Source organism: Stegostoma tigrinum, chromosome 33, assembly GCF_030684315.1.
Source record: "Stegostoma tigrinum isolate sSteTig4 chromosome 33, sSteTig4.hap1, whole genome shotgun sequence".
NCBI classification, from domain to species: domain Eukaryota; kingdom Metazoa; phylum Chordata; class Chondrichthyes; order Orectolobiformes; family Stegostomatidae; genus Stegostoma; species Stegostoma tigrinum.
Genome location: NC_081386.1, coordinates 2,058,499 through 2,168,943, shown reverse-complemented (window position 1 = coordinate 2,168,943; position 110,445 = coordinate 2,058,499). Strand labels below are relative to the sequence as shown.

General features: G+C 43.8%; 1 protein-coding gene across 5 annotated transcripts; it reads right to left on the bottom strand.

The window, feature by feature from the left end:
* Positions 1-18,134: 18,134 nt before the first annotated feature.
* cers3a (ceramide synthase 3a) lies at positions 18,135-100,472 on the bottom strand. Of its 5 annotated transcripts, none has more exons than XM_048562890.2 (11): positions 100,315-100,472; positions 87,226-87,399; positions 79,131-79,248; positions 76,497-76,615; positions 58,086-58,143; positions 55,537-55,587; positions 52,069-52,161; positions 48,327-48,455; positions 45,384-45,490; positions 44,312-44,465; positions 18,135-22,603 (listed from the first exon to the last, which is right to left on the bottom strand). In XM_048562890.2, the coding sequence occupies exons 2-11, from the start codon at positions 87,396-87,398 to the stop codon at positions 22,481-22,483; spliced, it is 1,125 nt and encodes a 374-aa protein (XP_048418847.1). In that variant the 5' UTR covers position 87,399; positions 100,315-100,472; the 3' UTR covers positions 18,135-22,480. The 5 variants fall into 5 exon arrangements, with proteins under 5 accessions (XP_048418847.1, XP_048418843.1, XP_048418844.1 ...); XM_048562886.1 differs by lacking the exon at positions 100,315-100,472 and adding an exon at positions 100,035-100,306; XM_048562887.1 differs by lacking the exon at positions 100,315-100,472 and adding an exon at positions 99,937-99,974.
* Positions 100,473-110,445: the final 9,973 nt, after the last annotated feature.

Here is a 110,445-nt window from a genome sequence, read left to right as displayed (position 1 = left end):
GTGAGTCACCGAGTCTAATCCCATTCTGCTGGTCCCTCCCTAATACCAGTTAAAAATTCCTATTTTCTTTTCTCAAACAATTCTCTTATTCCATTTCAGAAATATTTATCAGCTGCTTCAACAGTTTGCAACAGAGAATACAAACATCTAACCAATCTCTTTGCAACACATACTTCAATTGCTTTTATGATTCCTTCAATTATCGTTTGCTGAAGTTGACCAGTGGGTTTTGACTTGTTGTTAGTCACATCATAGTGTTTTGTAACACTGAAAGCCATTCAGCCCATGTTATCTTTCTGGTTCACCAAAGAGCTTTCCAAAGTCTTAGTTCCCTTTTCCCCAAAGTCTTTAATAACAAGGAATGCATAAGGATAGTCAGCAAGGTTCTGTGTGAGGGAAATCGTGTCCCTCAAAGTTAATTGAGTTTTTTGAGACATAACCAAGAAGATTAATGAGGGCACAGCAGCAGACATTGTTTACGTGGACCTTAGTAAAGCCTTTGACAAGCTCCCACATAGTAGACTAATTAGTAAAGTTAAATCACAGAGTGAGCTTGCCACTTAGATACAAGATTGGCTAAACAGCAGGAGAGTGTAATGGTGGAGGGTTCTTTTTCAAACTGGAAGCCTGTGACCAGTGATGTTTCACAGGGATCAATGCTGGATCTACTTTTGTTTGTCATTTATATACATGTTTTTGATGAGAATATAGAAAGCATAGTCTGTAAGTTTGCAGGTGACAACATGGTGGTTGTCAATAGTCAACAGTGAAGAAGGTGATTTAAGATTACAAAATGATCTCGATTACTTGGGTCAACGGGCTGAAGAATGGCAGATGGAGTTTAATTTGAAGAAACGTGAGGTATTGCATTTTGGTAAAACAAAAGAGCAAGTCCTATGTAATTAAAATACGGCCTTGGGTGGTGCTATAGAACAGAGAGACCTAGAGGTTCAGGTACATATTTCTTTGGCATTTGTGTCACATGTAGACAGGGTGGTTAAGAAGACATTTAGCATGCTTGCCTTTGTTGCTCAGAACTTTGAATATAGGAGTTGGGATGTTATGTTGAGGTAGTACAGAATATTTGTGAGGTCTCATCTGGAGTACTGTGTCCAGTTCTGGTCTCCCTGTTATAGGAAGGATATGATTAAGCTGGAGAGGATTCAGGAGAGATTTACCAGGATGTTGCTGGGAGTGAAGGGTTTGAATAATAAGGAGAAGCTAGTACTTGTTTCACTGCAGCAGAGGAGTTGACAGATGACCTTGTAGAATCTTATAAAATCATGAGGGGTCATATTTTCAAAGTGAATGGCAGGTGTCTTGTCCCTAGTGCAGGGTTTTCAAGACTGGGGACATGTTTTCAAGATGAGAGAAATATTTAAAAAGACAAGGGGCAATTCGTTTACATAGACAGTGGTTCACGTGTGGAATAAACTGCCAGAGGACGTGTTGGACATTTAGATATGCACATGAATAAGAAATCTCCAGAAGGATATGGGCCAAGGCAGGTGGGACTAGTTTAGTTTGGGATTATAGTTGGTATAGACTGGTTGGACTGAAGGGTTTGTTTCCATGCTGTATGATTCTATTTATTCACCATATTTTATCCCTTTTCAAAAAGCTGCTGTGGATTGTCTTTCTCCCAATGTTTCTGGTAATGATATTCCATGTCTTAATAACTCTATCTGTAAACAGATTTCTCCTATCATTCTTTTAGTGGTGATCTCTCTCCAGTTACCTACTGACCAACCAGTGGAAACCTTTTTTACCATTTACCAAAGTCCTTGAGTCCCTATCAGCTGAATCATATTCCCCTTAATATTCCCCTTAACTCTTTTTCTGAACAAAAGATGCATTAGTATCTCTAGATTGTCCTCATAGTTAAAGTCTCTTCTCTATCTTCTTCATCATTTCCTTCTGAAGAAATGCACCCAGAATGAGACACAATAGTCAATTTTCCAAGCAGATGAGGTCTAAACATGGACAGAAGCCTACCTGAATTCAGTCCCTGACACCCTGACTCTCTGGAACTGACTAAAATATCAGCAGGCTGACATAATGTCTTCAGTGGAATGATCTAATGAAACTTGAGTGGAAAAAAAATTAATCAATTAGAATGTTGACAGCAAGGTTCCAGTGCTTTGCAACGTTGCACAAATTGGGGCAGTATGTTGTGGTCTCCATTTCATTGATTGAAATTCCACACCAACCTCAAAATGATTTATGGAGATCATTGTTCAAGATAATATTCTGTGCCGAGGAGCTGGGAAATGGCTACAATGCATTATAAGCTATCCTAAACTTTCTTCGAATCACTATGGAAGTATAAACGTGGAGAGGTGTAAAACAAGTCTACAATTCTCACTCACCTTCACACCTTTTATGCAATCCACACGAAGAAAAGATTGGTCTAATTGAAAATATTGTACATACAAAGTGAATTTTGAGTCCAGCCTTTGTGATTGTTGGCATTAAATAAATTACAAACTATGCACAGTGAAAAGTCAAGTTCTACTGATTGAAAAAAAACATTCACTCCGCAGGAATGTTCCATTTCTGGAGGTAGAAATGGGTTTGGTGTTTAGCATCCTGAAGAACTGAAAAGTTTGGAAATGATTGAAGGAATAGTTTGACATGACAAGTGGACAGAAGAAAGGTGGACTGTGATCATCATTTCTGTTATTTTCCGTATTTTCCACTATCTGAACAATCAGCAAACTTCAACTGATTTATTTTATGTTATGATAAATGTTTGGCAGAACTTTCAGTTTCATAAATTTTTATGTAAAACAACCTCCCCTTGTGAATTCACAATTTGTTCTCATTAACACCCATTTAACTAAAACTATTTCATAATTTGTAGTAACCATGTGCTTTGGACAGTGTCTACAGCAGCTGAAGGTATCAATGATTTCCTAATATGCTCCTAACAGAGCAGAATTTCACAAAAATATTTATGATGCCATTCTGCATAATCCCTGGAGTGACCTGTCCTCATATTCAGGAGTAACCATTGCAAAGCCAGCAGTTTGATCACTTTGACCTGATTTAGGCTCAATTTCATGGATCTCAGGCAGCTGAAGCCCTCACTGGTGCTGGAGAAGGTTTACAACATCTGGAATCTGTTTTTGTATGGCCGGTTCTAATGCCAGTGATCACAAGGTTCTAACTTTTGAGAGCCAAAAGGAGATGATAGTAACCCAGAGTTAAGTCATGTGGAATGAATCTCTCAGCTGGCTAAATTTCACAACTTTGAAACCAGCTCAGTCCCAGTTCTGGTATTTCACCACACTTGTTAATGTAAGCTCTGAGAAATTCCATATGGCCAACCTGCTTTCTCACATCACAGGATCATAGCACAGATAGATCACCCATCATTACAATGCTGGTCCTCGCAGGAGCAACATACCTGCTACCCTGCCTTCTCTTCACGGTCCTGCAATTCTTTCTCTTTCCACAAACTTTCAAAACAAAAACCTTTCCCTCCAACAAATTTCCCTGCTGCTCCTTTGCCTACCTGTTCATTTATGTATAATTTGTGAATTTTTGACATAATAGGGTCCTCTCCTGCCTGGGTTCTGGTCTCCATCAATTCTCCAAATGTCAGTGACTTCGGCCGGCTTCAGAAGCGTGGCACCAGAATGTGCTCTGAACTCTAATTGAGCTAATGTACTCATTGAAGTAACAGTATTGGAGTTGGTGGAAAGTGTAGGAGGCAGCCTTGCCAGTGTATTCTCTGAGAGGTCAGTCGTCTCTTCAGAGCTGGAGGAGGAAATAGCTTGCAGGGCTGCCTGCTTTAGAGTGGAGTCTGTGCAGATGTCACTAGAACCTGCAGGAGACAAAGAGGGAATGAATTGCAAGGCAGAGCTAAAGGTTTGGGCACATCACAAATACACTCAGTGGCCATAATGGGAGAACAGCACAGCAATAGACAATTAATCTTCCTTGGTTGCCAGGACATGGAGGAATTAGCATTGTCCCCATGAGAGGTCATGGTCCTCTACTGTTAAAGCAAGGATCTTCTATTTGTAGAAGCTGAGGAGCTGAATGTCAGCACACAGCATCTATCTGTCGTATTGTGGGTTACTTTCTCCCTGAATGAGACAAAGAGAAGAATTTTTTTCTTCATCTCTGAGATGTGGGCGTTACTGGCTGGCCAGCATTTCTTGCCCATCCCTAGTTGCTCTTGAGAAGATGGTGGTGAGGTGCTTCCTTGAACCTTCAGTTCATCTGCTGTGGGTTGATCCACAATGCCCATGGGAAGGGATTTCCAGAATTTTGACCCAACAACAAGAGGGAACGTGATATATTTCAAAGTAGGATAATGAATGACTTGAAAGGGAACATGATGTTGATGGTGTTCCTGTGTATTTACTGCCCTTGCCCTTCTAGGTGTAAGTGGTCATGGGTTTGGAAGGTGCTGTCTGAGGATTTTTGGTGAATTTCTGCAGTGCATCTTGTAGACAGTACACACTGCTGCTGCTGAGCGTCAGTGGTGAAGTGGGTAGGCGCTTGTGGATGCAGTGCCAGTCAAATAGGCTGCTTTGTCCTGGAAGGTATCAAGTTTATGGAATATTGTCGGAGCTGCACTCATCCAGGCAAGTGAGGAGTATTCCATCACAGTCCTGACTTGTGCCCTGCAGATGGTGGACAGGCTTTGGGAAGTTAATCGCTGCAGTATTCCTAGTCTCTGACCTACTCTTGTAGCCATTGTACTTACAGAGCAAGTCCAGTTGAGTTCCTGGTCAATGATTACCTAGAGAATGTTGACAATGGAGGATCCAGTGATGGTAAAACCATTGAAGGTCAAGTGACGGTGGTTAGATTTAATCTTACTGGTGATGGTCATAGCCTTGCACTTGTGTGGTATGAAGGTTACTTAGCACTTGTCAGCCCAGAACATGGCCGAACCAAAATGTCAACTTTCTTGCTTCTCTAATGCTGCCTGGCCTGCTGTGTTCCTCCAGCTCCACACTGTGTTATCTCTGACTCCAGCATTGGCAGTTCTTACTATCTCTAGATATTGTCCCGATCTTATTGCATTTGAACATGGATAACTTTAGTACCTGCGGAGTCACAAATGGTGGTGAACATTGTGCAATTGCACAGAGAACATTTCCCACTTTTGACCTCATGATGGAGGGAAGGTCATTGATGAAGCAGCTGACAATGGTTGGGCCTGAGGAGCTCCTGCAGAGATGTCCTGGAGCTGAGGAGGCTGAGCTCCAGCAAGCATGACCATCTTCAAATGTGCCAGGTCAGCTTCAAATTGCTGGAGAGTTTTCCTCTTGATACCCCAATTATTGTAGTTTGACTGGGGCCTTGATGCCACATATGGTCAAGTGCAGCCTTGATGTCAAGGGCTGTCACTCTCACCTTACCTCTGGAATTCACCTTTTTTGTCCATGTTTGAACCAAGGCTGTAATGAGGTTAGGTGCTGGGTCGCCCTGTTGGAACCCAAACTGGGCGCCACTGAGCAGGTTATTGCTGAGCAGGTGCTGCTTGATAGCACTATTGATGACACCTTCCATCACTTTACTGAGGATCAAGAGTAGACTGATGGGGCGGTAGTTGGCCAGATTGGATTTGGACTGCTTTTTGTGTACAGGATATACCTGGGCAATTTCCCTTATTGTCGGGTAAATACCTGTGTTGTAACTGTACTGGAACTGTACTGGCTAGGGTAGCAGTAAGTTCTGGAGCAAAAATCTTCATTACTATTGCCAAAAAGTTGTAAGGGCCTGTAGCCTTTGCAGTATCTAGTGTCTCCAACCATTGATATTACATGGAGTGAATCAGATTGGCTGAAGACTGGTATCTGTAAGCTGTGTATAACTGGAGGAGGCCGAGATGGATCATCCACTCAACACTTCTGCCTGAAGACTGTGAATGCTTCAGCTTTATCATTTGCTGGAGTCTTCCATCATTGAGGGTGGGGATATTTGTGGAGCCTCTTCCTCCAGTGAGTTGTTTAATTGTCCATCATTCACGACTGGATGTGGCAGGACTGCAGAGTTTAGATGTGATCTGTTTATTGTGGGATCCCTTAGCTCTGTCTATCATTTGCTGTTTATGCTGTTTGGCATGCAAGTAGTCCTGTTTGGCCTCACCAGGTTGACACCTTATTTTGAGGTATGCCTGATACTGCTCCTGGCATGCCCTCCTGCATTCACCATTGAACCAGGGTCGATCCCCTGGCTTAATGGTAATGGTTGAGTGGGGGATATGCTGGGTCACGAGGTTACAGATTGTGCTGGAGTAGAATTCTGGTGCTGTTGATGGCCCACAGGCCCCATAGATATCTTTAGTTGCTAGATCTATTTGAACTCTGTCCCAATGAGCACAGTGATAGTGCCACACAGCAGAATGGAGGTTATTCTCAATGTGAAGGCGGGACTTTGACTCCACCAGGACCGTGCGATGGTGACTCTTACCAATACTGTCATGGGCAGATACGTCTGCAGCTGCAGATTGGTAAGGATGAGATCAAGTATGTTTTTCCCTCTTATTGTTTCCCTCACCACCTGCTGCAGACCCAGTCTAGCAGCTATAACCATTAGGATCCGACTAGATCAATCAGTAGCGCTGCTGTCGAGCCACTCTTGGTGGTGGACATTGAAATCTCCCACCCAGAGTATATTTTGTGCCCTTACCATCCTCAGTGCTTCCTTTAAGTGTGGTTCAATGTGGAGGAGTACTGATTCATTAGCCAAGGAAGGACTGTATAGAGTTATGAGCAGGAGATTTCCTTGCCCATGTTTAACCTGAAGCCATGAGACTTCCTGAGATCCAAAGTCCATGTTGAGGACTCCCAGGACAACTCCATCCTGGTTGTATACCACTCCGCTGCCACCTCTTCTGGGTCTGTCTTAGTTGTTGGAAGGACATATCCAAGGATGGCGATGGTGGTGTCTGGGATATTGTCTCTAAGGTATGATTCCATGACTATGACTATATCAGGTTGTTGGTTGACCAGTCTGTGAGATAGCTGTCCCAACTTTAGCACTAGACCCCACATGTTATTAAGCAGGACTTTGCAGGGTCAACAGGGCAGTTTCTGTCATTGTCTTTTCCAGTGCCTAGGTCAATGCTGAGTGATGTGATGGGTTTCATTTCTTTGACACTTTGTAGCCAGTGGTATATTGGGCCATTTCAGAGGGCAGTTTAGAAACAACCACATTGCTGTGGGTCTGGAGTCACATTTCGGTCAGGCCAGGTGAGGGTGGCAGACTTCCTTCCCTGAAGGACATTAGTCAACTCGATAGGTTTTTCCAACAATTGATAATGGTTTCATAGTCATAAGTGGATTCTTAATTCCAGATTTTTAAAAATTGAATTCAAATTCCACCAGCTGCTGTGGTGGGATTCAAATCTAGGTCCCCACAACATCAGCTGAATTGCTGGATAAATAGTCTAGTAATAATACCCTTAGGCCATTGCCTTCCCCTATTGAGTGAGATGAAAGTCGTTGGCACGACTGCTAGCGCAAGTACCAGGAGGGGAAATGTTGGTGAGGTGGCCCGAGTGAGTGAGCAGCCTGCACAGAGGAATCATCAGTAAAGTGATGGAAGGTGTCAGTAACGGTGCTATCAAGCAGCACCTGCTCAGCAATAACCTGCTCAGTGGTGCCCAGTTTGGGTTCCACCAGGGCCACTCAGCTCCTGAACTTATTACAGCTGCGTTTTAAAGTTCGGCAAAAGAGTTGAATGCCAGAGTTGAGGAGAGAGTGACAGTCCTTGGCATCCTGCATTGGACTAAGTTGGTATCAAGGAGCCCAAGCAAGACTGGAATCAATAGGTAATGGCGGGGGGGGGGGGGGGGGGGGGGGCAGACTCTGTGCATTAGTGGGAGATACGTGCAGCAGCAGACATAATATCAGTGTGAGGTAGCAGGGAAAGGATGTCACACTTAGCCTGCTGGACATTCCTCTGGATCATGGACACTTTGGATGAGGCTGACATGGTTTGGTGTTGTGGTGTCCTCTGATAGTCCTGACGAAACAGGATGGCCATCATCTGTACTATCCAGTCTAGCAGGGCAACCGGGTCCCTGTCCATGAAGCAATTTGCCTTATACATTCCCCTCCAGGACCATTCTTGAAAACCACAAACCACACACGGCACCTCCAGACTGGCAGAGATTGACCTGCTGCATAACTGTGTTGTTAAAATGGTTCTGGCTTCAGGAATCATGGGAGGTCCTGGAAGTGGTGAGTATTTCTATCGTCAGTGAATTGAAGACAGCATGAGTAGGGCACTGGTGTGATGGTAATGAGGCACAATGTAGGGAAAAGCGGAAGAAACATGTCAGGACTCTTAAGAGAAACTTCCCATGGTTAAACAGAGCTCTCAATCCCTATTTATATCTAGTCCACTTATTAACTGTTATCTCCACTGTCCTGCCATCTTCAATGATTTATTCACATAAACCTTCCTTAGAATAATATCCTTTATTTTATATTGTTTCTCTGCGTACTTCCTGCCAAAATAAACCACTTCACACTTCTCTGCATTAAATTTCACCTGTCACTATTCATCCACTACACCTGTCGCCTTGAAGTTGAACATTATTGTTTTCACGATTCATAACATTTCCAAGTTGTGGGTTGTTTGAAAATTGTGAAATTGTGCCCAGTATACCAAGGTCGATCAGTGATTTATTTCAGGAATGGCAGACGTCCTAACACTAACTCCTGGGAAAATCTACTTTCAAACTTCTTCCGGTCTGAAAAACATCCATTCACTGCGACTATGTCTCCTGTTACTCAATCAATTTCATATCCACGTTACTGTTTATCCCTTTCTTTCTTCGTATTAGTCCCATGGTCTTCAGCTTTACTGACAAGCCTATTATATGGCACTTCCCAAACGCCTTTCAGAAGATCAGAAACAGCCCCACACCTCATTACCTACAACAATGCTGTTATCTCATCAAAAACTCAGTAAATTAGTGAGAGTTGTGATTTGCCTTTAACAACTCTGTTTCTTAGTTAATCCAAAACTTTCCAAGTGACTATTAATTTTGTACCAAAATGGCTTAATGGTTTCATAGTACATAGAACAGCACGGCACAGGAACAGGGCCTATGGTCTCCTAAACATTTTCTCCCACCGATGTCAAACTAAGTAGTTGCTAGGCTTATCCTTATTTTTGTTTTGATCAAGTCTGCAGCTTTGGCAATTCACCACACCACTGGTACCACCCCAATGACCAGTACCTCTACAATTTCAACCCTTGGTTCTCTCCATAACCTCCAGCACATTACATTGCTTCTTCTTCGCTTAGCGGTTTTAACTACAGACAACCTTTCTCTTATGCATACTAACACAGAATCTTCCAGCAACAAGACACTCCACTTCCAATGCAGATTTAGACAAAGCTCCATGCACCCTACTGTGTTTGAATTCTGCCACTGAAGGATTTGACATTTTCAGAAGTCACCCACATAATCACTCTCACAAACGCAAATCTGCAGCAAGTGTTTCTGGCTGTATGAAATTAAGCATGAGCTTAAGAGCAGTTGGAGTCCCTGTGGAGCATCATGGATGATGACAGTTTCTTGGAGATTGTACACTGTAGGCGGTAGTCACCCTAAAGACAGGAAGGATTCAGGATCACAGCTGAGCAGCAGAATGGGAAAAGTCAGCAAATATGGGATCCTCCAGGGTATCTGCCACTCTCAAGCCTGCACTCAGCACTGGAGACTGCTGGCAGTGAGGACCACCTAAAGGAGAGCAGTCCAGATGAGAGTACAAACAGACAACGGACTGCGCAGGAGAAACAGCAAGGAGGAACATTTTTAACAGATTTCAGAGTCTTATGGGGGAGGGGGCAGGTGGCGCGTATTGTAACTGATATCATGAGTCATGAATAATGTGTTACCTCCCTGGTGCAAGGTAAAAGTCATCACAGAGAGGGTGCAGAACATTCTGTAGAATACCATTATTATGATCATCATCATCCATCATTATGAAGTGCTTCAAGAAGTTAATAGTGTCACACTTCAATGCCAGCCTCCCAGATTTCCTGGATCCACTACAAATCACCTACTGTCACAATAGGTCCACAGCAGATGACATCTCCCTGGCCTTACACTCATTCCTGAAACATCTGGATAACAAGCACCTTAATCACATACTATTTATTGCCTTCAACATCATAACTCCAACCAAACTCATCTCCACACACCAAGACTTAGGACTCTGCACCACCACCATCTTCCCCCACCCCCGCCAAAAACTGGATCCTTGACTTCCTGACTTGCAGACAGTTCCAACTCCATTTACAAATTTGCTCATTATATTGCCATAGTGGGTCAGATATTAAACAGTGAAGAGACAGAGTACAGAAAGGAGATAGACAGCATAGTGGTACAGTGCAAAAACAACAATATTTCCCTTAATGTAAGCAAAACAAATTAGTTGGTCAGCAACTTCAGGAAGTGGAGTGGAGGACATGCCCCTACCTGTATCAACAGTGTGAGGTGGAGGTGGTCAAGAGCTTCTAGTTCCTCGGAGTAAATATCACCAACAATGACAGGCAGGATGGTGGCACATTGACTCAATGATTAGCACTGCCACCTCACGGCACTAGGGAGCCAGGTCGGATACAGGCCTTGAATGACTGTCTTGAGTGGCGTTTGCACATTCTCCCCATGTCTGCGTGGGTTTCCTCCAAGTGTTCAGTTTCCTCCCACAGTCGAAACATGTACCAGTTAGGTGGACTGGCCATGCCAAATTGCTCACAGTGTGCAGAGGTGTGTAAATTAGGTGGATTAACTATATGAAATGCAGGGTTACAGAGATGGAGTGGGTCTCTTGAGGGTTGGAGTGGACTCAATGGGCTGAATGGCCTGTTTCCACACTGTAGGGATTATATCTATCCTGGTCCATCCAAGTCGATACTACAGTCAAGAAAGCACACAATGCCTCTACTTCCTCAGGAGGCTAAGGAAATTCATCCATAATCATTCTTACCAATTTTTACAGATACATCATAGAAAGTATCCTATCTGGATGCATCACAGCTCTGTAAGGCAACTGCTCTGCCCAAGACTGCAAGAAATTACAGCAAGTTGCAGACACAGCCCAGTTCATCACACAAACCAGCCTTCCTTCCACTGATTCTGTCTACACTTCCTGTTGCCTCAGGAAAGCGGGCAACATAATCAAAGACCCCTCCCAACCCCGGTTCTACTCTCCTCCACCCCCTTCCATCAAGCAGAAGGTAAAAAAGTTTAAAACCACGTACCAACAGATATTACAGCACATGTGACTATAATAAATCAAATCATAGACAAATGGGAGTGTCTCAGTAGTTGCAATCCATACGAGCATCAACAACATGTACTGAGGCTCAATGAGGAGGAAGACAAAAAGTAAGAGCTTGTGGGTGGCAATCTCTGGATTACTACCAGTGCCGTACACTTGTGATGTTGAAATAAGGAGATGGGGGCATCAAAATATGGCTTGAATCATGCTGTAGGACAGAAAGCGTCAGATTCTTGGGTCATAGGAACCAGTTCTGGACAGGCGGCTTCTCTTTAAAACAGGACAAGTCACAAATGAATTGATGTACTCTTGGCGAGGTTTACCTGGGCAGCAGAGAATGGTTTAAATTGGCAGGGAGATGGGGACCAACATACAAAAAAGTATGAGAGCAGTAAGGTTCATAAAGGAATGTGAATGTCACCTGGTAATAGAGAAGAAATATAAGAACGGGGAAGGCCATTCAGCCTCTTGAGCCTTTTCTACTCCTCAAATCATGGCTGATCTGTAGGCTAACTTCACACAGCTTAACAAAAGCATATCTATTTCAGATTTAAAATTAACAATTGATCGACCATCCAATGCCGTTAATGGAAGAGAGTTCCAACATCTGCCACCCTTTGTGTGTAGATGTGATTCCTAGCAGCTGTTCTGAACAGCCTGGCCCTAATTCTCAGACTACGTCCTTAAGTTCTAGGATCTCCAGAAATTGTTTCTCTCTCCACGCTGTGTTTATATTATAATATATATCTGGAAGTAGCACCTTATTCAATAGGATCACACTAAAGCGCACAGGTGCTGCTGAGCAAGATGAGGGCCCATGGTGTTCAAGGTGAGCTACTGGCTTGGATTGAGGATTGGCTGTCTGACAGAAGGCAGAGAGTTGGGATAAAAGGCTCTTTTTCAGAATGGCAACTGGTGACAAATGGTGTCCCGCAGGGTTCAGTGTTGGGGCCGCAGCTGTTCACCTTGTATATTAATGATCTGGATGAAGGGATTGGGGACATTCTGGTGAAGTTTGCCAATGATACAAAGAGAGGTAGACAGGCAGGTAGTACTGAAGAGGAGGGGAAGCTGCAGAAAGATTTAGACAGTTTGGGAGAGTGGTCCAGGAAATGGCTGATGAAATTCAAGGTGAGTAAATGTGAGGTTTTGCACTTTGGAAGAAAGAATACAGGCATGGACTATTTTCTAAACGGTGAGAAAATTCGCAAAGCATAAGTACAAAGGGATCTGGGAGTGTTGGTCCAGGATTCTCTAAAGGTTAACTTGCAGGTAGAGTCCATAATTAGAAAAGCAAATGTAATGTTGTCGTTTATCTCAAGAGGGTTGGAATATTAAAGCAGCGATGTGCTTCTGAGGCTTTATAAAGCTCTAGTTAGGCCCCATTTAGAATATTGTGTCCAATTTTGGGCCCCACACCTCAGGAAGGACATACCAGCTCTGGAGCGTGTCCAGCAGAGATTCACACAGATGATCCCTGAAATGGTAGGTTTAACGTATGATGAACAGCTAAGGATCCTGGGATTGTACTCATTAGAGTTTAGAAGGTTGAAGGGAGATCTAATAGAAACTTACAAGGTAATGTATGGTTTAGAAGGAGTGGACGCTAGGAAGTTGTTTCCGTTAGATGGGGAGACTAGGACCCATGGGCACAGCCTTAAAATTAGAGGGGGTAAATTTAAAACTGAAATGAGACGACATTTTTTCAGCCAGAGAGTGGTAGGCTTGTGGAATTCATTGCCACGGAGTGCAGTGGAGGCCGGGACGTTGGATGCCTTCAAGGCAGAGATCGACAAATTCTTGATCTCAGAAGGAATCAAGGGCTACGGGGAGAGTGCAGCGAAGATTTAAATGGCAGAGTGGACTTGATGGGCCGAATGGCCTTACTTCCACTCCTATGTCTTTATGGTCTTAGGATTACAACATATGCATGTAAATGCACAAAATTAGATTGATAAGCAACAAGTGTTAAGTCCGATGTGGAACGTGAGATGAGAGCAATAATACAAATATGGCTTAAAATAATGGCGGCTGGATGCATATTCAGGGACATAATATTCAGAAAAGATGGGGAAGTAAAGAAAGGAAGTGCTGGATTGGCAGTGCTAATAAGGGGCAAGGTCAGAATCCATTTGTTAAAGTTGAGGAGCAAAAAAGGTAAGATCACTACTGTGTTATTCCACTGGCCTTAACAGTAAGGGAGCAATAGAGACTGGGGAGCAAATTTACAAGGAAATCAGAGAGATGTGCAAGATCGTATAGTCGTGATACTGAACAACCTGCCTCAATATTGATTGAAATAATAATGAGCAAAAGGTAAACAGGAGAAGGAATTTCTGATATGAGTTATGGACCAATTCCTTGACAATTATATTTTCAGTCAAACTATGAAGAGGAGGCATTGGTGGACTTGGTACTGGGGAATGAAGTGGACCAAATGGATCAAGTGGAGCACATTTGGATAAGAGTTTAAGGTTTTAATGCAATGGAGAAGATCAAGTGATAATTTAAATTGGAAGAGGTCTAACTTGAATTGGATGAGAGATCTGGATAGGGATAAATGGAACCAAAATGTGACAGGAGAAACTAACAACCTTTGTGGATGAATATTTCATGTACAGACCAGCTGCATTCCAATGGAAGAGAAGGATAAGGGAAAGAGTAACAAAGCATTGATTCACAAGGGAAACAGAGAACATATCATAAATAAAAAGGTGAATGATGCACAAAGCTGAATTTTTCAAGAGAGAAGCATTTTTGTGGATTTTAAGAAAACATTTAATAAAATAACATATAAAAGGCTCATTAATAAAATTAAGGTTCATGGAACAAAAAAGCACAGCAGAGGTAAAAGTTGTCTTAAAGACAGAAAGCAGAGAGTAATGTTGAATGGTTAGCTTTACACTCAAATTGGGTGTTCGCCAAGCATCAGTGTAAGGAATATTTTTTAAAAATATACATTAATTAAATTTTGAAATTCAGAGTAAAATTCCAAAACTTTCCAATGACGCTAAACTTGAAGGTGTGGCAAATGGTGACCATGATGCCAATCAACACAGGGCAGAGACAGACTTGCAGAATGGGTAGTGGTAGCTGGCATTTAACACAGAGAAATGAAAGATTTTGGTAGAAAGAACAGGGATAAGTTATAAAAACCCAATGGTAAAGTGTTGATGGATGGACAGGAACAGGCACGATCAACACACTTTGAAGGTGTCAGAATATATTGAGAGAATGATTAGCAAAGCATCTGGAATACTGGCTTCAAAACTAAACTGAACCTTTATAAACCTGTAGTTAGGTCACAACCAGAGTATTGCATCCAGCTCTGTTCACCATACATTACAGAGGATGAGAGGATTCAGAACATATTGCAGAAAAGAGTTAACAGAACGGCTCCAGGGTAAGGAATTTTAACTACAAGGATAAGTTGGGTTCTTGATGCGAGAGAGGTTGTGGTAGCACTTGATTGCAATGCAAAGGTTGTAGTTTCAATCTGGTGGACAAAGAAAATGTGATCCCATTCACTAATGTGAGGAAAATCTTTTTACTCCATTGAGGGACAGAGGAAGCAGAGACAGTGAATGATTTGGAAAAAAGAAATTGAACAGGCGCTTGAAGGAAATAAATTGTAGGGCTATGGTGAGAGAGCAGAGGAATGCTACAGCGCAGACTCAATGGGCTGCATTGCCTCTTTCTGTACCATAATGGCTCCATGACTGTTTGGAACATTAAAAAAAAGGCAGCAGGAATACATTAGAGATAATGGGGACTGCAGATGCTGGAGATTCCAAGATAACAAAATGTGAGGCTGGATGAACACAGCAGGCCAAGCAGCATCTCAGGAGCACAAAAGCTGACGTTTCGGGCCTAGACCCTTCATCAGAGAGGGGGATGGGGGGAGGGAACTGCAATAAATAGGGAGAGAGGGGGAGGCGGACCGAAGATGGAGAGTAAAGAAGATAGGTGGAGAGAGTGTAGGTGGGGAGGTAGGGAGGGGATAGGTCAGTCCAGGGAAGACGGACAGGTCAAGGAGGTGGGATGAGGTTAGTAGGTAGCGGGGGGTGTGGCTTGGGGTGGGAGGAAGGGATAGGTGAGAGGAAGAACCGGTTAGGGAGGCAGAGACCGGTTGGACTGGTTTTGGGATGCAGTGGGTGGGGGGGGAAGAGCTGGGCTGGTTGTGTGGTGCAGTGGGGGGAGGGGACGGACTGGGATGGTTGAGGGATGCAGTAGGGGAAGGGGAGATTTTGAAACTGGTGAAGTCCACATTGATACCATATGGCTGCAGGGTTCCCAGGCGGAATATGAGTTGCTGTTCCTGCAACCTTCGGGTGGCATCATTGTGGCAGTGCAGGAGGCCCATGATGGACATGTCATCAAGAGAATGGGAGGGGGAGTGGAAATGGTTTGTGACTGGGAGGTGCAGTTGTTTTTTGCGAACTGAGCGGAGGTGTTCTGCAAAGCGGTCCCCAAGCCTCCGCTTGGTTTCCCCAATGTAGAGGAAGCCGCACCGGGTACAGTGGATGCAGCATACCACATTGGTAGATGTGCAGGTGAACCTCTGCTTGATGTGGAATGTCATCTTGGGGCCTGGGATGGGGGTGAGGGAGGAGGTGTGGGCTTCCTCTACATTGGGGAAACCAAGCGGAGGCTTGGGGACCGCTTTGCAGAACACCTCCGCTCAGTTCGCAAAAAACAACTGCACCTCCCAGTCGCAAACCATTTCCACTCCCCCTCCCATTCTCTTGATGATATGTCCATCATGGGCCTCCTGCACTGCCACAATGATGCCACCCGAAGGTTGCAGGAACAGCAACTCATATTCCGCCTGGGAACCCTGCAGCCATATGGTATCAATGTGGACTTCACCAGTTTCAAAATCTCCCCTTCCCCTACTGCATCCCTCAACCATCCCAGTCCGTCCCCTCCCCCCACTGCACCACACAACCAGCCCAGCTCTTCCCCCCCACCCACTGCATCCCAAAACCAGTCCAACCGGTCTCTGCCTCCCTAACCGGTTCTTCCTCTCACCTATCCCTTCCTCCCACCCCAAGCCGCACCCCCATCTACCTACTAACCTCATCCCACCTCCTTGACCTGTCCGTCTTCCCTGGACTGACCTATCCCCTCCCTACCTCCCCACCTACACTCTCTCCACCTATCTTCTTTACTCTCCATCTTCGGTCCGCCTCCCCCTCTCTCCCTATTTATTCCAGTTCCCTCCCCCCATCCCCCTCTCTGATGAAGGGTCTAGGCCCGAAACGTCAGCTTTTGTGCTCCTGAGATGCTGCTTGGCCTGCTGTGTTCATCCAGCCTCACATTTTGTTAGCAGGAATACATTATACAACTTATCAAATAAGCTCACCATTTAGTATGATGACGTCAGACTGCTTGGGAGGAATTTTGATGATTGTGTGAACTGCAGTTTGCTCATTGACACAGCCCCACCTTTCTGCAGCTACCTCTTTGCTTAAAAGTACAAACTCTCCCTGGGCTGATGCTCAGAGACCAGTTCCATTTAGCTGGTGGAATCCTCTCTCAGTGGGGAATTCAGCATTTTAAATAAGGCCTTTGGGCATTCAAATTGGCTGCCAGCCACTTTGGAAGGCATGCAAAACTGAATTATAGTTGTGGCTGCTCCTAAACCCATTCGTCTAACTGCCCCACTGGCAATTAATAACCATTTAGCAATCTCATTCCCCCACCAATGGCAGGATTTATCAATGCATGGCTTTCTGGGCTTCCCCTAAGTGCCATGTCCTCCTACACACCACAAAATCTGCCTGTGGTCACTCACTTGTACCAGGATCGTGTGGTCACTGATTGCTGAACCACTAACTGTGGGTTACTGTCTCCGCATGGGCACTACCAGGCAACAAAGAACTACAGCCTCTGATTGGCCAACAGCTCCCAGTGGACAGACCCCACCCCATCCCACCCCAACAGCACATTTCTCAGCAACTCTCAGGTCAGAGGGGAGACCCCACCACCTCCATTAAATAACGTCCACAGTCACATTTACCCAGACTGTTTCGGGCACAGTCTTACCCTCACCCAGAAGGAAATTTCATAAATGATACTTGGAAATGAACATACAGGTCAGACACAACCACCAGTTTGAAATCTACAAGATGAGTTGGCTCAATATTTGAGATAATGGGAACTGCAGATGCTGGAGAATTCCAAGATAATAAAATGTGAGGCTGGATGAACACAGCAGGCCAAGCAGCATCTCAGGAGCACAAAAGCTGACGCTTCGGGCCTAGACCCTTCATCAGGGAGCTCACGTCTCGTCCATCTGATGAAGGGTCTAGGCCCGAAGCGTCAGCTTTTGTGCTCCTGAGATGCTGCTTGGCCTGCTGTGTTCATCCAGCCTCACATTTTATTATCTTGGCTCAATATTTACTGGTTTTCCTTGTGGTCTGTTTCATACTTGTTCTCTCACCCACATCATTACAAACATGCACTCATACTCACTCACTGTGCCACAGGTGTACATTTATTCACAGTTGACTGCTTCTGTTCGGGTTCTTTGGAACAAGTTGCATTGTTTCGTAAAATCGGATTCTATTGGACGGAAACTGCTACCTGCCAGTCACGTGGATCAGTCATGTGACACACCCGCGTAAGATGTGGTTGTGGGACGAGGCTGCTCACTAAATTGACAGACTGTGAAATCTGAAGTAGGAAGCATCACACAACTGATCAGGTGCTTCTGTGCAGAAGTAGAAAGGTAATGGCTCACCTAAAATCCTTCATATTTGCTGAGTGTTCCCAGCCCTTTGTTTCAGATTGCCAGCAACTTCCTTACCTAAAATCAGTGCTCAAAATAATCAGTTACCACAGTAATGGCCCACAGTGATAATCAGATAACAAAGGTTTTATTGTAAACAAAATTTCTATTTAACATTATTTTAACACTCACATTTTCAGTAACAGAATACATGTTGAAATGTTACTATATTAGAGGTTCTACTTGTTTACAAAGAATTAGCAGAATGGAATCAGTAAAATTGCACTTGTTCAATAAAATATAAAAATATTGGAGATTTGTATTTTCTATTTCAAATACTTTGATATGCTCTGGGTAATAATCAGGTCACTGAATTCCTGACTGCCTATCTGTTGCCAGTAAGAGGTCTTCACTCTGTGAGGGGATATGTCACAAACTTTAGCAATAGAAGATACACAATCCTCTGGTCAGAACATCACGTCTCGTCCAGCTGCCAACTTGGTCAGGGCTCCATTCGGCTGCTGCATATGGCGGTCAAGGTTCAGGTCCAAACTAGTTAAAGTGGCCATCATTCAAATACTGAATTCATTAGCTCATAATGTCATCGAAATCCCAACACAGCTCAGACACCCCCCGCCCCCCCCATACCTGGGCTAACCTGGAAAGATGCAAAGACAGATCCCTGTGGGAATACTGGAGAATGGTGGGTTCTAACTGCATGGACACATTTAATTGAATTTTAGGAATGTTTGCTCCAATCAATCCAGCCTCTTGGTTATAACCAGACAGCTTATTTTTTCTGAATACAAGTGGAATTTCCAAAGGGGACTTCAAATAAATATTTGATGCTTTGCTTCATCTGTGTTTCCTATCCCTGCTGCCATCATTATTCTTTTGTTCACATTACATTGCGTTGGAGGCCGGTACAATTCTGTTGGCAGTAATTGCACTGAGGTTACATGAGCAATGCCAAGGCGAAACCCTAATTAGATGCTGCTCCTCACAATGAGTTGTATGACAGTGACTGCACACTCTCTGTGCAGTACAGGACCCTCATCAGGAAGATGTTCAAGAATGACTGTTTATCTGGATTCGGTCTCACAATGCACACAGTGTGAAGGAGCCAGATTGAAAAATCCCTCCAGATTAGTCTTTATTAAATTGTTGCTTATGATTTCACAGAACTGGCGGTGCAGGATTTGAATAACAATCAAAGTACAGAAATGCTTTCTGTGAGATACGCTGGCTAGGCCTGTGCTGGAACATTCCACATCAGGGTGGGTTATTGGCGAGGGGGGCGGTGGTGGTGAGGGGAAGCAGCATTTACAGAGCAGCCTGTGTGCTCATCAACTACCATTTCCTGTTGGCTCCTGTACAGACAGCAGATGTGGAGAGAGCTTCAGCCTGGATCCATCCCACCTTCCAGGCTGAGCAAAGAAGTGTGAACGTGACAGGAGAGTACAAAGGAGCAAAGTGCAAGGCTGTAATTCAAAATTAGTGTTCAGTACACAAAACAAGATGGTGCCCAGCACATCTAATCCACCCACCACCTCAAACAAAATTAAGCACAATGCCAGTTAAATGATTGAGAAAAAAAAAATCCTAAGTAAGAGCAGGAGCAGAGCAATGATCAGCATAGCACAAGGTCTGGTGTAAGAAGGAAGGCTGGGGAATAATCAGGATAAATTCTGGTTCTCTGTTTCAATGAATACGTTCATGAAAGGAAAGATAATTGTAGTTTCTAGGTTTGTGGATTTGGTTTGAAATGTGTTTCATTATTGCACATGACATTGATCCTGTGAATGGATTTAGATTCACACAGCTGAACAAGGCTATTGAGCACCGAGAACAGCACAATAGTATTGAGTTAAATTTCAGGATCAGTAACAAAACTGCAGCAGGGGGACACCCATTCTCAACATGGCTATATAAAGATCAGAGTCTTTAATAAACACAAGGGAATACCAGCTCTCTGTGGAGGAAGGGAAGGTTGCTTTCATAATCAAGGTGGAGAAATGGCATTTGTATAGCACCTTTCACAGTATCAAGTCAATCCAAATCCCTGCAGCCAAAGACATTGTTCTGAAGTGTTGTCACAGCTGTCATACAGAAAATGTAGTAGCTGGTCCTGTCCCTTGCTTACTCCAAAAACAGGCAAACAAGACTGGTGAAGGGGAGGGATGTGGGAGGAAATGAGGATGATGATGGAGTTGTTTGAACCCTGGCAGATTCCCATGGCAGGTGGAGGGGTAGGTGGTAAGGGAAGAGTCTGAGGAACTGTCAGGGTCAAGGAAGGGCAGGGGGCAGCTTGGCAATTTCTCCCCACCCTTGCAAATACTTGACTTCACCACTGGTCATAAGAAAGACTTGCCACAGTGGAGTCTTTTGCCCCCTTAAAAACTAGCGTTTCCCACTCAGCCATTGTTGTGATTGTTCCCCCGAGCCAGATCCCAACATTTCCTCCTCCAGTCCCCATGTCAGCAAACATCACATTGAAGAACACAGAGGCTTTGAAAAGACTGCCTATGCCAACTTCAGACAGGAGCAGTAAACAAGGTCATAGTGTGATTGGGTTAACTGCTGGACCTCTTACTCTAGCCCACTTACAATATCTTGCCGGATAATCATCCTGAGCCTGCCTGTGGTTGGCTCAATAATTTGCAGGTGAGATGTAGCTACTTAGAGAATAAAAAAACTCATATCCAATTAACCTTTGCAGAAGGTTTAAGATGACGTGCGCATTCACAATCACTCAGTCACATTCCTTTTCTAACTGTGAAGTCTACCCAGTATTTCTCCTTCAATCAATATCAATTGAAACTAATTACCTGGTCATTAAAACGTTACTGTTTATGGGGGCCAACTTTCTACTTTTCACTTGTATGTTTTGGATTACAGGGGTGAATACACTTCAAAAGTTGTTTTTAGTTGTAAAATAACCTTTGGTATCCTGATGCTGTGAAAGGCACCCAAGGAATGTATGAATAAATGTAGGTTTAAGCCTAGACAAAATTTGTAAGCTCAGGTTTATGAATGTACTTTCATACCTGGGGATGTGTTTTCACACGGAGGTGGTTTTATTCTCAAATCAAAGCCCCACTCCACCAGGGGAAGGGGAGGGGCCTTAACTTTCACAGAGGTGGGATTCCTGTCCATTTAAGAGCAGCAGATGAGTTCTTGAAGCTGGAGAGCCAAATCACACCCTTCCAGCTTCAGTAGAGCACCCAATTCTTGTATCAGGTTACTGACTAGGAGGGCACCTCAAAAGAAATTGCTGTCCCACCGACTTTTTTAAAAAGTGGTTATAATAAGTGCACAAAGCAGCCAAGATCACCCTTGTTAGAGTTGGGCAGAAGGGTGTAAAATCCCTGTACAGAGTGACCTCTGTTTGTTCCAGACAGGCAACAAGGAGTTGAGGCCTTTCTGAAACCCTGCTGTCCCATTACTACCCAAACCTGACCCAACCCCCAGGCAGTTGATAAACCCTCATCCTCCAGTTACATTGGGGAAACTGGAAGCTAACTGCAAAATGTCAGTCAATCCCAGTCAGCTGTAACAAAACTGTTAGTGAGCAAAACTGCCCTTCCTGCCTGCCTTGTGAACAGATTCTCTCTCTAGATTTCACACTCAAAAGGTGGAAGGCCTAGGAATCGTGCCCTACAACTAACAGCATTGATATTTTCAGACACCCGCCCCTGTTGCCACTCAGGCAAGAGTGTAAAAGTTCATCCCTGGATCAATTTAGCCCTGGATATTAGTGTTTGAAACAGCAGTTCAGAGTTTGCAAGAGAAGATTCTGATATTAAAATTAATGGACATGTGGGACAATTACTCCCAGCACACAGTGTAGAATTCTTGCAGCAACAGTTATTAGCAAAATGCAAGTAGGAAGAGGAATGTTTAAAGACACTAAAAAAGGACTAATGACCATTTAATTTTTATTTCATGAAATCTGTTTTGATTAGTAAGTTCACTTTAAGGTTATTGAGGCTGATGACTCCCAGTGACTCAGCACTCATTCTACGTGTTGGGAGCTGAGTGTGTTGGACATGCAAGTTTCCTGACGAGAAAGACCAGCAATGTTAGTGCAGTGGATTTTGAGTTAAAAACAAACTGAACCTCATGGACCAAGTTTTCAAATGTGTTCAGCCAATGGTGAACTTGGCCTGGGTAGACACTGTGCCAGCAGTGTGTTGGTGAGCGTTGGCTTGAAAATAGCAGCTATCTACACTTTTCACATTGATCCATACTGAACACTTGCTGAATTTCTCTTCAGTGCAGTTTCTTGAACCACCTCAAGAAACTCTGAAGAGGAAGAGTGCTACAAACATGAGCAACTGCAGCCAAAACTCACTTCACTCCAGGTCCAAATGACAGCAAAAGATTTGTTTATCATGAAGAGTTGTTCCACAGACACTGCTACCAGCTCCACACATTCCCTTAGCATTGTCACAGGAGCTGATCTGAGTGGCATGGCTCAGTGACTATGATGACAGTTAACAGCCAGATTCTTTATGGAGCCAGCACCATTCTTCAAGCCCTCGTCGTCTTCATCACTCCCATCACACTCCTCCCGATCACTGCGATCATCACCATCCAGCTGAAAGACAAACAATGTTACCCTGCTAATAGACAATTTGCAATACATGTCTTAAGGCCACTTGTGGTGCAGTTGTAAAGAGATGTGATGGTCCAGTGGCATTATCACTAGACTATTAATCAGAATCCGAGTTTATATTCTGGAAGTAGGTTTGAATCCTGCCGTGGGTTGGTGGAATTTGAATTTGAATTGAATAAAAATAAATCTGTAATTAAGAATCTACTGATGGCCATGAAACCATTGTCAATTGTTGGAAAAACCTATCCAGTTCACTAATGTCCTTCAGGGAAGGAAATCTGCCATCCACACCTGATCTGGCCCTCGTGATTCTAGAACCACAGCACTGTAGTTGACACTGATCTGCCCTCTGAAATGGTTGAATGAGATGCTCAAGTCACTGATGCTCAAAGTTTGTTCTGATCCATATCAGTGGCCCATGTCACACTACAATTTGTAGCAGTTATGTTCCACAGCTAGCCTCAATAAAAAGGATCTGGCCTGGGTCCTTCCAGGTGCCCTGACAATACAAATCAAAAAGGTGCTATTTCCAAGTTCTGTGTTGAAGTCCAGCCTGGATTCAGACTATGTCAGTCTGTTGTCCCTAGTGGCTTTAATGGAACCAGGTAATTATTATTTCAGATTCTCGCCAGTTAAAATACATTGTTCAAATCTTGCTGCAGCACTAGCTCAGAGGCTACTTGAGGCTGACAGCAGACATTTCTGGGTGCACCAATTCAACATCAATATGTCTCTTTTCCCCAGTCACGTCACTGAAAAATAGCATAGGCCTAATTGGAGATGAGATAATGGGAACTGCAGATGCTGGAGAATCCAAGATAATAAAATGTGAGGCTGGATGAACACAGCAGGACAAGCAGCATCTCAGGAGCACAAAAGCTGACGTTTCGGGCCTAGACCCTTCATCAGAGAGGGGGATGGGGTGAGGGTTCTGGAATAAATAGGGAGAGAGGGGGAGGCGGACCGAAGATGGAGAGAAAAGAAGATAGGTGGAGAGAGTATGGGTGGGGAGGTCGGGAGGGGATAGGTCAGTCCAGGGAAGACGGACAGGTCAAGGAGGTGGGATGAGGTTAGTAAGTAGATGGGGGTGCGGCTTGGGGTGGGAGGAAGGGATGGGTGAGAGGAAGAACAGGTTAGGGAGGCAGAGACAGGTTGGACTGGTTTTGGGATGCAGTGGGGGGGGGGGGGGGGGGGAAGAGCTGGGCTGGTTGTGTGGTGCAGTGGGGGGAGGGGACGAACTGGGCTGGTTTAGGGATGCGGTGGGGGAAGGGGAGATTTTGAAACTGGTGAAGTCCACATTGATACCATTAGGCTGCAGGGTTCCCAGGCGGAATATGAGTTGCTGTTCCTGCAACCTTCGGATGGCATCATTGTGGCACTGCAGGAGGCCCATGATGGACATGTCATCTAAAGAATGGGAGGGGGAAGTGGAAATGGTTTGCGACTGGGAGGCGCAGTTGTTTGTTGCGAACCGAGCGGAGGTGTTTTGCAAAGCGGTCCCCAAGCCTCCGCTTGGTTTCCCCAATGTAGAGGGAGCCACACCGGGTACAGTGGATGCAGTATACCACATTGACAGATGTGCAGGTGAACCTCTGCTTAATGTGGAATGTCATCTTGGGGCCTGGGATAGGCGTGAGGGAGGAGGTGTGGGGGCAAGTGTAGCATTTCCTGCGGTTGCAGGGGAAGGTGCCGGGTGTGGTGGGGTTGGAGGGCAGTGTGGAGCGAACAAGGGAGTCACGGAGAGAGTGGTCTCTCCGGAAAGCAGACAGGGGTGGGGATGGAAAAATGTCTTGGGTGGTGGGGTCAGATTGTAGATGGCAGAAGTGTCGGAGGATGATGCGTTGTATCCGGAGGTTGGTGGGGTGGTGTGTGAGAACGAGGGGGATCCTCTTGGGGCGGTTGTGGCGGGGGCGAGGTGTGAGGGATGTGTTGCGGGAAATACGGGAGACGCGGTCAAGGGTGTTCTCGATCACTGTGGGGGGGAAGTTGTGGTCCTTGAAGAACTTGGACATCTGGGATGTGCGGGAGTGGAATGTCTTGTTGTGGGAGCAGATGCGGCAGAGGCGGAGGAATTGGGAATAGGGGATGGAATTTTTGCAGGATGGTGGGTGGGAGGAGCTGTATTCTAGGTAGCTGTGGGAGTTGGTGGGCTTGAAATGGACATCAGTTACAAGCTGGTTGCCCGAGATGGAGACTGAGAGGTCCAGGAAAGTGAGGGATGTGCTGGAGATGGCCCAGGTGAACTTGAGGTTGGGGTGGAAGGTGTTGGTGAAGTGGATGAACTGTTCGAGCTCCTCTGGGGAGCAAGAGGCGGCGCCGATACAGTCATCAATGTACCGGAGGAAGTGGGGGGGTTTGGGGCCTGTGTAGGCGCGGAAGAGGGACTGTTCCACGTAACCTACAAAGAGGCAGGCATAGCTGGGGCCCATGCGGGTGCCCACGGCCTAATTGGGCTTATCAGCAACTGGAATGAGGTCGAGAAAATCATTGGGACCTTCAAAAGAAAGCTTTCCTTTATTCTTTCCACCCTTTTGCTGATTGGTTATAACACCTTCAAGGAAAGGCAAAAGCAAGTTGTCATGCAGAATCATCCAATTGAGTAATGAAGGATCTGATCAGTTCCCAACTGGTTTAAAGGGCAGCCAAGGAGGAGAGGTTACTGCGGGAGACCACAGAAGACATCATCCTCTGCAACTAGCAATTGGCTCAAAATACTGGGAGGCTGATGGCTCCTTTTCGGAGGCTGGCACTAATTGACAATAATGTCAAACGACAGAAATTACTTTTGGAAGTGAGAAAAACTTACTCTGTGCTTCTACACCAGGAATTCTCAAAAGGTGGCAACATTATCATAATTCTGGCTGTCAAAAGGATTATAACTAAACCTCATGATTGAAATTCAGTTCTGAATTGGAGTTATAATCGGACTTGAAATGCTAACTTTGTTTCTGTTTTAGCACTTTTGTTATTATTTTAATAGTAAATAGAGTCAGACTCTAATAAGCCAATTTCTTTGGATGAACACCAGTCTTGGAGCACCACCTTGTGGCTGGTCAGCAATGTTCAGGAATACTGGCCAAAATGACCAATCTTCGTTCCCTCATAACTGTTGCTGTACCCTGCAACTAGGTGGCACATTACAAGATGCTTTACAGCCTTTAAGAAAACTTTTGGCAAAATATTTAGGGATTTCAAGACCAGGCAGCGTATTTCTAAGGTGAGAGGAGAAACATCTAAAAAAGGCACGACTGCAACTTTTTTAAAAAAAAGAGTGGTTCATAGAACATAGAACAGTACAGCACAGAACAGGCCCTTCAGCCCACAATGTTGTGCCGACCATTGATCCTCATGTATGCACCCTCAAATTTCTGTGACCATATACATGTCCAGCAGTCTCTTAAATGACCCCAATGACCTTGCTTCCACAACTGCTGCTGGCAACGCATTCCATGCTCTCACAACTCTCTGCGTAAAGAACCTGCCTCTGACATCCCCTCTATACTTTCCACCAACCAGCTTAAAACTATGACCCCTCGTGCTAGCCATTTCTGCCCTGGGAAATAGTCTCTGGCTATCAACTCTATCTATGCCTCTCATTATCTTGTATACCTCAATTAGGTCCCCTCTCCTCCTCCTTTTCTCCAATGAAAAGAGACCGAGCTCAGTCAACCTCTCTTCATAACATAAGCCCTCCAGTCCAGGCAGCATCCTGGTAAACCTCTTCTGAACCCTCTCCAAAGCATCCACATCTTTCCTATAATAGGGCGCCCAGAACTGGACGCAGTATTCCAAGTGCGGTCTAACCAAAGTTTTATAGAGCTGCAACAAGATCTCACGACTCTTAAACTCAATCCCCCTGTTAATGAAAGCCAAAACACCATATGCTTTCTTAACAACCCTGTCCACTTGGGTGGCCATTTTAAGGGATCTATGTATCTGCACACCAAGATCCCTCTGTTCCTCCACGCTGCCAAGAATCCTATCCTTAATCCTGTACTCAGCTTTCAAATTCGACCTTCCAAAATGCATCACCTCGCATTTATCCAGGTTGAACTCCATCTGCCACCTCTCAGCCCATCTCTGCATCCTGTCAATGTCCCGCTGCAGCCTACAACAGCCCTCTACACTGTCAACGACACCTCCGACCTTTGTGTCGTCTGCAAACTTGCTGACCCATCCTTCAATCCCCTCGTCCAAGTCATTAATAAAAATTACAAACAGTAGAGGCCCAAGGACAGAGCCCTGTGGAACCCCACCCACCACTGACTTCCAGGCAGAATATTTTCCTTCTACTACCACTCGCTGTCTTCTGTTGGCCAGCCAATTCTGTATCCAAGCAGCTAAGTTCCCCTGTATCCCATTCCTCCTGACCTTCTGAATGAGCCTACCATGGGGAACCTTATCAAATGCCTTACTGAAGTCCATATACACCACATCCACAGCTCGACCCTCATCAACTTTTCTAGTCACATCCTCAAAGAACTCGATAAGGTTTGTAAGGCATGACCTACCCCTCACAAAGCCGTGTTGACTGTATTTGATCAAGCCATGCTCTTCCAGATGGTCATAAATCTTATCCCTCAGAATCCTTTCTAACACCTTGCAGACGACAGACGTGAGACTTACCGGTCTATAATTGCCGGGGATTTCCCTATTTCCTTTCTTGAAGAGAGGAATTACATTTGCCTCTCTCCAGTCCTCAGGTACGACTCCAGTGGAGAGCGAGGATGCAAAGATCTTCGCAAGTGGTGAAGCAATTGCATTTCTCGCTTCCCAAGGTACACTTACAACAAAAGAATTTGGATAAGTACATAAATAAGAAATGTTGTTTGGAGAGATATGCACCAAGTTCAGGCAGGTGATTTTTGATTAATTTGGGTTTACGGTCAGCATGGACTGGTTGGACTGAAGGGTCTGTTTCCCTGACTATGTCACACCCTTAGCTGGAAAGGATATAGATGTCAGATGGAATCTAACAGGAGGAAACCATTCAGCTCATCATGTCTGCACTGGTCAATACATATATCTGCACAAATCTGATTTTCTCCTCTGGGCACAGAGCAACACAAGTGGATATCTAAATATTACTTAAATGTTGAGTTTCCAACTCAACCACCCTTTCAGACACAAAATTCCAGACCCTCACCATCTGAACAAAGAACAATAAAACACAGGAACAGGTCCTTTGGCCTTTAAGCCTGTGCTGACACACCTTGCCCTTGCATATTAAAACTGTCTTGACTTACAGGCTCTGTATCCTCTATTCCCTTCTTAGTCATGCATTCATCCAGGTGCTTCTTGAATACTACTACGGTGTCTGCTTTCACCACCACCTCTGGCAATGCATTCTAGGCACTAAGCACCTTTTTTCGTGAAAAACATGCCTCGCGCATCTCTTTTAAACCTCCTTGCACCTTGAACCTATGTCCCCGAGTAATTGACCCCTCCTCCCTGGGGAAAAAAAATGCTTATACTTTCCACTCTATTCGTGCCACTCATTATCTCATAAAACTCTATCAGGCCCTTCAACTTCCTGCGTTCTAGTGAAAACAAACCCATCTAGCCAACCTTTCTTCATAGCTAAACTCCCCCATACCAGGCAACATCCTGGTACGTCTTTTCACACTCTCCAAAGCATCCACATCCTTTTTGTGGAGTGATGACCAGAACTGTACACAATACTCCAAGTGTGGCTGAACTGAAGTTCTATAAAGCTGCAGCACAACTTGTCTATCCTTACACTCAGTGCCCCTTCCAATGAAGAGAAGCATTCCATAGGCCATTTTTACTACCTTATCTACCTGCTCTGCCACCTTCAGTGATCTATGGGTCTGCTCATCCAGATCCCTCTGCATATCAATACTCCTAAGGGTTCTACCATTCACTGTATAATTTCCACCTGTGCATGACCTTCCAAAATGCATCACTTCATATTTGTCCAGATTAAGCTCCATCTGCCATTTTTCTGCCACACTCCAACTGATCCATATCCTGTTGTATCTTCTAACAATCCTCCTCGCTATCCGCAACACCACCAATTCTTGTATCATCTGCAAACTTACTATCTAAACCAGCTATCTATTCCTCCAAATTATTCACATAGATCATGAACAGAGGTCCCAGCACTGATACACTGGAACATCACTAGTCACAACCATCCATTCTGAAAAGCATCCTTCAACCGCTACACTCTGTCCCCAATAACTAAGCCAGTTCTGTATCCATCCTGCTAGCTCACTCCGATACCATGTGACTTTACCTTTTGTACCAGAGGGACCTTGTCAAAGCTCTACTGAAGTCTACGTAGACAACCTCGACTGCTTTTCCCTCAATCATCTTCATCACCTCCTCAAAAAACCCAGTCAACTTAGCGAAGCATAACCTCCCCAGCACAAAACCATGCTGTTTATCGCTAATAAGTCCATTTACTTTTAAGTGCGTGTAGATCTTGTCCAAGAATCTTTTCTAATAATTTCCCAACCACCAACATGTGCCTGTAATTTCCAGGATTATTCCTGTTACCTTTCTGAAACAATGGGACAACACTGGTTATTCAAAACTCCTCTGGGACCCACCAGTGGCCAAAGATGATTCTAAGATGTCTGTCTCACCTTGCATGTGAATGAGAAATTCTCCTCAACCTTCTAGCCGTATAGTCATAGCCTTAGTGCTCACCTTAAAATCTATACTCCCTGGTAATCGACCTCTCAACTAATGGAAAATCTGACTTCTGCATCACAATATCTAAACCGCTCATAATCTTACATGCCTCTATCAGGTCCCCTCTCAACCTTCAATACTTTCAGGAAAACTTAACCAGCCTTTCCAATCTTTCCTCATAGGTCAGGCATCCTGGTTAATGTCTTCTGTATCATCTCCAGTATAAACACACCCTTCCTATAATGCAGTGACTAGAACTGCATGTAATACTCCAGTTGTGACCTAACCAGTGTTTTATACTTTTCTAGCATAACCATACCACAGCTATTAAAGGCAAGAATCCCCTACACCTTCATAACCAACTTAACTACCTGCCCTGTGATCATAAGGGATTTGTGAATATGCACACCAGGTCCTTTTGATCTTTAGTACTTTGCAATATCTTGCTGTTCACAGTGAAATCCCTTGTGTTGGTAGACTTCCCCAAATGCATTATGTCAAATTTGTTTGCACTGAATTTCATTAGCCACTGCTCTGCCCAGCTGGCCAGTCCACTGATATCCTCCTAGAGCTCATGGCTACTGTCATAATCTATTTACCACTGTATCAATTTTCATATCATCCCGGAAATTCTTGATCATACCTCTTACATTTAAGTCCAAATCAGCAATACATACGACAAATAGCAAGAGCTCTAGCACTGAGCATTAAAGGACCCTATTGGGAACAGACTTCTATTCAGAAACATGGTTTAACAATCACCTTCTGGTTCCTGCCTCTCATCCAAATTTGGATCCAGTGTGCCACTTTGTCTTGTTTATTCTTACTTTCTTAACCAGTCTGTACGAGGAATCTTAGCAAAAGCCTTGCTAATAGTCATGCAGACTACATCAAATGCATTATCCTCACCAACATTCCTCATTTCCACTTTGAATGTCTCCCACTGATACAACAGTTTATCTTCAAGCAGCAGAGAGCCTGAAGACCATTGTTTGAATTTGGTAGGGGTGGGGGTTCAAATGTCAAATGACTGGTGCTGTTGTTGTCTGGCACATTGACCTTTACATCGTGGAGGCTGGACACAAAAGTGTGCGCACACACACACACACACCCTCCTCCATGGTCATAGTCCCCTAACCCCATACAGCCCACTTCTATCCTCTTCTGAAAACCCAGAAATAGGACTTTCCAAGCAAACAAATTGTTTCTGCCCATTCCTACCCCGCAGAACTTTGTTCTTCCCACTCTGACTTGATTTTTTTCTCCCCCCACCCCTTCCTAATGACATCCACGATTCTTCTGACACTATGTCAGTATCAGAATTTCATTCCCCACCAGGATGGTCTCGGATCTCCCTGTTTCACCCTGGAAAAAAATCTTCAGATCACAGGTGTGGCCAAGGGTACTTAAACTGGCCCCTGTTGCACTTGCCTTTTTGTGGGGTCCGTGGGACACTCCTTGTTCCAATCTTACCTGGTCCCTCCCCACAACTGTTTCTTCAACATGTAAATGGCATCATTGATGCTGCTTCCCCTTCTTGTTCAAAAGTGGGAAAATCTATCAATTTCACTTTCAATTTCTACCCTGCTTTTACTTCATCCATCCCCGGCCACTCCCTTCCACAACATCTGTTTCCATTTCTGGGGTAGGCCAGCCACAAATATCCACTACAAACAGACCAACTCCCACAGTTACCTGGGCTACACACCCCCTGACCCTGCTTCCTGTAAAGACTTCAATCCATTCTCAGTTTCTCCATCTCCATTGCATCTGTTCTAACGATGTCACCTGCCACAGGAACATCTCAGTAATAGACTCATACAGCACAGAAACAGTCCCTTCAGTGCAACCAGTCCATGCCAACCATAATACCAAATTAAACTCGTCCCATCCACATGCAATTGGCCCATATCCCTCCTTTCTGTTTACTTTCTCCACAACTTAGGATTCCCAAGTACAATGGTTGATAGGGCCCTCAACTGTGTCTTACCCATTTCCCACAGTTCTACCCTCACCCTTTCCCTCCCATAACAGTGAAAGGGTCCTCCTGATCTTCACTTTCCACCCCTCCAATGTCTACATCCAAAGCTGCCATTTCACCTACCTCCAGTGGGATGCTCCCAGCAGTTGTAAATTCCCCTCACCTCCCTTGTCAGTTTTTCACAGGGACTGTTCCCTATGGGACAGCCTGATCCATTCCCATTACCTCTCCACATCCCCACAACACCTTCCCACGCAATTGCAGCGGGTTAACACCTGCCTGTTTACCTCCTCCCTCCTCACTATCCAAGGTTCCAGCCACATCTAGGTGAGGCAGCGATTTACTTGATCTACTTAGTCGAGTGTATTTGCTCCTCAATGTGGTTTCCTCTAAACTGGAAAGACAAAATGCAGACTGGATGATGGGTTTGCAGATCACCTGTCTGCTAAAATGACCCCAACTTTCTACTTTCATGCCACTTCAACACACCACCATCTTCCATGACCAGCATGGTGGCTCAGTGATTAACCTGGTGCCTCATAGCACCACACATGGGTTCAATTCCAGCCTTTAGCAACTGTCTGTATGTAGCTTTCATGTTCTCCCCATGTTTACGTGAATTTCCTCCCATGCTCCAGTTTCCTCCAACAGTCCAAAGATGTGCAGGTAAAGTGGACCAGCCATGCTAAATTTCCCCAGAGTGTCCAGGGACAAGCCATGGTAAAAAATACGAGGTTATGGGGATGGGATATCTGGGTGGGATGCTCTTCGGAGGGTCAGTGTGTATTTGCGATTCAAGCCAAGTTTTGTCATTTAATTCATATTTTAGAATTTAAGAAAGCCCTTACAAGGCAGTACATTTAGTGAAATATTAGAGATTTGTTTATTAATCTTCAAGCATTAATCAGAAGAGTGTAAATAATGAGAGCTATCAATACACTATTATACTAACAGAAATAATAATACAAAGCTTTTAGCAAGCAGCCCAAGGTTTTTATTACAGAGGCATCATCCAGCTGCCCATTTTAGCACCTCCCTTTTCTAGGTTTGTCCTCTCTTGCTCATTTTTGGTGTGACGATACTTTAGGAGGTATACTTTATCCTAGTCTGGAGGAAGGCTCAGACACGGTTCCAAGCAAAGTGGCCAAAGCCAATGAAGTAAACAGCTTGCGAGGCTTTGCAATTTCTTTAAAACAGAAGTTAGAGCAATAGACGTAGCCGGAAATCGGTGAGGCCAAGCTCCCACAGAACCAGACCTTTTAGTTTTAGCCTTCAGCAGTTGCTAGGACCTTGAAGCAGGATGTTGAAGCTCTTATTCCTCTCTCTGCTGCAGCTAAAAGCTGGCGTTCTCCTCCTGCTGCTAGAATTGTACATGAGACAATCTATTTTACTGAACTGGCCTTTGCCAAGGGTGTGATTATGGAAAGGAGACACACCAACTAATAAACAACACTCACCAGCATTAAATTCACCAGGGAAGAAGAAAAGAACATACAGCTCCCATTCCTGGACATTATGGTAGAATGCAGGGCCAATGGGGAATTTCTGACGAAGGTACATGCATCAAGTCCTGAATTTCAACAGTGACCACTCTAACATCCACAAATGGAGTTTGTAAAAACACTATTTAAATGAGCGACGACACACTACAGCAACCCAGAACACCAAAATGAAGAAGGATACCCCTACCAAGTATTTAAGGACAAGAGATACCCAAGCAGCTAGGTCTGATGATGCCTATCACACAAACAATAACAACACAAAGATACAGTAAACCCTGACACTTGTTACATTGCCGTACATCAAGAACATATCCGAACTGAGCACAAGAGTCCTACAACCATTGAGCGTCAGAGTGACACACAAACCTATGTCCACCAACTGTTAACTTGAACCAAAGACCCCAAACCTATTTTGGACAGAGCCAACATAATAAGATTCCATACAAGGACTGCAACAAACATTACAATGCACAGACAGGAAGGAAACTGGCCACAAGAATACATGAACACCAACTAGCAACAAAAAGACACGACTAATTATCACTCGTCTCCATTCACACAGATAAGGAGAACCACCAGTTTGATTGGGACAACATCAGGATCCTAGGACAGGCCAAACAGAGACAAGCACAGGAATTTCGAGAGGCAGCGGTGAGGGTGATGTGTGTGGTGTTATTTCTGGAAGTGGAGGCGGTGACTGCAGCAGCGGTCACATTCGCCGTCCCGGAAGTGGTATGCCCGGCGGTGGTAGATGTGACATCATCGGTGGGTCCATTGGAGTTCATTACCTCATTTCCAGTTTTTCTTCGCAGTGGTATATAGAGTCTGGTTCGCCAAGGCAGCCATCAATAAACATGTAGAATTAGACTCTATATACCACTGCGAAGAAAAACTGGAAATGAGGTAATGAACTCCAATGGACCCACCGATGATGTCACATCTGCCACCGCCGGGCACACTACTTCCGGGACGGCGAATGTGACCGCTGCTGCAGTCACCGCCTCCACTTCCAGAAATAACACCACACACATCACCCTCACTGCTGCTGCTCCTCCCACAGCCAACGGAACCCCGCCACAGCCAACGACCTCATCACTCCGCCCACAGCCTCCACAGCCAGCAACCCCAGAGAAGTCAGCCACACTGTGCCCTGCCGAATCTTCACCATCCCCCCAGACCTCTCACTGACTGAGGACGAACGGTCAGTCCTAAGCAAGGGGCTCACATTTGTCTCCCTCCACCCACACATCAACGAATACCAGTCACATTTGGACATCGAGCAGTTTTTCCACCGCCTTCGCCTCCACACTTACTTCTTTAACCGTGAGCCTAACCTTCCCTCCACTGACCCCTTCACCCGCCTCCAACACAAGTCCTCTTCCTGGACACCACCCCCAGGCTTCTTCCCCTCCCTCGACCTCTTCATCTCCAACTGCCGTAGAGGCATTAACCGCCTCAACCTCTCCACCCCTCTCACCCTCAGAACGGGCAGCCCTCTGCTCCCTCCGCTCCCACCGCAACCTCACCATCAAACCCGCAGACAAGGGTGGCGCAGTGGTAGTATGGCGCGCTGACCTCTACATTGCCGAGGCCAAACGCCAACTCTGACACCTCCACCTACCGCCCCCTCGATCATGAACACCCCCCCCCCCCCACCGAGCAGCAAACCATCACCACCTCAGGGGGACCTCCCACCTACAGCCTCCAATCTTATTGCTCCCCAACCCCGCACGGCCCATTTCTATCTCTTTCCCAAAATCCACACACCTGCCTGCCCTGGTCGACCCATTGTCTCAGCCTGTTCCTGCCCCACCGAACTCATCTCCACCTATCTGGACTCCATTTTCTCCCCTTTGGTCCAGGAACTCCCTACCTACATCCGTGACACCACCCACGCCCTCCACTTCCTCCAAAACTTCCCAATTCCCTGGCCCCCAATACCTCATTTTCACCATGGACGTCCAGTCCCTATGCATCTGTATTCCTCCTGCAGATGGCCTCAAGGCCCCCCGCTTCTTCCTGTCCCACAGCCCTGACCAGTCCCCCTCCACCGACACCCTCATCCGCCTAGCCGAACTCGTCCTCACCCTCAACAACTTCTCTTTCAACTCCTCTCACTTCCTACAGACAAAAGGGGGTGGCCATGGGTACCCGCATGGGCCCAAGCTATGCCTGCCTCTTTGTAGGTTACGTGGAACAGTCCCTCTTCCGCACCTACACAGGCCCCAAACCCCAGCTCTTCCTCCGTTACATTGATGACTGCATTGGCGCCGCCTCTTGCTCCCCAGAGGAGCTCGAACAGTTCATCCACTTCACCAACACCTTCCACTCCAACCTCAAGTTCACCTGGGCCATCTCCAACACATCCCTCACCTTCCTGGACCTCTCAGTCTCTATCTCAGGTAACCAGCTAGAAACTGATGTCCATTTCAAGCCCACCGACTCCCACAGCTACCTAGAATACACCTCCTCCCACCCACCCTCCTGCAAAAATTCCATCCCCTATTCCCAATTCCTCCGCCCCCAGGATGAGGCATTCCACTCCCGCACATCCCAGATGTCCACGTTCTTCAAGGACCGCAACTTTCCCCCCGCAGTGGTCGAGAACTCCCTTGACCGCGTCTCCCGCAACACATCCCCCACACCCCGCCCCCGCCACAACCGCCCCAAGAGGATCCCCCTCGTTCTCACACACCACCCCAACCTCTGACACTTCCGCCATCTACAATCTGGCCCCACCACCCAAGACATTTTTCCATCCCCACCCTTGTCTGCATTCTGGAGAGACCACTCTCTCTGTGACTCCCCTCCAACCCTACCACACCCGGCACCTTCCCCTGCAACCGCAGGAAGTGCTACACTTGCCCCACGCCTCCTCCCTCACCCCCATCCCAGGCCCCCATCTGCCAATGTGATATACTGTATCTACTGTACCCGGTGTGGCTTCCTCTACATTGGGGAAACCAAGCGGAGGCTTGGGGACCGCTTTGCGGAACACCTCCGCTCGGTTCACAACAAACAACTGCACCTCCCAGTCACGAACCATTTTAACTCCCCTTCCCATTCCTCAGACGACATGTCCATCATGGGCCTCCTGCAGTACCACAATGATGCCATCCGAAGGTTGCAGGAACAGCAACATACATTCCGCTTGGGAACCCTGCAGCCCAATGGTATCAATGTGGACTTCACCAGCTTCAAAATCTCCCCTTCCCCCACTGCATCCCGAAACTAGCCCAGTTCTTCCCCTCCTTCCCCTCCCCCCCCCCCCACAGTGCATCCCAAAACCAGCCCAGCCTGTCTCTGCCTCCCTAACCTGTTCTTCCTCTCACCTATCCCTTCCTCCCATCTCAAGCTGCACCTCCATTTCCTACCTACTAACCTCATCCCACCTCCTTGACCCGTCCATCTTCCCTGGACTGACCTATCCCCTCTCTACCTATCTTCTTTTCTCTCCATCTTTGATCCACCTCCCCCTCTCTCCTTGTTTATTCCAGAACCCTCTCCCCATCCCCCTCTCTGATGAAGGGTCTAGGCCCGAAACGTCAGCTTTTGTGCTCCTGAGATGCTGCTTGGCCTGTTGTGTTCATCCAGCTTCACACTTTGTTAATGTGGATTCTCCAGCATCTGCAGTTCCCATTATCACATCCCAGAGTTTAAATAACAGGCGGGAAAACACAACTGTGCTTCATCGGAGACTGCACTGATGATGTTATCCAGCAGGGTAACGAAATGTCTGTGAACTCATGAACCGACTCGGCGAGCAAACCAACCACAGCATCCACAACCCAAGCTGCAAATCTACTGAAGAACTTTAGGGGTTTGTTCTACTCCATTACATCAGTCACACTCTTTCAGTTCATCTTCACTATCTCATTCTCGATCACTGTCTCTTATTCTGAGAGATTGTCATTCCGTCTGTCTCCTTCACACTCACAAACTTGGCACTCACTCTCTCTTTTTCTCATTCTCATTGCTATCACATTATCTCTTTGAATCTCTCCCTTTCCCATTCTCTGTTCCTTTTTCTCTCATTGTTGCTCTTCCCCTCTGACTATCTCCCTTTCACTTTGCCTCATGGGAACATCACCACCTGCAAACTCCCCTCCAAGCCACACATTATCCTGAATTGTAAATATATCACTATTCCTTCAGTGTGGCTGGGTTAAAATCCTGAGCTCCCTCCTTTACAGCACTGTAGGGGTACCTGCACCATGTGGATGGCTATAGTTCATTGCAACATTCTCAAGGACAGTTAGGGATGGGTAATAAATGCTAATTAACCAGTAATGCCCACATTTCATAAAACTGGCATTCTGCAAATTATTGGCCATAGATTCACACAACTCTGAAATAAATAAAAATAATTTCGTGCTCATTTTCTCTCCGTCAGGGTTGCCTGACTATACCTCTTCCCTCTCTATCAGCATCTTCAGTTCTCTGCAAATTAAAACGCAACACAGTGACTGACAGAGCACACTGAGTGCTTGCAGGATGCTCAGGATTAAGGGATATTAATAAACATCAAAACTGTTTTTGTTGCTGATCAGTGGATTAGAACGACCCCAGAAAGCCCACGCCAGGCTACTTTAAATTAAACCAAGATTTTCCTCATACCACAATTATCTACTCGACTAGAAAAACAAATCTTTTTAAAAAGCTAGAGATCTAAATTCATTCTTGGGGAGTTACAACAAATGATTCAAAACATACAATATACATCATTAAAATTCCAGCCCTCAATTGTCTGACAACCTGCAACTAAATTGGGGTATAAATGCTGGAGGTTGAATTGAAAGTTATCCAACAGATCTCTCCATGGATAGGAGGATCACTGATCTAGAGAATTCAAGTTTCTATTATCTTGCTGATCTCAAGTTGCTCATGAGCACAGATCCTACAATTCTGATTTGAGACACGCTCACAGTGAGACAGAATCAAGAGCAACATGAAGATCACAGAAAACAAAATGCAAGTCGAGACAGTAGGAAGCTTGGCTCTAAAACCTTTCAAATTATAATGGTCAGAGGGATAGCAAGGCTGGGAATAAAGTAGTCAGAATGAGAGAGAGAAACAAAAAGAGAGAGAAAGAAAAAAAAAGAAAGAGAGTGAGACAGTGTAAGAACGCAAGTGTAAGACAGGAACAAAACAGCTGGTATTTCAGCAGGAGCTAGAATCACTGCAGTGCAACTGGGAGGCTGGGAGCTGCATGAATAGCACATTTTTGGCTGTAACCTGCATCCAAGGTGTGCAGGACCCAGAGACTGCCATGCAATTGAGAAGGATCAGGGGTTGTGTAGGAGTTGGTCTCCAACCTGCTCTTATTTATGAAAACATCTGAGAGCAACTGTCACTCCAGGAAATGCCATCAGAAGCAGGCCCATAGCACTGCTCGGTGACTCAGCCATCTTGAGGTAGGGATTGCAACAACAAGATCACTGAGGGTAAACAGACAGAGGTTGTAGAGTCGGAGCATAATACAGCATGGACACAGGCCCTTCGGCCCAAACAGGTCCGTGCTGACCATGGTACCCGTTCAGCTAGTTCCACTGCCCGCATTTGGATCCATTTCCCCCTAAACCTTTCCCATCCATGTACCTGTCCAAATGTTTTTTAAAATGTGATATTGTTTCTCCCTCTACCACTTCCTCTGGCAGCCCATTCCATATACGCACAACTCTCTGCATGAAGAAGTTGCCCTGCAGGTCCTTCTTAAATCTTTCCCCTCTTGCCTTAAATCTATGCCCTCTAGTTTTCAATTCCCCATCCCTGGGGTAAAAAGATTAAATGCATTTATCTTATCTATGCCCCTCATGACTTTATGTATCTCAATAAGGTCACCCCTCATTCTCTTGCATTCCAAGGAATAAAGTCCTACCGTGGCCAACCTCTCCCTATAACTGAGGCCTACTAGTCCTGGCAACATCCTTGTGAATCTTCCTTACATACTTTCCAGTTTAACAAAGTCTTTCCTATAACAGGGTGACCAAAACTGTACACAGTACTCCAAGTACAGTCTCAGCAAAGACATATATAACTGTAACTTAACATTCCAACTCCTATACTCAACACCTCGACTGAGGAAGGCCAGCATGCTAAATGCCTCCTTCACCACCCTGTCCACCTGTGACGCTGCTTTCAGTGAACTACATAATTATACTCTTAGGTCCGTCTGATCCACAACACTCCTTAGGACCTTACCATTTACTGTACAAGTCCTACCTTAGTTTGACTTTCCAAAGTGCAACACCTCACACTTATCTATATTGACTTGCTTTTGCCTATCCTCAACCCACTTGCCCATCTGATCAGGATCATTCTGTAATTCTGATAACTCTCTTCACTATCAACAATTCCTCCCAACTTTGTATCACCTGTAAACTTAATAATCATGCTTTGTACATTCACATCCAGATCATTCGTGTAAGAAAAACAACAACAAAAAGTTCCAGCACCGACACCTGTGGCACACCACTAGTCACAGGCCTCCAGTCCAAGAAACAACATTCAACCATCACTCTCTGCTTCCTACCATCGAGCCAATTTGAATCCAATTAGCTAGCTCTCCCTGGTTCCCATGCGACTTAACCTTCATGACTAGTCTGCCTTGCAGGACCTTAACTAATGTCTTACTTAAGTCTATATAGACAACATTTGCTGCCCTAATGTCATCCATCCTCTCGGTTACCTCTTTGAAAAACTAAGATTTGTCAGGCATGACTTCCCACACTCGAATCTATGATTAATATTTTTATGAAGATTTGTAGCATGGGTTGTGGATGGGGTTGTTGGCTTGCTCGCCAAACTAGCTGGTTATCATATGGGGGTTTCATCACCATGCTAACATCATCAGTGCGGCCTCCGATGAAGTGATGTTGTTCTACTCCATTCAGAATATGTATGAGCTGGTCTGTCAAGCTGGGTTGTGTCATTTCCAGTTCTTTTTTACATTGGTTTGGATATCGGGTCCAATTGCACGTGCTTGGTGATTGCATTACAAGTTGAAAACCAGGCCTCTATGAATTTCTGTGCATGTCTGTGGTTGCCTTGAGCTAGGATGGTCACGCTATCCCAGTTAAATCGATGGCCTTCATTGTCCAAGTGCACGGAGATGAGGGCAAGTTTGTTGTGTTGTTTTCCTGCTAGCTGGTGTTCATACATCCTGATGGTAGTTTCCTTCTGGTCTGACCAATGTAATGTTTGTTACAGTCATTACAAGGTATTTTGTAAACTATGTTGGTCCTGCATGTCATGGGCATGGAGTCTTTGGTCCTTGTGAGCATATGTTGTAGTGTGTCTGTGGGTTTGTGTGTTAACGTGATTCCTAGTGGTCGTAGGAGTCTTGTTGTCAGTTCTGATATGTCCTGGGTAAAAGGGTAGTGTGGCCAGTGTATTGGGGCATACTGTGTCCTCTTGGCATTGTCTATCTAATAGGCACCTGTGGGTGAAATTGTTGGGATATCTATTGTTAGCAAAGACCTTATATAGGTGCTTTTCCTCCTTCCTGTGTAGTTTCTGGCATGTTGCAGTGTGTTGTGGCTCATTTGAATAGTGTCCCTATACAGCTTTGTTTGTGGATGTTCAGGTTACTTGCTGTGGAGATTGAGGATATGGTCAGTCTGGAGCTCCCTGTTGGTCATTTGTTTTATTGACATCTCGAAATGGAAGTTAATTGTTTTCTTTCTCTTCTCTTGTAAATTTGATCCCAGTGAAAACATTGTTGATGGGTTGGTGTGTCTTTTTTAACGTTGTGCGTTTAATGATGACAAACACATCGTCCACATATTGGATCCACAGTCTTGACTGCATCAGGCAGAGGGCAATGTGTTCCAGGTTTTGCACGACTGTCTCTGCAACATGTCCTGAGGTGGGTGGCCCCACCGGTGTGCCATTGATTTGTTTGTATATTCGGCCATTCAAGATGAAGTCTGTGGTGAGACATACGTCCAATAGTCTAAGTGCGTAGTCCTTGCTGATGGAGCTGTTTAGACTCTGTTTCTGCTGCACCCAATAATGTGGCAAGTGTTTCTTTGGCTAGTGGTACGTCAATGGACGTGAATAGTGCTGTGACGTCAAAGGGTACCACCGTCTCAACATCATTGATTTCAATGTTCTTGAGATTGTGAAGGAATTGCTGGGTTGAGTAGATGGAGTGGGGTGATCTATTGACCAGGTGTTTCAGTCTCATTTGTACATCCTTGGCCAGTTTGTGTGTAGGTGTGCCTAGTAGGGAGACAATGGGTCTGAGGGATATGTCTAGTTTGTGTACTTTGTGTAGGCTGCGGATGCAGGGGCTATTCAAGCCTTCTGGTTTCATTTTCATGTAGTCTTGGTTATTTGTCCTGCACTTTTTTGTCTCCTCAGTGTTTGAATGATCCTGTTTGCTAGCTGCAACGCTGGGTCTATCTCCACCTGTTGGAGAGTGTGTGTATCTGCAAGCAGTGCCTGCGCTTTCTCAATGTAGTCTGGTTTGTTCATAAGGATGGTCATGTGCCCTTTGGATTATGATGTTACTCTCTATGTTAAGTCCTTCAAGTGCCTTTCTCTGATGTGTTGAGGATGTCCCATTCATTCCTTTGGTTCAATGTAGGGATTATAGTTTGTCAGGTGGGTTATTAAATTTCGTCTGAGAGTTTGTTACCTTTTGGTGGAGCTTCCAGAGCGGCCATGAAGTCTGTTCTGTTTGTCCCTGTGGTTATTGCTTAGTCCACATAGTGGAACAACTTTCTTGTTCTACAAATGGTCTGCTGGATAGGTTTCTTATCCACGAGTCTGGTTTGTTGTTGTCCTTGCTTTTGTGATGGATCAGTTCAGTCAGTTTTCTCCTGTAGCATATCTCTCTTCTTTGTTCTGGTCTTTGTTATTTGATAGTTGATCCTGTCCCTCTGTATCCTCTCCAATAGCTTGCCTACCACTGATGTCAGGCTCACTGGCCTGTAATTCCCTGGATCATCTTTGCTACCTTTCTTCAGCAATGGAACAACATTAGCCACCTTCCAATCTTCCGGAACTTCACCAGTGGCTAAAGATGAAGCAAAAATCTCTGCAAGGGCCTCTGCAATTTCTTCCCTAGCATCCCAGAAGATCTAAAGATGGATTCAATCAGATCCAGGGGATTTATCCATCTTAATGCATTTTAAAGACTGCAAAGGCCTCCTCTTTGGTAATGTGCATGCTGTCCAAAACATCCCCACTTGTTTCCCATATTTCCTAAGCATTCTCGATTTTCTCCTCAGTAAACACTGCGGAGAAATACCCAGTAAAAATCTCCTGTGTCTCAGCACATAGAGGGCCATGCTGATCTTTAAGGGGACCTATTCTCTCCCTCGCCACCCTTTTACTCTTAATATAGCTATAGAACCTCTTGGGATTATCTTTAACCGTACCTGTCAGATTCATCTCATATCATCCTCTTGCTCTTCTCATTTCCGTTTCAGTGTGCTCCTACACTTTTTATAGTCATCTAGGGATGCACTTGAGCCAGATAACTTAAACCCAATGTGTGCCTTCTTCTTTTTCCTGGCCTGAGCCTCAAAACACTTCATCAGCCAAGGATCCCTAAACCTGCCAGCTTCTCCCTTCACCCTAACAGGGCATACTGTCCCTGGACTCTCGATATCACACTTTCAAAAGCTTCCCAATTGTCTGTCATTCCTTTTCCTTCAAGCAGACTCACCCAATCAACCTCTGCTCGATCCTGCCTAATGGCCCCGGTCCAGTTTAGCACCTTAACTTGTAGATCATTCCATAATAAAAACTGAAAGAACCACGGATACTATAAGTCAGGAAAAAAATATACAAAGTTGCTGAAAAAAAAGTCAACAGAACAGTTCAGAGGAAGGGTCACCAGATCCAATACATTAACACTGTTTTTTCCTACACAGATGCTGCTAGACCTGCTGAGCTTTTCCAGCAACTTTGTTTTTGTTCCTACTTTTTTCCATAACTATGTTAAAACTAAGAAAAAGTTATTGTCACTGGACCCAAAGTGCTCTCCAAATGACACGTCAGTCACTTGCCCGACCTCATTTCCTAACAGGAGGTAGGGTTGCACCCTCCCAAGTAGGGCCCTATACACATTGATTCAGGAAAGTTTCTTGGACACATTTGACAAATTTCACCCTGTCTGGGCCTTTTACACTTTGGGTGGTCCAGTCAACATATGTTACATTGGTCAGCTAGTTCAACATGGATACATTAGTACATGTTTGCACCAATGAGATTGGTACAAAGAGATCTGAGCTTCTTCAGCTAGGTTTCAGTGAGCTAGGAAGGAACAAAGGTCTTCAAAGATAGTAATCGCTGGATTTATCCTGTTGTTATCAGTTATCACAGTGAAACTTGTAGCTGGAGACACTGTGCAGGAAGGAGGGCTTTAGATTCCTTGGAGATCAGCTTTAGGGTTGGGGGGTGTGGTGAGGGGGGGAAAACAATGAAAAAAAATAGTATCAGGTCCAGTATGAATCGCACATGTTGTACATGGAGGGATCTTTATTGTGGCAAGAGAGTATGGGATATGGCTGGTGGGGAGATTTAAACAGCTCTGCTGGGGAGAGAAAGGCAAGAGCAGGGTCAAAAAGGAGGTGCAAAGCTGAAAATTGGTCATTAAAAAAACCATGGAAGGTGTTTTTCTCCCTTTCTGTCCCTAGTGCTTAGGGAAGCAATGTCAAAGATGCTGTCCTTTGGGTTAAGGTTTCAATCCAAGACTGAGAATGACACATTGCACAGCACAATCAGAAGCTCTCCTAGTCAACTTTCCCTCTAACTAATCCTAGACAGAGACTGCCTTCATCAATGTTACACAATATGCACAAATACATTTATTACATTAAAAAAAGGAATAATTTAAGAAAATCATTGTCTCACCCTAAAGAGACTACAAGATCTAACTCCTTATTACAGATAGAAAATTCACTGGGCATCAGTTAGTTTTCCTCTCCGATCCAGTGGTAGGTATAGCCAAGCTGAGGACTCTTCAGTCTGATACCAAATTGACAGAATCCTACTTCTGTTGTGGTTGAAGCACAGTGAGCTAATTCAACATGAAGGTAATAGACACATATTCCTCACAGAACTGAACAAAGGAAATCAGAGAATCCCTACAGTGCAGAAAGAGGCCATTTGGCCCATAGAGTCAGCCCTCTAAACAGCATACTACCCAGACCCAGCCCACCACCCTATCCCCCTCCTCCTGCACTTTCACCATAGCTCATCCACCTAGCGTGCACTGCCCTGGGCACTACAGGGCAATTTAGCATGGCCAATCCACCTAACCTGCAAACTCCACACAGTCACCCAAGGCTGAAATTGAACCTGGGTCCCTGGCACTATGAGTTAGCAATGCTAACCACTGAGCCAACATGCAGCCCATGGGAAAACTGAAACATTTCTGAACCATTCATGTGAATGCAAACTCTTTAAGCAATATTTGGAATTGCGCAGTATCAGTGCATGTCCTTGTGCTTTCTTGTTACATCTACAGCTGATGTGGAGGCAATTCCAGTACTCATCACACTGAGCTTTTCTCATTGTCAGGAAACTACTTACTTTGCTGGAGAAGAACTTTGCAACCATTTGCAAGATGAGGTATGCCCAGAAAATATGGAGCAGTTGAAGGACAGCCAGCATGACATTGAAGAAATAATATCCAAAGAATGGTGGATAGTGATAAACTGGATAGACCCAAGTACAATGAATGATCCTGTTAATAAGAACAGAAGTTAAATGTTACCATGTAAAGTAAATCCCATCAGTCCAGATGTACTCCAAGATCATTAATAAATAATTATAATCATAACTCAATACTGAAATGATGTGCATCACTTCTGGAATATGTCAGACGGCTTTAAGCCTTTCTTTTAAAAGAGAACGGATAGAAAAAAAAAGTTATCCTAGATAGAAACCAGGCAGTGAAAAGTCCCTTCTGATCCCTGCAGTCTGCAGCAAATGATTGTAATGAGGCAGCACAAGGACAAGTGAGATCTCCTTCCTCACAACATGCCACAGCTATCCTCATGATCATATACTGCACGTTAAACGATAGAACATCACGGCACAGGTCTCTCAGTCTGCTATGGATGTATCTCTTTGGAACAGCTGTTCATTTAGCCCCATTCCCTCTGCTCTTTCCTTTTAATCCTGTAAACATTTCTTCTTTATGTATTTGTCTAATACTGAGTTGAAAGCTTCTATTGATTCTGCTTCCATTGCCTTTTCAGGCAGTATGTTCCCAATCTCAGCAATTCGTTGCATCAAAAATACTTCCATTTGACACTTCTTCTAATTCCTTTGAACCTGTATCCTTTGGTAAGCAAATGCTTACACCACCATAAAACACTTTCATTAAATCTCCTCTTAGCTTGTCCCATCCCAAGGAAATCCAAGTCAGCTTCTCCAATCTCTCACATAACTGAAGTCCCTCATCACAAGCCTCATAACATGTTATGCGGTTACATGAGAGTCCCTGTCCTCAATATGCTGCTTATGAACTCAACTGTGCTTTAATTTAAAAAAAAATTCTGTTGAGCAATCATTGTGTTAAGGAGTAAAGTACGGCAGCCAATGCCTGAAACCACTTCTTTCCTGAAGTCACAAAGAAGGATTTTGTGATGATACTCACCAGAATGGGAAGATGACAAGCCTGGTGATTATAAATACAGCAGCAAAGACAATGAAGAGTGAATTACAAACTCTTTTCCACCCAGCATAGTTAAGCATCTTGGCAGACTGTCAAAGTGTCAAAGAGGATTCAGTGTTAATTATTTCACAGCAAAATCAAATGAACTGGACATAGTTTCATGTTTCAATGAGCACACAGGATGGAATATAAACACATATTTATCACATTCATAAAAAGGACAATTTCAATATCTCCACACAACTTTATCTGAAGGCAGTAGAAATCTTTAAAACTCCAGGATTTATAGCAAAGCTGAAAATAGCCACAAATGTTTGCCTCTTGCCCAGCAGCCAGCCTGTGTGGTATGTTACAGTGGAGGGGCCAAAGAATATCAGCAGGTGGATAATATAGAGACCAAACTATATTCAGACCAACTTACAGTCCACAGGCATCCCCCAATATTTGTGATGCTGTGTACAGCTAGACATCAAATCACAACAGGATCTCTGACAATCACTAATTCAGTCTTGGTTGGTGGTGAGCCAATTCAATTAACATCAGGGACATGTTCCCACGTCAATATTTACAAAAGTTGGCTATCCCAACAAGGGTTTTAAAAAATTTCATTCATGGGACGTTATTGACAAGATCAACATTTGTTGCCAATTCTTACTTTTTGAGACCGTGGCACGAAAGTACCTTAAATCACTGCAATACATGTGTGGGAAAGAGATCCAGCAAATGTGATATGTTTCCAAGATGGAAAACTTGCACATGGCAGTGTTCCCATGTGTCTGTTGCCCTTGTCCTTCTGGAAGGTATAGTTCACGGGTATGAAAGAAGTTATTGATGTCTTGGTGAGTTATGCAAATGGTACATGCTACTACTGTTTTGCAGTGGTGGAGAGAGTGAATATAGTACAATCAAGTGGGTTGCTTTGTCCTGGAAGAGGTTCTTGAATGTTGTTGGAACAGCACTCATCCAGGCTAGTCGGGAGTATTCTACCACACACTCCTGACTTGTGCCTCACAGACGGTGAACAGGTTTTGGGGAATCAGGTGAGTTACTCGCCACAGAATAAGCAGACTGTCACCTGCTCTTGTAGCTACAGTAGACATATGGCTAATCTGGTTCAGTTTATAGTTGAAGATAACACCCAAGATGTTGATAATGGGGGAGTTCAGTGGCGTTATTGTCACTGAACATCAAGGGGTGATTGTTGGAGATGATTATTGCCTCCTATTTGTGTGGCGTCAATGTTATTTGCCACTTGTTAGCCCAAGGCTGGATATTATCCATGTTTTTCTGCATTTGGACACGGTGTGTTTCAGTATCTGAAGAGACACAAAGGGTGCTGAGCATTGTGCAGTCATCAGTGAACATCCCATTTCTGACTTTTTGATGGAGGCTAAGTCATTGATGAAATAGCAAAAGATGGCTGGGTGTAGGACACTAGCCTGAGGAACTCCTGCAGGGACGTCTGGCCACCTACAACCACAACTATCTTTCTTTGTGCCAGGTATGACTCCCTGTTTTGCTGGTATTCCAGGATGCCCACATCGTGAATGCAACCTCGCTGTCGTGTACAATTACTCTCACCTCACCTCTGCAATTTAGCTCTTTTGTTCATGCTTGGACCAAGACAATTATGAGGTGAGAGACTGAGTGGCCATTGCAGAACCCAATGTGAGCAGTAAGAAAGATATTCCTTTTAAAGTGTCACTGTCAACGAGGCCTACCATTACTTGCTGACGACTAAGAGTTGACTGATTGGATGATTATTGGCCTGACTGGATTTTTCCTGTTTTTTGTGGACAAGAATTATCTGGACACTTTTCCACACTGATGTCAGTGACGTGGTCGCTCAGGCAGTAACAACATGGGATAAACCCTAGGGATAGAATTTTGGGTAGTTCGGAAGTTAAATGCTGCAAATGTCAAACCAGACTGGAACCAACCTCAAACCTGCAGCACTTCTGTTTTTAAACATCTGCCACTTGGGAGGAAGGATGAGCAATCCACTTTCAGGAAGTGGAAGTGTCATTGTTTTATTTGAATAAAGGTGTGTTTTTGAGGTGATTTCTCTTTTCCAGCTGAACATTACCTAGCTGGGGATTTCTGCCCATAGGAAATCTAGCAGCCAAAGGGAGGTGAGGATTGCGACATGGAAGCCAGAAAGCCACTTCCAATATGGCCTGTGGGCAAAGAGAAGTGGACTCGTCCTGTGAGAACACTTGTTAAATGTCACAATGATGGTACCAAACCCACAGCACGGGTGAGCTGGGGTCCTTTCAATATGCACGTACTCCATAATCTTCATTTGCCCCCTACCGATTCATCTCCCCCCAATCCTTCCTTCCTTCCAATATCTCTACAGACCCTACCATTGCTGACCTTTCTATTAATCCCAATTTCTTTGACCATCCATGATTCTGCTCTTGCCACCCATCCAAGATTCCAAGCCCTCACTCCTTACTTTCCCTTCCCCAGTTGGGTACAGTTCCAGGGCACAGCGCACAACAGAAAAGGCTCCCAATCTGGTGGTGGCTGGGAACCATGACAAAATACTAACCATGACAAAATACTAACCATGACAAAATACTAACCATGCACTGGTGTTAAATAGGGAATAAGGAAAATCCATTCTTCCTATTACTCTGACCATAAATCACCTGCTACAATGACCCCCATCAATCCTTCTCCCTTTCCATATGGGAACTGTAGGGCTGAAATTGGTCCTGGACAGGAGGGCAAAAAAAAAAAGAGTGTAAGTGACCACTTTTATACTGCCTGATACTCTTTTCCATTGTAATCAGTGATAATCCTAATAAAGCTAGTATAAGCTGGGTAGGTTTAAATGATCCCAAATACTTCTTCAGCATGAGGTAGATATGCGGAATGTAGAGCTGATTATTATAGTTACATCTCTGTAAATTCACCTACTTCCAGCAGGATGTCAGATGAATCATGGACAATCATCACCAGGGTTCCCACGCGGATGTAGTTGGCGCACCATGAGAAGCTCAGCAGGATGATGGTTGCTAAGTGATGAATTATTTGTTCTTTGAAATCCTAATCGATCAATAAAAGTAACAGTCAATGAATATAAATACAGAAAAAAAAAACACACAATCAGCTTCCTTAATTAAGAATCAAGCATTTAGAATGCTGAGTTAATTCTTGTATCTAGACTTTCTAACCCACTGAGGGTGGAGAATAGAAGCTCTATGCTGAATTTACAGACAACCTTGGGCATCCTTTTTAAAAACAGTCAACAGGATCAGATTCTGGGATACCTGGCCCCTTGTGCCAGATAATGGGGTGGGTGAACAGGTAACCACTCACATCATTGCTGGCTCCAATGCAGAGAGAGATGGGCAGTTCCAACTTCCCCAACTGCATCTGAAAGTATACCTGGCTTACAACATCTCCAAGAGTTATAATTCACAGAGGAGACCCTGTCCCCACCTGCCCTGAGATTCTTCAACTGATGAGGCATTTGTCTTGAAACAGAAAAGAAGTTCTGCTTTTTCAGTTTCGATAGGCTCTATTGGAGCAATGTTGATTTCTTTTGACAGCTGATCCCATTATTAATATTTGGCTGAGTTTCAAAAGCTTTACAAAACTTCTCAGGAAGGGATTGTACACATAGTTGATGGACAGTTTTATCAGATTATTCATTCTTTATTAAGGACTACAGAAAGCTTCAGCAGAGATATTTGGGATTCCTTGTGCAAAAATCACAAAAAAGAACTAGCCATAAAGTCCTACAGGTAATAGGGAAGGCAAATGATACACTGGTCTTTATTTCTAAAGGACATGAGCATGAAAATAGGGAAGTCTTGATAAAACTATGCAAGGCATTAGTTAGACCACATATGGAATACTAAGAGTTCTGGGCCTCTTATTGAGGGATAGATACATTGGAATTAAAGGCAGTCCAGAGAAAGCTCACTGGGTTGATCCCAGATACGGAGGGACTATCTTATAAGGAGATATTCAGTAAGTTAGGTTTGTACTCATTGATGTTTACAAGAAAATAGGGAATCTTTTTAAAAGATAGACGATTCTGATGGACGGATTTGACGGTTTATGTGGAAAAATTGCTTCCCTTGTGGGAGAGTCTAGCATCAGAGGTGTAATCTCAAAATAAGAGATCACCATTGAGGCCACAGATAAGGAGGAATTTCTTCTCTCAGAGGATAGTGAATCTGTGGAAGTCTTTACAGACAAAGACTGTGTCATTCAAGCCTGCTCCACCATTCAAAACAAAAATGGCAAATCTGTTTTTAACTTCAACTCTACATTTCTACACATCCCTCAATCCTTTATCCCTTCAGTAATCAATCTCCCTCCACCTTAATGACATTAAGTATACTCATTAAGACAGATTAAAGATCAATCAGTAAGAGAATCAAAGGTTATGGGGAAAATTCAAAAAGTAGAGTTGAGGGTTAACAGTTAAGTCATGATCATGCTGAATGGCAGTGAAGACTCAATGGGTTAAACAGCCCAGTTTTGTTCTTATGTCTTATGGTCTTAATAAAGCCTCATTTGATTTGGTTACTGAATTGATGTTGCTTGTCTTTAAATTGACCACTTGAGGGAATTTAAGAATTTCTTTCATTGGGTCTGGAGTTCTTTTCTTAGCATGAAATGTGCTTGTGTCAGTGTTTATTAGTTCAAAAATAGAAATTATTGGACAAGCTCAGTAGGTCTGGCAGCATCTGAGGAGAGAAATCAGAGTTAACACTTCAGGTTCAGCGATTCTTCCTCAGAACTCAGCGGGGTCACTGGACCCAAAACATTAACTCTGATTTCTCTCCTCATGTGCTGCCAGACCTGCTGACCTTTTCCAACAATTTCTGTCTTTGTGTCTTATTTTCAGCATCCGCAGTTCTTAAAGTTTTTTTTAAGTTTTCTCAGGGTGTTGGATGATTAATTTTTGTTCAGATTCATTTCAAAGACTTTCCACTATTATTACGTAGCTCCATAGTGGATTCTGGGTGAGCCAATATGGAGGGTACATTGTTACAAGGTGGAGGTGGCAACTGATACATGTGACATCAAAAGGGGCTTTCTCAACTTATGTTTCCCACCTGCTTCACAAAAATCCAGCCCTCGGTTTAAATCCTAATATTTGAAAAGCCTAGTACACAAAACTCCTGTGATTCAGATTGGTTCTCTTGCTTGGATTCAAACCTTTTCACTCTGTATACACACACACACACACACACACACACACACACACACACACAAAAAAAGAGTTTTACTCAAACATATAAGAACAACACCAAAAAGACCACTCGACACATCCCTTCAACCAGCCATAAATTCTGGAGGCAATTTTCTCTGTCCATTTACGTAAGTGAAAACAATCCAGTAGACTGGTATGAAGAAATAAATACACACATTGGATTAACATTTTTTAAAGGGATGCTATAATCCAAATGAGTGGAAGTTATACTTCAGCTGTAGTTCAGTCTGGGCACTGAACCTCAGAGTACATCCTGCCCTTTCAGTGGCATTTTAGCCACTCAGATTCCTAGAATGACACAAGGGTAATAGGGTTCAACTCAGGAGAACAGGTTGCATGGACGAGACTTGTTCAAGTACAGAAGATTAAGGGATGATGTAATCCAATATATTTAACATGATCAAACGAAAGATCAGAAAGGGTAGAAACAGAAAAACCAGATTCACCTGATGGGGAAATCCCAAACAGGCAAAACTTCAAATCAGAGCTTGACCATTTGGGATGATGTCAGGGAACAGTATGTCAGCCAACAGGACGTGGAAGTCTGGAACTTGTTCTCCAAAGAAATTATCAATTAAAAACCATAAAATCTGAGATAGAAAGGCTTATCTTTATGCAAGGGATACAGAACCAATGATCTGATTTAATTTATGAAGTTTCAGAAGTTGAATGGCCTGCTTCTCTTTCTCTGACTACCCAGGAAAAGGTAAGTTTCTTTCTTTCACAGGCTCTGTTGCCTGTCTTCAGTTGCCCTGGAGAAGATGGTGATGAGTCACCTTCCTGAACTGCTGCAGTCCGTCTGAATTGACTTTTCTGTAGCCGTTTTGTTCAACGGAGTGGCCTACTAGAATTTCAGACAGCACTTAAAAGTTAAACACATTCTGGAGTTACATGTAGGTCAAGCTAATTAAGGATGACAGATTTCATTTCTGTAGAAAATTAGTGAACCAGATGAGTTTTTATTGTAATTAGTGACAGTTTCATGATCATCAATACTCAAACTAGCTATTTTGTAGGCACCCTTGTCCTCATTACACTGCTCATCTATCTTCTAAAACGCTCATAAGCTTGACATCAGCCAGGACAAAGCAAAGCAGTCTGCTTGATTGGAACCATATCAAAATTCACACCCTCCAGTGCTAAAGATCGTGTGTTACCTTGCATGTAACCCAATGTTCCTTCATAGAAACAAAGAAGCAGGGTCAGTATATTCAGCCCTCTGTCCCTGTGATGCCTTTCAATTCAATCATGGCTGACCTACAGCTCAAATGCTATCCACCTTGACTAACTGTCAAAACTGCTTCCTAATAAAAATCTATTTGTTTCTTAACTGATCCTCAGCTTTACAGCTTGTTGTAGGTAAATGCCTAAATTCAATTTAATGTGTAGATCTTACACCAAATTAATTGTAATGATTCAAAATCTTACCTTTCTTTTTACATCTGACGCAATACTGAACAGTAGTGACCAATAAAAACTAAGCTCAGTTATGTAGTACCAATACTGCGAAGGTAACAGTGTCTGTGAAGAGAACAAAGAGACATGAACAAAATGACATTCTCAGATTCATTTATAGTATGTTATTAATACAGACCCAGGGAGATTAATCAATAAGGATTAAATCTAGATCACAGATGATTCGAGAGAAGTTCAGCAGCTCTAGCAGTGTTTGTGCAGAGAGAAACAGAATTAACACATCATGTTTGGTGAGACTTCAGAACTGTGATGTTGTGATCAGCTAACATTACAGAAACTACCTGGTGTTGCATTCAACTGATTTCTGCACAATGTGCACTATCCCCAACAACAGGTTAACACCTGGACAGCACCTTTAGAACCTCCCTCAGGATCCCATTTATTCATTCTCAAAACTCCAGTAACTAGGAGCCCACCACAGCAATCGGCACAACGTGAATTTCACCCCATACTCTGTCTTGTTGTGAAGACTGTGCACAGAAAGATCAGGTTGAATGTGAAATGGACAACTGAACTGATTCTGTGGGATTTCTGCCCAATGAGAGGGGTTTGAACTGCACCAGTTATCCCACAGTTCAATTATTTATCAGCAAGCTACACTGTTGTAAATTTAAGTTAACTGCTTCTATGTCACAGTGGCACAAAACTAAGTGTTGTTTGGTAGACAGAAAAGTGGTCTTGGCTCTGCATTATTTGATACAATCTTTATCATATAGGTTTAACTTCCCAGCTTGCAATGGGAATGAGCTAACTGGATGTAGGGAACTATCCCTGCTATCAGAGGAAGTAATCAGAGGCATGGCTGGAAAAGATCACACTACCAACACAATAAAAAGGACCGGCTGGAGACAGTCAAAATGGCAGGCAGCAGGAGCAGGATCCTAGTTTTAATGAGGAAGTAGTTCCATGACCTAAATCAGGTCAGGAGAGGTAAGAATATGATTGCATCTTAAAACATGTTCAATATCCCAATCGTTCCCTCTGCTTTGTCAAGCTGAAGAGAACATGCCATTCCTTCATAGGGAGAGGCAATGACTTAATAGTAATGTCAGTCAATGTTCTGGGGATGTGGGTTAAAAGTCCACCATTTCCTCATGCTAGGGGAGGCCAGAACGAGAGGGCATAGGTTTATGGTGAGTGGAGGGAGACTGAAAAAGGGCCTGATGGGCAACTTATTCATACAGAGTCTGGTAGATATATGAAACAAGCTGCCAGAGGAAGTGGTAGATGTGAGTACAATTACAACATTTGAAACACGTTTGGACAAACGCTTGGATTGGAAAGGTTTAGAGGGATATGGGCCAAATACAGGAAAATAGGATTTGTTCAGTTTGGGAAACCTGAGCAGCATGGAACGATTGGGCCCAAGGGTCTGTTTCTATGCTGTATGACCCTAGGACTCAAAATGACTAGAAGTACCTAGACTTACAGTCATCGAGATCATCAAATCCCTAGTGTGGAAACAGGCCCTTCTACCCAACAAGTCCACACCAACCCATACAGCATCCCACCCAGACCCATTCCCCCATAAACCCACCTAATCCACACATCCCTGAACACTATGGGCAATTTAGCATGGCAAATCCACTTAGCCTGCACATCTTTGACCATGTACCCACTTGATTGGATGATTCTTAACATGGAAATGGCACACAAATGCTGGACAAGCCAATGATGCACACATCCCATAAAAAAGTTTAAAATTAAAATAGCCCTTACCTTACCGGTCATGTTAACTTCCTCTCATCCCTATTTATACATCCACCACTGCCACTCTCATGTATGCTTCGCTGTCATCATTCTCCATTATATATACACATCTCTTCTTGCCTCCATTGCATGAGATAACAGCACAAAATGCAAGGAAGAGACTGAAGTTACCGTGCAAAGATTAGATTAGATTCCCTACAGTGTGGAAACAAGGCCTTCAACCCAACAAGTCCACACCACCCTTTGAAGAACCCCACCTAGACCCATCCCCCTATAACCCACGCACCCCTGCACACGACGGGCAATTTAGCATGGCCAATCCACCTAACCTGCACATCTTTGGACTGTGCGAGGAAGCCGGAGCACCCGGAGGAAACCCACGCAGACACGGGGAGAATGTGCAAACTCCACACAGACAGTCGCCCTGAAGCTGGAATCGAACTCCAGACTTTAGTGCTGTGAGGCAGCAATGCTAACCACTGAGCCAATGTGACACTGTGCCTCCCCCAGCAGGGTCGAAGAAGAGAGGGCAATGGTGGCAAGTAACTGAGGAGATTCTGGGAGAAGTCAGCTCACTCACCATGACCAAGAAGGGGATTGTGGAGGACCTGGTGCTCAACAGGAGGAACAGTGTTCAGAGGGTGGCAAATGAGGAGAATCTGGAAGAAGTCAGCTCACTCACCATGACTGAGAAGGGGTCATGGAGGACACTGTGTCAAAGAGCAGTGAAGAACAAATGGGAGTGAGAGGGAATGAGCCTGAATTAAAGAAAGAGGGAAAGAAAAGCAGTTGGAGCTCACGGGCAACAAAGACATGGATGAGCAGCCAGTGTCATGGTAGGATACTGCACAAAAGAAGGAGTACTGGGTGGCAGAACAAGCATAATCTGGGTAACTTGCCCATTTTTCTCGAACTTGTGGCTGCCATTCTTTAAACTGGAAACATCTTGTATGTATTCACTCATTTCATCAGTACTCCGCACTATTATCTCATAAGCATGACTGTTTGCCATTAGTTGTACAACAAGCAGGACCTTCTGAATCCAGTCTAAGAAAAGTCATCCAACAGCATTGTTTTCTTACAAGCCGACTTGCCAACATTGAGACATTAAATCACTGAACACCAGCACCACTGAGGGGGACATTTTCATCCCTAGACATGAATCCAGATCCCAAAGCAACTGCTCTACTTTGATTTGGGCCATAGCAGGAAACTCCCAGGAGAACAGAAGGAAATGCTTTAGATATATCCTCCAAGTATTCCTGAAGAGGTTAAATATCCGAGTCAAATCGTGGGAGTCCTTGCCCTTTTGGTCAGTCACAAGCAAAGGAGCACATCGGGTGGCACAGCACACAGCATTTTTACAGGGATTAACTAGGGGTAGCTGAGACATTGAAGGGAGTGCACAAACCTCCAAACAACCCCAACTACCCAACCATCCAAACACCAGCTGTCCTAGATGTGGCAGAGTCTGAAGATCATTGGACTCGTAAGATGTCTCAGAACCCATTAAGCCAGAGTACAGGGGCTGCTCAACCATGGTCCTGAGGAACTGACTAAGAAGAAAAACATATCAATGCTAAATAACACACAATACTGAGGCTCAAATTCAACTGATGATGGTTACTCCAGCTTCAAGAGTTGCAAGTACAAAAGTTTTGAAAGTAGGCAGGAACCACAGTTAACAGTTAAACACTCAGAGTGACTGACCTGTTTCGGATATCCTACCCACACCTCCCATGTGTCGTAAAACCACGGCTTCTGTAACAGAATAGAAAAACACAGCACTGGCATCATTAACCGAACACTTCAATAATCTGCACAGTGATAAAAGTGAGCAGGAGGCAATGCAACCCAAATCTCCTTTACAATTAAGGGGACAGTCAGAAAAATCTGACAATTCTTTGACACCTGTCACTTCCTCAGAGCGTCTCATCTTCAAAGCCAGTGAATTAGTTTTAAGTATAGACATTGGTACTTCTGGGGATGTTGCAGCTGCCAATTTGTGCAGAGGTTGAATCACAGATCATAGAATCCCTACAGTGTGGAAGCAGGTCATGTGGCCCATTGAGTCCACACCTACCCTCCAAAGACATCCCACTTAGGCTCATCCCCTACCCGATCCTTGCATTTCCCACTCTAGACACTATGGGCAATTTAGCAGGGCCAATCCACCTAACTTACACATCTTTGGACTGTGAGAAGAAACCGGAGCACCTGGAGGAAACCCATGCAGAGACAGGGAGAGTGTGCAAACCCCACACAGTCACCACAGGCTGGAATCGAACCGAAGTCCCTGGTGCTGTGAGGCAGCAGTACTAACCACTGAGTCACCGTGCCACCCCTATGAGTTTGAAATTTGACAGAGACTCTGTTCAAAGTGTAGGGACTGGCTGAAACCAAGTTTTACTTTCTCACAGGGCTGTATAATAAGTTGACAAAAATAAGCCACTTGTAGTGAATCAATTTATATAATAAAAAGAGAAACTTACATTTGTTTGGCATTGCTAATGCAGAAAATACTCTGTAGGGTTTTCCATTGGTTAAATGGTGGGACAAAGAATAAAGACAATTTCACAAGAGAGTCAAAATTTAAATAGTATTCAGAGGCTTCTGAAATGTTCCAGCGCGTGTGTTTTGAACAGTCAGGGGAATAAATTATCTCTGTATGTGCTGCAGTTTGTGAAAGCCTCCAAAACAGGTTTGTTCGTGAAATCTGCATTCATTATTAAGAATGGAGTGAAGTCTAAGAGCTCAGTTATGAAAATCAAAAAATGAATCAGGAACTGTTTACACAACCTTACCACTAGTCATCAAACTCTGGTTCCTCAGTCCTGCTTTCTATTCCTAGCAGACTACACCTACAAAAACTAAATATTTTATCTCTCTCCAGCTCATGGAATCTGTAAATCTCATTCCTGAGCAATTGAGCCTATGTTGCTTTTTGAGTTGGGGCATCATCGCTGGAGCTCCACTTGTAGATTCACCCCCAGGGTTGCTCAGACTGACCTCGTTCTTCAGGCACTTATCTTGCCTCATACTGAGAAGCAGCAATTAAGCCAATCTACACATTTGTAAGGAAAGATAAATTTCTCTGGATTTTGATTGACTACAAAGCGATGGTCTTAGGAGTAAATGGGATTTGTTTTGCCATGCTTTTTGAAATCTTTTACACTGTTTCCTTTGAGAAACTGTTTTGTGGTTTATTTATTTTTGTTGCTTTTGTGTAGTTTCTGATTTTTGTTAAAACTGAATTTGTTGCCTGGCATACTCATCTTTCAGCAAAAGATTGCCATGTCAAATTTTTTAAAAAATGATCCATCGAGCCAGATTTCATTCTGGGGTCTGAGTGGTAACATCAGTGGGATCATAGCCACCAACTCTTGTATTTCCCGTAATGGTCAGTAATATAATATAAGCTGATTTACAATTAGTTTCCCAGATATATTCTGAATGTTTGAAATCCTGTACATCAGGTGCATGATAAGTGCCTCGAGTGAAGAGAATTCTGGAGTAGGGCAAATATAGCCTCATTGATATAAAGTTCAGTGTAATGGGAAGCCTGGTATAAAGTAACAGCAGACCTGACTAGCATTTCACTACAGCTCCCCAGCATGGAACTTTTTGACGGCCAGGCCAATGACAGGTAGAATCCTTAGCAATACTGGGCTGACCATTCTCCTGAGGAGCAGGAACAGTGTCTCCAAGCCCAACAAGTAAATTTGTCAGGTTCACATTCACGGGAGTCCAGCGGATTGTGGCAGGTTTCACTGATGTGTTTATGGCAGATGCCCACTCTTTTGACAGGTAAGATATTGGAGCGGTTTAATAATTTATATAATCTAAGAACTCTACTGGAGTCCAGAAAATACCTCCACTGCCCAATAAAAAGCACCAAATTAACTGTATGCATGAAACATGCGAACAATACACCATGTGTTAATTCCTGTGGCCACAGTGTCAAAAGTGCTCCAAACTTATCAAACAAAGAACTGCGGATGCTGTAAATCTCGTACGAAAACAGAAGTTGCTGGAAAAAACTCAGCAGGTCCAGCAGCACCTGTGATGAGAAATCAGAGTTAAAATTGCAAATTCAGTGGCCCTGCCTCAGACCAGAAACATTAACTCTGATTTCTCTTCACAGATGCTGCCAGAGCTGCTGAGCTTTTCCAGCAACTTCTGCTTTTGTAATCAAACTTAAATGTCACTGAACTCCAATGGCATGAATTTGTATCAAAGCATGTAGTGAAATTACTTACATCAATCAGGACAGCAATACCGCCAGTAAATGCCAGGAGGTAAAATGTACATCGCCAGCTGGAAAATAAGCAAACAATTCATACATTAAACTAATTTCTCTTTGAAACAAACAGACTGCAATGGGTGTACACACACACACACACGCAGGGAAGCTGTTGGATCTATTTTATCTGTATTGGCTTTTTGATGCAGTTTTCTAATTAATCCCATTTCCTACCCATTCCTGATTGCCCAGAATATTATCCCCCGGCAATGTTACACATAGACACCAGGCCCAAGTGCTGTTGGAGAACCCAAACTAAGAATCAGAGCCACATTGAGAACAAAGTTTTTCCACTCTCTCTTTCTGGTGCAAACTACATTCTTCAACATGCTTAAAAAAGTAAACAGAATTTTACAGATGCTGAAAATCTGAAATAGAATGGCAAGTGTTGGAGTTACTGAGCAGATCGCATAACAAAAATATCCACATTAATGGTTGTCTCTCCGGAGAGACAGACAGACAATCTTCTTAACAGATGCCACCTGCTTAGTGCAATTACAGGGGGGCTATGGGAATGGCAAGGACAGAGTGTTAATGCCCTTCCATCTGGCAGAAATAAAATCAAAGTGGGCACACTTTTGTCAAGTGATTTAATGCCCACAAACACAAGATCATACTGGTCATGGAGAAGACAAGTTTGAGATTTCTTTACAACAGGTTTAATTGTTTTGTGTAATAAACAATCAAGAACCAAGCTGGATACAGGAAATACACACGAGGTGGAAAAGCAAATGTGAGAAGCAAAGAGGTATAATAAATAGAAAAGCTGGTAACTAAAATTAAGGGAAATCCTCAAATCTTCCTTCTATAAAGCACATTAATAGTAAAAAAGGTGGTAGAAGGGGATTTATGGCATATGAAGGACAAAAAAGGATAAAAAAAAAAGGAATTTACATTGAGAAGCAAGATGCATGGCTGACGTGTTAAATGAATACATTGTATCTGTCTTCACCTGCAATGCAGATGCTGCCAGGACATTACCACCTGTGGAGCTCCATCACTAAAAGGGTTTAGAAATGATGAGGAGATATTGGTAAGCTATTAACAGTTGAAGTTGATAAGGCACTGTGACCAGATGAGAAGCATCATGAAGGGACAGAGTGTGGAATTTGCAGAGACACACAAAAAGAAAGACATTAGATCTTTCAATCTAACTTGGATCAGGGCAGTGCTGGAGAAATGAAGAATAGTAAACGTTAGCTCAGAAAGCCATGTAAAGACTGTCTGTATTACTGGGCCTTTCAGTTTAATTCTAGTGGTGGGAAACCTCTGGAAACAATTATTCTGGATAAAATTAAGTCACCTGGAAAAATGTTGGCTGATTTGGAAGGATATAGTATGCTAGCCTTTATTAATTAACTTGTTAGGACACTGCTTAGATCTCAGTTAGAATATAATATACAATTCTTGCTGTCACACTATAGGATAGATGTGAATGCATTGGAGTGTATGGGGAAATGGTTCACAAGAATGTTTCCCAGGAGGAGATATTTCAGTTATTAGGAAAAATCAGAGAAGTTGGAAGTATTCTCCTCAGACAGGAGTTTTGAGAGAAGCTTTCAAAATATAAGACTGGACACAGTAGACAGAGGGAGCCTGTTCCAATTGTGAAGTGTTGAGAACCAGAGGGCATAGATTAAAGTGATTTGCAACAACAGCAAATGCATTAAGACAATACAGGCTCAAAGCTACCACTTTGAGGGGAGTACAGGAGCAGAGCGGCCTCAGCGTTCATTGCATGATTCTCTGAACGTGGCCAGGCAAGTTAAAATAGTTGTTAAGGCAGTTTTTAAAGATTCTTGCATTTATAAACAGAGGCATAGAGAATAAAAGCGACAAAAGGTCATCACTGAAAAGAACATCAAAAAGTATTTAAATATTGATGGGACTGAGTGTATGAAAAAGTGCAGTTATTGTTGTTTGAATACAAATTGCAATTAACATTTGAGGCCTAAGAGGATCAGATTAATCCAGTCTCAGGAGTATTCAAATACAGACTTAAATCTCAATGATATCACATCATTAAACTAAACCTTTTGTCACAATCTGTTCACTCAAAATGTTTAAAAAAAAAGTGGTCACATTTTCCCAGTAGAGATACCACAAAATCTCTGGCGTAGTCTCATCTCCAATTACAAGATAATTCTCCAATTCAGAGAATTTGCCAACAGCAGGAATGGAGAGATTGATTCACAAACAACTAAATGTATTTTCCAACGCATCGATCATAAAAGCATAAGACACCGTCCTGGTCATTGCTGATGTTCCCAGCAAGTCTTGTAACATTTCCACTTTAGGCCTGATAATTATTTAACTTCCATTTAGCAAGGCAAGTCTTGATGCCAGGCAATAGTGTTCTCACACACTGGAGTTTAAAGCAAATAGCTTTGGAATTAGGAGACTCTTCAGTAATGTGCAGTTTGTCTGTTTCTCTATACTGTCCAAAATGGGTTTACACTGAGGCCAAATTAATGGAGTTTGGCTGACCACTGGCTCTGGCCTGTCTGGAAAATTTTTTGCAAGACTACCCTCTCTCTGTAGTAGTTCAAAGCCTGCTCAGTCAGGTACGTTTGGAACAAATCGCCTCTTAGTGATATCTGGCGTTTCCATTTCCTTGATCTAAAGGGAACTTGTTGGTGCTCGCTTGTGTTCAGGCAGCTAGCTCCAAATAATACAACGTAGTACAGATGCAACGTGGGCAATAGGTAGGTTTAGCAGGTCATGATAACTGGGGTTCAGCACCAGATGGCTTTGACTATCTTTTATGCTTTCATCAGTCAGTGAACGTATGGGGTCATGATATTTGAGAGGACAGATCACTGGGAGCAGTGATGAGCACAGCATTCCAACTACAATGTATGTTATTAAAATTATTTGATGTCAACAAGGTTTGTGAGTTGTGCTATTTGTAAAATAATGCACAGTACTGTAGTGTAAAGTCTGATAGGACAATAGCTAAGATCTGGAGTCCAGCACTACCACACAGGATAAAGCTATTTTGTACAACAGGATGTTTCCCACCTTGCCTTTTGTTGCTGTTATCCTTTGATGGTCTCCGAACACTGGTGGTTCATGCAAAATTCTTTCCACTTGCATTCACTGGGATTATCATTTAGTTTTTAGCTATACAACCACTACCACAACCACTAGCTACGTTAGTGCTGATACTTTGGTGATGAACTCTCTGGATATACTTTTAAGACTGATTCACTGAGACTGCAGTGTTACACCATGAACTGCAATATTCCGTCAATTGTGTGAAATCTCTGTATACTATCTTGTCTAGAGGGTTCACAACAACCGAGATTGGGTGGTATAACAACTGATAAAAGACCGATTGGTTTGGGCTGACTGATACATGATACAGGACATACTTTGTGCTGCTCCAAGGCTCCAATCATGATCAAGAACACCTGGCCTTATGGACCGAAGGTCAGCCCTACTGTTGTGACCTCCATTTGACCTAAAGTTCAGCATTGAGGGTCTCGAGTTGGAAACTGTATCATGATTCATGGTGCAGCACACTGCTATAAGAATATGAAGCATCCGTTGACCCTGATGTGGCATGATGCTCTTTGCCTCAGGGCATGGGACATCATTGCATTAATTGTCACAGGGGATGTCTGTGACTCACACCACAGAGACTGTTTCATACATCTGCAGTTCAAGATCTTGCTGGGCAGTTTTACCTGATCAAATTCTTTGAAATTGTGTCACATCTTTCTTCCATTCTGGATGATTGGAAAGTGGAGGAGAGTGGGAATGACTGCTAGCCCATGCTCATTTTGTGGGAAGTTGTTTAGGACTAGACCCTGTGCTGGTTGAGGGTGGCCATTCAGGGAACTGACCCCACACAGGCTAGTTCATTATGTTCACCTCCTTCTGATTAGATGACAGTTCTGAGGAAGGGTCACACAACTCAAAATGTTAACTCCAATTTCTCCCCACAGACGCTGCCAGACCTGCTGAACTTTTCCAGCAATTTCTATTTTTGGTTTTGATTTACAGCATGTGTAGTTCTCTTGGTTTTTATTTGACACTTCTAATTTTCTTCAAAGTGCAGTATCAAGGCAAGGTGGTTTATTAGAGGTCATATTTAGGCACCAAGTAACTCCAGACTGTTTTGTGGTTATTGAGGGATTGAAAGTATGCTGGGGGTGGTGAAGGGACTTGTTGTTGCCAGCTAGCACTTGGAAGCTTATAAATGTTTGCAATAACGATAACACCAAGCTGAACATTCCCCCAGTACAATGTGAATGTCAGGACTGCAGCTGGATGGGATCTATCTGGTACAGCATATTTTACATCAGAGCAGTAATGCAGTGGATCAAACTCTTTAATGCATTAACATCCTGTTTTTTCAATTCCAAAATGATTCACTGGAAGGAAATACTGTTGCTGGAGTGCTGGGTGGCAAGATAATAAACAAACTTAATTTGATAGCCAATAAGACTTTGTAAGATTTAAAGAACATACAGAAGAATAAGACCATAGGATCACAGAATCCCAACAGTGACAATAGAGGCCATTCAGCCTATTGGGCCTGAAGAAGTAACCCTCCGAAGAATATCCCACTTATCACCGTAACCCTATATTTAACATAGCTACTCCACATAGCCTACACAAATTTGGATGGTGGGAGGAAATCAGGTCATCTGCTGGAAACCCACAGATACACACACACACACGGAATGTGCAAAGTCCACACAGACAGGCCCCTAAGGCTGGAATCAAACCAGGTCCCTGGTGCTGTGAGGCAGCATTGTTAAGCACTGTGCCACTGAGGTGCTAGGTATGGCAAGTAACATTCATGCCACACAAATGCCAGGCAATGACCATTTACAATAAGAGATAATCTGACAGCCTTTGACATTCAGTGTTACTGTGATTGAATACCTCATTATCAACATCTTGGGTGACCAGAAAAGTAGTGACAAAGAGGATTGATGAAGGTAGAGCAGTGGATGTCATCTATATGGGCTTCAGTACAGTGTTCAACAAGGTTCCCCACGATAGACTGATTAACAAGGTTAGGTCAAACAGAATACAGGGAGAACTAACTGTTTGGATACAAAATTGGCCCAAAAGCTAGAAAACAGAAGGTGGTGGTGAAGTGGTATCAGAGATAATGGGAACTGCAGATGCTGGAGATTCCAAGATAATAAAATGTGAGGCTGGATGAACACAGCAGGCCAAGCAGCATCCCAGGAGCACAAAAGCTGACGTTTCGGGCCTAGACCCTTCATCAGAGAGGGGGATGGGGGGAGGGAACTGGAATAAATATGGAGAGAGGGGGAGGCGGACCGAAGATGGAGAGTAAAGAAGATAGGTGGAGAGGGTGTAGGTGGGGAGGTAGGGAGGGGATAGGTCAGTCCAGGGAAGACGGACAGGTCAAGGAGGTGGGATGAGGTTAGTAGGTAGCTGGGGGTGCGGCTTGGGGTGGGAGGAAGGGATGGGTGAGAGGAAGAACCGGTTAGGGAGGCAGAGACAGGTTGGACTGGTTTTGGGATGCAGTGGGTAGAGGGGAAGAGCTGGGCTGGTTGTGTGGTGCAGTGGGGGGAGGGGATGAACTGGGCTGGTTGAGGGATGCAGTGGGGGAAGGGGAGATTTTGAAACTGGTGAAGTCCACATTGATACCATATGGCTGCAGGGTTCCCAGGCGGAATATGAGTTGCTGTTCCTGCAACCTTCGGGTGGCATCATTGTGGCAGTGCAGGAGGCCCATGATGGACATGTCATCAAGAGAATGGGAGGGGGAGTGGAAATGGTTTGCGACTGGGAGGTGCAGTTGTTTGTTGCGAACTGAGCGGAGGTGTTCTGCAAAGCGGTCCCCAAGCCTCCGCTTGGTTTCCCCAATGTAGAGAAAGCCGCACCGGGTACAGTGGATGCAGTATACCACATTGGCAGATGTGCAGGTGAACCTCTGCTTAATGTGGAATGTCATCTTGGGGCCTGGGATGGGGGTGAGGGAGGAGGTGTGGGGACAAGTGTAGCATTTCCTGCAGTTGCAGGGGAAGGTGCCGGGTGTGGTGGGGTTGGAGGGCAGTGTGGAGCGAACAAGGGAGTCACGGAGAGAGTGGTCTCTCCGGAAAGCAGACAGGGGTGGGGATGGAAAAATGTCTTGGGTGGTGGGGTCGGATTGTAAATGGCGGAAGTGTCGGAGGATAATGCGTTGTATCCGGAGGTTGGTAGGGTGGTGTGTGAGAACGAGGGGGATCCTCTTGGGGCGGTTGTGGCGGGGGCGGGGTGTGAGGGATGTGTCGCGGGAAATGCGGGAGACACGGTCAAGGGCGTTCTCAATCACCGTGGGGGGGAAGTTGCGGTCCTTAAAGAACTTGGACATCTGGGATGTGCGGGAGTGGAATGTCTTATCGTGGGAGCAGATGCGGCGGAGGCGGAGGAATTGGGAATAGGGGATGGAATTTTTGCAGGAGGGTGGGTGGGAGGAGGTGTATTCTAGGTAGCTGTGGGAGTCGGTGGGCTTGTAATGGACATCAGTTACAAGCTGATTGCCTGAGATGGAGACTGAGAGGTCCAGGAAGGTGAGGGATGTGCTGGAGATGGCCCAGGTGAACTGAAGGTTGGGGTGGAAGGTGTTGGTGAAGTGGATGAACTGTTCGAGCTCCTCTGGGGAGCAAGAGGCGGCGCCGATACAGTCATCAATGTACCGGAGGAAGAGGTGGGGTTTGGGGCCTGTGTAGGTGCGGAAGATGGACTGTTCCACGTAACCTACAAAGAGGCAGGCATAGCTGGGGCCCATGCGGGTGCCCATGGCCACCCCCTTAGTCTGTAGGAAGTGGGAGGAGTCAAAAGAGAAGTTGTTGAGTGTGAGGACGAGTTCCGCTAGGCGGATGAGAGTGTCGGTGGAGGGGGCCTGGTCGGGCCTGCGGGACAGGAAGAAGCGGAGGGCCTTGAGGCCATCTCCATGCGGAATGAGAACGCCCTTGACCGTGTCTCCCGCATTTCCCGCGACACATCCCTCACACCCCGCCCCCGCCACAACCGCCCCAAGAGGATCCCCCTCGTTCTCACACACCACCCTACCAACCTCCGGATACAACGCATTATCCTCCGACACTTCCGCCATTTACAATCCGACCCCACCACCCAAGACATTTTTCCATCCCCACCCCTGTCTGCTTTCCGGAGAGACCACTCTCTCCGTGACTCCCTTGTTCGCTCCACACTGCCCTCCAACCCCACCACACCCGGCACCTTCCCCTGCAACCGCAGGAAATGCTACACTTGTCCCCACACCTCCTCCCTCACCCCCATCCCAGGCCCCAAGATGACATTCCACATTAAGCAGAGGTTCACCTGCACATCTGCCAATGTGGTATACTGCATCCACTGTACCCGGTGCGGCTTTCTCTACATTGGGGAAACCAAGCGGAGGCTTGGGGACCGCTTTGCAGAACACCTCCGCTCAGTTCGCAACAAACAACTGCACCTCCCAGTCGCAAACCATTTCCACTCCCCCTCCCATTCTCTTGATGACATGTCCATCATGGGCCTCCTGCACTGCCACAATGATGCCACCCGAAGGTTGCAGGAACAGCAACTCATATTCCGCCTGGGAACCCTGCAGCCATATGGTATCAATGTGGACTTCACCAGTTTCAAAATCTCCCCTTCCCCCACTGCATCCCTCAACCAGCCCAGTTCATCCCCTCCCCCCACTGCACCACACAACCAGCCCAGCTCTTCCCCTCTACCCACTGCATCCCAAAACCAGTCCAACCTGTCTCTGCCTCCCTAACCGGTTCTTCCTCTCACCCATCCCTTCCTCCCACCCCAAGCCGCACCCCCAGCTACCTACTAACCTCATCCCACCTCCTTGACCTGTCCGTCTTCCCTGGACTGACCTATCCCCTCCCTACCTCCCCACCTACACCCTCTCCACCTATCTTCTTTACTCTCCATCTTCGGTCCGCCTCCCCCTCTCTCCATATTTATTCCAGTTCCCTCCCCCCATCCCCCTCTCTGATGAAGGGTCTAGGCCCGAAACGTCAGCTTTTGTGCTCCTGGGATGCTGCTTGGCCTGCTGTGTTCATCCAGCCTCACATTTTATTATCTTAGGTGGTGGTGAAGTGTTGCTTTTCAGACTGGAGACCTGTGACTAGAGGTGTGCCATAAGGATTGGTGCTGGGTCTACCGTTTCCTGTCATTTATATAAATTGGTCAGTGTACTGAATATAGACTTTGGGAGGTTATGTTGCAGCTTTACAAGACATTGGATAGGTCACTTTTGAAATACTGCACTCAATTCTGATCTCCCTGATGTAGAGAAGACGCTATGAAACTTGAAAGGGTTCAGAAAAGATTTACAAGAGGATGTTGCCAAAGTTGGAGATTTTGGCCTCTCGGGAGAGGCTGAGTAGGCCAGGGCTATTTTCCCTGGATTGCTGAGGGGTGAACTGACAGAAGTTTATCGAATCATGAGGAGCATTGATAGAGTGAACAGCGAAAGTCTTTTCCCCAGGGCAGCAGTCCAAAACTAGAGGACATAGGTTTAAGGTGACATAGGTTTAAGGTGAGAGGGGTAAGATTTAAAAGGGACTCAAGGGGCAACTTTTTCCACAGAGGGTGGTACGTGTATGGAATCAGCTGTAGGGGAAGTGGTGAAGGCTGGTACAATTACAATATTTAAAAGGCATCTGGATGGGTATATGAATGGGAAGGTTTAGAGGGAGATGGGCCAAATGTTGGGAAATGGGGCTAAATTAATTAAGGATATCTGCCCAGCTTGGATGAGTTGGATTGAAGGTCTGTTTCTGTGCTGTACATCCCTATGACTTTAAGTGATGTTACACCTCTATAAGTAATTGGCCAGACCATATTTGGAGTACTATGCTCAGTTTTGGGTACTTTATTTAAGAAAGAACATTAAAACCTCAGGGAGAGTATGAAGGAAATTTACGAGAACAATACCAGGAATGAGGGATTTTAGATTCAAGCAAAGATTACAGAAATTGGGCTTATTCTCCTTGGATCAAAAGAAGATTATGGAGTTAACCTTTTTCTTCAAAATTATAAAACAGTTTTGACAGGGTAAAGAAGGATGTTCTGTTTCCACTGATTGGTATGCCCTTAAGTAGCGGTCACAATTTCAAGACTGCCAGCAAGAGAGAGGAACAAGATTATTTTACTCAGTAGTTAAGATTTGAACTATGATGCGTGGTTGAGTTGTGAAGATGGATTAAATAGGTGGTTTCAAAAGAGAGCTGGATTTATGTTTGATAGGGATGAAATTAGAGGACTACTAAGATAGGGCTAGTGAGTGGGACTAGCTGGATAGCTCATTCGGGAGATTGTACAAACAGAATGGGCTTAATAACATCCTTCTGTACTGTAACTTTCCATGATTCTATCATGGCATCACCCCTTTGCCCACTTCCATGTGGCAAGCTCCCCATCCCCTGCATCCAAACATGACAAATTCAACAAGATCTTCAAATCAGTTTCGTGTCTGTTGATTTACTGTATCCTGCTGTGACAATTCTCCCAATGCAGGCAGTGTTAAGCCTTTAGAGTCCAACATAGACACCGGGGCTCTCTGCTGCACCTTCAAGACAGGGAGATGGACTCAGCACTTTTACTCCAGTATCAAGATGGTTGTTGTGTGGTCTAAAGACAGGGCTGAGTGCTGGCTCTAACATCACTAGCAGTTAAAATCTGTGGATCCTCACTTTGTAGGCTCATGGACACGGGCAGATTACAAAAATATAAAATATTTTTGGAAGTCAGAAATAAATCAGTGCGCATTTAATTGTTCAAACTAATAGACAATCAGTTCTACAAGACAGCTCCATACCAACCCTCCTAATTCAAACTCAACGAATTATCCATTCAATTTTCAAACACTGGGAATTTAATATCTTTTCTGAGCAGATGGTGTGTGTTAGATTAATGCATACTCTGCCACACTGAAGAGGAAATTCATAAATTCACAGTCAAATCAAATGCCCCTATTTGTCTTGATCTTGCTTTAAATAACAATACTGAGCAGCTTCAATTGCCGACATATGGTCACAGATTGTGCAGGATTGTCTTAAATTTTCTTTTGCATATTAACATTGACCGACAGCCTCCTTATGATATAGATTGTGCTATCCAAGTCATTAATATGTCTTCAGAGAAAAGACTTCCTCCTTCTCAACTATACCACTGAAAAAGAACAAAAGAGCAAAGAAAATTACAGCACAGGCACAGGCCCAGGCCCTTCGGCCCTCCAAGCCTGCGCCGATCGAGATCCTCTGTCTAACCTGTCATTATTTTCAAAGGGTCTGTGTCCATTTGCTCCCCGCCCATCCATGTACCTGTCCAGATATATCTTAAAAAGACGCTAACGTGTCTGCATCTACCCGCTGGCAACGCGTTCCAGGCACCCACCACCCTCTGCGTAAAGAAATTTCCACGCATATCTCCCTTAAATTTTCCTCCTCTCACTTTGAACTCATGACCGCTAGTAAATGAGTTCTCCACCTCTGGGGAAAAAGCTTCTTGCTATCCACCTGGTCTATACCCCTCATGATTTTGTAGTCCTCAATTAGGTGCCCCCTCAATGAAAATAATCCCAATCTACACAACCTGTCTTCATAGCTAGTGCCCTCCATACCAGGCAACATCCTGGTGAACCTCCTCTGCACCCTCTCCAAAGTGTCCACATCCTTTGGGTAATGTGGCGACCAGAAGTGTATGCAGTACTCCAAATGTGGCCAAACCAAAGTCCTATACAACTGTAACATGACCTGCCAACTCTTGTACTCAATACCCCGTCTGATGAAGGAAAGCATGCCGTATGCCTTCTTGACCACCCTATTGACCTGCGTTGCCACCTTCAGGGAACAAAGGACCTCAACACCCAGATCTCTCTGTACATCAATTTTCCCTAGGACTTTTCCATTTACTGCATAGTTTGCCCTTGAATTAGATCTTCCATGTCCTACGATTTGTTAATTCACCAACTGAATCCATCAGGAAAGTAACAGCAATCCTTGCATTGGGAGAAGTTAAATGTCTTTTTTTTTCCTTGTTTTCTATATCCAGAAATGCTCTTAAACACAATGTTTGTTCTTTCCATCACCAAATCACCAGTAATATATTTCGTTTTCATCTAATAACCACAACCAGTAAACTGCCATGTTTTATATTTGATTAATTTATGTGAAGAACTCATTAAATGGCATGCGGACCATCAATGGAGAGGGAGATGTTGGGGGGGGGGGGGGGGGCGGGGGGGAGGGGGGGGAACGGTTCTAAATCAAAATTTGGAAGGGGCTAGTGGAAGTGTTGTTTTCTATAGGAGTAGATCACCTGTTCACACCTGCACAGTCATCTTTATTTTCAAGCAATTGTTGCAGATTAAGTGGAACATGCAATAAAATCTGCTGTCAATTTACTTTTGCATTTAGTGTTCCTGCCCAAGACCAGTCAACCCTAGGCAGCTTGGGATGGGCTGGCACATTGTGAGTAGACTCAGGGGCAAGTGCCATTTTTGCAGTTAGCCTGGGATCAACTCCACTTGTAAGCCGCAGTTGTAATATCAACATTTATGTATATAGCACTTCGAAAATGAACCAATCCAAGGTGCTTCACAGGAGCATTACAACATGCGAGAGGTAGGGGAAGAAATTGTAGAATCTCTTGCCAAGATTTTTGCTTCACCTTTAGCCACTGGTGTAGTTCCAGAAGACTGGAAGATAGTTAACGTTATTCCATTCTTTAGAAAGGTAGCAAAGACAAGCCAGGGATTTACAGGCTGGTGAGCCTGACATCAGTGGTAGGCAAGTTATTGGACAGGATACTGAGGGACAAGATCAACCAACATTTGGATAGTTAAGGTCTGATTAGTGATAGTCAGCATGGATTTGTGCACAGCAAGTCATGTCTGACAAATCTTTCAGAGTTTTTCCAAAGAGATAACCAAGAGGACAGATATGGCAGTGGATGTTGTCTATAATCGACTTTAGTAAGGCCTTTGACAAGATCCTGCACAGCAGGCTGGTCATGAAGGTTAGATCACATGGGATCCAGGGAAAGCTAGCTAATGGGATTCAAAATTGGCTCGATGGTAAGAAGTGGAGGATAATGGCTGAAAGTTGTTTCTCAGACTGGAGGCGGGTGACTAGTGATGTGCCACAGGGGTCAGTATTAGGACCTTTGTTATTTGTTGCTTACATAAATTATCTGGATGTGAATGTACAAGGCATGATTAGTCAGTCTGTGGGTGATACAAAATTAGGGAGGTATCATTGATAATGAAGGTGGTTATCAAAAATTACAGAGGGCTCTTGATTAGGTGGGGAAGTGGGCTGAGGATTGCAAATGCAATTCAATGCAAATAAAAGTGTGAAGTGTTGCATTTTGCAAAGTCAAACCAACGTAGGACTTACATGGTCAAATGAGGGGTCCTGGAGTGTTGTAGAACAGAGGGGCCTAGGAATACAAGTACATAATTTGTTCAAAGCAGCGTCACAGATGGATAGGTTGGTGAAGAAGGTATTTCATATGCTGGCCTTCGTTGATCAAGGCATTGAGAATATGAGATAACAAGGTGTAGAGCTGGATAAACACAGCAGGACAAGCAGCATCAGAGGAGCAGGAAAGCTGACATTTTGGCCTGGACCCTTCTTCAGAAATGGGGCAAGGGAAGAGGATTCTGAAATAGAGAGAGAGAAGAAGGCAGATGGAAGATGGATAAAGGAGCAGATAGGTGGAGAAGAGGCAGACAGGTCAAGGTGGCAGGGATGGAGCCAGTATAGGTGAGTGTAGGTGGGAGAGTTAGGGTGGGGACTGGTCAGTCCAGGGAAGACAGACAGGTCAAGGAGGCGGGGATGAGGTTGCTAGGTAGGAGGTGGGGGTGGGGTTTGAGGTGGAAAGAGTGGATAGGTGGGAGAAAGGACAGACAGGTCAGGGAGGCAGGCCAAGCTGGGCTGGTTTTGGGATGCGGTAGGGGGAGGGGAGATTTTGAAGCTTGTGAAGGCCACATTGAGACCATTGTCAGTATAGGCCAGTTTCAGCCAAAGGGTCCGTGTCCGTAATGTTTTACTGTGTAAAACAAAATAATGACACTGAGCCACATTATGGGTCAGATGATCAAAATTTTAGTGACTGGCATATTTTAAGGAGTGCTTTGAAAAGAGGATGAAAGTGAGGTGGAGAGGTATAGGGGCAGAAGTCTGAAACATGGGTCCTAACCAACTGAAGATACTGCCACCAATAGACGAGTGATTAAAAATCAGGGATGCACAAAAGACCAAAATTAGAGGAACACAGATATCTAGGAGAGAGTGGCAGGATTTGAAAGAATTGGGCCAAGGCCAAACTGGATTTGAAAATGAGGATTTTATAATCAAGACATTGATTGAACCAGAGTCAGTGTAAGTCAGCAAGTACAGTCTAATAGGTGAGTGGCTAGCAGTGTTTGGTATGAAACGAAGTATGCAGATAGCAGAACGTACAAGATCAGCCAGGAAGCCATTGGAATAGTATCAGGGATAATGGGAACTGCAGATGCTGGAGATTCCAAGATAATAAAATGTGAGGCTGGATGAACACAGCAGGCCAAGCAGCATCTCAGGAGCACAAAAGCTGACGTTTCGGGCCTAGACCCTTCATCAGAGAGAGGTCTCTCTGATGAAGGGTCTAGGCCCGAAACGTCAGCTTTTTGTGCTCCTGAGATGCTGCTTGGCCTGCTGTGTTCATCCAGCCTCACATTTTATTAGCCATTGGAATAGTTGGGTCTGGTGGTATGAAGACAGGAATGAGGTTTCAGCAGCAGATGAGCTGACACACAGTACTGTCAGATGACGTTAAGGGGACAGAAACAGGCAGTTTTAGTGACGGCGCAGAAGTGAGGTTGTACGTTCATCGCAGGGTCAAATGTGGCAGCAAGGTTGCAAACAGAGTGTTTTCATCTCGGACTGGTGTCATAGAGATGGGTGGAGGGGTTAGCTCAGCAACAGAGTTTGATGCAGGGACCAGAAGTGATGGTTTCAGTCTTTCCAATGTTTCATTGGAGGAAATTTCTGCTCATCCACTACTAAATATCAGAATAGCATCTGATAATTTAGCAACAGTCCAGGAATTGAGGGGTGATGGGCAGGGGGGGGGGGGGGGGGGGGGTGTCAAGCTAGGTGCCATCAGAAAACTTACAATTTCAGATGATGTCACTGAGGAGCATGGTGTAGATGAGAATTAGGGAGCAAGATTTGACATTTGGGGGATATCAGAGGTAACAGTGCGGGACCAGGAGGAGAAGCCTTAATTGGTGATTATCCATCAGTCCCAGACGGACAACAATGGAAACACATGACAGTAGTCTGGCCTAGCTCGAAAGCAGTGTCGAGGGGTTGGAGGACAATGGTGCGGTCAACAGCATCAAAAGCTTCAGGCAGGCTAAGGAAAGTTTACCTTTGTCATTGTAACTTTAATAGGGATGGTTTCAGGATTGAAGGTGGGGGGATGAAAGCTGATTCTAGGAGATTCAAATATGGGGTTATGGGAAAGAGAAGAATGGACCTGGGGGGCAACAAGGCTCTGGTGAGGAAAGGGAGGTTAAAAGATGGGATGGCAATTTAAGAGGATTTTTTTGAGGAGAGGGAGAACTGATGACAGATTTGAGAGAAGGGAATGACAGCTGAAGAAAGAAACCCACGTGGGGAGCAGGAGGCACTGTGTTATGAAGGATTCAGTTAGTTGAAGGGGTGTCTTTCAATCTCTGTTGACCTGAAGCATTAATTCTATCTCTTTCTGCAAAACTGTCAGACCTAATGACTGGTTCCAGTATTTTCTGTTTTTTTGTTTCAACTTTCAGTCTTTTGGTTTATGCAGAGGTGTTCGGTCCAATAATTCAGAACTTTAGAGGTGAGGTGGGAATTTCTGCCCTTGATTTCTTGGCCACATTTGACCAACTGTGGCATCAAGGAGTCCTGGCAAGATTGGAAAGCGGGGGAAACACTCTGCTGATTGGAGTTATAGCTGGCACATAGGAAGACAGTTACAATTATTGGGGATCAGTCATCTCAGCCATAGACACCTCCATCGAAGCTCCTCAGTGTAGTGCCCTAGGCTCTAGTGCCCTCAGGGCTGACTTCTTTCCTTCAGAAGTAAGTAAGTGCAGATGTTCACTGATGATTGCACACAAGGTCAGCACTATTCAGGATTCCCTGGATACTAAAGCAGTCCATGGCCAAATGCAACAAGATCTGGACAATATCCAGGCTTAGGCTGACAAGTGACAAGTAAGCTTTGTGCCACATAAATGCCAGGTAATGACCATCACCCGTAAGAGAGCATCTAACCATTGCTCCTTGACATTCATAACCATCACTAATTCCACCACTACCAACATCCCGAGGTGTCCATTGACCAGAAACTGAACTGGATCAGCTATATAAATACTCAAGTAACAAGAACAGGTCAAAAGCTAGGGATCCTGCAGCAAGTAAATCACATCTGGCTCATCAAAGCTTGTCCACTACCTACAAGGTTCAAGTCAGGAGGGTGATGGAATACTCCCAACTTGCCTGGATGACTGCAGCCCCAACAACACTCCAGCTTGAGACCATCCAGGTTAAAGCAACCCACTTGACTGGCACCATGTCCACAAATATCCACGCCCTCCACCACTGACACTGACATTCAGTTGCAGCAGCATTGCAGTAACTCACCAAGACTCGGTATACAGCCCTTTCCAAACCCACGACCACTGCTACCTAGAAGGCCAAAGGTAGCAGGTACACGGGAACACCACCACCTGCAAGTTCCCCTCCAAACTATCCACCATCCTGGACTTCAAAACACATTGCTGTTTCTCAGTAATGCGGAGTCAAAATCCTGGAACTCCCATCCAAACAGCATCATGGATGTTCCTATGCTGCAATAGCTACAGCAGTTTGTGGAGGCAGCTCATCGCCACATTCTCGAGAATAATAAATACTGGCTAAGCCAGCAATGTTCACATCCTACAATGGGATTAAACAAAAATTCTACATTATTTAAACAGATGCATTACTGATACATCTTGCTGCTGGAAGTCAATCTAACTCTTGGGACAGTCAGTTGTATAATTTGTTTTAGAGATTAACTGAAATGCTGCAATACAGTTTTATTTTAAATGTCATAAAGAACTATTCCTTTTTGAACAATACAGGAATCTCCTTATGGAAGAATATTCTCAGCCATCAGCGGAGAAGAGTCACAGCTTGTTTCTGTCACCAGGCAGTGATTTTCTGTGGATATGTTGAGGAAGTACAGAGATTTCACTAGAGCTGATCAACATGGCCAAGGACACTACTGCTCTTGGAAATGAAGCCCAGTCCAATTGCGAGGGGAGAGGGGGATTTTTAAAAAAAAGCAAAGCCTTTTGATGACGCGATGATGTCCCAGTGCACTTCCCCAACATGGAGGCTTTCTGAACAGTAGTTACTGTTGTACCTCAGAAAATGCACAGCAGGATCCCACAAACAGCAACACAACATTAGAAGGTAAACCACTGTTTGGAACATCCTTGTGAGAGACAGTCAATAGTTCAGTGATCAACAAAGGAAAGAGAAAATGATGCAGCAAAACTAGAGGAAACAATTGACCAGTTACATCACAATCCTTGTCCAGAGGTTTGACAAAACATAGGAGGTTGAGCACTATTCGAGGCCATCAATCACATACCGGGGTAGCATCACATCTCTAGTTAAAAAAAAAAGTGAAAACAGTGGAAATCATCTGAAGTGGCTATGATCAGTTAAATAAAAAGGGCTGCAGGCATGGCCAGGTTAGTGGCTGCTTTACATTCAGAGAGGTAACAGGGCCAGCTTATTCATTTCTCCTCTAGGCTATGAGAATTACCCAGCAATATATTTTACGTTCGAGTGCTATTCTGGAATCCAACTCAAAATCTCAGCTGACTCTTCCAGTAGAGAGGGTCTGCAGCACTGTTGGATGTGGTGACTTTCAGAGAAGGTATTAAAGCAAGCCATGGCCTGTGCTGAGAAGAATGTTATTCCCTCAACTAACATCACTAAAGCACAGATTCTTGTCATTTATCCCATTGCTGTTTGTGGGAGATTGCTGTGCATAAATAGGCTGCTACATTTCCCAAGCGACAACAGTCATTGTTTCAAAAGTCCTTCAGTGGCTTTGTAGTGCTTTAGGATGTGAACGTTATTATAAAGTGCGACCCTCTTTTTAAACCAAACTGTTTATTTGCTCTTATTCTTTGCCTGTCATGTCCTAATTCTGCTCAGTCACAGCTGTGTCGCTTTCTAAGGTGCTATAACATAATTGTCACGTATCAGCAGAATACAATCTATAACACATCAGGCCTCTGGGCTCCACTCACTCAACCCACATTGCAGTGTTTCCTTTCCAAACCTAGCATCATAACAGCTTTTATGCAAGGACCACTTCATTCAGCAAACACAAATTTCTGAGCTGTAGAAGTCAACAAGGCTATTTCACACCTAGGCCATTTAAGTCAATAAAGCATTATTTTTCAGCCAGTTGGGTAGGATTCATAGGCAAGGAATGTTTCCAAAAGTTCAGAAATCCCTCCCACCCCAAAGCAAATATCAGGGCAATAAATGTTCAGAGAGAAGAGGGGGAGGGCAAAGATGTAAGGAGCAAAAATAACTAATTGAGCGAAATGTGCTGGGTCAGGCCTAGCTATGATAAGCACTGTGGTTGTACCCATCTACACAGCTGCAGCACTTCAAGCTCCCAAAACCTTCTGCAGGGCTATTAGGGGCAGACAGTAAATGTTTGCCCAGTCAGTGAGACCCACGTCACTGTTAACAAACAAATTCAAAGATAAATGTACACACAGTTGCCCTTTTTAGCAACATGGAACTGGAGATTGGCCACTCAGTATTGGATCCTGCAAAGCTGCAGTTATCCCCAGTGTGAGCTTTTTGCTCACTTATATTAAAGTCTTGTTTTTTTTTGTTTCAAGGAGCGGACATTCCAGCTTTCACAATATACCAGATGGTTTATTTTAATTTGCATTGTATCCCCTAATATACAGTACGCAGGATTTGCAACACAGTTTTGTCTGCCATAATTAATCAAATCCAGAGACTTTGTGAAAACGAATTTTTGTTTGCAATGTGTAACCAGATAGTCACAAGCTTGTTTATACTTTGCAGGAAATCTCCCCTGTTTACGTTTGTAACACTCACTGTCACCTTCTCCAGGTGAATTCAAGATGGCTAAAAAATTGCTGGCCTGGCCAATCAAAAGAATAAATCGATGAAGCAACAATTAGCAATTTGAATCCCCAAACCAAATAGATTCTGAATCAAAGCTGCCCCCTGAAAGAGAAACAGCTATCTGAAATTGATAACAACTGGAAATATCATTGGAAACTTACCAAGCTTCTCGAAACTTTTTCATCAAACTTGGTCTATCTTGATTGCGCCGCCTTCTAAACCATCTCTCGACCATCCGTACTGTCCAACTGCATTTCTTTGACAAACCTTCTATCTGTAACTGCAAATTTAACAGAAAAATCACGAATAACTGTTCAGTTCCATATATATTCCCCCAACTCTACAAGGGGCTCCTCGAGGTTCTCTCAGGGACTACATTTAATTTTCAGGGACGCCTTTTTAGAGCTCCCTACTTAACATGTTTATTGAGGGATGCAGCCACTTTGTAACATTTATTGTTGCTTTTTTAGGGCTTTCCTTGTCAGAGAGAAAAGGCAACATAGGGGGTCCTCAAATTGCAGGCATTCCACTTACAACGCTCATATTTATGAATGCGATCCCATTCAGGAGCGTATAAACATTGATTTTAAAAGATCCAAAATGGGAAAGTCTCTTCATACTTACAAATGACTGTTTTATATTGTACTGCATGGTGTTCCAGCTTGTATAGAAATTGATTTGCAAATGGACTCCAGAACAGAACCCATTCACAACCCAAAAAAATCATGTCTATCTAACTCTGGCCTTCTGAGTATTACCAGTTTAAGTGCTGCATCATTGGCAGGCATGCCTTCAGTGTTCCAGACCCTGGATCTCTCTACATTTCTACCTCACTCTCCTCCTACAAGACATTGACTTAAACTTGCTGCTTTGTTATCCATTTAACTTTTGAAGCCTTCAACTCCTTTCGCTCCTCATGCTCAAATCTGTTTCTTTAACACTAAAATTCACTGCAAGCTACTTGTGTAGATCAGGAGGCTTAGATAAATTTCTGGGGCATTCCACTCAGTAACTTTTTCATCCCCATTACTAGATTGTGAGATAGTTCTTTCATGGTTCAGCCATGTTCCTTATCAGATCTACAATTACAAAGCTTGATCTGAGGATAACATCCTGCAACACAATTGGAATATAATAAAACAAAACCAAAAGAAAAAAAAACAGGCTATGTGGTGTAATGTTTCAGTCCTGTGCACCTTCTCCCCGGTTAGAAATGCACCAGCAAATGGCTGGGAATTCTTTTACTTACTTTGGCTCCAATCACTGCCAAGACCGATGATGCTCACCATACTTATTGGAAGTGAAACTTTTGATGGGTTATAAAGCTGTTGTTGAAATATATTATTAACATTATGGTGCTTGGGTCCCTTTGCAAAACTATCATAATCTCACAATCAACTCTCACTCTTGTGACATGAGATGGGATTGCGTGGAAAGTTTAAACAGAGGTGAGGGATCACTGCAGAACTTAGGCAATCCTACTTGGTGTTATTCCTAGAGGGATCCATTCAGAGCCAGGGATCAAGAGAGAGACAGACAGACCAGCTGACCGATTGAGAGACAGACAGATGGACGTCACTTGATCTCCCACATTCTTGGGGTTACCATTGATCAGAAACTGAACTGGACTTGTCATATAAATACACTGGCTATAAGAGCAGGTCAGACAGGAGGAACCCTGCAATAATTTGGCAGCTCAGTGGTTAGCACTGCTGCCTCGCAGCGCCAGGGACCCGGGTTCAATTCCACCCTCAGGCGACTGTCTCTGTAGAGTTTGCACATTCTTCCTGTGTCTGTGGTGGTTCCCTCTGGGTACTCCTTTTTCCTCTCAGTCCAAAAGTGTGCAAGCTAGGTGGGCTGGCCGTGCTAAATTGCCCCATAGTGTCCAAGGATGTTTAGGTGGATTCGACATGGAAAATGCAGGGATAGGGGAATGGGTCTAGGTGGGATGCTCTTCAGAGGGGCAGTGTGGGCTTGTTGGGCCAAATGGCCTGTTTCCACACTGCAGGGACCCTATAGCTCTAAGTAGTTCACCTCCTAACTCCTCAAAGCCTGTCTGCCATCCACAAGGCAAAAGTCAGGAATGTGATCAAGTACTTCCCACTTGTCTGGATGACTGCAACTCTAACAATGCTCAAGCATTATTGTACCATTCACAACAAAGCAGCCCACTTGACTGTTTGCAGATGAGATGCTAATTTCTCCCTCTATTACTGACATTCAATTGCATACCATCTACAAGATGCAATGCAGATATTCACCAAGGCTCCTTGGATAGCACATTTGAGATTATTATCTAGAACAAGGGCAACAGATACAGAGAAGACTAATGTGCAAGCTTCCCCACTACCACTCATCAGCATAAATACCATCTTTTTCCAGATGCTCAGTTCTAAAGGAGGGTCACTGGACTTGAAACATTCTGTCTGCTTTCTCTCCACAAATGCTACCAGACCTGTTGAGTTTCTCTAGCAATTTTTTTTTGTTCTCGCTGGAGCTGGAACCCCTCAAAAATATAAACCTCTTACACTGCATGTTCCTTACTGTGTTCAACCAGACAGCCAATCTACAAAGTCATCACAGTCTCACATTTCACATTCATAGCCCGGACCTAGAAACTTTCAATCCTCCCGAAGCCTCTGAACCATACAGCAGTTAGGATCAGAAATAATAAATACTAATCATGATCTTGTCTTTGTTTAATGCTTCCAAGTGTATTCAAAATAACAGCAGTTTGATTAACTTTTTACATAAAATTAATTTACAGCAATTTTCAAATTCAAGTACAAACTTACCCTTGTTGGATGTTTGGATGTGGAAACAAAAAAATTTTCTAAAACCACATTATATGTGACCTTCAATCTTATTTGGTCCTTAACCCCTAGCATTTTGGCAAGAGGTGTAGCAATCAACCTGTAAAAGTAAATGCATTATCGTAAAACCTGGAGCTACAAACAATTTTTTTTTTCCTAATTGTACCAGCTCTTTGTCAAATCTCATCAATTAATTCCACCTGCCTGCTCTGTCCCAGAGCGATGCAATATTTTATATTTCACAGGTTTATCCAATTTTATTTAAAAGTCATAAACCAATCTATTGCCATTCCCCGTTCAGGCATTACAACGTCAATCATGGCAACTTGCACAACAGAAACATCTTCCCAGTCTTCCACCTTGATCCTTTCCAAAGTAACTTAAAACCTTTTCTAATTTCTATACAGTAGAAAAAGTAGAATCAGTACTTTTGGTTTACTTAGTTAAAACCCTTTATGATTTTGAACACTCCTTATTAAATTTCCCCATAATCCTCTCAGAACAATCCTTGTTATTTCTAGTCTCTTCAAGGGACTACAGTTCGTCATTCCTGTATTTCAGCGTCTCTGGACCGCTTTAATGTCTTGGCATCCTTCTCAAAATATCATCGCCAGAATAAGATAGACTCCACTGAAGGTGTAACCAGCAATTTGCAAATGCAGTATGTTAAAAGGTTTTTAGCTTGCACTCTTAAGGAAAATTCACAAAATACCAATGCCAGGGGAAAACAACAATTATTCAATGAGCGAGCTAATTGGTTGGCAAGTGAACTTTCATTGGTAGAGGTATTATGATGGAGAATGAGCCAGTTAATGATGATTGCCAGTTAACCTCTAGGCTTTGCTTAAAATTTAAGCCAGTCAACTTGACTGGCGTAACCAAGAAATGGATCAATGAATGGCTGTCACCTGTGATAAATAAATAATACAATACATGTATAAAGGCTGGTTTTCCACTTAAATTAATATTATCAATTATCCAAATGAGTGCAAGACAAACAGAGTCCACAAAAGGTATATTTTTAGCAATGCATTAAGTCTCATGTTGCCAAACAACTACAATTAATGTAAAAGGTTGACCAGAATCTTTATGTCCAAAGATTCCATTTTTAAAGCATTAACTTGCCTTTCCACATTCAAAGACCTGAGTGCACACATCCAGCCTCCAAGTTTCTGTTTCTGCACCCACTTTCACATTTCCCAATCCTCAAACTTACCTACAAAGTGCATCACTTCCTAACTCGGTGTGTAAAATAAGACTACAATGGGTGTGATTCTAGGATTGTTCTTTCACATTCAAGACTATTCTGGAAATTGGCTCTGTCCAAAATATGTAAATTAACTTAATGGCAGAAAAAGCAAGACTTCTGCTCATTTTTTTTTTAAAATGACTAACAGGATGTGCACTTTGCTAGCTCAGCCAGAATTTATTGCCCAGCCTTAACTAGCCAAGAGGAAGTGGAGGATGAACAGGACTGACTTTCCGAAACATTTGTCAGTAAGAAGAAGCAACATTATCTTTCTTCAAGCTGTTAGTAATGCATTCCCATACAACTGCAGGGCATCACAGAGAGCTCATCAAGAGAATATTTCCTTGACAGCAAGCATGTCTGTTTGGGTGACAGACCTGCTGGCAAGTCCCTGAGCGGTGAAGAAACCAGCGTCCACGCCCTGAAGTCAAATGAAAGCAGGGAGAAAAGGACAAAAAAGGGACTAGCAGAATGTCAAATGACAGACAAGATACAAAATTTATTCCAACATTTACATCAAACAAGCTGAAGCTTTAGTCATAATCAAAGCGAAAAGGACTGAAACCGAGTTTGTTGGAAAGTAGAATACGGATGCTGGAAGTAGGAATTTAGCCCAGAACAAGCTAGGCCCCACACCTCAGGAAGGACATACTAGTCCTGGAGCGTGTCCAGCGGAGATCCACACAGATGATCCCTGGAATGGTAGGTTTAGCGTATGATGAACAGCTAAGGATCCTGGGATTGTACTCATTAGAGTTTAGAAGGTTGAGGGCAGATCTAATAGAAACTTACAAGATAATGTATGGTTTAGAAGGGGGGATGCTAGGAAGTTGTTTCCGTTAGGCGGGGAGACTAGGACCCATGGGCACAGCCTTAAAATTAGAGGGGGTAAATTTAAAACTGAAATGAGACGACATTTCTTCAGCCAGAGTGTGGTGGGCTTGTGGAATTCATTGCCGCAGAGTGCAGTGGAGGCCGGGACGTTAGATGCCTTCAAGGCAGAGATCAACAAATTCTTGGCCTCACAAGGAACCAAGGGCTACGGGGAGAGTGTAGGGAAGTGGAGTTGAAATGCCCATCAGCCATGATTTAAATGACAGAGTGGGCTTGATAGGCCGAATAGCCTTACTTGCACTCTTATTGTCTGAAGTATTCAAAGGGTCAGGCAGTAGTAAGGGGAGCTAATGTTTCAAGTTAATGATGTCCAACAGAACGTGACAATGTTAGTCATTTAAAGACAGATTGTTCCCCACTGTTATCAGACTTTTGAATACATCTTTCATTTTGAGAGATCTAGCTGTTCAGGCAGCATCCAGGAAGAGCATGCAAGCTAACATCTTGAGTCTAGTTGACTCTTCAGAGCTGCAGTGAAGTGTGGAGGAGACAGCATTTATGCAACAGTTGGGGGTTGGTGGTGAATGTAGGGTTTAAGGATGACTTACTCCAGCACTTCTTGTTTTCACTTTTCTAGGACAGTGAGCCCAACTTGAGGCTTGAAAATTGCTGTGACCACTGAGCAAGACCTGCAAGAGCTTGGAATGCCCTGCCTGCCAATGTAGTGAACTCAGCCACATTAGGGGCATTTAAACAGCCCTTGGATAAGCATATGGATGATGATGGAATAGTGTAGGGGAATGGGCTTAGATGAGTTCACAGGTTGGTGCATCAAGGGCCGAAGGGCCTGTTCTGCGCTGTATTGTTCTATGTTCTATTACTGCCACAAAGCTCATGAACCCACTTGAACTCTCACTTTGGGAAGTATTACTCTAGGCATGTCTCCATTTTTTTTCCCCCACTTGTCACATCACCTTCCCCTCTGGCCCTGTAAGACTTATCACAATAGCTAATGGCTCATAAGAGAATTACAATTCTTACAGGGTGTTCCTCTGCCTTGTAAGCAGAGAACGAAGAGACAGTCTCAGAATGAAGAGGCGGCTTTTTAGGACTCAGTTGGGGAGGAACCTCTTCACTCACTCAGAGCGGTAATTCTTTGGAATTGTGCCGATCAAAGGGCTGTGGAATCAAATGATTTGGGAATAATACAGGAGTATGGCTGTTAGGCAGATGACCAGCCAGGATCTAGAATGGTGGAACAAGCTTGATGGGTTGAATGATATTTTCCCCACACATGCTCTTTCATCATACAATTTCTCAAGTATCAAGGACAATCCTTCATACTTGCTGTAAACCAATGCATCTCTTATGTTTCCGGGTTCTGAGAAAGGCATTGGTTTGAAATGTAGAATGTGTTTTCTTCCGTTCCACAGTGGGTACCTGCCAGAGAAATTCCAGCTTTTGCTGTTTTATTTATTAAGGTGAATTTGCTTCACCTTTTCTCGTAATCTAAAGCAAAAAACAGTGGATGCTAGAAAATGAAAACAAAAAACAGAAATTGCTGCAGAAACTCAGCAGGGTCTGACAGTATCTATGAAGACGAAATGGAGAGAGTCACTGGACTTGGAACGTTAATTCTGTATCTCTCTCCAAAGATGCTACCAGACTTACTGAGTTTCTCCAGCAATTTATGTTTTTGTTTCTATTGTTTTTTATGCTTGTCAGAAAAACATTTGATATTGACAGAAAGTGATTTTGGTTCTAGGTGTTACTTGACATTTTCACTGTCTCTCTATACAATACAGCTCAAATTGTATCAGCCTGGTCTCATTGAATGACTAAAGTGGACGGGAAGAATCATCTGAAAGGATTAGTAGCTGGCGTCTGGACAAAAAAAAAACCACATGATTCAATTCGTATCTGAACATCCTGTGGAGGTTGTTCAAATGAAAAATTTTTTAGAAAAGGTGTTGTTAGACTTGAAAGACCGCAGAAAAGATTTACAGGGCTGGAGGGCTTGAGCTGTGAGGGCAGGCTGAATAGGCCAGAGCCTATTTCCCCCGGAGCTTTGAAAGCTGAGGGGTAACCTTTTAAACGTTTATAAAATCATGACAGGCATAGACAGGGTGAACAGTTGAGGTCTTTTTCTGAGGGGAGGGGAGTCCAAAACTAGAGGGTATAGGCTTAAGGTGAGAGGGGAAAGATTTAAAAAGGACCTAAGGCATTTCTTTTTCCACACAGTGGGTGAAGCGTATATGGAATATGCTTCCAGAGGTGGTGCTGGAGGAAATACAATTATAGTATTTAAAAAAGGCATCTGGATGGGTAATGAATAGGAAGGGTTTAGAGGGATATGGGTCAAATGCTGGGAAATGGGACTAGGTCAGATTGGGATGTCTGGTCAACATGGACAGGTTGGGCCAAAAGGTCTGTTTCTGTGTTGTATAACTATGCCTCTAAAACTGGCTCGGTCACTCTTTTTGAAGATATTTATTAACCGGTCTTGGCTGAATCAGGGAATTTGGTTGAGGCTTTTGGCATGAGTTTAAAAATAAAACTTAACAATAAAGAACGGAACATAGTCAGGGTAATCATAAGGTGGCTTAATTTCAATAGGCTTTGCACGTTTTGTGTTCTACTTACATTCTTGCATAAAATGGGAAATGCAAACTCACTGATTAATTGGTCAACTGAAATAATACTTAAGCATCATTTTAACCAAGGAGCATTGCTACATAGCCTGGTCTTTTTGTAATACATTCTCAGACCAACCGTTTACACAGTGTCATGTTATAATTTGGTCTCAATTTACTAAATTAAGCTATCAGTAATAGCTTCTGTTTGATTTATTTGTTCAAGCATTTATTACCTATTCCTAATTACAATCGAGGTGCTGGTATGAATCACCTTCTTGAATGACTGCAGTTTGTGTATTGAAGGTTCTTGCACAGTGCTGTTAGGGAGGGAGGTCCGAGATTCTGACCCGCAACAATAAAGAACCAATGGTGTATGCCCAGGTCAGGACAACACAGTGTGGAGCTGGAGGAACACAGGAGGCCAGGAAGTATCCCAACCTGAAACATCAACTTTCCTGCTCCTCTGATGCTGCCTGGCATGCTGTGTTCCTCTGGCTCCACACTGTTATGTTTGACTTCAGCACCAGCAATTCTTAGAATCCTGACCTGGGCAGAGATAGTAAGTGTGACTAAGAATTTAGGAGTTGGTGCTAACTCCATCACTTTCAGCCTTCATCCTTCTTGGTGCAAATTTTGGATGCTTTACTCGATGCAGCAAATTGCCAAATTTTCTACGTATCTTGTAGCTGACTCACATTGAAACCATAGAGTGAAAAGATTTCTTGAAAGAAGTTGAAGGTGTCAAGAAATAAATGGAATATTTATCATTAACGATTGTGCAGGAAAGGCAACTAAAAAGATGGAGAATGTCAAATTTGGCAAACCAACAGATCAGCCATAACCTTATTGAATGGTAGAGCAGGTTCAAGAGGCCTAATTGTATGTTCATATCAAAACAAAGCAAAAGAACTGAACATGTTGGAAATCTGAGAAAATGGGAATTTTTGGTTTTTGTTTCTTATGTTCGTATGCTCATTTGAGATGGTTAATAAATCCAATCAATGGTTGGAATCCTGTGAATGGGCCTGAATTTCTCTTTTTAGAAAGGCTACTTGTTTTTGTTTGAATATAGAAACTATTTGAGGAATTGACCTGTTGCCAAAATTGGCTACCATGCCAGCTTATACCGCAGCAGGAATCACAGGCAGAACTTTTACCTGCTCTCAGGGGACCAGAAAGTAAGGAGGCAAGGGCGGGGGGGGGGGGGGGAAGTAAAATTGCGAGGCATTGGAGGTGGATAAGCTTCTCTGCCATGTTCCCTTGTCACAAGTTTACTGAAAGTGGGAATGGGATCCTCCAGGATGTGGGCATCCCATTAAACTGTGCACAGGCCCCTTTAACGTCCAAACATGCCTGCTGATAATTTCATCACTGCTCCCTCCCAAAGCATGGGAAGGCTTCTAGCAGAATAGAAGCAGACGCTTACTGCCATTCTGGCTGAAGGACGTGGTGTAGGAGACGACTTGATGGATCAGGGTGCCATGTGCGGAGAAGGCTGCACCCGAGGTCCCAGTCATTCAGCCTTATCTGCAGAGATTTTGTTTTGCAGTGGGGGAGATGGTGGAGAAAGAAGAGAGGAGGTCCTCCAGCGTTGCCTCAGCAACTGTCTCAGGTTCTGGTGGCACTGCTGAGTTCACAACCCCCTGACGCAGTGAGCTGCTTGCAGGGGGCAGCTGTCCCTCCACAATAGGCTGGCAACACTGATGGCAATTTCTTAATTAGCTACCATCCATAAACTGCAAGGAAACTGCCCAATCAACAAAATTCAGCTTTACATTTCATTAGCCGTGAAGCATTCTAGTACATGCTGAGAACAGTAGGCCTTCTATTCAAGAAAAAGCAAACTTGCTTTTGTTAAGTAGTAAAGTTTGCAGCACTTTATGTTAAACAGTAGTCAGCCATTAAAAGACAAATCAAGAGACTGGGTGGAAATTAAAGAAAGCTCAATCAATCTATGTTTTAGTGGCAGAAGTCAGGCAGATATATTTACCTTGCAACACAAAATTCAAAAGGCAGGAATGACTACGGCAACAGTACTAACTCTAGATGATTTTATAAAGGAGGAACATTATGGCCTCAGAGTTGAGCATACTCTATTATGGGTTCAGCAAGTCCACACATTAAATGTGTCTTGTCCTCAGACATGCTGAATGTAGGAAGCACCAAATCTTCAAATAAATCCCACAGGGAACGGGTAAGAATGGAGAAGGTCCACAGGGTTCTTGCACAAGAACTCCCAGCAATTCATCCAAGCTGCTGTAGACAGCTGGTTGCAAACCCTTCTGAACCAAAATCAATTTAAAAGGGAAGAGGAAGTCAAAGGTTTTTCTTAAAAATGCAAACCTAGTCAGCAGCACTGAGCACCTCCTCCCTGCTCTGAGGGACTAAAATCACATCAGAGGATGGAATCTTATCATTTGCTGTGTTAGGTGGTCAGATTCAGTATGTAATAGTCATCATAACAGTGAACTAAAATTTAGAAGCTCACTCTGTTTTCTACACATGTTTGTCAGTGTCTGTGGACTTTGTACTAGAGAGCGTTGGCTGCTAAAATATTGACCTCCGACTGGAGCCAACTGTGGCTGAAACAATGCTATCTTTTCAGAAAAATTAAATTTATGATGGGTGAAGGGACTTAGATGGAACAGCGTCATTAAATGCTGTTTGTTCGAGTGCAGCAGTGGAACTAAAAAGGGTGTTGTCGCTGTAAGAATCCTCTCTGTTCTGGTGAAACCGATAAATTGATGAGACAAAAACAGCCATAAAATAGAAAATCGGAACCGAGTTTTTCAGCTTCAACATTTTGGGCAGATGTATCTATGTGCTCAATAGTTGTGCTTAATTTGGCCAAGAGTAAAAAAAATCTAGACACTATGCTTCAGGCGGAGAATTTTATTGTGACTCCCAAACCTGATTATTAAGAAATCTGCCAGCTTATGGACATATTGCCAGGTTACAATTTTATCACATTGCAACTTTCACTCAACATTCTAAAGATACCTTTGTAGAAGCTCAGATTTGTTTGCACTAATTTAATAAATCGGTTATATTACTGTGAAATTTACATGTTAAAAAATGTCTGCACCCCATGGATTAAGGAACGAAGAACCCTGAAGATCTCAAACTAGAAACGAGCCAGAAAAGCTATTTGCTGATGATTGCACAAAAGCACACAAGCATACAAGTTAGGAGCAGGAGTAGCAGTAGTATCCAGGAATAACCAGTGACCGGGTCCGATGGTGCTGGTATAGTCACTCATTTGATATCTGCTTGAATCATTTACTGAGCTTCCACATTCACCATTCTGTATTTTTGTCACACAAGCACTTCAGATCATGGCTAAGTAAAAGGGCTTTACCTTTCAAAAAAGTGCCGGACTATCAAAAGGAGAGCAGCATACAAGATTGTGACGTACAAATGAGAGACCTTGGCATACACAAAGTCCTCCCTGTCCTCTAGATCAGCCCAGGTTAGATTTCGGGGAAGCCAGAGGTGATCCCACCAAAACCAGTCACTCAGAGTCTGTAACATTCTGTTGGCAATAAAATAACAATTAATCAATTACTCATTTTAATACAGTACAGAGTGTAGATTTTACTCCATCTTCAGATTCTACCAAAAACATTCTTATTCTGTATGTTGTAATAAACACACAGTCTATTCAACACATTTGCCTAATTTAGATAGCCTGCTACACATTCAGGGAAGTGTTGTTACAAACTCTTTCTCTCTAACCCTGTTGCAGGTGTAGTAATATTTCTGTTCCAACAATTTCGAAACATGGTCATCTCATTTATGCTTGCACAGAAGATTGAGAATAAAACATTTTCACTTATAGTAACAATTCTAACAACACTCATTATTTACAATATTTAATTTTGAATTCAAAATGAAACACTTTTGTAGATATACTAAGACCAGTCAATTCATGACTGGTTGATGACCTAGCAATGAAGTGCCACCTGTTTCCCTCAGTTTTGTACAGTATCCAAGATACCTAGATTTCACCCTATCAGCCATTACTCAGTGATTTACTTATGTTTCCAGTTACTTAACTGTAATCAAATCACAATGAACACAGAAGGTAGAAAAGCTGCAACATTTAAAGAATCAAATACCCAACCCAATCCTGTGTAGCCCACAGACAACTACACTCCATTATTCACATCACAACAGTAGCAAGAACACGTTTGCTGTCAGGACAATTGACTTGAGAATCTAGGAGCAATAAGGGTTTGACTGCTGTGCAAACAGTTGTTGGAGACAAAGAGGAGACACTGCACACTGAATCATACTTTACAGCCAATGTACTCTGAAACCCATGGAATTGCATAAACATGGGCAAGGAAAGTTACTGTTGATGACTACCTTTTTTCCTGGTGCACTTCCCTCAAATTCAATATTGACTGTCAACTACCCTCTGAAATGGCTGCCTAAGACACTTAGTTGTATCAATTGCAACCATCACACCATAAAATATAGAAGCACAATTCAGCTATTTGGCCCTGGGTCTGCTCTACCATTTGATTATGGCTGCTGTGTTTCTTAATCCCATTCTCTTGCCTTCTCCCCATCACCCTTGATCCCTTTGCCAATCAAGAACCTCTCTCTGTCTTAAACATACACAAAACCTTGATCTCCACAACCTTCTGTAGCAATGAGCTCCACAAGTTCATCAATCACTGATTCACAAAATTCCTTCTCATCTCAGTTCTAAAGGGTCATTCTTTCACTCTGATGCCTTACCCACAGATTCTTATCTCTCGTAAGTGAGTGGAGGTAGATATCAGGGAGACGTCAGAGGTAGGTTCTTTACTCAGAGTGGTAGTGGTGTGGAGTGCATTGCAGGAGAGGGAGTGGAGTCGACCTCATTGAGGCATTTAAGTGGCTATTAGATAGGCATAAGGATAGTAGTATATGGTAGGGGTGGAGGTTAGAAAGACCTTAGGTTTGGAGTAAAAGTTCAGTACAATATCATCGTCTGAAGGGCCTGTACTGTAACGTACTGTTCTATGTTCACTGTCACTGGGTCGAAATCCTTGAACTTCCTCCCTAATGGCATAACCAACAGCACATGAACTGCAGCGTTTTAAGAAGACTGCTCACCACCACTTTCTCAAGGACAACTAGGACAGGCAGTAAATGCTGGCCAGCCAGTGACGCACACGTCATGTAAGATAAAAACAAAAAGATCAAAATTCATGATTTTTGCTGACAATGTACAGGGTGCTGCACCATTCAGAGCACCTCATTGCACATGACCTAGACTGCTGTAAATTTTGCCTCTCACTTCATATTAACTTGATGCATCAAAGCGTATATTATCCCTGGTAATATAAACTCTGTGTGGATGACAGTTTTGCAAGATCCAAGTTGTTTATTATAATGGCTATTTGGTCCAATTATTACACACAGTTACAGACACATGTGACTGGGCAACTATTAGGCTCTACAGTCACAGTAAAAGAGCCTGCTTCTAGAAGTGTGATGCTCCTCAAGTGCTCAGAATTAAGATAGGCTGAAGATTTTCATTTCCTCAAGTCCCATGCTATGATACAGTTGTGACATAATGAGCATGTCTCTCAAAGACATGCTGTGTTCTTAAAAAGGTGTACTGAAACATGACTGAGACATAACAGTAAAAAAAGATGTGCGAATAGGTAGCAAGTGATATTTGTACCACAAAAATTCAGACCATCAACTCTTATAGTATTGAAGAATGTCAACACCATTCGGGACAAATACGAGTGGGTCGACACTTTTACTACTGCCACTTTAAACGTTCACTACCTCCAATGACACAGTGGCACCAACGTGTACCATCTACAAGCTGCACTGCAGGAACTCAAAAAACCTTTTTGATATCACCTTCCAAACATGTGACCTCTACCACCGAGAAGGACAAGGACAGCAGATAGGTAAGTACATCACCACCTGTAAAGGTTCCCTCCAAATTAAACATCATCCTAACTCAAAGATATCGCCATTCCGTTTTGATTGGTCAGATTCTTTGAACATTAAATCACTGCCTTTAGGGTAATTAACAATGGCAGAAATGCTGACCTAGCCAATGATTCATATCCCATGAATGAATAATTTAAAAAATTCTGCAGCTCTTGTTCACATTGCACTAAATGCACACCACCATGCTGTCAGAAACTGCATCAGTTGTTATGAATTTTAAAAAGTACCAAAGTTTCCGTATGCACTTCAGTTTGAACTTTGATTCATAGTTTAGGTTTTAAATAACTACAACTAAACTGATTATGAAGAAGACAAACATAATTCAAATCAAGTCAGAAGGTAAATAGCAGGTGCTAGCTGGGCTGAGTGCAGTAGCAAGGTTAAACAGAAGCTAAGTCAATCTTCAAAGTCACAAGGAGGACTAGCGTGTAAACACACAAACTACTCTGTCCTGACACATTCTCACCATGGAGCACATGCTAAATGCTGCACTTTTAGGTTCTCCCACATCAGCAGCTAAAGGCTAAGGCACCCTTAAAAAATGAAATCATACATACAAAAGTCATCTAAATTTATACAAAACACATTAAATATGAACTAATTCCAAGTGGTGCCTCTCTGGCAGCCAATGGAGTAGTTGGAAATCAATAAAAAAGGTCAAAGATGATGTAGTTGATCACCTGAGGAAGATACTAATCTAGAATGAACATGTGTAATGGAGGTTTTGGGTACTAGATTAAAGAGCAGTATTCTGAAAATTGATGATACACAGATGTAAATGCAGGAATTGTGACAGTAAAGGAGTTGAAGAGCCTTACTGAATGTTAAGGAGCAAATAGACTCATGGAAAGTGCATGTGCAGGCATCCACATTGTATCAATTAATGATTCTGAATGAGTTAATATTGTAAGTTTCATTTGCTCCAACAAATCTGACAACATAACAGATTCTAAATGGAGGAGGAAAGAGAGAGACAGACACAGTCGTTTAACCAGACAGTCACCATGTCTCAGGCGAGGGAAGAGGTTGAGAAGGACAGTTCTTCATGATGAGAGTCCAGGTTCCAGCTGGTGCAGGAAATGAATCCACATAATTCTGAATTACAAACCAGCCGACTGAGCTAACTAATGCATGGAGCTGACTCAAGAGGGGAGGTATCAGGACAAAGAAACAACAAGGTATACACCTTGATGTGTTTTTTCCACACAAAGGACCGGTGACTGCATTTTGGGGAAGGGGCAGAAAGGCTGAAAAATCAAACTGAATTAAATGGTGCCGGTCAGGACTGGCCATTAGCTTTTGTAGATAAGAAAACATCACCCACTCCTCCATTCTGAACCAACATCTTTCTTATTATCTACAAATACCTGGCACGCACCTACCTGACCTGGAACTCTCTCCTGCCCATCCCCAATTCAAATGTCTTACATCCTTGTCTCTTTTTTAAGAGGAGACATCAACCATTCCCTTTTTTGAAGGCTTGATCTCCTTGAATTATAACATCCTCTACATCATTTATAAATTACAATTAAAAGGGTGGGTGTAGCTCAAAGAAAAGTAGCTTTACCATATATGCCAGTGGCAGAATTCAAAAGACTAAGACGAGCCACAGCCACTTCTGTTCCTGCTCATGTGGCCCCATCGCTGTTTCTCTTGTTAAAATAAGCACAGGGTTTAGAGATACGCCTATTCCAATCCAATCCAATGATCAAAGTGTGTGTAAATATCTAGGCTCAGGTGCTCAGCCTCAAATGTTGCTACAACCTTGGAAATGTACGAGAAGGCAGTATGCTTCCTCAGGGCTTGCACCCTGACCCTGGAGAGGGGGCACTCAGCCATACATTCCTACAGCACTAAGACAGGCCCTTTGGCCCAAACTGGTCCATGCTGACTGAAATGTCCATCCATGCTAAGCTCATTACCCGCACTTGGTCCATATCCTTCTAAACCTTTCCTATCCATGTATTCATCCAAATGCCTTTTAAACTTTGTTAATGTACCATCTCAACCACTTCTGCTGGCAGCTCATTCCATATGTGTACCACTCTCTGTACAAAAAGGTTGCCCCTCAGGTTCCCATGTATTCATTCCCCTCTTACCTTAAACTGATACTCTCTGGTTCTTGATTCCTCAACCTTGGGGAAAAAAACTGAGCGCATTCTCCCTATCCATACTTCTCATGATCTTACAGAGTCCCCCCTAGTCTCCTACACTCTAAAGAAAAAAAAACAGTCCTAGCTTGTCCAAACTCTCCCTATAACTCAGTCTCTCGAGTCCTGGCAACATCCTTGGTAAATTTCTTCTGCACTCTTTCTAGTTTAATAACGTCCTTCCTATAGCAAGGTGACCAAAGCTGAACATCACACTCCAATGTCATATATGACTGCATCATAACTTCCCAACTTCTGTACTCAATACCCTGACTGATGAAGGCCTGTGCGCCAAAAGCCTTTTTCACTGTCCCAGCTACTTGTGATTCCACTTTCAGAGAATTCTGTATCTGAGCTTCAAGGTCCCCCTGTTCCACTGCACTCCTTCAGGTCCTATCATTCACCATGAAACTTCTACATTGATTTGACTTCCCACAATGCAACACCTTACACTTATCTATTTAAACTCCATTTACCATTTCTTGGCCCACTTCCCCAGCTGATCAAGATCCTGCTGCAATTTCTGATAACTTTCCTCACTGTACACAATACTGCCTATTTTAATGTCATCCACAAACTTACTAGTCATGCCTTGTACATTGTTATCTATATCAAAATCTTGCATGACAAACAGCAACAGGCCCAGAACCAGCCTGAGGTACACCGCTAGTCACAGGCCTCCACTCAGACAAGCATCCTTCCAGTATTACCATCTGCTTCCTACCAATTGTGTATCCAATTTGCCAACTCTCCCACGATTTCCAGAGCAGCTTACCATGTGGAATTTTATCAAAGGCCTTAGTGAAATCTATATAGACTACGTCTACTGCCCTGCCCTCAACCACCTTTCTGGTATCTTCAAAGAACTCTAACAAGTTTGTGAAGCATGATCTCCCATGCACAAAGCCATACTAACAACTCTAAATCAAGCCCTTTCTTTCCAAATGCATTTAGATCTTATCCCTCAGAATCTTCAAGTAAGTTACCTACCACAGATGTTAAGCATATCGATCTATCATTCCCAGGATTTTCTTTGCAGGCCTTCTTGAATAAGGGCACAACATTCACTACCTTCCAGTCTTTTGAGGGTTCCCTCGTGTCTAACGATGATGCAAATATATCAGCCAGGGACCCCCAACCCCAATTTCTTCTGACCTCTTGCAGGGTTCTTGGATTTATCTCATCAGGACCAGGAGATTTATCCACCTTCATACATTCTAATACTTCCAACACCAACTGTACTGTGATATGGACTGTCTCCAAGATATCACCACTATCTTCCCTAAGTTCCCAAGTCTTCATGCCTTTCTTCATGGCAAACACACAGAGGTATTCATTGAGGATTTTGTCCATCTTTTGCGGTTCCACACATGCATGTCCACTTTGGTCCTTGAGGGGTCTTATTCTCTCTTTAGTTAATTCGTTTCCTTTAATATACTGAAAAGGATCTCTTTGGATTCACCCTAATCTTCTCAGCCAAAGCTATATCATGTCCCCTTTTCACCCTCCTGATCTCCTTCTTCAGTAAACTCCTGTGTCCCATATGTAGCTCCAGGGATTCCCTTGATCTCAGCTGTTTTCTGGGATCATGCCTTCTTTTTCTGGTCAAAGCATCAATATCTCTTGGTTCCCTACTCCTGTCAACCTTGCCCTTCACCCTCACAGGAACATACAGACCTCGAACTCTAGCTATTACACTTTTAAAAGCCTCCCACTTGCCAGAGGTCTCTTCACCTGCAAATTAATACTCCAATCAACCTCTGCAAGCTCCTGTCTATTTCCATCAAAATTCGCCTTGCCCCAATTTAGAACATGACCAGTGGACTAGTTTTGTCTTTTTCCATAATTATTTTAAAGATTAACATAATTATGGTCACTGGTCCCAAAGGGCTCCCCCACTGTCACCTAGTGACCTGTCCTGCCCGATTTCCCAAGAGTAGGTCTGGTATCCCCCTTCCTGAGTAGGTTCCTCTGTATACTGCTTAAGGAAACTTTCCTGAACACATTGAACAAATACCATCATGGCAGGATGTTCCAGTGGGCCTTCACTTTCACCAGCTAGGGAAGGTGAGTTGGGTTTCATGCTGATCTCATAAAGATGTGAGTGAGACCAACTTCCAGCATATTTTCTGCCAGCAGATACATATTGACCTGACCTGTAGGTGGTGGTCACAGAGAAGGCACTCATTCTAACACAGAACAGGGCCATTTAATACATCTTTTGGATGGCATGCAGTATCAAGTCTGTAAGGAGATGGGCCATGTAAAGAAGAACTATCGATCCCATCTTCAAGGCCACTAAAACCACCACCAGACCTCCTCTCATCAATCCACCTCAGATGCAAAGGAGTGTACCTTGTTAGATAATGTCACCATAGCTGTCTGTGAGATGATGCTAGGAAGATGATTAAACATTTTAGGCACTCGAGAATGCATTCCCACATGACCCCAAACTCATCTTGTCCTGAAGCACGACTCTATACTATTAGGTCAGCATGGAACCTCAAAACCAGCTTCAGGCACAGAGTCCTTATGTGGTTCTGAGCCCCAGCCACAGCTTATTATGCCTGTGCACAATCTTGAGGCCACCATCTCCCAAATCCATTGTGATCCCACAAGGTCACAAACCTGCCTCACCACCATCTTGCAAGGGTAAAAAAAAGTGAAAGAAAAGGGAGGTGGAAAGCAAGAGGCTGGTGGAATGATAGTCTCCAGCCAGATCTCCATCACTTTTCACTGGTGCTAAAAATAGTACCAATCCTCGGGCATCTTGGCATTAAAAACACAGATTTTCAATCAATTCTTGGAGTCTAAATATTCAGACTGCCTAGGTCAGAACAGATTCTGAAAAGTTGCGGATGCAAGACAAATGACTATCCCACAAGACAAAGAAAGTCTCTGAACAATTCCAAAGCATCACTGGAGAAATTCTCAAGAAAACTGTATGATACATTTGGCAAGACCATCAACATATTTGAGTCCACCAAAAAAAAAAGAGTCAGCAAAAAAAAACTGCACCTTACAGTAATCAATCCAAGGAAGATGATAATTCTGGAAGTGAATGCTTCACAGGGCTAGGTGTGCACACCATGTGAAATGTCAAATCAATTGCATTTGAATCCAAAGGTCTAATGCAAATGCAATCCAAATTATTCAATATACCTGAACGTGAACCATTTGCTCTGGAAGGTGCCATGGTGTACCTGTTGGTAAGCAAACCCCTGTGGAAACTGATCACAAGGTATTGAAAAACACTTAATGCAAAGGCAACATACAATGACTTCAGTAAAAGTACCGGAACATGACTGACAGCTGCCAAGAGGGCTACGGAAAACTTCCAGAAGTTGGACATCCCCTACTCTCTTTAGAACCATAACCAATTAAATTGTCCTTTCTGCCACCCCTTTTTCCAACATTATTACATTTTCCCTAATAAGTACTGCTAAAACACCTTTTCTTTCGGAAAACTTGACATTTTTTAAGTTAACATTCAGACCTGACCATTTATAAGTCATGTTTGTTATTGACACTACATCATATCCTCATACGTTTAGTGGAGTTGTAGCTCAGCAACCTTGTCCACCACTGCACATGCATTTAATCATGTGCATTGTCATCCTGTCTTAGGCTCAGGGTAAAAATAATGAGGAATTCCATCTAATACACAAAACCTTCTTTTCTGCTACTACATACAATTCTTCATGTATCTTATTCTTCCTCACTGGCTTCTAAATGTCAGTGCCAATATTTACTGCCAATTTAGCTTCAATGTTCCAGCCACCATGAATGTCTTGATTAGAATACTGATTCCAGTTGTACTGAGGCTTTACCTGTTGCTGCAGAAAACGGTGGCCCCCGCCGCAGACTTGCCACCAATGTCCCAAGAATGTCAAGGCCTCACGCCTGCACTGTGCCTTGGGTCACATGTTAATCTTCCCATTTTCACTCTTGTTAGCACATACGGTCAGTAATCTTGAGATTGCTACCTTCAAAATCTTGTAATGACTTCCTCCCTCATTCCTGAAAATCTGACCATAGAGCTAAATGCCTCTTCTCTCCATAAGTTATTTTTAAACCAACAACTTCTGGCTTATTTCTCCCCCTGGTAGAATATTCTGCACCATCTCCTTGACGTCTTTTGTACAAGAGTAAATATGTTTTGAAGAACTCACAATGATAGTTATAGAAATGTATCAGAAATAATGGGAACAGTAGGTGCTGGAGAATCCGAGATAACAAAGTGTGGAGCTGGATGAACACAGCAGGCCAAGCAGCATCAGAGGAGCAGGAAAGTTGATGTTTTGGGCCTAGACCCTTCTTCAGAAAATCATTCAATACTATGAACAGTTTTGACACAGTAAAGAAAGATGTTCTGTTTCCACTTGTTGATATATCAGTAACTAAGGGTCACAATTTCAAAATGGTCAGCAAGACAGCTAGGACTGAGATGAGGAGAAACATGCAGGTAGACTGGGAGAATCAGGATGGTACTGGACCCCAAGAAAGAGAGTTTGTGGAGTGCCTCCGAGATTGATTTTTAGAACAGCTTGTACTGGAGCCTACTAGGGAGAAGGCAATTCTGGATCCAGTGTTGTGCAATGAACCAGATTTGATCAGGGACGTCGAAGTAAAAGGAGCCATTAGAGGTAGTGACCATAATATGAAAAGTTTTAATCTGCAATTTGAGAGGGAGAATCAGAAGCGTCAGTATTGCAGTTGAACAAAGGGAACTATGGAGCTATGAGGGAGGAGCTGGCCAAAGTTCATTAGTACAATACCCTAGCAGGGATGGCAGTGGAACAACAATGACAAGTATTTCTGGATATAATGCAGAAGGTGCAGGATCAGTTCATTCCAAAGAGGAAGAAATATCCTAAAGAGGAAGCGGGGGCAGCCATGGTTGACGAGGAAAGTTAAGGACTGTACAAAGATAAAAGAGAAAAAGTATAACATAGCAAAGATGAGTGGGAAGCCGGAGGACTGGGAAACTTTTAAAGAGCAACAGAAGATAACTAAAAAGGCAATATGTAGAGAAAAAAAATGGAGGTACAAAGGCAAACTGGCCAAAAATATAAAGGAGGATGGTAAAAGCTTTTTTAGGTATGTGAAAACAAAAAAAAATAGTTAAGACTAAAATTGGGCCCTTGAAGACAGAAACGGGTGAATTTATTATGGGGAACAAGGAAACGGCAGAAGAGTTGAATAGGTACTTTGGATCTGTCTTCCCTAGTGAGGACAGATCCAATCTCCCTGGCGTAACAGTGGCTGATGGACCTAGGGTAATGGATAAACTGAAGGGAATTTATATTAGGCAGGAAATGGTATTGGATAGACTGTTAGTCTGAAGGCTGATAATTCCCCAGGACCTGATGGTCTGCATCCCAGGGTACTTAAGGAGGTGGCTGTAGAAATCGTGGACGCATTGGTAATCATTTTCCAATGTTCTATAGATTCAGGATCAGTTCCGGCGGATTGGAGGGTGGCTAATGTTGTCCCACTTTTCAAGAAAGGAGGGAGAGAAAACAGGGAATTATAGACCGGTTAGCCTGACATCAGTGGTGGGAAAGATGCTGGAGTCAATTATAAAGGATGAAATTACAATTCATTTGGATAGCAGTAACAGGATAGGTCAGAGTCAGCATGGATTTATGAAGGGGAAATTGTGCTTGACTAATCTTCTGGAATTTTTTGAGGATGTAACTATGAAGATGGACAAGAGAGAGCCAGTGGATGTAGTGTACCTGGACTTTCAGAAAGCCTTTGATAAAGTCCCACATAGGAGATTATGGAGCATAATTAGGGCACATGGTATTGGAGGCAAAATACTGACTTGGATTATAAATTGGCTGGCTGACAGGAAGCAAAGAGTAGTGATAAACGGGTCACTTTCGGAATGGCAGGCAGTGACCAGTGGGGTACCGCAAGGTTCAGTGCTGGGACCACAGCTGTTTACAATATACTTTAATGATATAGATGAAGGCATTAGAAGTAATATTAGCAAATTTGCTGATGACGCAAAGTTGGGTGGCAGTGTGAAATGTGAGGAGGATGTTATGAGAATACAGGGTGACTTGGACAGGCTAGGTGAGTGAACAGATGCATGGCAGATGCAGCTTAATGTGGATAAATGTGAGGTTATCCACTTTGGTGGCAAGAACAGGAAGGCAGATTACTATCTCAATAGAGTCAAGTTAGGTAAAAGGGAAGCACAATGAGATCTAGGTGTTCTCATACATCAGTCAATGAAGGCCAGCACGCAGGTACAGCAGGCAGTGAAGAAAGCTAATAGCATGCTGGCCTTCATAACAAGAAGAATTGAGTATAGGAGCAAAGAGGCCCTTCTGCAGCTGTACAGGGCCCTGGTGAGACCGTACCTGGAGTGTTGTGTGCCGTTTTGGTCTCCAAATTTGAGGAGGGACATTCTTGCTATTGAGGGAGTGCAGCATAGGTTCACAAGGTTATTTCCCAGAATGGCGGAACTATCATATGTTGAAAGATTGGAGCAACTGGGCTTGTATACACTTGAGTTTTGAAGGATGAGAGGGGATCTGATTGAGACATGTAAGATTATTAAGGGATTGGATACTCTGGAGGCAGGAAGCACGTTTCTGCTGATGGGCGAGTCTAGAACCAGGGGACACAGTTTAAAAATAAGGGGTAGGCCATTTGGAGCAGAGTTGAGGAAAAACGTCTTCACCCAGAGAGTGGTGGATATATGGAATGCTCTGCCCCAGAAGGCAGTGGAGGCCAAGTCTCTGGATACATTCAAGAAAGAAATGGATAGAGCTCTTAAAGATAGTGGAATCAAGGGTTATGGGGATAAGGCAGGAACTGGATATTGAGTGTGGATGATCAGCCATGATCACAATGAATGGCGGTGCTGGGTCAAAGGGCTGAATGGCTTATTCCTGCACCTAGTGTCGGTAACCTTTAGCCAGAGTTGTTCGGATTTGGAATGCACTGCCTGGGAGAGTGGTGGAGCCGTATTCAATACGAGGTTTCAAAAGACAGCTGGATACAGAATTTAAAAACTGATGAATGTAGAGGCCGGGAGAGTTAGTCGAGCTGAATAGCTCTTTCCGGAGCCGGTATCAAAACGGTGAGTGTCGAATAGCCTTTTGTTAATGGTAGAATTTTGGTCGGCGATACTAATCCACAGAGATCGGGTGCTCTGGCTTTTTTTAAAAAAATAAGACAACGTCCTTGCCTGTCCTAGATTTTGTCATATATTTACCGAGCTTGTTCGGGAAAGTTTCCAACCAAACAAGGTTGGTCTGAGGGTGAGGATTGAAGGTTGGTGTTTAAATCCCTCATATTGCGAGAGAGTGAGGAGTTAGAAATCAATGTGAATGAGTCAGGCCCTGACAAAAACTGCGGCCTGGAACCAATCTTTAACAAGAGCGTTCTGCACACACCAGGAGTTACATTTCTATCAGCGGTTTACAATTTCAAAACCCGTTTTTCAGGTTAAACGGCGAGATTAACCCACTTCCTCACCGTAAATTGATCAACCTAATCCCTAAAAGGCAAGCTCACCCCAGCAGCTCGGACACTTGCCCACGAGTTACTGCACGCAAAGTTGGGTTATTGCTGAACAATGCCCCTGATCTGGGCTAACTCAGGAATTACTGCTTTCCTAATAACACCCCCGCCTGCTTTTCCGCAACGGATCCGCGAGTACCTTTCCCAAGTTTACGGCTGGTTTGGTGAGTCATTCAATTTAGGTTACATTCCTCGTTGCTAACTCAACATAAAGTCCCCCACCTCTGGGAGCCGGAGTTTGGTGCGTTACTTCACACCCTCTCTCCCATTAAACTGTACAGTTTTACCTTGGAGACTTAAAAACAAAACGCTGGTTCACTACGAAGTAAACTTCAAATCCTGAACTGCATCTCCCACCAAACCTCTGCACAGGTATGAGAATTAAATCAGTCTTCCAGTCATTCGGTACATACCATGCTTGTGGGGCCCACACAAAACATTCAGGGAAGACAGTGGCATTTAGACTGAGATGGGCACGGTTTTAGACTGTAATTATAAAGATGTAGCTCACCTTTCAAACGTAGCTTTCGAAATTCTTTAAGCCAGGGTCAGGGGTACAGGGTTGCAGCGAATCAGCCAAACTCCTCACACGTGTACAGTTCAATAACTCAGGAGTTCGTTTTAGACTTCACGCCCTTCGTTAATAATATTTCACTCACCAACCTTACGCATACACTTCACGATACTTTAAGGGTGGACTGCCTTACACAGGTCCCGTTCAGTCACTGGTGTGAAGTGCTGGAAGGACGGTGTGCTTAAAAAGAATGAGTCATGGCATTTCGACAATTTACCTGGAAGCGTAGATCGACCAAAGTGTAACTTGCAATCAGAGGCAGTACTGAAAGGAAGGCGGGGCTCTTGTTTCTGCTGTGCAACCAGACCCACAATCTCAGAGGATGTTGTAACAATAAATGCGTAATTTGGTATGCTTTGGGATTTGGATTTTAAAATGGGGACAGGTGGGAAGGTTAAGTTTTCGAGCGTGTCAAAGTCATTTGGAACAGTGACCTAAGTACATCAGTTCCAAAAAAGCATGTGATTACAGTGAAGCGCCTGGGAGAATCCTGTAATGTTAATAGCGAGGCTATATTGCTAAGTTTTCGACAGAACCAGAAAGTTCAAGCTCACAGTTCGGAAGAACCAGGAGTTCAGTTCAGAACTGAGAAGTGTCTTCTAGCAAAAGAATTAAGCTTTTACTTAAGGGGAAGCATTCATGCTAACCAAAGTACTTCAGTTTGTGGAGCTTCCAAGCTAGTTGAGGTTGAATACAAATCTTCAGGCCTTTAGAACTAAAATAGTTTAGGCCAACAGAATTATGAAAAATTTATGGCAACAGAATCAGAGCAGAAATAGGGTGGCACAGAGGCTCGGTGGTTAGCACTGCCGCCTCACAGGAGCAGGATCCTGGGTTCAATTCCATCCTCAGGTGACTGTCAGTGTGCAGTTTGCACATTCTCCCCATGTTGGCGTGGGTTTCTTCTGGGTGCTCCTGTTTCCACTCACAATCCAATGATGTGCAGGCTAGGTGGATTGGCCATGGTAAGTTTCCCATAGTGCTCAGGGATGAGTGCATTAGGTAGGCTATAGGAGGATGAGTCTGGGTGGGATGCTGTGAGGGTTGAACATAGAAAAGTACGGGCCCTTTAGCTCTTGATGTTGTGCGAAACTTTTACACTAATTCTAAGGTCTATCTAACCTCCACCCCTATCTTATACTGTCATCCATATGCCTATCTATTAGCCGCTTAAATGCCCCGATGAGGCCAACTCCACTACCCTCTCCAGCAATGCATTCCATGCCCCAACCACTCTCTGAGTAAAGAACCTACCTCTGTCGTCTCCCCATATCTACCTCCACTCACTCTAAACTATGCCTCCTTGAAATAGGTACCTCTGCCCCAGGAAAAAGTCTCTGGCTGTCCACTCTATCTACACCTCTGATCATTTTCTACACCTCTATCAAGTCACCTCTCATCCTTTGACGTTCAAAAGAGAAATGCACTAGCTCTCTCAAACTTTCCTCATAAGACCTTCACTCCATTCTAGGTGATATCTTGGTAAATCTCCCCTGCACCTTTTCCAACACTTGCACATCTTTCTTGCAATAAGGCGACCAGAACTGGACACAATGCTCCAGGTATGGCGAACCAGGGTTTTGTACTGCTGAAGCATAACTTCACAGTTGTTGAACTCAATCCCTTGATTAATGAAAGCTAACACACCATACACCTTAACAACTCTATCCTTCAGGCTTTCAGAGAACAGTGGACATGAACCCCAAGATCCCTCTGCTCCTACAGACTGCCAAAAATCTTTCCCTTAACCCTGTATTCTGCTATCAAGTTTGTCCTTCCAAAATGAATCACCTCACACTTTTAAGGGTTGAACTCCATCTGCCACTTCTCAGCCCAGCTCTGCATCCTATCAACGTCCCTTTGTAACCTAGAACAGCCCTCCGCACTGTCCACAATGTGACCCACCTTCGTATTGTCCGTGAACTTACTAATCCACCCATTCACTCCTTCATCCAAGTCATTTACAAAAATCACAGAGGACCCAGGACAGATCCTTATGGTACACCACTCATAACTGAGCACCATGTTGAATATTTTCCATCCACTACCACCCTTTGTCTTCTAAGGGGGTCAGCGAATTCTGAATCCAATCTGCCACACTTCCCCCAATGCCATGCCTCCTTACTTTCTGCATGAGCCTACCGTGAGGAACCTTATCAAATGTCTTACTTAAATCCATGTATACTACATCCACTGCTCTACCTTCATCCATATGTTTGGTCACCTCTTCAGTGAATTCAATAGGGTTTGCAAGGCATGATCTATCCCTCACAAATCCATGCTGACTATCACAAATCAAACTGTGCCTTCCCAAGTGACCAGATAAATCCGATCTCTGAGCCCTTTCCAATAATTTTCCCACCACTGACATAAGACTAACAGGTCTATAATTTCTGGGGTTATCCCTATTCCCTTTTTTGACCAGGGGAATGACATTTGCCACTCTCCAATCTTCCAGCACTATACCCATGAATAATGAGGATGAAAAGATCATCATCAAAGGTCCTGCGATCTCTTCCCTCGCTTCCCATAGAATTCTTGAATAAATCCCATCAGGCCCGGTGAACTTATCCATCCTCAAGTTCCTCAAAATTCCAAGGACATTTTCCTTAATAACATTGACCTCCTCTAGCCTACCAACCTGTTTTACACTGTCCTCCTCTACAACTAGGTCCCTCTCAGTTGTGAATACTGAAGAAAAGTATTCATTAAGGACCTCTCCTATCTCTTTAGGCTCCGTGCACAAATTCCCTTTACAATCCTTGACCAGCCCTACCCTTTCTCTGGTCATTCTCTTATTCCTCATGCACGTGTAAAAAGCGTTGGAGTTTTCTTTGATCCTATCTGCCAAGGTTTTCTCATGCCCCCATGTAGCTCTCCTAAACCCTTTCTTCAGCTCCTTCCTGGATAACTTGTATCCCTTAATGAGCCTTTTCTGTTCCTTGTTTCCTAAACCTTACATAAGCATCCTTCTTCCTCTTAACTAGTCATTTGACCTCTCTTGAGAACCAAGGCTCCCTCACTCGACCGCATCTTCCCTGCCTGCTATGGATAAACATGTCCAGCACATGCAATACGCATTCCTTAAACAATCTCCACATTTCTATAGTGCTCTTTCCTGACAGCATCTGTTCCCATTTTACATCACACAGTTCCTGCTTCACAGAATTGTAATTACCCTTCCCCCAATTATAAACCTTACCCTGCGCTATGTACCTATCCTTTTCCATGACAATTGTAAAAGTAACATAGTTATGATTGCTACTGCCAAAATGCTCTCCTACCAGCAAGCCAAGCACCATATCCAAAGTGGCCTCTCCTCGTGTCGGTCTATTTACATACTGTGTCAGGAATCCTTCCTGAACGCACTGGACAAAAATCCTCTCCATCGAAACTATTACAACTGAAAAGTTTCCAATCAACATTTGTGACTTCTGCACCTTTCTAGTATTTGCCTCCCAATCCCCTCCTCCACTTTTCTGTAACTATTAGGGGGTTTGTAAAAAAAACCCCAACAAAGTGACTGATCCTTTCTTGTACCTGAGCTCAACCCAAACCGATCATGATCATAATGAATGGTGGTGCGGGCTCGAAGGGCCGAATGGCCTACTCCTGCACCTATTGTCTAGTGTAGATACTTCATTCTCGAACTGCCTTTCAGTTGCTGCTATACTAGTCCTGACTAGCAATGCCACTCCCCTGCCTCTTATCCACTCCCTCTTTTTCTTTGAATGCATCTAAATCCTGGAACTTCCAACAATCATTCCTGTCCCTGAGTTAACCAAGTTTCTGTAATGGCCACAACATAGTTCCAAGTAGTTCCTCACCCATGCTCTAAGTTCATCCGCCTGATTTCTGATACTTCTAGCATTCAACCTCAAATCATCTCTGTGTCCACAATTACACTCCATTGACCACATTTCTTTATTAACCACCTCGCTCCCTGTTGTGTCTGTTGGAAGGCTGAATACATCATCCTTTGAATTACAAATCCGGTTCCCCACCCCCTGCCAATTTAGTTTCAGCCAACCCGTATAACTCGAGCAAACCTCCCTCCCAGGATATTTGTGCCCTTCTGGTTCAGGTGCAACGTGTCCTTACTGTGCAGGTTCCATCTTCCCCGGAATGTGCTCCAATTATCCACATAATAGAAGCCCTCCCTCCTACACCAGCCCTGTAGCCACATGTTTAGCTGCACTCTCTCCCTATTTCTTACTTTGTTATTCACGTGGCACTGATAGTAATCCAGAGATAACGACCCTGTTTGTCCTGACCTTCAGCTTCCAACCTAACTCCCTGCCCTCGTTTTTCACGTTCTCAGTCCTTTTTCTAACTATGTCATCAGTACCGATGTGTACCATGACTGCTGGTTGTTCACCCACAACGCCCCCCCCCCCCCCCCCCCCGACCCGACCCCTTAAAGTATCTTGAAGACACGATCGGAGTCATCATGGACCCTAGCACCCAGCAGACAACATGCTATCCATTCATCTCATTCACCTCCACAGAACCGCCTGTCTGTGCCTCTTATTGTCGAATCCCCAACTACAATTGCTCTCCTATTTTTCCCCCTTCCCTTCTGTGCCACAGGGCCAGGCTCAGTGCCAGACACATGTCCACTATGGCCTGCCCCTTGTATGTCGTCCCCCCCAACACTATGCAAAGAGGTATACTTATTATCGAGGGGAACAGCCGCAGGGGATCCCTGCACTGTCTGCCTATTCCCTTTCCCCTTCCTGACAGTCAGCTAGCTACCTTTTTCCTGTACCTTAGGTGTGACCACCTCCTTGTAACTCCTCTCTGTCACCCCCTCAGCCTACCGAATGATCCCAGGAGTTCATCTACCTCCAGCTCCAGTTCCCTAATGCAGTTTGTGAGGAGCTGGGATTGGGTGCACTTCTCACAAGTAAAGTCAGTGACCCTTACCTCCCACATCCTGCAAGAGGAGCATGGTTGGTGTGGACTTGTTGGGCTGAACAATGTTTCCACATTGTAATGATTCTATAATCATAAATTTGTCTCAAATCTGAGGAAAAGAAACTGGGAGGAATCAACAAAAAAACATAAGAGTTGCAGTCAGACTGAAATTTCTCTCAATTTGAATATCTTTAAAGAATAGTGTTGGAGACCTGATTGAAATGTTGTCTTGCTTTTTGTGTTAAGAATCTTCCTGTCTATATGGTTTGTAAGTTTGCATAATCAGCTTATATCATGTTAAGGGAACATCTGCAGTGTCATAAATGTTTCAGTGACTACAGGTCACCACAGTAACCAACTTTAGAAAGGAACAATATGATTCTTGAGGTTGATTGGCATGCCAAGCAGGTTTCTTGTTTCACCGACGTTGCGTTCCAATGCTGGGTAATATCCTCAGTGCAGCCTCCAATGAAACGTCGGTGTGTTTTCCCGCCTGGTTTTTAAACTATGGGGTCCGTTGCGATGGATTGCCTCACTTCTGGGCTTCCTCCGGAGTGGAATGTATATAGGGTCCAGTTCAATGTGTTTATAAATAGCATGCTTCATGGAGTGCAGTCTTGTCAGAATTCTTGTGCCTGTCTCTGCCTAGCTTGTCCCAGGATTTTGGTGTTGTCCCAGTCGACATGGTGATTCTCCTTGTCCACATGGATTGACATATTGAACTCAACCATACAAACATTTCACTACGAAGGAAAACCAGAAGTGATGCAATCCTTCTCAACGGACCCCAGAGCTTAAATAACAGGCAGGAAAACACACCAACGCTTCATCAGACGCTGCACTGAAGATGTTACCCAGCATGGTAACAAAACGTCTGCAGAACCAGAAACCAGCTCGGCAAGCCAACCAACCTCAACACCCACAACCCGAGCTACAAATCTACGCCAAAACCTTATAAACAATATGATCCATCAAGCCAGGAGGGGGAGATGATAGTAGTATTGAGGTATTGTTACTGGGCAAATAATCTAGATCCTGTGGCTGAAATTTTGGGGATAAAAGCAAAATACAGCAAATGTTGGAAATCTGAAACAAACATAATCAGAATCAGAATCCTGACTATGCCAAAAGAGGCTATTCGACCCACTGAGTCTGTACCGACCATCTGAAGAGCATCCCAAACATTTTCAGCCCTCACCTTATTGCTACAAACTCACATTTACCATGGCTAATCCACCCTCCCTGCACATTGGTGGACACATACAGCAATTTAGCATAGCCAATTCACCTGATCTCTTTGGATTGTGAAAGGAAACCAGACCACACGGAAGAAACCCACGCAGATATGGGGGAGAACATGCAAACTTGATACCAGCAGTCACCCAAAGCTGGAACTGAAGCGGGAGAGGCCTGGATGTCAGGCAGCAGTGCAAACTACTGAGCGTAACACAGAATCGTGAAGAAAAGCAGCAAGTCTGGCAACATTTGTAGCCAGAAATAGAGTTAACATCGAGCTGGAGTTCTGAAGAAGTTGCTGAGTTTCTCCAGCATTCTTTTTTTAAAAATATCTTGGAGACATGGGTTCAAACCCCACCAATGGCAAATGGTGAAATTTGAATTCAATAAAACTGGAATAAAAAAGATAATGACAACCATTTTCAATACTTAAATAAAACCCCATCTGATTCAATAATGTCCTTTTGGGAAGGAAATTTGCCATCCTTACCAACTCTCGTTTATACAGCAATGTGGTTGGCTCTTAAATAAAAAAACAAAAACAGAAATTGCTGGAAAAGCTCAACAGGTCTGGATGCATCTTTGGAGAAAAAAACAGAGTTAACATTTCAGGTAAGGTGATCCTTCCTCAGAACTGATGGTAGCTAGGAAAATGTCAGTTTATATAAGATCATAAGACATAGGAGTGGAAGTAAGGCCATTTGGCCCATCAAGTCCACTCCGCCATTTAAATCATGGCTGATGGGCATTTCAACACCACTTCCCTGAACTCTCCCCGTAGCCCTTGATTCCTTCTGAGATCAAGAATTTGTCGATCTCTGCCTTGAAGGCATCCAACATCCCAGCCTCCACTGCACTCCATGGCAATGAATTCCACAAGCCCACCACTCTCTGGCTGAAGAAATGTCATCTCATTTCAGTATGCAGAAGATAGTGTGGGGGGAGGGGTTAAGCAGTAAACGATAGGTGGGATAGAGCCCAAAAAGAGAGAATAGTTGGACAAAGGAGTGGATAGCGAGTGGCTAGGAGGGTGAACAGAGATTGTTAGCGACTAACAAAGGGTTGTCCGTAACAGCCGATTATATGTTAACAAGGTCTGATGTGTGGAGGTTGAGAAGGACACGGGAGTGTTCAAGCCCCTAAGTTACTGAACTCAATATTGAGTCTAGAGGGCTTGCAAGGTCCCCAAATGGAAAATAAGGTGCTGTTCTTTCAGCTTGTGCTAAGCTTCGCTGGTGCACTGCAGTAAGACTGAGACAGAGATAAAAACCAAAAGAACTGCGATGTTGTAAATCAGGAACAACAACAGAAGTTACCGGAAAGGCTCGGCAAGTCTGGCAGTGTTTGTGAAGAAAAGAATCAGAATTAATATTATCGGTCCAGTGGCCTTTCCTCAGTTCTCAGGATGGGTAACTGGACCCAAAATGTTGATTCTGATTTTTTTTCTTCACAGATGCTGAGACAGAGATGTTGGCTGGGAAACAGGGTGGTGTATTGAAATGGCAGGCAACTGGAAGTTCAGGGTCTTCTTTGCATACAGAATGTAGGTGTTCTGTCTCAGGCTTGCTGTAGTGCTCCAGCAGAGCTCAACACAAGCTAGAAGAAAAGCACTTCATGTTCCAGTAGCTTCAGAAGGGAACTTGCAGGTGGTGGTGTTCCCTTGTATTTGCAACCCTTGTTCTACTCGACAGAAGTGACTGAGTTCGAAAGGTGCTGTTGAATGAGCCTTAATGTTCTCCAGTGTACCTTGTAGATGGTATACATTGTTGCTGCTAAGTCACAGTTGTGGAGGTAGAGAATGTTTGTAGAGGTGTTGCCATCCATAACTTTTAACTAACCTCTGAAATAGCCCTAGGAAGATATTCAGATCAAGGGGAATTAGAGATAACCAATAAATGCTGGCCTAGCCAGTGACACCGATGTCCCATGATAATAAAAAAAAATTGGGCTGCTTTGCCCTGAATGGTGCCTATCTTCTTGAGTGATCTTGAATCTGCATTAATTTAAGCCAGTGGAGAGTTGTCCATCACACTCCTGACTTGCTCCTTGTAGATGGTAGACAGGCTTTGAGGAGTCGAGACAGGTCACTCATTGCAAGCTTCCTGATCTGATGTGCTCTTATAGCTGCTGTAAATGGCTAATCCAGTTCAGTTTCTGATCAGTTGTAACCCCCAGGATTCGCAACACAGGAGATTAATTGATGGTAATGCCATTGAATGTCAAGTCGGTAGTTTGATTGTCCCTTATTAGAGATGGTCATTGCATGCCATTTAAATGGCATAAAAATTATTTGCCATTTTTTAGCCCAAATCTGGATATTGTCCAGGTCTTGCAGTTGAACATGGTTTGTTTCAATATCTGAAGAGTTGCAAATGATGCTGAACATTGTGCAATGATCAGCAATCATCCCCACATCTGATCTTAGGACGGACGGAAGTTTAGTCATGAACAGCTGAAGGTGGTTGGGCCAAGGACACTATCTTAAGACTGCAGAGATGGTCTGCAACTGTGATAAATGACCTCCAAGAACCATGATCATCTTACCTTGTGTCAGATATGACTACAACCACTGTTTTTTTTCTCCATCATTCTCAATAGCTCCAGACCAGGGCTCCTCATTGCCACACATGGTTAAATGCAGCCTGAACATCACATCATCTCTAAAATTAAGATTTCTCGTCCATTTAGAACCAAGTAATGATTCGTCAGCAGATTTTCTTGCCCACGTTTCAGCTGGTGCCATGAGACTTCATAGTGTCTGAAGTCAATGTCGAGAACTTCTACGGCAACCCACTCTTGAGTGTATACTGCTATAGCGCCACCTCTGCTGGATCTGTCCTGCTGATGGTAGCATCTGGGACATTGTAAAGTATGATTTCATGACAATGTTAGGCTTGATAAGTCTGCGAGACAAGTCAATTTTGACACTAGCCCCCAGATGTTACAGAGAAGGACTTTGCAGGGTTGACAGGGCCGTGTTTGCCATCACTGCTTCCAGTGTCAAAGTCAATGCTAATGGTTTCATTCTTTTTGCAAGATCTTTTAGGAACTGTTACAACTGAGTGGCCATTTCAGAGGGTCGTTTAAGAGTCTCCAAATGTAGACCAGATCACCTAAAGACAGCAGTTTCCTTTCTTAAAGGAAATGAATGAACCACATGAGTTCTTCTGACATCCAACATAATCATTAGACTTCTAATTCCAGATTTTTATCAGATTCCACCTGCTTAGGTGGATTCGAACCTAAGTCGCCAGAACAATACTTAGATCTTTGGATTAATAGTCTAGTGATAATACCACCATATAAATTCTGCACGAAAACAGAGACAGTACAGGCAGAGGAACAGGCCCTTCAGCCCATCATGTGGCAACTACAATGCAACTCTAAACTAATCCCATTTGCCTGCACATGGTCCATATTCCCTCTATTCCTTGTCTGTTCACATTTCTGTCTTAATGCCTCTTAAGCATTCTGTCAGATCCATTTCTGCCAGCTCCCCTGTAGCGCGTTCCATACATCTATCGCCGTGTGTATTTAAAAAAACTTGCCTCGCACAGTTCATTTAAAAACTTTTCCCCTCCAACTTTAAACTCATGGTCCCTAGTATTTGACATTTCCATCCTGGGGAAAAAACACAGACTATCCATCCTATTCATGACCTGCATAATTTTGTATCAACAATGAACAAAGAAAATTACAGCATAGGAGGAGGCCCTTCAGCCCTCCAAGTCTGTGCCGATCGAGATCCTCTGTCTAAACCTGTCATCTATTTTCTAAGGAGTCTGTATCTCTTTGCTCCCTGCCCATCCATGTACCTGTCCAGATACATCTTAAAAGACGCTAACATGTCTGCGTCTTCCACCTCTGCTGGCAACGCGTTCCAGGCACCCACCACCTTCTGCATAAAGAACTTTCCACACATATCTCCCTTAAACTTTCCTCCTCTCAGTTTGAACTCATGACCCCGAGTAACTGAGTCCCCCACTCTGGGGGAAAAAGCTTCTTGCGATCCACCTTGTCTATACCCCTCATGATTTTGTATACCTCAATTAGGTCCCCCCCTCCATCTCTGTCTTTCTAATGAAAATAATCCTAATCTACTCAACATTTCTTCATAGCTGGCACCCTCCATACCTGGCAACATCCTGGTGAACCTCCTCTGCACCCTTTCCAAAGCATCCACATCCTTTTGGTA

Coding starts and splice junctions, on each gene's coding strand:
- cers3a (XM_048562890.2), bottom strand. CDS start 87,398: ATGTTACAGACTCTGAGTGACTGGTTTTGGTGGGATCACCTCTGGCTT. Junction 52,162..55,536: donor GGGTAGGATATCCGAAACAG/GTCAGTCACTCT, acceptor TTCTCTTCACAG/ACACTGTTACCTTCGCAGTA. Junction 48,456..52,068: donor CGTCAGATGTAAAAAGAAAG/GTAAGATTTTGA, acceptor TTGATCGATTAG/GATTTCAAAGAACAAATAAT.